At 40.8% G+C, this 144,179-nt stretch overlaps 2 protein-coding genes across 2 annotated transcripts in view; both read right to left on the reverse strand.

The window, feature by feature from the left end:
• Positions 1-15,873, reverse strand: part of LOC308418859 (murinoglobulin-2-like) — a gene marked incomplete at both ends in the record, with an annotated part of 47,337 nt that extends 31,464 nt beyond the window's left edge. Inside the window, 8 exons of the mRNA XM_080914413.1 lie at positions 2,356-2,464; positions 3,493-3,577; positions 3,979-4,147; positions 4,406-4,426; positions 12,384-12,436; positions 12,544-12,703; positions 13,460-13,637; positions 15,788-15,873. Of these exons, the coding sequence (XP_080770539.1) occupies positions 2,356-2,464; positions 3,493-3,577; positions 3,979-4,147; positions 4,406-4,426; positions 12,384-12,436; positions 12,544-12,703; positions 13,460-13,637; positions 15,788-15,873 (861 nt within the window). The remainder of the gene's footprint in view (positions 1-2,355; positions 2,465-3,492; positions 3,578-3,978; positions 4,148-4,405; positions 4,427-12,383; positions 12,437-12,543; positions 12,704-13,459; positions 13,638-15,787) is intronic.
• A 33,710-nt stretch (positions 15,874-49,583) lies between these two features.
• A2M (alpha-2-macroglobulin) lies at positions 49,584-90,779 on the reverse strand. The gene is made up of 36 exons (XM_080914237.1): positions 90,656-90,779; positions 88,639-88,822; positions 87,524-87,680; positions 87,312-87,364; positions 85,972-85,992; positions 85,546-85,714; positions 84,894-84,978; positions 82,610-82,730; positions 81,849-81,963; positions 81,589-81,698; positions 79,674-79,835; positions 78,478-78,705; positions 77,942-78,005; positions 77,013-77,155; positions 76,268-76,417; positions 73,285-73,452; positions 72,957-73,035; positions 71,561-71,690; positions 69,184-69,412; positions 68,362-68,488; positions 67,770-67,891; positions 66,977-67,028; positions 61,479-61,562; positions 60,656-60,832; positions 60,264-60,351; positions 59,271-59,427; positions 58,930-59,004; positions 58,060-58,240; positions 56,040-56,263; positions 53,725-53,943; positions 53,439-53,566; positions 52,558-52,648; positions 51,790-51,858; positions 50,507-50,609; positions 50,060-50,101; positions 49,584-49,714 (listed from the first exon to the last, which is right to left on the reverse strand). The coding sequence occupies exons 1-36, from the start codon at positions 90,745-90,747 to the stop codon at positions 49,698-49,700; spliced, it is 4,416 nt and encodes a 1,471-aa protein (XP_080770363.1). The 5' UTR covers positions 90,748-90,779; the 3' UTR covers positions 49,584-49,697.
• Positions 90,780-144,179: the final 53,400 nt, after the last annotated feature.

Consider the following 144,179-nt stretch of genomic DNA (forward strand, 5'->3'; position numbering starts at 1 on the left):
TCAAGCAAAAATTAATTAGATGGGATAAAACAGGGACACTTTATTCTGATAAAGAAAACAATTATCTGAGAAGACACTACAATCATAAATATGTATGAACCAAACTCTAGCAATACACTTTCATAAAAAGCATACCACTCGATTTCAAGACACAGATGAAACCCAATTTAGTGGTTATAGTTGACTTCTGCACCCTAATTTCTCCAACAGGGCATCTGGACAAAAAAATAAACTCACAATCATCAGAATTAAATAATATCAATTTGTCATTTGAACCTAACATATAGTTATAGGACATTTCACTGAAACAGCAAATAATATTTATTCTTTGAATTAGTGAATGAAAGTTTCTCTATAATAACTAATGCAGTGGGAAACAAATCAAATCTGAACAAATACAGAAGAATTGAAATAACCTAGTGTACCCTATTTGACCACAATGTAATAAAGCTTAAAATCAACAGCACAAGGATTCATAGAAATTGTATAAATTCATGTAAATCAGACAATATGCTACCTAATAATGAACAAAGCAAATAACCTGAGAAAGAAAAAAATTAAAAATCCTGGAATGAAATTAAAAACATGACACAAAAGCCTCTGGAAAATATTCAAAGCCAGAGAGACATAACTAGTTCTGAGTTAATAAACATAGATAAATGACTTGGTGATATAAAAGCAAGAATTCAGGAAAAAAAAATCAATCCAAACTTTGTATTAGCAGCTAGGAAGAAAATAACAGAAACAAGTGGAGCAGAAATAAAGAATACAAAGAATGTGATGGCTATTTAAGAAGATAAGATCAAGACCAATTCTTGGCACAATTAACCAAAAGAAAGAAAATGACCCAAATTAATAGAATCAGAAATTTGCAGAGTAACATTCCACAGACATTAAGGAGATTTGGACGACTGTAAGGGAATAATTCAAAAACCTGTACTTAATCAATTTATAAAACTTAAAAAAAAGTGGACTGATTTTACATTCATCCAAAACACAAGTGTTAGGCAAAGAAGAAATGGGTAACTTGAACAGTCACTCCATAGAGAGAAGCCTACTACTGCCATTTTCCTTAATCAATATAGTTCCTTACTGTATCCAAAGACTTATCCTTATCCTTACAGATGCATGTGTGTCTCACCTCATCAAAGAATCTATTTTTCCAGAGATAGAGACATTTATAGAGATCCGCAACCCATCAAAATGCAGAGAATTGCCTATGATTGCCAAACCCCAACAGTATATCTCCATCATAACCCCTATATCAAAGGATCAGGGAAAATCATGGAACAAAGATCAGAAAGACTGTAAGAGACCAGAATGCCTGTTGCAAACATAGTTTCTTTCAGACACAGCAGGGAAAAGACACCCATAAAAAATCTCAACAGTGTGGTTGCCTGAACAGGACTAAAATAATGATAAAAACAAGTTAGCCTGCTTATGTGATGGAAAGGGGAGATTTTACAAAGCCCCACTCTTAGATCAAGAGCTACAGGTAACCAATAGCTGCTGAAAATGACTGAGATAAATATAAAAGTCTGTGTGAGTCAGGAGTCAGTTGGCCCTATAGATAACATACAGGTCACACAGGCTGTTATTAAAGTACAAATGACTTCTCCCATAATGATGGGTTTTATTGACCAAGAAACTGCTCAAGCTCAAGATAAAAGTCTAGAAAGGAAGAGTCTGGAATAGATTCAGGTGTGGCCTTGTCTCCTCTGTTGAGTTTAATATTCCTGTTTTCTCTAATGCTTATCTGTGAGCACAAGAGCCTCACGTCCTATACATCTCATACATTGTAATGAAGGAGGTAATCAAGTACACCATACATGTGTGAATGAATATATCATAAAGAAACCTATTGTTTTGAATAACTTACTTACACTTTTGCATGTGCTAATTAAAATACACCTTCAAAGGATTGTCTATAAGGCACAAAAGTAGCAGAGGTTATATAGGAAGAGGAGAAGGACACATAAGAATGAGGACCTAAGACAGCAGAGGTGGCAATAGAACAGAGGAATGTGGCTAAAATACATGACACTCCTGTATGGAAATGTCATAAACCTACTACTTCATACAATAAATGTATGCTCAAAATAAATTTGGTGGCCAAGTAAAGTTGTTGAAATATGCCTTTAATAGTAGTGGGTCCCAGGATTACCACTTCTGTTGGTGAGGGGCTTCAGGGGACTGCACACATGCCTGGCTAGTGTTAAATCCCTGAGGTTCACTCCAAGGTCCCAGAACATCCTCTTTCAATGTCTGGGTATGCATTTCCTCTTATCTTTGCTGTATGTGTTTCTGTTGTTAACCTTGGATATTTAAAACAGGCCTTAGAACAAATTCACTCACCTTGGTGTTGACAATAAAGCACCTACCCTCGCCCTCATTGTTAAAGTACCGCTTTTCATGGCACATGTTTATCATTACATCTCCTGGGACAGGCTTCCCGTAGGTATATCTGTCACAAGATAAATTCAGAGACTGAGGGTCTTTCAAAGCAGAGACCTACTGTCTTCTCACTGATTCTCTACAGTTTCATAATGACAGCAAACATGGCCCATCGTTACCTCCTGACACCTTCTAAGTGCATATGCTAAGAATTTGCAATGTAAATAAATAAATAGGTTAATTAATAAATAATAAAAAAAAATCTAGCCTTATTAAGAACCTATGGAAGACATGGCTTTCCCCCCTTTTGTGGTTCTGAAAAGATTAAGTAACCAAACCAGGACCCTCAGCTACTAAATGATCGGGCTGCGATGAATGGGGAGGGTGGGAACAACTCAGATCTATTCTAACTGCGATGAATGGGGAGGGTGGGAACAACTCAGATCTATTCTAACAAACCTCCTCAATCCTTTGCCTTTGTTCTGTTGTTTTAGTTTTTGAGCACATTCATTGTAATGACAAGCGACTGTGAGCTAAGGTGTGTGTCTTCTGTTTGATTCAGGCACATGCTGCAAGTTCCTTCTCGTATGGTTCTAGACTTAAATAGAAATGTTAGTTGTTGTAGCACAAGGTCCTCATTTACCCGGTACAGAAATGGGATCAGGAGGCTGAGATGTCTAAAGGTTAAATGTGGGTGGCAGTGATTTGAGCTGGAGGCAGACTGAGAGCTCTTGTATTTTTCTGCTCTTTCTGTCAGTCCATAAGAGGACAACAAAATGCCCTGACTTGGTGCCCCTGTTCTCTTCACATTGGTAGGTGGATCTTACTCTGTTCCTTCCTGTCTCCAAGGGTGGGAACTCTTTACCGCCTCATACAATTGATTTTACCCATTGATATCAGCAAAGTACTCAGCGAATGATTGCGCAGCAACTGATAAGAGCCGTGGAGGACACAAGCGAACACGCAGAGGGAACATTCTAGTAGGGGGAAGGATATAATGGCAACATTTCTACGTATTCTACAATGAGATGTTAACCCAGGGATTTTCCATGTCTGAGTACATTCTTAAGGCTAGAAGGACAGAGGCAGGTAACTTACTTCGCACATGCAGACACATTGAGTATTTTATCATTCACAGAGACGGCATTTGGGACCGTCACAAGGACATCAAATCTGGGAAGCACTATTGGGAGAGAGAGAGAGAGAAAGGAGACACTCAGGTGTGAAATGATTTTTCTAGTTGCATAAATGATCAGTGTCTGCCTGAAAATGGTGATTTCACATTATTAAGGCATTTTCTCACCCCCAATATAGTTAGAACGTCGAGTGTTCATACTCTATGTCATTATATACAAATCACAAGGGTAGCTACTTAAATAAGAAAAACAAACAAACAAAACAAGTAATGTGCTCCTGAAAAATCCCAGAACTCTCTGGAAGTCCCATGTTGGAGATGAAGGGCCTTAGAGTCAGATAAAAACCAGCCTTACCCATTTGGAACTCAATTTGTTCAAAATAGTTTATCCCATGATAACCAGAAACCTATGACACCTGCTTTCTCTTTCTGGCCTTCCCAATCCATACCGTATTCCTTCACGGTGAAGAGGTGCTCTTCCTTTGCTCTTGACTGTTTGAGCATCACTACCTTGTAGGGGCCCTGAATGGGCTCTGTTGACAGGCTGAAGGACATTTGCTTAAACCCATTCTCTGTCTTAATATCCCGCCACTGCATAATTCGGTTCATTTTTGGATCCTGTGAAAGATGTACATTTTCTAAGTCAATAAAGTGTTAAGTACAACGAAGCAGCTAAGATCACTGGGTTGGTGACGGACATGTTTGGGAGCTTGGTAATATTCCTTCTGGGAAGGAAGAAATAAAGGCAAAGTGGGAAATAACAAACCAGTTATCTCGATCGGCAGAGGGCCGTGAAGCAGTTCAACAACACTACAGCATCAGGTAACTTTCACAAGACTGATTTCTCTCTGATTATAAAACATTTAAATTTCTTACCTCAATGTAAGCCAGAGGAAACTGAAACACAAGAAAAACAATGTTAATTTGGAACATCAGGTCACAACCCCTTTGGCAAACTTGTTCCCCTCAAAAATATTTACATTGCCATTCATGACAGCATGAAAATCACAGTTATAAAGTAGAAACAATATCAGAAAAATGTGGTTGAGGGTCACCACAACATGAGGAACTGCATTAGGGTCACAGTATTAGGAAGGTTAAGAACCACTGATTAAGAAATGTCACGCACACATCAAGTTCAACAGAGTTATACAATAGGCCTTAAGATGGGGTTTCAGCCAAAATTTGATGAACTTAATATCCAGTAACAAGTCAACTGTAGCCTATTAATCACCACAGAGAACTTTTAAGTATATTTTCTAGAACTGTCTGAGTCACACAAATCACTCAATAGATAGGGACTCACAAAAGGAACTTTGAGGGACATCATCAGTGAGATTTCACTGATGTTCTGGGAGACCCACCCAAGCCTTTATAGTGTGGAGATTGCAAAATTTAATGTCCAAGGCAGGAATATTTTTTTAATGTAAAGTGGAGTTTGAAGTTTTAAATATATCCAATCAAAATGTATAAATTGGGGGTGTCCTGGGCAAGCCCTATGCACCAAGTGTACACCAGGCAGCAGCTCCCCATTTCTTGTCTAATGAGCTACAAAAGGTAGCTCGTGTAGTCAATACTGTGTAGCCCATACTCACCTTGTGGACACAGGTCAATGGAATAAACCAGTGCCTAACTCTGCCTGGGGAATCTAAAGAAAGGGCTCAGTAGCTGCTCCTGCTTCAAAGGAGAGCTGCTGCTGGCCAGGGCAAGGGCTGCATGTTCCGAGCCTTTGCAGATGAAGTGCTTTTTTGATCAGCGAGATGAAGTGCGCACAGTAAAGACGGGCAGGGACGAGGCCATAAGGCAACCAGGAGTGACAGTTGGAAGGGAATCCTAGTGATATTGAACTCATTTTTGAAAGTATAGGAAAATGAACCATGACAACGGATGATGGAAATGTGGTACAGGTGTACAAAATGTTATTCAGCTGTAAAAAAAAAATGAAGTCACAAAACTTGCAGGCAAATGGGTAAAACTAAACAAAAAATAAAAATTACAACAGTAAGGCAGGCTCAGAAAGATAACTGCCATGTGTCCTTTCTCAAATGTGGCTCCTCACTTCTAATTCTAGAGTTATGTGTTTACTCTGGAGTAGCCGAGAAAGCAAGGAAACTAGAAAAGGCCACCTGGGTGGGAAATTCCTCAAGTAGGGGAGATAGAGTGACTTAGGTGGCGTGACAGCTCTGTGTACTGGGAGAGGCGTAGAAAGTTGAAGGTGGGATGAGTGTGTGGGGTGGGAGGGCAGGGAAGGGGAAAGAGGGGGGGAGAAGGGAGGGTGGGAGGGTTAACTAACACTAAGAATCTGTGAAAAAGCTATGTGGAAACTCGCTGCTTCACACAGGGATTAAGAAACATAAGTTAAAAGGAGAGTTAGAAGGAGGAGGCACTGCATGTCTAGATGATGCTGTACCTCAAGGTCAAGGGTCACTAAACAAAGGCCTCAGTACTAGGCCTGGGATATTTTCTCAGTGAGTCATCAGGGAGGTCACCGAGACCCCCTGAACAATAAAGCATCTTGTCACTCTTCTTGATTGCCTACAATAACTAGTTGATAATATTCTGTTGTGGAAGGCACCACACACTTTAGGTAAAGGGTGGAGAGAATTGAAGCTGTTACTGTGGCTTCCTTCCCGCTGACAAGCGTTCTCAGTGCTACAAGGTACTGTATAGATTGCTGCAGGAGAGGGGACATCAATGGTCTCATCCAGCTGAGAACCCTGTGATGTATAATACCAACCTGCTGGGTAAGATGTGCCCATGCAATAGTGGCACAACTGTTATGGTGGCAACCAACTGATCTCTGATTAGGTTTGGATTTGGTTCTTCAAGATGGAATTGATACCAGGTACGGGAAACCCAGGCAGCAACCCATGACTGAGGAAGTCTTAAGTCCAAGGGGTCAGGGACTGAAGGATGATACTTTTATTTAGCTAAATTGTCATGGTGCTAAGTTGACTTTTTAATAATTTATGCTTACATTCATAGGCAAGTGCTACATTCAGATTGAACGAGAAAAGCTGTGCGACCTGGACTCAGGACACTAGGCACACTCCCTTTTCTGTGTGCCTTATTTCCTGACATTCTGAACTAATTGGTACATAGGACAGACACCTTCTCTTTCCTGCTCTCACTCTCACCTTTATGTACTAAGGAGAAGGAGGAGGAGGAGGAGGAGGAAGAGGAGGAGGAGGAGGAGGAGGAAGAGGAGGAAGAGGAGGAAGTGGAAGGGGAGGAGGAGGAGGAAGAGGAGGAGGAAGAGGAAGAGAAAGAGGAGGAGGAGGAGGAGGAGGAGGAGGAGGAGGAGGAGGAAGAGGAGGATGCAAACTGCACTTCGAATTTTATGAGATTAGGATGAACGAGGGTGAGGGTGGGGGTGGGGATGAGGTACTGGTTTACTTAACACACTTTAAGTATATCAATTGAACCAGGCAGGCATGGTGGCATATGCTTTAACACCAGCAATCTTGGCAGGGGAGGAGGAAGCAGAGGCGGAGGCAGAGGCCGAGGCACTCAGAGACAGAGAGGCACGTGAATATCTATGAATTCCAGGCCAGCCTGGACTATATAGAATGTTCCAGGCCAGCCAGAATTACATGGTGAAACCACGTCTCAAATACAAAACAAAACAAAACACTTGAAGTCCTACATACAATATCTTTTAATCTCATCCTGGAGGTCCGGACCTATGTGGCCAGCAAAGAAAGCTAAGTTATAAAAACTGTGAGTGAAGAGGTAAAACTGTTACTATTAGACAGAGGGACTAAAATTTAGAGCAGTTTCTGGCAGGTTGACAGATAGAAAGAGGAACCACAAACAGATAATAAAAATGGTGAAATTCTGGCTTTCTCCTCACACTCCTGATCGAAGACAAATGCCTAAAGGCCTATACCATAGGGCTCTACCTCCTAATACCAGGGCACCTTGTAGTAGACCAGTTTGACACATTTAAGGCCAAGACCAGGACAAGTTTACCCTAAAGTTTCTGTCTTCAATCAAACTGACCAACCCCAAGTTAGTGAAAGAAAACCTCTCAAAGATCCTTAAAGACCTAAGTCTTGGACTTCCTAATCCCCTTCTATAGACCCATATGCCTGCTGTGTGTTTGTGTGTGTGTTTTCTCACCTCTAATAAACACCTTTCTTCACTGGCTAATTTTGTTTGCTCTGTGCTCAAGATTTTTCCTGCTTTTTAATTCTTAAAGTGGCAGAGAAATGAACCCTAAATAGTAGTAGCAAGATCACGTTAGAACCAGCACATAAAACCCATTGAAATCTAAGGTAAGTCATTCTTACTAATGAATTTAGCAAGATCAACATGATAAAAAGTAATGGGATACTTAGAAAATTTTTAATCGCACTTGAAAATGCAGGCAACAAATTATAAATTCTATAAACCCCATTCATTCATGAAAACTGTGATCTGAGGAATAAGTTAATTTCAACTAAGAAATCCAGTAGGTCTAAGAAGAACATTGCAAACCAGTAGGAATATATATACTGGACAGAAACATTTGTTATTAAATTATTCATAATTCTTTCCAAATAATTATATATATGTTATTAATATGTCAATCAAATTTCCAAGACTGATTGTAGAAGTGCAACCTGAGAGTACAGTTTATACAAAACATCCATGAGCAGTTGATGAAATTATGAAGAAAAGATTCATTCATGGAAGCGAATTTACTCTAAGTACAATAGAAGTGCTGTCTTCTGAGGCTCTACCCGGCATCTGACTGAAACAGGCACAGAGACCCGCACCATTGGATGGAGGTCAGGAACTCTTATGGAAGAGTTAGGGGAAGAATTGAAGGCCCTGAAGAAAATAAAAACTCCACAGAAAGACCAACAGAACCAACAGACCTGGACCCCTGGGAGCTCTCAGTCTGAGCCACCAACCAAAGGATACATGAGCTGGAATGAGTTGCCATCCTCCTTATCCCCTTATGTAGCAACGGGCAGCTCAGTCATCATGGCTACCTTGTCTGGCCTCAGTGGGAGAGGATGTGCCTAATCTGGCAGACTTGCTGTGCCATGATGGGGAGGTACCCAGGGAAGGCCCCACCCTCTCAGAGGAGAAGGAGGGGAGGACTCTGTGAGGGAGGGACGGGGAGAAGGAACAGTGTTTGGGGTGTAAATTAATTATTAGTTTAAAAAGGAAGTGTCGAAACTATGATGAAATGGGGAGGTGAGAAAGGAAGGGAGACACAGCAATGTGCTGGCTGCCAGAATTTGAGGACTTGGGTTTCATCCTAGAATCCACATAAAAAGCAGGTACAACGACTCCCTGTAATTCTCGATGGAGAAGCAAGCAGAACAGACAGTTCTTGAGGGGTCACTGGTCGGGTAGCCTAACCTGATTGTCAAGTCCCAGGCCGGTCAGAGACTGGGACTCCGAGCACAGGTTGTATGGCACCCTAAAACTGACACCTGAGATTGTCAGATTGTCTTCTGGTTAGCATACACATGTACACAAATACACACATATGAACACATACTACACAGCCACACAAAGTACGAGGAAGTGAGGCAACAACTGTGCTAGTTTGAATGTGTTTAACTGTTTGGCTTCAGGGAGTGGCACTACTAGGAGGTGTGGCCTTGATAGAGTAGACCTGGTCTTGTTGGTGAAAATGTGTTACTGAGTGGGTGAACTTTGAGGTCTCAAATGCTCAAGCTATGCCCAACTCTCCTGCTGTCTGCAGATTAAGATGTTGAACTCTCAGCACCTACAATACCATGTTTGCCTGCTTCATGCCATGATAGTGGACTAAACCTCCGAAACTGTAAGCCAGTCCCAGTGAAATGTTTTTGTTTTTGTCATTAAAAAAATTTTTAAAAAAAAAATAAGAGTGGCCATAGTCATGGTGTTTCAACAAAACCCTAACTAAGAAAAACAACCTACACTGGAAATTTTACAGTGTCATAAGCCTACAGTGATAGGTAAAGGGATTGAGAAATTGTCCAGTAGAATCATGCACACACACACACACACACACACACACACACACACACACACACACACACACACGAAGGATGGAACTAGAGGCAATTTAGACCCAGAAAGACAAACATGATATGTCACTTATAGGCAGACATTAGCTGTAAAGTAACAAGTTAAGTACTTCAGTCTCAGATAGGAGGGCTCTAGGGGATGCATGATCTCTCTGGGAAGAGAAAACAATAGATTTTTGCAGGTGGGGTGGGGATAGAAACAGGAGAGACCAGGTCAGGAAGGGAGAGAAGGGAGGAGAGACTATGGGGCAAGATGACTGGAACAGGAAACATTCAGGGGGTGATGTGAAGCTTCCTGGAATCTATGAGAATGACCTTTTTGGGGATTCCAAGTAATGGGGGATATGGAGCTACCCTCTATAACCAGGTAAGGCTCCTCAGGGGTGCGTGTGGGACACCAACCCAGCCACAAAACCGTTGACCCACACCTGTCCTACCAGTAAGGTGTGCTGAGGCAGTGGTTACTCAGAGCTTGTGGGAGCGGTCAACCAATGACTGGTCTAACTTGAAGCCCAAGTCATGAGAGGGACCCTATGCCCCATACTGCCTGGATGACCAGGAACGAGAAGCTGGATGGCTCAGAGACCTAGTGTAGAACCAAACATGACTAACTGAGAGGAAGAAGGTCAATGAAATGGTTTCTAATGATACCCTACTATACTCATAGAACCAGTGCCCAGCCCAGTCTTCATGAGGGAGGCTTTCTCCAGCAGCTTATGGGAGCAGATGCAGAGACCCACAGGCAAAAAATAGGCAGATCTTGGGAAACCCCGAAGAAGAGTAGGATGAAGGATTGTAGGAGCCAGAGGGGTCAAGGACATTAAGAGAACGCAGCCTGCAGTATCAATAAAGCATGACCCATAGGAGTTCACAGAGACTAAAGTGACACTCAGGTCTGGGCTATAGGTTCTCTGCATGTTTGCTGCGTTGTTTAGCTCAGGGTGTTTGTGGGAGTCCTAACATCGGGGAGTGGGTATGTCTTTGACTCTTTTGCCTGCTTTTGGGACCCCTTCCCCCTACTGGGTTGTCTTGCCCAACCTTTATATGAGGCTTTGCACCTCCTCTTCTTGTGTCTTGTCCCATATTCAGTTGCTATCGGTGGGAGGGATACTTTTTTTTTTCTGAGGGGAAATGGATCTGGAGGAAAGGGGAGGTTGTGGGGAGACTAGGAGGAACAGGGGGAAGAAAGACTATAGTCAGAATGTTTTGTATGAGAGAATAAGAAATTGTAGAAAAAAGAAAAATATGTACTTGATAAAATTATACAACAGGTTATTGGGATAAATAGAATTTTTAGACTCTCCAATAAATGGGGTCTATTGTAATTTGTTATTTGTAAAGAACAAATTAAGTAAAAGTGGATTGATACAATTTTGTTTAATTTTTAAGAATTTCTTTGAGAATTTTTTACAGTATTTTCTGTTGATATTCACCCCTTCCAGATCTACCTCCCATCCCTACATGCCTGACTTAGTGTTCTCTCTTTTTTCTATCCGTAAAGTTCAATTTGTGCTGCATACCCATTTATTCTTGGATGTGGACTTCCACTGGAGTATTGTTGACTTAGCAGGGTCTATACTCTTAAAGAAAACTGACTTTCTCCCAGGATCTGTCTTAACAATAGCTCCTCAGCGAGGGGTTGAACTTTATGCCCATCTCCCTTCTCCAGGTCAGGTTTTGATTTTTTTAAATTGCATGTGCTTGTGCATGCTAACACAACTGTAGGTTCATATGTGCAGCTGCCATGTTGTGTTTACAGCATTGTTCCCTTGCATTTATTCTGGCTCTTCTAGTTTTTCCTTCCTCTCGACACAATAATTTCAGGGAGGCGAGGATGTGATTTAGATGTCCAGTTTAGGATTTCATATTCTACAATCAAGCTGGCACAGACAGGAACCATCACCCCTCCTGGCTAGCTTTCATACAGCTGGAAGGTGTTATGCAAAATATCAGAGGGGGGAGTTAATGGTCTCAGCCAGCTGTGAAGCCTATAAACTATGAGAACCATTGGTTGGGTAAGACATGCCCACTGGTGCAATAGTGGCCCAAATGTCAAGGAAGTAACCAATCACTGTCTGACTGGACTTTTGGTTCACTGTGCAAAATGAAATCCACACACTTAGAATCATTGTAGGGCAAAAAACCTGGGGCTTTATGCATCATAGGCTCCAGGAGAGAACCCACTATTATTATGATGCTAAAGGACACGGTATTAAGCTGTTACTGATTTATTATACACACACACACACACACACACACACACACACACACACAGATTAAAGCATATATATTAAAGCATCTCTCCTTCCTTATCAGAGAAGCTTCTATCCATAGTAGAGGAGGGTATTTAACACAGATACCCACAACTTGCCTAAGTACAGAGGACAAGAGAGTGAAATGCAATTTTATTCTTCAAAGAGTTCATTTAGGGAAAAACCCCAGCGTTAAATACGAAGGTATGAAAATAATAGAGCCCATGTGAGAAATAGCCTTGTTACATTAGAAATGACTTTCTGAAGGATGGCACAAAGTAACAGAATCTGCAAAAGAAACGGCTGAACATGACCAACCCAGAAGGTCTTATATGGTGTAAGTCTCCACAAAGTATAAAGAAATTCCAGAGATATTAACCAGTAATGAACTACAAAATAAGGGTACTCACATATAAGGAAGACATAGGATGGTCAATTGTAACTGAGTGAGGGGTAGAAATGGGCAAAGAGCAGAATAGAAAAAAAAAAAAAAGACTAACTCAAGTCTCAGAAGGAGCTGGAAATTAAAATATTGCAGTGACATTTTGTTTTGAAGAACCCACCCATACCCACAGGTAAAAAACTCACCAACTCATTCAGGGGGCGTAGATTTTTATCCATAGTGACAACTCGAAATTTAACTGGAAAAAGAGAGAGAATTTTCTAGTGAGGTCCGAAGACCCAGGCCTTCTTTGTGCCATGTTCAGGGTGACATCTTAATTCCTGTGCCCACTGTGGAGCTTCATACCTGACTGTCCTGGCTTGTACACAGGCTTATCTGTCTGGACAAAGACAACACTTTCCTTGTTCTTCACAAGCACCACATTAGTCTTTCTGAATGTATATTTTGGTCCTCTGATGATGAGTTGGAGTAATTCCTCCTCGTCAGAAGGGGAGTATTTAGGGATCTGAGCATGACAGGAACAAGAGACCCTTTACCATCTGCCTCTCTGCATTTCTTAGATTACCTCATTAACCCTTCCTTCCACCTCACAGCAAAGAGATGGAAGATCCACCAGTTTCTGTTTAACTATTACACAGAGGAAGAAATGTCAGGAACAAAAAAGGATGAGAAGAAAACACAGCGTTTTTGTATAAGTCAATGTGAGTTTATGTGAGCAACAAAAACAGTCATTTTCGCAGTATCAATATAATCTTGATTGAAAATTAGCCCTAAGAAATGAAAGAAGATTAGCTCTAACCCCGAAACTGAGGTAGAGAGAAAGGCAGTGTATTAATGGCGGTAGGAATTATGTCTTGAGTCCGGAAGAAGCCCAGCACGTTTTCATGTCATCACGATTATGCACAGGACTTGTGGTCCTAATGAGCTGGAATGTGCCTGAAAGTTTATTAACTCACCAGCAGTAAGAACTATGAATTGGAGAACCCTTTCTTTTTCTGGGTGGTGGATTTTTTTTTTTTGAGGGAATTCAATGGGAAAACAGCCTATGCACAAGTATTCCCTCGTCTCATTTTGGGGTGAGATGATCTATGTTATTTGTTTATTGGGTAAATGTTCTAAATTTTTTTTGTGTAAGTTTTGAGTTCACAGATATGTTTCTAGATTAACCTTCTTAGAAATATGTATGGATATTATATATATGTTATATTCACACATGTTTATAAATATATGAAACAAATCAGGACAGGTATCTAGTACTCACAATGAAGGAAACACAGTGGAACAAGTCCTTGTCAACCACAAACTCATCGAACAGGCTTCTTCCCCGAGATGTCAAAAAAGCTGTGACAGTCACTGTCTCATTCAGATGGTATAGATGCAGGCAGATTTTCTCGGGGGTCTCAGTGTAGAGCTGGGAAGGGATCAGCACCATATACTTCCTGGAAAGGAAGGAGTTCCGGCCATCTGATGACAGAGCTCATTGTCTATAACTGGAGTTTCATCACAGTAACCATTCCTATTCATGCTTCCATGGCCTGAGATGGCAGGTTGACAGTGTGGCAGCTGTCACAGTTTGCCACACGGCAGAGTGGCTAGACAATCATTAGCTCGTCAGACACCAGCTTCAGCAGTGATGCGTGCCAAGGCTGGCTCGCATGGCATGTACTCCCTTCACTAAGCAGCCAGCATTCAAGTTCTAGAACGTTTTTATTTTTTGAAATGAAGATATGGGAGGAATAATTGTTTTTTTCATAAAAGCTTATCATGATCGTTTTCATTACCATTTTTAACTTTTAAAAATAACTCAATAGCCTGTTTTTCTTTCTTTCTTTCTTTCTATTTATTTATTTATTTTTAAAGATTTGCTTATTATTATATTTATATGAGTACACTGTAGCTGTCTTCAGACACACCAGAAGAGGGCATCAGATCCCATTACAGATGGTTGTGAGCCACCATGTGGTTGCTGGGAATTGAACTCAGGACCTCTGGAAGAGCAGTCAGTGCTCTTTACTGCCAGGCCATCTGGTGTGTTTTCTTTCTTTCTTTCTTTCTTTCTTTCTTTCTTTCTTTCTTTCTTTCTTTCTTTCTTTCTTTCTTTTTCTTTCTTTTTTTCTGTTTTTAATTGAATAGTTTATGTATTTACATTTCAAATGTTATTCCCCTTCCCAGTTTTCTCCTCCCATTCCCCCTCCCCTTGCTCCCTCTCCCACCCACCCACTCTTACCTCAGCACCCTGGTATTCCCCTACACTGAAAAAAATGAGACTTCATAGGACCAAGGGCTTTTCCTCCTATTGATGCCAGACAATACCATCCTCTGCTACATATGCAGCTGGAGCCAAGGATTCCCCTTGTGTGTGCTCTTTGGTTGGTGGTTTAGTCCCTGCGAGCTCTGGGGAGTCTGGTTGGTTGATATTTGTTTTTTTTTTTTTTTCCTAAAAAGTTGCAAACCACTTTAACTCCTTCAGTCCTTTCTCTAACTCCTCCATTGGGGTCCCCATGCTCAGTCTGATGGTTAGCTGCAAGCATATTAATCTGTATTTGTCAGGCTGTGGCAGAGCCTCTCAGGAGACAGCTGTAACATCTGTAAGCAAGCACTTCTTGGCATCCACAATAGTGTCTGGGTTTGGTGTCTGCATTGGGGTGGATTCCCAGGTGGGGCAGTCTCTGGATGACCTTTCCTTCAGTCTCTGCTCTACTCTTTGTCCTTGTATTTCCTCCTGTGAATATTTTGTTTCCCTTTCTAAGAAGGACTGAAGAAGTCTTCCTTCTTCTTGAGCTTCATAGTCTGTGAATTTTATCTTGGGCGTTCTGAGCTTTTGCCCTGTTTTTATTTTTGGCTACTCTTCAACCTAAGATTTATGAAATTCAAACTTGCATAATTAACCTACATACTTGAGCAAGTGCCAAAGGCTATCTGTAGGAATCATTCTCTATCTTTTCCTATAATTAGACATTTTTGTCCTCCAGAATATGGCCTGTCATTGCTATATCATAGTCTGCAAAAATATCACTAGCTTGCTTTTTATTTTTACCTACTTAAGTATATTTTTCTGGCCACAGATACAAGAAAGTCACTTAACAATGTAATACTAATTATATGGTTATTTTGGACACCAAACAACAAGTTCTACTGGTAGTTTAATCCAAGGTCTTTAATCCTAACAAGAGTATTGTTTTAGGACACAAATACCCACAGGGTTCTGATGTGCCAGAACTCTCAAGGTTAAACCATAAGCTATGCACTTCCAACCGAGGATGCCACCCATTTATATGCTTATTTTCAAAGCTATTAGATAGTTTCAACACCAGAGAATGTCTCTGACCATTGGGATTTGAGATACTACTGGTTCAGTAATAAGGGGAACACTATTCTAAACCACACCACACCGCAGTTTAGTAACACTGCTTTAAAGTTGGAGAAAAGATCACCTAGAATGATAAAGTTGCAGAACGTATATACAATTATTTGTTAATTAAAACCCAAAAATAATTTTGGGAGGTTTTTAGGGGAAGGGACCGTGAAGGAAAATGGATAGTTTGATGGGAGGAGGGACAATATGGAAGAAGGCCTTGGAGGTACTCACGGGTTTCCACTGAGCAAGGCAGGAGAAGGCAGGAAGGCAAGAAGAACTGAGAAAAGGCACAGCTGGGCCTGTCTGTCCTCCCACATGGTGTAAGAGAGGAGAGGAGAGCAGGACAGGGCTTATGGTGTCCTCTTCCTCAACACCGTTTCCAGAGTCCTCCAACCTACAGCAGCCTATTTATGAGTCTTCTCTGTAAACAGAACTCTCTGCCCAAAGATGTTCAAGTAGCAAAGTAGAATATTTGTTCTCTGTTAGTGTCACTGTGTTTAGTAGTGGCTTGAGCACAACTCAAATAATTACAGAAGCCTCAGGAAAGGTGCCAGAGGACCTGTGGCTGCTGTTGGTAAAGCAACAAGGCCACAGAATTTGCTTAGTCCGAATTAGAGAGGACTTTCTTTTTTCTTTCATTTTTTTATTGGATATTTTCTTTACTTATATTTCAAATGTTATCTCCTTTCCCAGTTTTTTCTCCAGAAAACCCCTATCCCACCCCACCTCCCCTCCCCCAGCTTCTATGAGAGTGCTCCCCTACCCACCCACCCACTTCCTCCCACCTCCCTACTCTGGCATTTTCCTACACTGGGGCATTGAGTCTTCACAGGACCAAGGGCTTCTCCTCTCATTGATGCCCGATAAGGCCACCCTCTGTAGAGTAGACTTCCTTAGTCTGAATGACCAGTAAATCTTTGCAGTGGGTGACTATGCTATGATCGGGTGACATTTACCACCTTACCTGCTTCTACTCTCTTAGAACTTAGAAGCACTTTCTGGGATGTTCCATCTGTTTCTCTCTTTCCTTATTTGAGAATCTGGTTGGAGATTTTAGTTCTCCTGTCTCTGATCGTCCAAGTATCTACTTTCATGGGTCTTGTATATGAAAAGGGGACTGTGGATGAATACTGGGGAAGCTCAAAAACCCACCTATGACAAGTCCCTGTGCCTAAATCTTTGTTAGGAAAGTCCACAAAGCTCATGTAGAAACATGCTTCTATTTTATGGTTTACTTGGAGGTCAAATATAATCCGTGTAATTTCAGGTGATTACTTGAAAAGTTGAGGTATCAGTATTTGGGACGCAGCTTGGTTCCTTTGGAAGGATATTAAGGTAATAATTGGGAACCACATTAGAATTTCTATTCTAGATCATAGGGCCATTTATTTTTGCTAAGATTCTGCGATATTGGCTTGGGAGGAAGGCATAGCATAAGCGGAATCAGTTTTAATGTTGAGGCATTAAGCAGAAAGAAAGAACATGCTAGAAGGGAACGTAATGTAAGCATGTAAGGGATAAAAATTAAAATCTAACTTATGCCTGACATTTTGCACCTCTTTAACCCCCAAACTCTGGAGGTAGAAGCAGGCATATCTCTGTGAATTCGGGAACAGCCTGGTCTACAAAGCTAGTCCAGGACAGCCAGGACTTTCACAGAGAAAAGGTCTGGTTTGAAAAGAAAAACAACACAAAACTTATGTATTTCATTGATGAGCCTCTGAACCCCAATTAATCAATAGGAGACTATGCTAGATGCAGGCTTGTTAGTTAACTCAAGTTCAACCTTAGGTCAGGTTCTCTAAGATGGAGCCTGAACCTAAGATGGAGTTGGTCTGGTCTCTCACACTGACCATAACCAGGTGTGAGAGAGACAGGGCATGAATTAAGATTTATTGTACATTTTAGTGCTTCAAGTTATGTATGAGGACCCTAACACTTACATGAAACAAAAACAACAGTGGGAAAAATACAGGAGGTAGTTTTGTATTTTAACTTAAAAATATCAGTTCTGTCTAAGGTGTGTAGATCAAGAGACTTATTTCCTAGACACACTGAAAACAAACAAAAACTATCAGAAAAAAAATAGAATATTGTGGTGTGATAGTGAGTATTACGTTTAAAAGTTTAAAATCAATATAAAACAAAATGCCTCTAACCTGTGAGCCCCACTTGCCCGAGGACAGATGACTTTCCAGGAATGCTGGGAATTATTCTTGTAATTGCCTGATTTGTTTATATAAGATAACAAACCACGTGTTTTTACTCCTGCAAACAAGCTTGCTTGCCCCTGACAGCATGAAGGATGTGTGCTTTTACGCACGTAGGCCAGATGTGTGGTTGGTTGCACATAAGTAGGAAGTTCATACCATTGTGAGGTTTTGCCTTTATAAACCTCTTATTAGTGTAATTCATAGCTATATCTCGAGAGTACTCTGGTGCTGGTAAAGGCTGTCATTTCAGAAAGATGAAATGTTAATCAATGGTTTTCTCTTTTTCCTCTATTGTATGCCTCCCACTTATGTGTTGTGTGCATGTTGTACGTGTATGCGTATGAGTTTGTATGTGTGCTTTAGAGCACATCATGTGTTTACTCATGTGTGAGTAGGGCAGAGGGCTTATGTTATTTTCACCTTGCTTACTGAGACTCTTTTCTTGGTGTTGAAAGTTGTAAATTATTTTAGACCATCTAACACAGGAATCCCAAGGGATCTGCCTCCTATCTCCATAGAAGTGGGATGATAGGCACGCCACTGCCGTGCAAGGCTTTTATGTGGTTACTAATTCTAAGTTCATGTCCTTACATCTGCAGAAGCTTTTTTCTAGTGAGCTCTCACCCATGACACAAGAAGCACAGTTATGATGGCTAGATTCCTAGTGCATGCCTTCTCTCACGAGCCTAAGCTAATCCATGGAGTATTTGGCTCATAAACTCTGGGCTATGGACAATGCTCTTTCCAGCTCTGTACAAGACGCAGGACAAGCTGGTGGTAGAGTTGGTCTCTGCATTGTCAAGTGTGTGTGACTAATGAAAGCCTGCAAATTAAGGAACACCATGGGTTATTATCCATTTCAGGTCATTTTAGAATACTGGCAAACCAGGGAGACTAGCTTTAAAAGTTGTATCTTTAGTATCAAAAGTGGATATTCTAGCTGAAATGAACATAGGGGTAAACATGTCCAGGTTTAAGTAATGGCCTCATAGCATATGAAACTTTGAGCCTAAGAGGCATTGAATTTAATTAACCAAGATAAATTGATGACATTCATAGTTGTTCTTGTGACTTCATCTATCAGGGATTAATTTTTCTCATATTTCATAAAATTAGGTAACATTTGTCTTGAGGAGATATGATGGTTTACATATGCTTGCCTGAGGGAGAAGCACTATTAAAAGGCGTGGCCCTGTTAGAATAGGTGTGTCACTGTGGGCGTTGGCTATTAGACTGACTCCCTAAGCTGCCTGGAAGTAAGTCCTCTTTTACAGACTGGCAGTTGAAGATGTAGAACTCTCAGCTCCTCCTGCTCCATGCCTGCCTGGATCCTGCCATGCTCCTACTTTCATGATACTGGACTGAGCTTATAAGCCAGCCCAATTAAATGTTGTCCTTCTAAGAGTTGTCTTGGACATGGTGTTTGTTCACAGCAGTAAAACCCTAACTGAGATATGAGGGATGGGAAGATATGATGGTTTTTCTGCTCACATGCTTGGCCGACTAAGTAACCATATCTCACATGCTTCTCACCATGACAGAAAATTGATAGCTATAGTCATCCTGAGTTTACCATCTTTTTTACTTCCATGTCCTAAGTCCTTGTGAGCTAGGATTTGAAAACTTTCCATTGCTTGCTTAGCAGACTTTCCCAGGCCAAGTTCCTCATTGACAGAACACTATTCTGTAAACACCATGGTGCACGGCACTGGGATACAACATATATTCACAGTGACATACTGTGTCTGGGAGAGTTAGGGGCTGAAAGACACTGAAGGTACCACCTATTTGAGCTGGTTGCCAAAGGGCTCTGACATGGGATGATTGACTGGTTGCTACCACAGTCAGACTTTTATTGTCACATATGGCAAGGCACCCATTTTGTGTGTTCTGTCTCTCAGTAAGAATTGTGAGGTGCGCTTGGTATTTACATTTTTTATTTTCTGAGACATAGGCTCATAATTTATCCTGTTTTGAGCCTGTGTGGTAGATATAAATCATTCAACATGGGGCTGGGGAGCCAAATACGGGTTCTCTAATGGAGCAGATACACAAAACCTTTTCTTAGGGGAGGAAACTGAAGCACAAGTATCTGTTTTTGTATCTTCCCAAGATAATGTGGGTTCCTCGGCTTGTAGGAGGTCAGTCACCCTTTTACAGGAGTCCATTGGAAAATACAGATATTTGCAACATGAGTCATACTAATAACAACATTGGAGTTATGAAGTAGCAACAAAAATAATTTTGCAGTTGGGGTCACCACAACATAAGGAACTGTATAAAAGGGCCACAGCATTATGAAAATTGAGAACTTAGTCCTAAGATATTTATAGAGGGACAAATCTGCAACTCTTGGGGAGGTTTTCTGAAGTGTTTACATGGAAAGAGAGACATAGTTCTGCTCTGAAATGCAAGCAGAGCACACAAGGGTGAGAATTCAACATCAGAAGCTAGGATGATGCTTCCCTAAGGGAGTCCTCTTCCAAGTCTCCATACATTATGGGGAGTTGAATATAAATAATTCCCTTAGACATATATGATTTGGATACTTTGATCCTTAGTTGGTGAAGCTGTTTGGGAAGGATTAGGAGATATTGCCTGCTTGGAGGAGGTGTGTTAGTGGGGAATGGACCCAATTATGAGGATTCAAAAAACAAAGCTCTTCCATGTGAGTTTTCTCTCTCTCCCTCTCCCCCTGCCCCACCTCTCTTCTGGATCAGAGATGAGCTCTTAGCAATCTTATAGACTTATACTTGTCTGCTTGTTGTATGTTCTTTTCAATGATAGTCACAGATACTAATTTTCCTGACTGGGAGCCTCAAAATGTAAGGTTTTCCCTTATAAATGACCCAGATCATGATATTTTGACATGGCAATAGATTATAAATTATGACAGAAGGAATAGACCTCATCAGTATGTGGATAGTGGAAGGAAAATGATCCAGGGCATCACAGAACCAAGATTCAAGCCCTTATTATGATGACCTACATTATGTAATGAGGGCTGGTTGGAACAGACTGCTGTATCAACTTGGTCATGGCTATAGGTGTAAGATGTCATCAAGGATGTAAATTCTATTCAACCTGATAAGCTGTCACAAACAACCATATTTCCATTTCCCACAGCCAGCTCTCTGCTGGCTCAAATATGTCATGGTTACATTAAGTCCAGGCTTCAGAAACTCATCTTCCATCACAAGTAGATACTTAGTGGACTGAAACTGAATGAGCTTGAGTGATCCCCACAGATTATATCCCTGCATCCCCTGTCAGCTGGGCAGCCTTTGCTGACTCAGAGAGCTGCTCCCTACCTGAAAGTTATTAAGGTGAACACAACAGACTCCTAACCAGAAAGGCTCCACATAATACCACTTGCTGATATCCATAGTTGCAGGAGTCAGCTGGTCAGTCAGTGTGGGAACCAGGACTGAGAAAATGAGGATGATTATAGGAAAGGCAGAAAGAATGCGAGAGACAAATATGGAAGGGCCACTGGTTAATACCATGCCAATGACCAAGTGTATTTTCTGGATATTTTTTAAAGAGAAGCAACACAAAGTATGACCAATTCTGGGAAGGTAAACAATGGCCACAAATCCTTACATGGTTATGGAACACAGTATCTATGTTTGACTAAGGCCATTTCCTTTAGGCTTAGACAGTCTCTCAAAGATGTATGCATAAATGGAGGAATTTTGGCAGGGTATAATGCATGCATGTCTTAATTAAATACAAAGACAGATATCTGCAGACTCATTCATGATTAATCACAAGCAAGTCAGTGAAAGTTAAATCCAAAAATATTCCCCATATTCCCCCCTTATTATCTATGCAAGCCACAGCTGTCTCAACTATTGGCATAGAAAGACTGTGCCTGTCTCAGGCATCCCCTCAAGATGTATAGAACTTACATGTCATTGGTATGTGAATTCTAGTATTTATAACCTGTCTTTGGTTGATCCACCTCTGAAAAAAGTTTAGCCTTTTTTTTCTTTTAAATCTATAAAGAGTTATGGAGCAGAAAGTTTTGCCTGTCTTAAGTTGGCATCTGAAAACACAGCTCTTACCTGTCATTGGTCCATGAATAATCTGAGGCTGAGGAGGTTTTCAAGATGATTTTACCTGTCACTGACTACCAAATTCTGTTAGGGAAGATGTTGGAGTTTAATTAATTTAACTCTGCTTTGCCATCTGTAAAAGCTCTGATGATTCTTCTCAAAAGATCAGGTAATAGACATTTCATGAACAGGATCATAAAGCCAAGTCCTGCTACACCCAATAAGAGAGATGTAAATGAGGACTATGAAGGAAAAATGGACTGTAACTTTTAAAGAATACTATCTGCAATGCTAGCAGTATCAAAAGACAAAGTCTTTTCATTTCTTAATCTTGCAACCTAACCATGCAGAGCTAACAAATCTAAAGAAATATTAGAATTATGCCAAATACCCTGAGGGTTTCTCTTTACTCTGGTTCAGTTATGCTACCTCTCATTAGACATTTTTGGAGTTATAAAATCCAGAGGTATCAAGTATGACATTCCAAATGGCTCTGACTTTCATTCCTTGTACCTCCTCTCCCAAGATCAGAATTATATCATATAATGTGTCACTTCTTTATTCTAGCCCTATACAAATAGCTTGTATGCTCAGGACATTGGTTACCTTTTCAGAAAGATGATTTTTAAAACTGTTTGTACATCTTGTGCTAAATCTAATGCAGAAGTAATAGCACAGGCTATTAAGTGTTATGAGAGCAACAACATCAGCAATGACCAGCTCATCCATGTTTGTTCCTTGCCAGAGCTTGATCTAATTCTTCTAAAACTGTGAGCCTGTTTCAGAATATCAGGATTCAGAACAATTACCAGGAATGCCAGAACTTGGTCCAATTCTTCTAAAACTGCGAGCTTGTTTCAGAATATGAGGGTTCAGATCAATTACCAGGAATGCCAGAACTTGGTCTAATTCTTCTAAAACTCTAAGCCTTTTTTAGAATACCAGGGTTCAGATGAATTACCAGGAATCATAATAAAAGCTGGTTGATGTACTACCATTACAGATTGACCACTATCACACAACTGGACAAAAGACAATTAAAATAAGAAATATTGAACTCATTATCAGAGTTTACAACAAAGGTAACATTCCTAATTAATAAAAGTAGATGGGGTAATACAGGATGTTCCATTGACCAAAATCCCTAAACCTGTTCCATTTTTATTCACAGCAAACATAACATTATACCAGGCAGCTGTCTCTGAAAATATCCAGAACCAACCCTACAAATGCCCACTGTCATTTCCTTTTGTCTAATGTTGGGTTGATTTCTAGACCAGTCCATGTTTGAGCCAGAATAACTGGTCACATTAAAGGATAGAGGAAAGTCATTATAACAACTTCTTCATTTGATTGATTTTTCAAAGGCTGGTTCCACAGTCTCTGTGTTGTCTGTCCTACAGTATCTAAAAGCCCAAGGCAAGGCAGCTTGTCCAGTCTGAGATACGAGCATTACCATCTTAATGCTTGGCACTAAATCTTCTCCTAAGTCTTAAGAGTGCATAGAAACAAATCCAGTATTAGTACTATTTCTAGTAAAACAAATAGCTAGGCCCTGACCCACAGCAGTATTATTCACTAATTTGAAATACATTTTACTCTGAGACCAAGGAAATCTTACCAGCTGAGTATTATTAGAGATCACAAGTACTTTTACAGAAGGATGTAGCAAAGGTGGGTCAGGAACATATGCCCAGTACAGCTTCCCTGTCACCATCTTTGGGACACTCAGCAAAAGCAAGGTCTATAATATTCTTTGTCCTAGCATGTCTCACTAATCACTATGGCAGCCAGTGCTCCTTCAGCATCCGGTGAATAAACATGCCCTTTTCCTCATAGTGATATTATACCAGGACCATGCCATAGGCCAGTAGGTGGATCCTTCCATTTCACCTGGTCATAAGTATGCCTAGTTGCAGGTGTCATAGACACTCAGCAGCAGAGATTTCCAAGGTCAAAAAATTCAAAATAAAATTTTGTGGTGAAGAAGTATACAATTTCCTTTAAAAAAATTTATTCATAACTGATTTTTTAGAGCTCCACAGGCACATTCCATAATTCACTGTCTTTGAGGACATGTGAAATTATGCACATTATGTAAATTATTATGTATATGTTATAGATTTAACTTATTTTAAAATATATAAATTATATTTAATAAATATAATTATTATTTAAAGTATATAATTAATATTTAATGCAAATAATTTATCTTTACTGTATATAGTAACACATACAATATATACTGGATGTATATAAGTCATATTGAACTTGTATAATTTATATTTAATGTGGTTAAATACATATGCACATGCATGTGAGAACCTACATGTAGTTATTATATACATGTTTCAATGTATACAATTTCTAACTAGTATGATAGATGTTAGTTTATATGAATTATACTTTGGTTCACCTCCTAGATTGCATCAGAACAGCCAGGTGTACTTGTCTGGAGTCCATTTGATATATGACAGGCAGGTGCAAGTCTTGGGACTCTTGATTCTCTGAAGCTTATGTGAACTTTAGTTTACAAGAGGATACACATTAGCATTTATATATTAAATATGGGTTGTATTAAATCCATATTTTAGAAATATAGTTAACAGGCATTCGTTAAACAACAGAAGTAGATTCATGCCTTTGAAACCTAGTAAAAGGTACAATGAGAAGCTACATCTTTAAGTTTATATTAAGGAGACAACCAAAGGGAAATTAAAACCATGAGTTTCTGACTAAATTGCAAATTGTCAGTGTTCCATTAGCTTATTAGAAGTCCATTAATCAATGTTAAAATTCTAAACTTTGGAACAATAATAACATGTAGGGAGACTACATTTCCTATTTTTAAAAAATTATTTCTTACATCTCTATAATTTGCATTTATATACATTAAAACATCTTCTTAGACCCACCAACATTTATAACTTGCATTTACCAACTTTATACATCTTAACTTGAAATTACCAATTTTAAATATCTTTACTTGCATTTACCAATTTAAAACATCTTTCATCTGAAGCATTTTTATTTCTACTTGCATTTATCAATCTCAAACATTTTCCATAAACTTATTTTCTTAGACATTAATTAGCTGGATCATAACTCACCTATGCCACAGTACAGGCATACCCATGCTTCTGCAGCTGCCCAAGAAGGGAGAGGTGGGAGTGAGCTCCAGCTGCTGCTTTGGGACTGCTTCATGATATTGGTACATGTTCCCTCACTGAATTGTAGGTCAATTGCATTTATGTCTCTAGTTGTGTAGATGATATCAGTCACATCAGCAGCATCCTGTGTTTCTGGGATCCCATGGCAGATGGTATCTCCCAGGAACCACAATACATCAAGGGATATGTGACTAAATGTGGTGGTGCTCCCAGATTCCTCAATCTCAGCCTCCACACCCTCATCCCATGGGGCTTAGCTAGAATCTGAATTGGTATCTTCCAGGTAGGAAAGGGGGGGTCTTTGGATGTGCCACCATACGAGATAGATATTGTATCCAAGATTCTCCTGTGGGTCAGAATTCCAAGATGAGCTGATATCTAGAGTGTTGTGTAAATCTGGTGATCTGGACCTAGAGGAACACTTGCTACTTTTTTTCTTCATTTAGCTTCTGCCCTTTGTTTCCTCAGATGCCATGAATGTGGGCAGGGAAGGCTGACACCATCTCCCCATTAAGGGAAAGAGGGAGAGTTAGGAAACATGTAAGGCCCTTGTTTGAAAGGATCTTTTGAAGATGCTCTATTACCCCAAGAATGTAACCACTATTTTCTTCTGATAAAAGATATTTTCCTTTTAAATGGCCAGGACATCACTAAGCCTGGCTACTTGGTTTCTATTGACGTTTAGTTCAAGAAACACTTATCATTCAAATGGTGGAGATGTACCACCTGGAATGCCTTTCTCTGAATGCTAGTGGCGAATTTGCATCACAGAAATCCAGGCATGGAAATTCCTTCTCCATTTCCTCTACCCTATTATCTGGGAATTACACCACTATAAGATGCTAGAAGTAAAAACAAACAAACAAACAAAAACAAGGAAAAAAAAAGCAGGACTAGAAGACAAGTTTATGGCTTTCAGTTTCTATATCATGAAAATCACAGATATCTCAGGCATCCTAACGATGTATCTTGTGTTCAGAGTTTAAAAACAACAACAAAACCCCAACTCAAACCCCAAAAGAGTTATGCAAAGCATAAGCAATATCAAAGATGGAAGTAAGTAGACCCATATAGAGTGCAACAAAGATCACAGAAACAAAGACCTGGAAATTTGATAGGACAAACAAACCTGACAAACCCTTGGCATTAATCACTCAGAAGACACAACTTATTAAAGTGTGAGATACAGAAGAGACAACTTGAATCCATTGAAACCCTAAGGGACATGAGACAAACTTGTACTCCAGAGTGTTCACAGTCTTGAAAGAAAGGTATTACTCAATTCACAAAACAAACACCAAAATTGACAGGAGGCTATCAAATACGAACCACCTGCTGCCTTCTCACTGCCAACCTGTGATAAATTCAGGATGTTACAAAACATGAAGAGATCAATACAGGGACAAGATGGAAAGATGTGATGTAATTTCTCCTAACAAAGGGAGCCTAGACCAACAGCTTGATGGATCGTACCCTTTGGCTGTAAAGTGCCATGAAAAAGAATGTTCAGGCTGCTTCTCCAAAGGGATAAGGAAAGAACATTCTAAACAACCTACAGAGCCAGTATTACTCTGGTGTCAGAACCATAACAGCACATGTGAGCAAGTGTGTATGTACAGACACGCACGCACACACATGTGCCAACATCCTTGAGCATTCACATGTACATCTGTTGTAAGATTACTTTGTAGTTCAGATAAATGTCAACACTTGATAGAGATGGTGTTTTGTGTTCATGTTGGGTTCAGCATGGAATCCTAGGATAGTTCCATACACAAAGTGATCAGCGACAAACATATAAGGAGTTCAAGGCCCATGCTCAGCCATGCAGAATGAAATTTTGTCATTTTATGAAATGTAAATGGACTTAGGATTGCTTGTCTGCAACATGCCAGTTCCAGAGATAAGGACAGCCTAACTAGAGCCATGGCTATGTAGCTGCAACCTTAACAAAAAGGAGAGGCTTTTCAGGCACATGGCAGGGCCTGCTGAAATGTCACAGAGTAGATAATGATCCAAGTTCACTCTGCAAATGTTTATAAGTGTCACAGGAAAAGTCCTTACACTACAGGTAAGGTTTCAAATAAGAAAATGAAACCAAAGTAAAACATCTCAGACAAACTGTTGAAAAAGAAAATTTAACACAGAAGCAGAAGTCGGTGTGAGAATTGAGTGTGAGAATCAAAATAGAAAACAACACAAAAATCAAAACCAATAAAGAGAAAACATGCCAATATCAAGGTCCAAGAGATTAGAAAAGCCAAAGTTTATCAGGGCCAATGCTAGGGCCCAGCTGGCATGTTTTTGTTTTTTTTAAGGAGGATCCATGGCAAGACAGTTATCAGGACAGAAAGATTTAAGCTCATCAAAGCTTAGGGGATGTAACAGTACAGGGGATGTATTCAAGCGTATACCGTGATGAGATTCCTTACTGTCTACTTCTTATTCATACTAATGAAGCATTTAAAATAAAGAATTGAAAAAATATCAAAGAATTATGCTTATTTAAGAATAGATTTATGGGTCTAGAAAACAAGAAACCCATGTAAAACCACAAATGAATCCAGAAACCAATTAAGAGCTATAAATCAAACCAGTAAACCAGGATACAAACGGACTCTTTGGATGTCAAATCAGATCAACAATCTCTGTTTTTTCAAGAGATCAATTATACCAAAGTCTACAAGAACCAATGCCTGAGTCTAACCTCTCTGCAGCCAACCAAATAACAGGCTCTTTGTAGTATAAGGGCAAGGTCCAGCACAGGACATATCACATGTAAAAAAGAGCCTTTCACTCTTATTAGCAATGATTAATAATGACACAGATGACAATAGACCCTGGAAGACAATGCTTCCCTGGTTCTGTACAGTGACATTTACTACTTGGGAAGTTAGGAAGAGCTCTTTAATGGCTTTGTGACTCAGCTTTTACAGACTCATCATCCCTGTGCTCAGGCGTTCCATTCTTTGTTTTTTTTTTGCTTTTAACATAGACAGATGGGTTTAAAAAGTGCCATGTCACTTAAATGGATTTGCTGTACAAAAGATGCTTTGCCTCCAAGACACCCCAGGACATGTGAGGAACATCTATGGGTTTCACAGGAGGAAGCTTCATCCCAACTACCCTGTAAGATCTTCATCTGATTTCTCATGAAGCTCTAGATCTCAAGCAACAGTGATTGATGGGTTCAGAAGTATCGAGAAACTCATCATTCCAGAGTAAAATGCTCAAAAATGTTTTATTTCTATAGTCACGGAATTTTCTATAAAAAAAATTAAAAAGTCAATTATGTCCTTGTTCTCCAAAAAATGCCTCAGTTTGGGTTATTATTAAACTGTGAAAATAAATGTCTTGTTTTATTGGCAATTGTGAAGTCAAGGCCAACCTACCTGGGATGAGGGTGGGGTTAGGGCTGTTTTTTTCCATTACCGTTTTTTGTCCCTCATGGAGCTTTGTGCTTTGTCCTACATTCTGTTCATTCTGTCATACGGGTTTTTGTCCAAAGCATCAGGCCTGATCTGCCTCTCTGCCCTGCACGAAGACAAAACTGTCTAAATTGCAGGGAGATTGCAGAATTGTCCCCTGGGAGATTTCCTACAAAGCTTTTACCGCATCTTCCAGTGTATGTTCTGAGGATGGACAGATGGAGAACTTCTGACTCTCTTAGGTCTAGATCTTGGTTTAGTTCCTGCCGTTGGCACAGTCTAATCAACTGGCATCTGCCTGTGTTCACCTTTGTAGGACTTGCTGTCTGTCTGACTAGTCCTGGACCCTGTCCTTTCTCCTTTGAGCTCAAGTCTGTATCTCTGATCTCAGACCCAGGGTGTGTCTTTTAACTTTCTTGAAGCTTCAGTTTGTTCTGTTATCACTGCAGACTCATTAGCATTAGGTTATCTGGCTTCTGAAACCTCAAGGCTTCTGTGGCCTCTTATGGCCTTAAAGTGATTGTAAAATATATGAATAGCTAACAAGGAATAAATGAATGAATGAATGAAAGAAGGAAGTAAGGAAGATAGAAGAAAAATGATAGATTTAGTGTATAATACGTGATTGGGTACTAATATTCCTAATTAAAATTGCATGATTAGCCAAAGCTGCTCACCTCTGCAGAGGTTAACAAGGAAAGTAGGAATGTCTGACCATTTCCTGCCTTTGACACCTCCACACAGACTAAGCCAGCTCATTCAGTCAATGAGGTCCTCCAGCGGTAGAGCGAAGATTGAAAAAAAAAGAGAAGATTAGATAAAACTACAGCATGACCCCCAGACAGTTCTGAGGCTAAAAGGCAGGTTCTATTCTTCCAGTCTGCTTTTATACCATTTTAATTACATGCACATAATAATAAGGTCAGTCCTAGGTTAAGGGAACAAGACAATAAACACAAACAGTCAGGGAACAAGCCAGGCCATAAACAAAGTCCTACGATCACAGTTTCTAAGGGCTTGTGAGGATAACCAGGATTATCTGAGCCTACTTCCCTGTCCTAGGCCAAAGTCATACTCTTGCCTGAAGCCTACTTCTTTGTTCTAGCCTAAAATCAGATTCCTCCCTGAGTTTAATTTCCTGTTCTAGCCCAAAGTCATGTTATTGCTTGAAGCCTATTTCTTTGTTTTAGTCTAAAATCAGATTCCTCTCTAAACTTACTTCCCTGACCTAGCCCTGTGTCAAATTCCTGCCTGGAGTGGCCATACTTCCTTGTCCTGGCACAATGTCAAATTCTTGCCAAGTGACCCCAAAAGCTCTCCCCACCACACCTTGTGAATTTGTTTTTCAGTAAGTTCTGATATTGTGGAAAGACACAAATGCTCCCTCTTTTCTGTTCAGGACATAGAGTGCTCAGAACACTCTCTCTTTAGGAGGATGTAACTGCCTAGGAGCACCTTCCACAAACCTTGGTAGACAGCTGCCTGCTATGCTCTGTCTTCAAATGGTCTTTCATAGGGGCCTAGTTTGAGCTAATTGCTTAAAACAGCATTACATCTAGACAGCATTACATCTAAGACTGAACTTTTCCCAGCATTAATCCATCCAAAGAGGCTTAGCCCTTATGTTTGATCTGAATGTCTCCGTTAAATCTAGCTTTCTTTCTTTCTTATCTTTCTATTTATTTAGACTTTTCTTCACTCAGCCACAATAATTTTGTATTTGCTGTACATAACACCTACTTATTGTACCATATTTATTTAATTTTTGGGATATAACAATATAGTCCATAAAATATAATAATTTAAAAAATAAAATTAGTTTCAGATCTCCATTATTTATATATATGAACAAATAAGGGCTTTTAAATATTGGACATATATTCCACAACCTTCTCCAATTGCTTAACTGTTCCATAAACATCTGTGTTAAATTCATGAGACGGACAACATACATGAGCTTGCTGTCGGAGGAGAACACTCTTCCTCCCCAAGGTTCAAGCCTTCTCTTTTCTTCCTATCTTGCTACCTGCCTAAGTTTTCTAATGGGAGATTTAGTTTGAGTGGAGTAAAAGATGTTTGTTCTCAGTGTTTGGGAGAAAGTACCAAGTTTCTCTCAATAGATATGATGTGACTGTAGGTTATTTGTGATGTCATAAATGTCTAGTCCTAGTTTGTTTAGAGGTTTTGCAACAAACTGACATTCAGGTGTTTTCAACTTTTTTTTTTCTGTACCACTTCTTATAGTCGACCTTTTTTTTTTTTAATCCATCAATATAGTTGACTAAATAAATTGACTTTGGGTTTACTTTGTTTTACTTTATCTTTTCAAAGATTTGTTGATTTTTATTTTTGTGTGTGCTCTGAATTACAAATTTGCACTACATGCATGCTTGATGGGTTCTGGAAACAAAAGAGGCCATCAGCTATCCTGGAATTGGAGTTACAGATGATTGTAAGCAACCACATAGGTGCTGGGACTGAACCCAGGTTTTTGCAAGAACCATAAGTGCTCTTAACACTGAGTCATTTATCAATCACGCATATTATTCATATTTATGCATATTTTGGTGTGTGTGTGTGTGTGTGTGTGTGTGTGTGTGTGTGTGTGTTCAGTGCTCATCAAACTCAAAAGAGGGCATCCTATCCTCTGGAGCTACAGTGGCTGTAGAACCATACTGTGGTGGTTTGAATAGATATGGGACCCATAGACTCATGTGTTTGAATGCCTGGCCCATGGGAAATGGTACTATTAGGAGGTGTGGCATTGTTGAAGTAGATGTGACCTTATTGGGGGTAAGTATGTCACTGTGAAGATGGACTTTGGAGTCTTCTATGCTCAAGCTCTGTTCAGTGTGGCAGACAGTTTTCCCCTGGATACTTTCAGTTCAAAATGTAGAACTCCTGGCTTCTCCAGCACCATGTCTGCCTGCATGCTGCCATGCTTCTCACAATGATGATTAAGGGCTTGCACCTCTGAAACTCTAAGCCAGACCAAATTAAATGTTTGCCTTTATAAGAGTTGCATTGGTCATGGTATCCTTTCACAGCAATAACACTCTAAGACATATGTCCTTGTCCTCTGAAAAGGCAGCTCTTGCTCTTCACTGCTAGGTCATGCCTTTTGAACAAGAGAATTAATTATAAACTAATGAAAGAAACTTATCTTCAACAGATCCATCCTGATCTTGATGAATAAACCACATGTTGGATTTGATTTGCTCATATTTTGTTGATGATACAAACACTGTCTATGTTTATTCCATGTATGTTTTCCTTCCATATTATTTATTTAGCTAATGTTCATGTCATGGTAATGTTAAAATAATGGCATGAATTAGGAAGCATTACCTATGCATATGTTTTCTAAAAGAGATAATGGAGATTCTTCTTTAATATGTACAGATCTCACCAGTGAAATTGTCTCAGAAAGAACATTATCTTTTCTTTTTTTTATTTAAAAAAAAGGTTATAAATCATTTGTCTTGATGAGGCATGGAGAGATGCATCAATTGTTAAATCACTTTTCATGCAAGCATGGGGCCATGAATTCTGAATTCCAAGGTCCAGATAAAGCAAGACACACAGTGCAACCTATCTATAATCTCAGCTTTCCTACATCAAGTTAGGAGATAAAGACAAGAAGCTCCCTGAATGCTTGAGAGCAAAGTAGTTTGTGTTTACAGCCCAAATTTAGTTTTCATTATGAGTTATTAATCAAAATAAAACCCTGGAAGAAGAAGATTATCAGCTGAGATTGCTTCAAAGAAGAAATGGTTGGGAAGGGCAGGAACCTGTGATGGTAAGGGACAAGTTGCTGTAGGGCCAATAGGAGAAACCACTAACATAGTTCAACCCTGAGGTTGAATTGAAGACTTTTGGATTAATGGCCTTGGTTGAGATTTCAAGAGAGCTTAGTATGGACAAGGTTACTAACTGATACTCTCATGAAGATATACAATACAGAGAGACATGTATGGCAGGGAGAGAGATACAAGAGGCTGAGTTTGAGGGAAACAGGAAATAGTAAATGTATTGGAGCTAAGTCCAGAATTCAAGGAGATTAAAAAGTGTCAAGAAGAGCCCAGTGCTAAGTGGAACAGAGACTTCAGGGCAAGATCCCACCAAGGAAATTGCCACCTTCCAATTTTTGACAGGTAATTTAAACAAGCTTAAGCAGTGAAGAAAATCATCAGCAAGAAGCTGACATAAATGTAATTTTAAAAGGGGTCAAGTCCCAGCCTTGTTAAACAGTAGAATTTAGCAGCATCAGTTTGTGACTTTGTCTCTAGAATCATGTGGCTTTGTCTTTAGAATCAATGATACAAAAAATGGTTTGTAGAATCTCCTGCTGCAGCTAAGAAAAGCTTCTGCACTTAGGCATGTGAAAAGAGTGGCCCTACATGGAGGCTCAGAAACTATGAGGTAAAGCCTGGATTTCTAGAGGCACCTGTTACATAGATCAAATCCACTGGGCAAAAGATCACAGAGTTCATTAAAATCACCATTAAGTGAATTTATTAGTTACTGATAGCAGGTCAACAGCCTTAAACCCAAATAGAAGGTGTGTTATGTAGAACCAGTTAGAGGGAGGGTTTTTAAAGGCAGGTATCTCATTTGTGTGAGACGAGAAGCTGGGTGAGAAACTGCTTTTATTCCTCTCAGCTGTGAGGATCTGTTTCTCTCTCCCCCTGTACCACTGATAAGAGTGGTTGTCTCATTCCTTGGTACACAGCAATATGTGGGTTTAAAAAGCAAAGCAATTGATTAATTATCTCATAGCACTTATAAAAGTTTGGGGAGAAAGGCAAGGAGTCAGAGTTTCCAAAAATTCATCTTTTAGTAATTTAGGATGGGTTCTGTCTTAGGGTTTTACTGCTGTGAACAGACACCATGACCAATGCAACTCTGATAAGGACAACATTTCATTGGGGCTGGCTTAATAAGGTTTGGGAATTCAGTTCATTAATATCAAGGTGAAAGCATGGAATCAGCCAGGCAGACATGGTGCAGGAGGCTCTGAAAGTTCTACATCTTTATCTAAAGGTTGCTAGCTAATACTAGCTTTCGGGGGGCTAGGATGAGGGTTTTAAAACCCACACTCACAGTGGCACACCTACTCCAACAAGGTCACATCTCCTAACACTGCCACTACCTGGGCCAGGCATACTCAAACCACCACAGGTTACTAGCACATAATGGAGTTTTCCTTAGCTTTAAACAAATCAAGATGTTGGAGATGCTAGAGCCATGGGATACCTGCCAAGAAGAGCGGCTGACCTGGTGTGGAACTCATATAAGAGGGAGAAGTATGTTGCAACCAATAAAGCTTACAGGACTTGGAGACCTGAAGAATGCTTTGGCATCAGATATGGAGATGCAGGATTTGGAGATTGCACTACTATTTTTTTTTTGATCTTTCTTTGGTCCAGTATTTCCTCACTATGCTCCCTTTCCTCTTTTTGGAATGGTTAAGAGATTGTCTCGAATCTCAAAAGATACTTGGGACTTTTAAACTGTATAGAGACTATGAATGCTATGGAGATCTTTTTTATTGTTGGTAGAAGAATGTCACTGAAGATGGGCTTTGATGTTTCAGAAGTCCATGTAGAATCAGGTTCTGCCCATAGGTGGGATGTAGCACTTACCTACTGCTCAAGAACCTGCCTGTGTGCTGCCATGCCCCTCAACATGATGATGAGAGATTAAACCTCTGAAACTATAGTGGTACCCCAATTAAATGCTTTCTTTGATAAAAGTTGCCTTGGTCTTGGTGTTTCTTCACAGCACTATAACAATGACTAAGACTTTCAACCCTGATATCTGAACTGTCATATCCTATTGATGGAAAAAAAAAAAAACTCTAAGGATGTATCTCAGAATCAGACACACTCCACCAAGCCTGAGGCTAAGAATGTTGTATTTCTAAAACTTGTCGATGTGAAATTCCCTACCTTGTTGTTACTGCCCATAAATGGTTCCCGTTACATATCTGGGAGACCATATTATTTAGGGGGATAAAAGAATACTAATTTTCTTATTAATCCTACAAAGCTACTTGATCAATATCAGCAGGATTCATTTTGTTTCACGTTAAGGGCACAGTCTGTGACATTAGCATCTATACCAATGGCTGCTAACACCGTAGTATCTGCAGTTGTTCATTCTCTGCCACCGCTCTCAGAGGCTCCTGGTGTTATACTGTCTGTGAGTCTCTGGCCAATAGATGTCCAAGAGCCATGGATTTTTACCTGGGAATGTGAGGTTTATATCAAAGAAGGTGCTATTGCCCACACTGCCTTCTTTCCACTCCTTCCCTGAATCCTATCTTGGAATCAAATTTACAAGGGAGCTTGGCTCTGCCATGGAGGCCCTGATTCCTCTCTTCAGAACCTTCACCATCCTGTCAGTCACTGGTGCTGGATTTTAACTGTCCCCAGAGCCTCTGCTGAGCTGTTGGGTATCTGTCTGTCTGTCCATTGTATCAGTAAATAGCATTTAACTAAACTATTTTACTGCCCCACAATCCATTTCACCAAACTCCTCGACTCTGCGTCTGAGACCTTTCTTATCACATTGTGTCTGTAGCCAGGAGGCAGAGAGCAATGGAAGCTGGTGCTCAGCTGGTTTTCTCTTCATCATTAAGTTTAGGATTCCAGTCCACGGGATGCTGCCACAGCACCTTAGCTTGAGTCTTCCCACCTCATTTAGGCCAAACTAGAAACTTCTCCATGGTGAGTCCAGGTCCCCAAACTAGACAATATCAAGTATGTTGATCCGTGACTTCCTTTTGTTCTGGCATGGTACAACTTCATGTCCCCCACCCCTTTTTCTCCAGGGGCTTCCCACAATTCAGGACAACTAGTCCATATCATCAAGATTCCTTGTCTAATAATTTGACAGGTGACAAGTTCTTCTTGGAGTTTTTGTGTCTGTAGTGGTTTTGTTTCTAGGCTTCAAGAGTCTTCAAACTGCAAATGAGAGTTATCTTTTTTTCCTTCCACCTCACAAAGAGCATAGGAACATGATATGGACTTGGAAATTCTGTAATGATGGTTCTACTGCTGTGATTGACTAAAAAAAAAAAAAAAAAAAAACAAAAAAAAAACTACCTGGGTAAGAGCAACTTACAGGAAAAGAGGTGTTTTCTGAGTCACATCTCAAGAGTGTAGCACATCATGGTGGGGAAATCAAGACAGCAGGAGAGTAAAGTGGATGGTCAAATGACATCCACAATCAGGAAACAGAGAGTAAATGTACATATGACTTCTTGATATGAAGAAGCAACGCATGTTCATGTGTGGATACACATACGATAAAATGGAAAGGAATGTGCTGCATAATCACACTTGTTACAGGTACCCGTGAGCTAAGCAGCAATGAAGTTAGGAAGGGACTGTCATTAAAGAGAATGCAAAAGGAAAGGGCAGCTTCAGACTTTATTGTTTTGAATCAGAAAAAAAAATCCAAACTTTCCTTTAATTTATGGACTTTCCAAGTGATAGAGTCAGGCCCACCCAGACTGTCTCTTTGAGTCATTCTTTAGGGAAATGATCAGTAAATTTACTTTGCAAATTCCCTTTAATGATGTGACCCCTGAGACGTATACAGGCTACACAGGGCACTTCTCTCCCCACTTCCCCCAGCTTCTTACCAGGGAGTAATCCTTGATACATGATCTAGTGAGAGACATAGCAGGAAGGATGTTCCAGACCACAGCGGAGTCACAGTGGTATGCCAAGAACTATTTATTTCATGTGGGACATGCATCCCTCACCAAATGTGTTTTGTTCCCTTTTGATTTGGGTTTGTGTTTTACATTACTTGTTAAATAACACTATAGTATGTATACACACACACACACACACACACACACACACACACACACATACACACACACGGAACAGAGGAAAGCTTGCAGAAGTCAGTTTTCTCTTTTCATGTGTTACAAGAGCCCCTGCAGATGTCATGGCAGGCAAGGAGATGAAATGAACTGCTTTAAAGAGGCTAGAATAAAAACTTGGATCAGCTTGACTTTCTTAGGCCGGAAAAGGTTACCACATCATTAACTACATCCACTTTCAGCCTTCTGAGTGGAAAACAAGCATTTCTTCCTTTGAGGAGACACTCATGCATGATTAACATTTCTAGTTTCCCTAGTGATTTTTGGATGCGAGAAACTTTGTGGTCCTAATAATGTGGATCCCAGAGATTTAGCCTGGGTCATCAGACTTGCCAGCATGCACCATCTCACTGTTAGGTCCGAAGTTGGGCCTCAACCCTAGAAATGACTTTCTGGGCTCAGGGCAGGCTGGACCCTGACCTGGTAAATAGATAGATTACCAAAAGATAAGCATAAGTCTAAAAGTCTAGTATCTGTCACTTAAAGTGCCCTCATGCTACCAAGCTCCCTATCCCTCTAGAACTGTAAGTCCCAATAAACTTTTTCTCCTATATGTTGTTCCTTCATGGTGTCTACTCACAGCCATTAAAAAGTAAGATACCAATTGAGCCACATTTGAGCCTATGGCCTTCTGAGCTTTTCTCACAATCGTGACCCACTTTTTGCTTGTAAGCCTCCCTCTAGACAGAATCTTCCTACTTGTCCCCACTATTCACGTGTCCCTGTCCAGTTCATTCCACAAGATCCCGAACAGTACAGATTACATCCTCCATGCTCCATCCACACACGAAGCACCGTTTCAGCAGGCTTGTAGTATGCTTCTAAAGCTGCATTCTGAACATGGTCAGGCAGAACTCTTTTGAGCAGAGAAAGCACTTGGAGGCATTGGCAAGATTTTATGGCTTCTCTCCCTTTACTCTTTTACCCATCTGAAAGCTAATGATTCAGACTAGGGAATAGTTCAAAAATGTGGGAATCTAGAGTTTAAAGCCATGCCTACCACATAATAACTGGGTTCTCTGGCTCTTCAATATACCACAACTTTACCTCTCTATTTTATCAAGCTCTCTTTGGGGGTGAACAGGATAAAAGGCATAGGACAAAGCCTCTAGACATTCGAGGCAGAGGGAAAACACCTTGGGACCTTCTCAGTAAGCCACAGCCTGACTACCTGCAGACCATAGGTTAAGGGAAAAGTGAATGCCAAATGTGTCTTTTCAATTCTCAGGAATGTACCACAATTTTTGTATCCATTCGTCTTCTGAAGGACATCTGGGATCCTTCCAGCTTCTGGCTATTATAAATAGAGCCGCTATGAACATTGTGGTGCATATATCTTTGTTGTGTATTAAAGTGTCTCTGGGGTATATGCCCAGAAATGGAATAGCTGGGTCTTCAGGTAGTACTATATCCAATTTTCTGAGGTATCGCCAGACAGATTTCCAGAGTGGTTGTATTAGCTTGCAACCCCACCAACAGTGGAGAAGTGTTCCTCTTTCTCCGCAGCCTCGCCAGCATCTGCTGTCATCTGAGTTTTGGATCTTGGCCAATCTGAATGGTGTGAGGTGGAATCTCAGGGTTGTTTTGATTTGCATTTCCCTGATGGCTAAGGATGTCGAGCACTTCCTCAGATGTTTCTCGGCCATTCGGTGTTCCTCAACTGAAAATGATTTGTTTAGCTCTGTACCCCATTTTTTAATAGGGTTATTTGATTCTCTGGTGTCTAGCTTTTTGAGTTCCTTGTACACCTTGGATATTAGGCCTCTATCTGATGTGGTGTTGGTAAAGATCTTTTCCCATTCTGTTGGTTGCCGTTTTGTTTTCTTGACAATGTCCTTAGCCTTACAGAAACTTTGCAATCTCATTAAGTCCCATTTGTTAATCTTTGACCTTAGAGCTTGAGCCATTGGTGTTTTGTTCAGGAAATTTTCTCCTGTGCCTATGTGTTCTAAGGTTTTCCCTACTTTCTCATCTAATAGTTTCAGTGTATGTGGTTTAATGTGGAGATCTTAGATCCACTTACACTTGAGCTTTGTACAAGGAGATAAGAAAGGGTCTATTTTAATTATTTTGCATGCTGAGTTCCAGTTGGACCAGCACCAGTTGTTGAATAGGCTGTCCTTTTTCCATTGAATGTTTACTGCTCCTTTGTCAAAAATCAGGTGACCATATACATGAGGGCTCATTTCTGGATCTTCTATTCTATTCCATTGATCCACCTGCCTATCTGTACCAGTACCATGCAGTTTTCAGCACAATTGCCTTGTAATATAGCTTGAGGTCAGGGATAGTGATTCCCGCAGATGTTTTTTTGTTGTTGAGGATGGATTTTGCTATTCTAGGTCTTTTGTTATTCCATATGAAATTGCACATTGATCTTTCCAATTCCATGAAGAACTGGGTTGGAATTTTGATGGGGATTGCATTGAATCTGTAGATTGCTTTTGGTAGGATGGCCATTTTTAAGATGTTGATCTTTCCAATCCATGAGCATGGGAGATCTTTTCATTTTCTGAGATCCTCCTCAATTTCTTTCTTTAGAGGTTTGAAGTTCTTGTCATACAGGTCCTTCACTTGCTTAGTTAGAGTCACACCAAGGTATTTCATAGTTTTTGTAACGATTGTGAAGGGTACCTTTTCCCTAATTTCTTTCTCCACATGTTTGTCCTTTGAGTATAGGAAGGCTACTGATTTGTTTGAGTTAATTTTGTATCCGGCCACTTTGCTGAACTTGTGTATCAGCTGTAGGAGTTCTCTGGTGGAATTTTTGGGGTCACTCAAGTACACTATCATGTCATCGGCAAAGAGTGATGTTTTTATCTCTTCCTTTCCGATTTGTATCCCCTTGATCTCCTTTTGATGTCTAATTGCTCCAGCCAGGACTTCCAGTACTATGTTGAATAGGTAGGGGGAGAGTGGGCAGCCTTGTCAAGTCCCTGATTTTAGAGGGATTGCTTCAAGTTTCTCGCCATTAAGTTTGATGTTGGCTGTTGGTTTGCTGTATATTGCTTTTATTATGTTTAAATATGGGCCTTGGATTCCTGTTCTTTCCAGGACTTTTAACATGAAGGGGTGTTGGATTTTGTCGAATGCTTTCTCAGCGTCTAGTGAGATGACCATGTAATTTTGGTCTTTAAGTTTGTTTATTTGGTGGATTACATTGATGGATTTCCTTATGTTAAACCATCCCTGCATCCCAGGGATGAAGCCTACTTGGTCTTGATGAATGATGGTTTTGATGTCTTCTTGGATTCGGTTAGCAAGGATTTTGTTGAGTATTTTTGCATCAATGTTCATAAGTGAGATTGGTCTGAAGTTCTCTTTCCTTGTAGGGTCTTTGTGTGGTTTAGGTACGAGGGTTATTGTAGCCTCAAAAAATGAGTTGGGTAATATTCCATCTGATTCTATCTTTTGGAATAGTTTGGCGAATATTGGTGTTATATCCCCAATAAATGTCTGATAAAATTCTGCACTGAACCCGTCTGGACCTGGGCTTTTTTTGGTTGGGAGGCTTTTGATGACTTCTTCTATTTCTTTAGGTGTTATAGGGTTATTTAGATGGTTTTCTTGGTCCTGGTTAAACTTTGGGACCTTGTATCTGTCTAGGAATTCGTCCATTTCCTCTAGATTTTCCAATTTTGTGGAGTATAAGTTTTTGTAGTAGGATCTGATGATTTCTTGAATTTCCTTAGTTTCAGTTGTTATGTCACCACTTTCCTTTCTGATTTTGTTAATTTGGATACCCTCTCTTTGCCCTTTAGTTAGTCTGGCTAGGGGTTTATCAATCTTGTTGATTTTCTCAAAGAACCAACTCTTTGTTTTGTTGATTTTTTCAATGGTTCTTTTTGTTTCTATTTGGTCTATTTCTGCCCTAATTTTGATTATTTCTTGCCGTCTACTCTTTTTGGGTATATCTGCTTCCTTTTGTTCTAGGGCTTTTAGCTGTGCTGTCAGGTTGCTGATGTGAGCTCTCTCCAGTTTCTTTTTGGAAGCACTTAGGGCTATGAGTTTTCCTCTCAATACTGCTTTCATTGCATTCCATAGGTTTGGGTATGTTGTGTTATCGTTTTTCGTTGAATTCTAGAAAGTCCTTAATTTCTTTCTTTATTTCTTCTTTGACCCTGCTATCCTTTAACAGAGCGTTGTTTAGTTTCCATGTGTATGTGGGCATTTTGTTGTCTTTGTTGTTGTTAAAGACCAGCCGTAGACCATGATGATCTGAGAGGATGCATGGGAGTATTTCAATCTTCTTATATCGATGAAGGCTCATTCTGTGTCCAATTATGTGGTCAATTTTCGAGAAGGTGCCATGGGGTGGTGAGAAGAAGGTGTATTCTTTTACTTTAGGATAGTATGTTCTGTATATATCTATTAATTCTAGTTGATTCAAAGTCTCTGCTAGTTTTGCAGTGTCCTTGTTCAGTTTCTGTTTCCCTGATCTGTCCATTGGTGAGAGTGGGGTATTAAAGTCTCCCACTATTATTGTGTGGGGTGAAATGTATTTTTTGAGCTTTAGTAGAGTTTCTTTTATGAATGTGGGTGATTTTTTATTTGGAGCATATATGTTAAGGATTGAGAGTTCCTCCTGACAGATTTCCCCGGTAATGAGTAAAAAGTGTTCTTCTTTATCTTTTTTGATAACTTTTGGTTGGAAATTTACTTTATTTGATATTAGAATAGCCACTCCAGCTTGCTTCTTGGAGCTGTTTGCTTGGAAGTTTTTTTTCCCACCCTTTTACTCTGAGATAGTGTCTGTCTCTGTCTCTGAGATGAGTTTCCTGTATGCAGCAAAAGGCTGGATTTTGTTTATGTATCCAGTCTGATAGTCTATGTCTCTTTATTGGGGAGTTGAGACCATTTATGTTAATAGATATCAAGGAATAATTGTTTTTGTTTCCTGCCATTTTTGCTTTTTTGGGTTGAGTAGTGTCTGTGTTTTTTTCTTCTTTTAGTTTTCTTGTTTAGGAGTTTTCTTGTTTTTACTAGGCTGTATTTTCCCTCCTTGTATTGGGTTTTCCACCTATAATTCGTTGTAGTGCTGGGTTTGTGGTCAGATATTGTGTGAATTTTGATTTGTCTTGAAATATCTTTGTCTCTCCATCGATGGTGATTGATAGTTTTGCTGGGTATAGCAGCTTGGGCTGGCACTTGTGCTCTCTTAAGGAGTGCATGATGTCTGTCCAGGCTCTTCTAGCTTTCATAGTCTCTGTTGAGAAATCGGGTGTGAGTCTGATTGGTCTGCCTTTATATGTTACCTGACCTTTTTCCCTTACTGCTTTTAGTATTCTTTCTTTACTTTGGGCACTTGATGTTTTTACTATTATGTGTCGGGAGGTATTTCTTTTCTGGTCCAACCTATTTGGAGTTCTGAAGGCTTCTTTTATGCTCGTGGTCATCTCATTCTTGAGGGTAGGGAAGTTTTCTTCTATGATTTTGTTGAAGATATTTACTGTGCCTCTTAGTTGATACTCTTCTCCCTCTTCTATTCCTATTATCCTTAGGTTCGGTCTTCTCATTGTGTCTTGTATTTCCTGGACATTTTGGGTTAGGAGCTTTTTGTTTTTTTGCATCTTCTCTGGCTGTTTTGTCTATGTTTGCAATGTTGTCTTCTGCCCCCGAGATTCTCTCCTCAATCTCTTGTAATCTGTTGGAAATGCTTGCTTCTGTGACTCCTGATTTTTTTTTTTTTTTTTTTTTTTTTTTTTTTTTTTTTTTGGTGTTCTGACTCTAGGGTTATCTCTTTTAGCGCTTTCTTTATTGTGTCAATTTCTGTTTTAATTTCCCTCTTCCATTCCTTTATTTCTTTGGTTCTGTTTTCCTCTCGTTCTTTGAGTTCTTTGAGTGTTTTTCTTGTTTCTTCTTTAAAAGCTTCTGAATCTTTTTGCTTTTCCTCCCTTTCTTGTTTAAGTAACTCTATCAGCATCTTGAGGCATGATTTCAGGTCTGTGTCTTCTTTTTCTGGAGTGTTTGGAATTCCGATGTTTGCTACTATGGGAGAGCTGGGTTCTGGTGTTGCTAGATTGTCTTGGTTTCCTTGGGATATACTCTTTCTCTTTCCTCTTGCCATTTTGTTGTCAGTGATATGTTCTTGCCTTTCCCTTGTATCTGGTCTGTGTCCCTGGTACACTTTCCGTGTGCACTCCGCAGAGATCTCTCTACTCCCCGGCAGCCCAGGTTCTGGGTGGCAGCTGGGCCAGGCTCCGCTCTGCGTCCTGAAGTTGCCTCCGGGTGGAAACAGACGTTCCTAAGATCTGTTCCTGGTCACAGATGCTCAGCCTCTACGAGCCGCCTTTCCGGCTGGCAGGTGGGCCAGGCTCTGCTCTGCGTCCTGAAGTCGTCTCCGGGTGGGAACAGAAGTTCCTAAGATCTGTTCCCGGTCACTGGATCGGGGCGGACAGGGCAGGTCAGGGCAGGGGGTGCCCTTTCCGTGTGCACTCCGCAGAGATCCCTCTGCTCCCCAGCAGCCTAGGTCTCCCACTCACCAGTTGCTCAGCCTGTACGAGCCGCCTTTCCGGCTGGCAGTTGGGCCAGGCTCCGCTCTGTGAAGTCCTTTCTTTTATAAGAGTTGCCTTGGGCTCGAGAGATGGCTCAACGGTTAAGAGCACTGGTTGCTCTTCCAAAAGTCATGAGTTCAATTCCCAGCAACCACATGGTGGCTCGCAACCATCTGTAATTGGACCTGATGCCCTCTTCTGGTGTGTCAATGACAACATGTTCATATACATGGCCTAAATAAATAAATCTTAAAAAAACCAAAGAGTTGCCTGGTTGTGTTGTTTTGAATATGCTTGGCTCAGGGAGTAGCACTATTTGGAGGTGTGACCTTGTTGGAAGAAGTGTGTCACTGTGAGTGTGGGCAATAAGACCTTCCAACCGCGTGGGTGCCAAGCTTTTCCTAGGGGCCTTCAGATGAAAATGTACAAGTCTTAGCTCCTCCACCACCATGGCTGCCTAGCTGCTGTCGTGCTTCCCTCCATAATGATAATGGACTGAGCCTCTGTGAGCAAGCCCCAATTAAATGTTGTCCTTTATAAGACTTGCTGTGGTCATGGTGTCTGTTCACAACAATGGAACCCTAACTGATCGTGCTGTCTCTTCATAGCTATAGAACAGTGATGAAGACATCTATCCTCCTGATCTCAGACAGAAGCCTGGCAGCATAAAACAAAGGCCCTGTGGGCTTCTGTCTCCCACCAGCAACCCCCCTGCTAATGGACCAGATTCACAAAGCTCAAGGGTGGTTCAGATCGGGTCACGAAACAAACCATCTTGGATCAATCTACCTTCCTATTTTATTTCAAGCCAACAACTTTTAAATTAGGGGAGGAAGACTCTTCAGAGACTTTAAAATCCTTTGTAGCATATTCTTCTCTATGTGTCTGCTGAATGTGTGTGTTTCCTCATGCCCAATAAACAACTTTCTTCAACTGCTGATACTGTCTGCTGCTGTCTGAGGTGAGATTTCTCTGCTGCTCCCTGATGTGCTTAAGTTTGTCCTGCCTTTCAATCTGTAATTGGCAGAGAAAAGAACCTGATAAAGATCTACAGAAAGTATTAAAACTTCAGTGTAAAAAGTGTTTGAAAGGCAGAGAAGATAATCTCTTGTATAGAGGAAAACTATGGGGGCCATCTGGTGAGTCATTGTATATTCTGGATGGAAAGGAGGGAGAAAAGTATGTATTACCCAGAAAATCTCTGCTCCCTTTTTATAGATTGGGGTGCTTTTGCTGGCTGAAAGCAAAGACAGTAAGAGCACGTGTTTCATGTGTAAAATTACGGGTGTGGTCTGGGTGTGATGTGACTGTGAAGCCTACTGTGCTAGTTACCATTTAGTGTCTGTAACAAAATATCGGAGAGATGTTTGATCTCTCTCTCTTGGTTTGGGACAAGAGGATGAGGTGCATATTTTATATACCAAAGTAGACCTGGCTTCCACGTTCTTCCAGCGTTCCTCAGTCCCTACCTGGCATACTCTGCCCCAACACAGGGGCTGGGCTGCCCTTGCCCCAGAGGCTCTTCCCTATAAAATCCAGACATTTTGTTCTTTTCTCTTTCCTTCCCCTAACCCAGCTATGCTCTTTCCTTCCTTCCTTCCTTCCTTCCTTCCTTCCTTCCTTCCCTCCCTCCCACCCTCCCTCCCTCCCTCTTTCTTTCTTTCTTTCTTTCTTTCTTTCTTTCTTTCTTTCTTTCTCCCCACCCCCTTTTCTTCCTCTTTGTGGCAATAAACTTGCTTTTATATATTTTGATCTGGCTAGAGTTGAGTTGGTTCATTTCACCTGTGGAGAAATAATTTATCAAGAAAACAGCTTACAAGGAGAAAAGGTTTGGTTGCTTTGAGGTTTGTAATGAGGCTTCAAAACATGATGGAGGCTTTTGATGGGAGAGTTTATGGATTGTAGGAGGGCTGAGGGAGGGTTTCCAACATCCCGTTTAACAATCTGGCTTCGTAAAGCCCAACCAACTCCGTTTTTGATGAAACCCCATTTTGTGCAAGTCCAGGGGATAAACTCCAATTTTAGGAAGAAAATCAAATCACAAAGTTCACCTGAGCAAACATCCTATGACAGCTTCCGCCACCCCCTATCAATAACCGGCTACAATAGAAAGATCAAAGTACATATAGGTAACCGAAAACATCCTGCAGAGAATAGGCAACTTGGCCATCCCATTTGTCAGGTGGTTTTGGCCCTATTTTTGGTTTTTGCAGATTATGCCAGAGATGCAGTTTTAAAAATATCAACTTGCTGACCTGTATGGAAATTCCCTAAGCTTGCTGTAAGTACAATAAATACCATGCACCCCTAGACTCAGGGCCCTCACTCTGACCCACTTCAATGGGGGATGGTGAGAGACTGGGCTCAAGAGCTCATAATAAGAAGCTTTGTGTTTGCATCAGAATTGGCTCTGTGGTAGTCTTTGGGGTCCCTTTGCATAACAGCTTTCTTCCACATGGAATCATGGAATTAGAGAGGCATTTCAGGTCAAAATGGTAACTTCTACCGGTGTGTTATACATGTCAGAGTTAACCAAAGTTAAGACTGTTTGAAAGCTATATAACAACCCACAATTTCGCAACCCAGTTATACATATACAGAAAAATAATGAAACACATGTGAGTTCACTGACCATGGCAGGAGGTTAGAAGAAGACTGGGAGTTAATGCTTCCTGTGCCTGAAATTCTTTTTACATTTTTATTGTATTTCTTAGCTCTTCTTTTATTATAACTTTATACAAATTGTCTTACCTTATGAGTCCCTATCTTGTATTTACTTTCTCTGCTATATTTTCTTCTTATCAATCCAATGTTTGTCATTCATCTCTTTTCCTTTTCAATCATGTACATGCTAACTGTCTTAATTCCAACCATATCCTGTTAGTGTTCTTGTGCTTTTTAATAGGATTAGATTTTAAGTGGTGATTGATATTTGACTCTTATCCTGTGTTAATAGTAAGTGACACTTCAATATGACTGTTTTGTGTATAGTCTTCCTTCTTTTACTAGTAAATTTTGCTCTTTAACAGTTTGTACGCTTTGTATTTTGGCCTCTCAAAATGGCCCTCATCCCTAGAAACCTCTCCTCCTTATTTATTAGGCTTTTTGTTTTCTTATTGTGTCTCACAGAGTTTAATCAAAACTGTGTGTGTAGTTCTGAGTTTGGAAATAATCACCAGAGCCTGCTGTGCTCTCCAGTGTGTACAGGTAGACTCCATGTTTCCTTCTTCTTCCAGAATGGATTGACTGCCCATAGTGCAGCAGCATGACCCAGGGTTGCCTGTCATAGTGCAAGAAAGACCTACGCAGGTCTCTACAGGAGAAAGTGACCAATAGTCCTACCCAGTTACAGATCAGGCATCCTATAATACTGATCTTCCAGGTAAGAGGTACCCACTGGTGCAAGTCTACTTGAATATTATGAGGGTTACTGTTGCACTCTGTTTAGTCCCAGTCAGCCCATCTGAAGGAGTGGAATTTCACACGGCCTGTCCGAGGGAAGGCAGCTTCTGCTGCTTTCAGCCTGGTGTGCAGGAGTTCAAGCTAGAATGCATGGGGAAAATGTCCAACAGAATGCCGCCAGGCCTGTGAATTCTGGCATGTCAATACTCAGCTGGGCACTGAGATTAAAGCCCTGCCTGCAGTGCATGTCAACCCTGGCTGGCTCTCAAAAGCAACACAGAATCAGTGATAAGGTTCTTGAATAGAGCATTCATGGAGGACAAAAGAGTCAAAATCAAGGAAAAGGTTTCAACATGTGTTCTTTATTTTTCTTCCCTTCTCTCCTTTGTCCTGTATTTTTAAAACAGCCCTGGAACCAACTACCCACTTCCCATTCATTTGCCTCTGAGATTGGCCATAGTTGTCATAGTTGTTTTTCTAGCTCTATGTGTGTGTGTGTGTGTGTGTGTGTGTGTGTGTGTGTGTGTGTGTGTATGTGTGCACTCGAACGAGGGAGCACAGGGGAGGGACTCCCACAAAGGCAAATTTTTTTTGATACTTTTCAGCTGTAGTTAAGAACTGCTTCACAGGAGGAATCTCATGTTTGATGTGGCTGGGAAGATTATGGGCCCTAGAGGATAACTTACTACTACTGTTTTTTGTTTGTTTTATTTTTGTTGAACATTGTTGTCAAACTATCTTCTAAATATTAATGTTTATGCCTATATATTATTGCTCCTGTCAGCCTTATCTGGAGAAGCCTCTTCTCTTTTTTCTCCTTTTTTCTTCCCCCCTCCTCTTCCCTTGCCCTCCCCCTCTTCTTCTTCTTCTTCTTCTTCTTTTTCTTCTTCTTCTTCTTCTTCTTCTTCTTCTTCTTCTTCTTCTTCTTCTTCTTCTCCTCCTTTTCTTTCTTTTCTCCTCCTCCTCTTCCTCCTCCTTCTTCTAAGTAATCAGTGGTCATTGCAAGACACTCATGAGTGGGGAATGTGTAGAGAATAAATGACAGTTGAGTTCTTAGACCCAAAGTATGTCATCAATGTGGGCTCCCTACCTCCGAGGCTTGGGAAACATCATGGAAAGTAAAAGTGTAAAGGGAATGTAAGAGCCAGGGATGAGGAGCACTGAGAAATGCTGTCTTCCAAACATGACATGTACACTGCACTAATGAACTCACAGTGATTGTGGTTATCTACACAAGAACTTTGAAGGATCAAGCTAGGCAACACCACAGTGTGGATAGGGAAAGAGCTTTTGAGGCTCTGCTTTAGATGAGGAGCTATTCATGGTTGATGGCTACTGGGAATGAGGAGTCATTTTTCTTTGGGGATTTAGCTTTTGCTCAGGTAGAAGTCTGAGGTAGACTGACTTTGTTCATGAAGAAGATTCCACATCTAAATCATAAGTGCACATGAGCATTAATTGGACTCAGAGAAGAAAACATGAAGATTGGGTGGAGATGTGTTGGAAAGATGAAAAGAGACACGCAAAGGAGAGTTGTAAGTGGATCGGATCAGAAACACTGTATGCATGTATGAAACTGTCAAAGGACAAATAAAAATATTAATAAAAACCAACAGCAGAAAACAAGACTAGTTTTCTATCCTGCAGGATTGTTGATCCTTCGTACAGAAGTTCAAGGCCTACTTCTGTTCCTAGTTTTCCAAAGTGAGCAGTGCAGGGAGGGAAGAAAGCCTCTAGAAATGTGACGTTATCAAGTTGCATTTTGACTTCCTCAAAATGGCTTTCTGCAGCTGTCTGGTGGAAGACAAGAGAAGGGAGGAATTTACCACAGCTGCATGTGAGGGGGACTCCAGAATTCCTGCTTATAAACAGTTGAATTCAGTGACGAGCCCGTGCCCTTTTCTTTGCTGCTTGTGTTCCTTAAGACTAGCTGCAAGCTATTTGCTTTCTCACTCACTCATTCTTCCTGCCTCCTCCCTTCTGTTTCTCCAAGTTCTTGTCATATGTCATGGACTGGCCCGAGGCTGGTAGTCTCTCTCACTTCTTCCTTCTGAGTGTAATAACAGATAAATAAAATAGAGAAGACAATATAATATATGGAAGAGAAATGCAATTAAACAAAAAGAAATCTTAGTGTTAAGCTTCATCAATAAAATGGTTTCAGCGGAAGCCAGAAGATCAGGGAAAATCATGGGCAGAGAAGACAGAGAAGACCCCTCATCCCTGTGTGGTATTTGTCTGTCTGAGTCTGGCTTAGAGAAATATATATGGCAATGTTTACTGCAGCACTGTTTTATTCAATGTTATATCAAATAGTTCTATGATTTCCAGATAGGCAAATGGTTGATATTTTACAAATAAATTTTTGGACTAGGCATGACAGCTAAATGATTTGCTTTCTGAAAGCATTTTCAGTTATGAGTCCCACACTGACAGAAAGGAAGAGCCTAGGGCTGTGAGGTGCTTATAAAATAATTTATCACAAAACATGATTGAGTTTAAGGACTGATTAAATTTCAAGGTCCAGTTATGGTCTCAGTTTATTCTATCTCCACTTGTTGTCTGCCAAGGTAAAAAAGCCAGATAGGCACGATTGCCTTCAGACTGCCTTGCCTCTGAATTCTTCTGCCTTCATTTCCTTTCTGCTCATTTTCTACAAATCTCTGGAAGCCTCCATGGATCACTTTCAATAATGAATGATCTGAATATTGAATATAAGAAAAATAAAATAGAAAAGGGCAGGGTGTAAGAGACTCTCAAGCACGAGAGCACTGGTTTCTCTGTCGAATGCCCCTCGACTTTGTCACCGTTCTTTCACCCTGACTTGATGACCCTGGAGATGAAGGCACCTATCGGCCCTCCCATTTGGGCTTGAGTCATAGATAGTCCCTCTTCTGAGAATACTTACATCATCTACATGTTTCACAACTTTAGTCTGCCGTCAACTATGGAATCTGAGGGTCAAGAGTAAGGGGTGGGTCATTCTTATTACTCCTCGGGAGATTTTATCCTTTCGTAGAACATGTAAATTCAAGAAGTAAGGCAATTTTCTAATATCAACATACCCATTTTTGTATTTCTGGTCAAGTCAGTCTTTTACTAGTTCATAAACATTCATTCTTTGGCTCTTCCTTGAGGCCTCTCTATAACTGAACGCGCTTTACTCTCTCTGAGCTATGACCTTTTGACCCATCCCCCATTCCGTAAATCCCATTTAAACCAATATCATCATATCACTTCTTGGTATTCTGAATTCCTTTTATTCCTGATTTTTATCCATTTTTATTGAGTACCAGATGTGGAAGCATGAAGATGCAAAAACCCAAAATGATGACTGAATCAATGAGGAAATAATGATGGGTAGATATGAAAAAATGGTTTATTTATCAAATCTCTGGAAATAAAAAAAACCCACTGTTTTTCTTATGAAGTCCTAAGAACAGGGCTCTGGTGAATACTTCTTATTCACAGCATCCTCAGGCATTTCCGTAATCTGTGGTTGTGCAAAAAAGAGAAAATTAAGATAGGTTTGGGTTTCCATGAACAAATGATGCTCCTGCCTCTAAGTTTGAATAGCACAGTGTCCACCACAACCCAGTGAATGCAGGAGGAACTGGGACCACTACAGCTAATTACCCAATAAGCTATGCAGCAAACTAGCTGAGGGTTCAGGGGCACATGCCTCTCCAAAGCATGCATTAAAAAAACCCTAATAATATGCAATCTAATCAAAATGGTTCCTAAGGAGAATATTTACCTAGAATTTTATAGAGGAGGAAATTTGGGAGAAAACCTAGAGGAATTCTTGATGCCCTTTAAAAGAATGTGAACCACTTACCTGTGCTGCAGGGAGCGCTGTATTTTGCAACTGCAAACTCATCTGAGTAGAAGAGAAAACAGAATTAAAGGCATCATGTGATGTCAGTATGGGTATCCATCTGCGTCTGCACCAGAAATACCCACGTCATTCCCTCAATCCGATGCTTGGGCAGCCTTTGAGCTATGGTGAGCCACATTTAATGCCAGACTCCTGACATTCGGTTGTTGTACATTCTTAACGTATCTGACAGAAAGTTAACTCCACAGCTATTTTGTTTCTCTGGTTGATGGGTTTAACACGTGCTTTCTTCCACAGGAGTAAGGAGAGAAAAGGGGCAGGTATAAAATCCGAAGGACACAACAGGAAGTGATAAGAAGCCAGTATTGCTTGGCAGTTTGGCTCCTTCCTAGGTCTAAGTTTCTGTGTTGGGAATTGAATGTCCCTGTTCAGGCTGCCCAGGCTCACCTTTCTCGTAGTAATCGTAGACTTTCACTACGGCTGGCTTCAGGTCTCTTATTGGAATATCTTGCTGAACCGTGAAGGACAAGTTCAATGTCTGATTTGATACCTGGAAATCAAAAGGGGCTAAATGACTCCTGGAACCTTTCTTTTCATTGTTTAAATGAATTGTGGTTTTATGCAGTGGGAATTTTACCAGTCAACAGTACCATGCATGGTATAGAAAGCCTCCAGAGTAAATGGAATATCGCCCCAAATTACTACTTAAATGATAAACGTAACTTGGTAAGTCCAAACACCTTAATTCAGGATTTGAAACCGTAATGCTTTGGCCCTTTAATACAGTTCCTTGTTATTTCATTGCTACTTAATTGTAATTTTGTTACTGCTATGATTGTAATGTAAATATCTGGTATCTAGGGTAACTGATATGGATTCCCTTACCCCAAAGGGTTTAAGACCCACAGGTTGGGAACTATTGCCTCTAAAAAAACATTTATTTATTATGTTCAGCCTGCATGTCAGAAGAGGACGCCAGATCCCATTACAGATGGCTGTGAGCCACCCTGTGTTTGCTGGGAATTGAACTCAGGACCTCTGGAAGAGCAGTCAGTGCTCTAAACCACTGAGCCATCTCTCTAGCCTGGGAACTACTGCCTTAATCATTGTTCGCACATGTCTCTGTTCATGGAGAGGAATATATACACAATTTCACTTTTACTTTCTAACAATTTCAGAGCTTTAGTACAGTTTTGCCTTTCCATCTTGTAAAAATACATATACAGACACAAAGAATTCTACGAAAGATGAATCACTGCTGCCTTGTCAACAGAAATTTCTACCAATAGACGTTTGAACAATTCTACTACTGTTGCCATCTTTCCAATCATTGGTCCATGGATGGATTGCTGCTTAACTATCATGAGGCCCAAGTACCAGGTAAGATTCATGGTGTTTTCCCCTCTTCATCTGTCGATGAAGATGACAATATAATCATCGCCTCCCCACATTATTCAGTATCTCCAAACTAACTGCTTGATGTAATGAAAACTGTTATGGAGAACATCTTTCAGGTCCCTGGATGTATTCATATCCCAGGAGTATGGTGTGTCATGTCTACTCACAGGCTCAGGTGAAATATCTCCAAAGAGAGGAGAGCGCTGTGATATTAGAGTTCAAAGGTCTCTGGCACGGAGGTAAGAACTCTAAATTATGGACATGCACTTTCCAGATAGTTCCTAGAGGACTATCATGTATGTGCTTTGCACATAGACGGTTGGGAGTCTCACCTTATCCAAGTAAATCAAGACATGGTTATTGCTGACTTCTGTCCGGCTCACATACACAGATCTTTCAAGCTAAAGAAAACGAAGACATCACAAATGTTAATCAATTGATGAGACTCCTGGAGAATCCAAAAAAAAAAAAAAAAAAAGGAGATTATTTTATTATCAAAATATCCTGAGGGTTGAATTTCTTTAAAGGTCCCTTATAAATAAAAAAGTAAAAGTAAAAATGAAAGATAATTTGGAAGAAGGGCATACTATTGGTATATCATATGAACACACATGTAAAGTTGATTTATTTGAAGAAAGGGTCATTCATCACTAAATGATCAACTCCAAATCATATACATACAAGCAACATGAAATGGATGTAGCAAGTTATATTTTACATTTATATGTTTGCACATATATATATATATATATATATATATATATATATATATACATGTATGTGTACATACACACATATGTAATGATAATTAAGAAAAAGAAGCCATGAATTTGAGAGTAAGAGGGGTGCATAGAAGAGGTTGAAGGAAAGAAAGGAATAGGAGAAAATGTAACTATATTTTAATTATAAAGAAAAAAAGAAAACTGTTTACAAGTTTCCCCAGTAGCCATGATACACACACAAGCACAATCACACTGTGTTTGGAGAAGGCATAAATCCTTAAAACTTAATGTAATAGTGTTTTAATAAATATTATCTTGTTCTGGGGATGCATAACATATAAAATGGAATGTACTATCTTAGGCTTATAGTGAACATACCATTTTCACTGTTGGTTTCAAGGGGATGAAGCCAGACACCATCTTCACATCAGCAATTGCCATGTTGGAGTCAGATCGGCTTCCAATGTAACTGAAGGTTCAGGAAAGAAAGAGTTAGGATTTCCCAAGTTAGTAAATAGTCTTTTTCTATGTCTGTATATTGCATACTCTATGGTTCTACAAAGTACATATAAGACCTTCCAAGAATCCTGAAAAAATTGGTGTGTATTAGAATTTGGATAGAACTGAGTAAATCCACAGAAACCGGATTTAGAACCAGAATTTAACCTGTGGGCTCAGGTCTGTGTCTTAAGGAAGCCTGGCCAGGTGATAGGCCCTTGAGGACTCTAATCTGTTCTTCGTTTTTGGTTATTCTCACTTTATCACCACAGTTTCCTAGGTAGATCAGAAAACCAAGTCACAAAGGTCTTATGGGTACATGTCTGTGAGTTCTGGCCACTTGACTCCTGCTACGTACATGCATGCTGTTTACCAAACATATTATACCATATGATTAGATTTACTTATGGGCAGTAGAATTGTGATAGAAAAGCTCCTACTTCCTTTATTTAAATCTTCCAAGAATCTTTTCTGTAAAGACCAAGATTACTAAAGGATTTCATTACATAGAAGGAATTCAAGTAATGGACAAAAGATGATATTGCTCATTTATTTACCATTAGGAGTAAATTATTCAAGGGAATTAGCTTCTAATGGTAGAGGACAGGCAACATAGCTCTATTGCCGAGAAACTTGATTGTACCGACTTAATACCTTTGTTTTAAAACAGATTTAGATATCTGCTACCCAACAGCTTTGTTTAGTGATAAGCTCTGGTAAAAAGATGGGTTGTTTCCCAGGATTATGGAAATTGGTCTTACCTGATATTGAGTGAGATCTGGAAGCTCGTGTGAGCATTGGGATCCTCACAAGTCCCAGGCAGAGTCTGCACCACTAAAGCAAACGGGAACTCCTTCTCTCTCGGGAGAACACTGTACTTCAAGGATGTCTGGACATATTAAAAATGGGCATCTGGTTTACTCCTCTCCTTGGGATTCCCCTCAACCCCCTCCTCTCTTTCTCTGACTTGTCCATTCACTTGCCAGAGATCTGACTTTTTATAAGGAGAACGATTTCTGGGACCCTCCTACTCTGCCCAAGTCTCACCTGGAGGTAGACACACCCTTCTCCTTTCACCTTCACGGTGTAATCCCCAGGCACAGTCGGCAACGTGGCTCTCTGTAGTAATAATTGGTTGTCGTTGTTCACTTGGAATTTTGTAGAAAACTCGCCTGAAGAATGGATGGTCACCTGCGCAGCTTTCTTAGCTCGTGTGAAAGTAGCTGCCCCGTATTTAGACAAAGCATGGAGTGCCACTACAGTATCCTGAAAGAAGAATAGAATAACTCACTCAGGGATTGCTACAGCCTGAAATGATCAGTTTCCCAGAGGTCTGATGCTTAGACCCTATGGTAGTATTTTGATGACGAATCAAAGCTAGTGGGAGACTGTTCTGATTTCAATGAAAATGTCTCTCATATCCTCTTTTATTTGAACATTTGTTCATGTCCCTCTTGGTGGCACTATGTGGGGAATTTTAGGTGATGTAACCTTGCTGGAGGGTAAGTTTGCACTAAGGGTGGGTTTCACGAGTAAAAAAACTTACACTATTATCACTTGGCTTTCTGTTCCATGTTTGATGTTCAGAATGTGAGTCCTTAGTGTCTGTTTCCTGCCACCATATCCGCCCTGTGCCACCACTCTTCCTCTTCCTCTTGCTCACTAAGAGACAGACTCTTACCCATCTGGAACCATAAACAACCCTTGCCTTCCGTAAGTTGCCTTGGCTATGGTGTTTTATCACGGCAGCAGGAAAGTAAATAAGGCAGAAGTCCTTAAGTCACTGGCAACATGGATCCTGGAAGGGATTCTGTTCCGGTGGGAATCCCAGGTAGTTCTTGTGAGTAAGTTGTCATGAATAAGGATAACAACCCTCACCTACCCAGATCTCTGGCTTCCTGCTTTCAAATAGGATGCCATGTTCCCATAGGTTCCCCCTGTGGCTATCCACTATAAGGTGAGAAAGCCACACACCAGAGCCTTATTTTAAGTGTTCATATGTTTCTCGTCTCTTGGCAACAAAACCCGTCAGCTAAATCAGCCTCCTTGCTTTGTAAAATTACTCTCAGATATTTTGTTACAGAATGAAAAAGACAAGACACTAATAGAGGTATGAAGACTCCAGTTTTCCAGAGTTCTGTTGGCGGTCACAAGGGTTTTAGTGTCCTGCTTTTGTGTCTTCCTCCCGTAGATATTTAAGCTTTAAGGATTGATTATAACCTTCAGGTGGGTAACAGTATCATAGCATCACATATGTGCCCTGGGTTGTATATCCTACAAGTACACCAGCAAATTAATTTTGATCTCCCTCTGTATAAAGTTTCGTGATATGTGTAAATGGAATGGAATACTTTATTGGCGTCAGACATTTACTGATGATGTCCCTTGGACCAGTGTGATCCTATCTGCTGTTTCCCAGCCAGTGGTTGGTCTGGTCCCCTTCATAAATTAAACTCCTCTCTGCTGATGAGAGGCCAAGGCCTTTTATAACTGTGCTCAGACTCAGGATTTCTCCACTGGGAGCAAAGAGGCTTATAAGCATCCTCCTGACATATTGCTGTCCTGACTTGGCTCTTCTGGTTCATCAAATACCTCCTGTGCTTACCTCCCCCTTGCTATGCACATTCTCAATGCTGCTGGCATGAGCTGCGAGAGACTATTTTAATAATAGATTCCTAAGAGCTAAATAAAACATTTTAAATAAAATAACCCACGTTTTATTCATGTGGGGAAAATAATCCTTTTTTTTTTTTTAACACAATAGAAAAAGACAAGGTTGTATTTCTCTGTACTTCCCTTTCACTTACAGAGGAGGTATGATGCCATCTACTGTCTCTGAGAATAACGCCTCTTCCTGGGCACATGCCAATGAATTGTTTAGGTATATAAATATAGAGTTGAACTTGAGAGACTGGTCGAGTAAACATATTTTTGTGTGCTAAGAGGTGTCTGGAGACCATCAAAAATGTCTAGTTTAAATATAGGTCTACAAATGGACACAGTTGTAAGGAGAGAAGGTTGAGTTAGGATTCCTACGGACAGCTTAAAAGAGATTCTTATCCTTCAAGAAGAATGGTAGGTAAATTACTTTTCTTCCTCCTTCTGGTGTCCTAGTACTGCTGTGGCCACAAAGATTTGTTGTTGAAACTAGGAGACCATGGTAACGCAGGACTGTGGTGGGGGTGGGGGTGTAATAGTTTAACAATTCTTTTTTAGCTGTCTTTGCATTTCTTTGTATCATCCCTCCATATTAACAATCCTCCAAGTCACCTTCATTGTTTCTTCCCCCTACCATGTGTGTTTTTAGTCAGCAAACATTCACTAACCAAAGATGAAGTAAAATGTTCCAGCCAATCACTGACCTGGGTTGAAGAGAAGCCACCATGGGAATTCTGCTGCTTCATGAGCCACTTCACGATGAGCGTTGCAGCTCTCAGGTCCTCTTGGGTTGGAGCTCCCTCAGTGGTAAGATAAGCCAGGAGCACATACGCAGTCATCTCTACCTCAGCCGAGGGAGCCTGAGGTTGGTACCAGAGACCCACCGGCGCTCTGGGTTTCTGAGGTCTAGTCCAGTGGACAGAATTGTCTGGAGGTGGAAGAAGGATGCTTAGGAGTGATTAATATTTGCACTTAATTGTTTGAAAGCATCCAAGACAGAGCTAAGGCGAGGACTGCTCTTCAAAGGCCATCCTTCAAACCTTAAAGAGATAATGGTCCCTTTGGTGCAAATGTGAGGTCGACATTTCAATCCAGTTAAGGCAGGGAAGCATTGGTAGAGTGACAGGTCCCTTAACCACTTATGACTTAAGACAGTTACTACAGCTGTGCGGTGGGAGAAAGTTTTCTCATAGGCTGCAGGTATTCTCTGCTTCATACATGATCTAGAGCTTAACCAGAATGTATTAGATATCTTGTAAAGCCCTTTCCGAGGAGGCTCTTGCGAATATCCCAAAGCACATGAAATGATAAAAAGTTTATATCTGTTAGATTGTAAAAAAAAATTACTGTTGTTTTTAAAATACCTGACATGGCCATCAAGGACTGGAACTGACAAGGATTGTCATGGAAAGTCAGGTTTTCTTTGAGAGCAACTTGGCAATATTCAGCAAAATAAGCGTCTTGTCTACAGTGAGTTATTGCACTTCTAGAAGTCTAACTTGGAGAAAATGGCACATGCAGAGAGATGGGCATCTATGCATCCACTGTGTCCCTATTGTGTTAGCAGGAAGTCTAACATAGTGCCACATATCTGTGATCCCAGGACCTGGGATTGTACTGAGGTGGGAGAATTGTGACTTTGAGGTTAGCGTAGGCTACCTAGCAAGATTTTTGTCTAACAAATAGAAAAGAATGAAAATCAATAAACTATTGCTAGGGAGGCTTGTTTGTATAATTCCACACCTAAAAATCAAAAGAAAAACAAACTGCTGAAATGTCAATGCTGAAATAAAATGATACTGCAATGTGCAAATCTGGTCACCTTACAAAATTAAAAATATTGTTTATGGATACATTGCAAGAAATACATAGGTATATATTACATATACACATAGAAATTGTGATAATGAATTTAAGATGATGTTAATCTCTAGAGGTGTAAATGACACATGGGATTCTTTTTAATGCATTGGGAATACTTTATATTTTATGCTGGGAATGAGTTACTCAGGTATTTTCTAATTACTCTCTATGCCTTTTGCATTAACTGAAATATTTCCCAATGTATTAAGAACATTTACTAACACTATTAAAGAAGAAAGACAAGTTTAATTTCATTGGATATGCACATTGTATTTTCTGTCTCTTTAACTTGTCATATAAACCGTGATATATGGAAAAAATATTACCTGAAAATTAAAAGACCGGTCAGCACAACTGACTTGTGTAATGAGATGAAACACCAGAACCTTCTCATGAGGTCACCAAGTAAAGGTCATGTGTAGGTTAAGAAGTGCCATCTGAGTAGGCAATGACAGCTAGTGCTCTTATAATATTCACCACCTGCCACAGACTCCACCAAGTCTTCACATTTACTATTCGTTCAGTGAGCAGCCCTATGGGGCAGTGTCCCTGTCTGCAGATGAAGGAGCAGAACCATCAGTAACTGGATGGCTTGTCCGGATTCACACAAATAGTTCATTTTGGAGCAAATCTCCAAGGCTGAGCTTCTTTCTCACTGTTACACCTGATGCGTCTTATTTTCTGATGTGTGAATTCACTTCTAAAGTCCTAGATTTTAAAAGATAAATTCTATATGGAATAGATAGACACAATTAGATGATGGATGGCGGGTAGCAGAGAGGACAGATCACAAAAGGCAGAGCAGGGAAATTCTGCAGTATGCCAACATGTTAGCAAGAGAGTGACCTCAGATGCTCTCACCTTCTTTTACAGCCTCCTCATCGAGTGATTTCAGTATCTTCTTCTTCACATCCTGGTTACCAGCGAGGGCGAATGCATAGGCCAACAGTGCCTTAGTGTAGACATGGCTGCCATCGGCTCTTTCTCTTGCTGACTTCCAAGCTGTGTCCAGGCAAAAGAGGGCATTTCGGACAACAGGGTTCTGTGAACGGGTAGCAGAAAGGAGTCAGTTATGTGAAGAAAGGTTCTGACATCCCCAGGTAAGCAGACAGAGTAGCCCTGGAGATAAGGGTTTCCAATTCATTCTTATACAAGAGAAAAAGCAGCATCTAACCAAGGCTCAGGAAATGACAGAAGAAGCAGAAAAAAATGTAAGAGCCACAGGATGGGGAGGAGTGTTGTGACATGCTTTCTTCTGAATATGGCATGCCTATTACGTTCATGAGCTTACAGTAGCTGGGGCTACCTACAGAAGACACATGATCAAGCCAGCTAAAATTCTGGCATAGATGGGGAAGGTGCTCTCCAGATCCCACCCTCTATTTTGGCTCTCATGGCATTTTGTAGTTTCGGGAGGAAGAGAGATTCATTATTTTTCAAGAGTGGAGCCTCTTGTCAGAGCCCCATGGGTGCCTCCACACCCATGAACATATTAGCAGCACTAACTGGACTTAGTGGTTATGATATTTTTCAAGGAAGGCATGATGTTGGGAAGAACAGAGTTGAAGAGAACATGGCAGGGGTAGATATGATTTATATGATTATATGCATTTATGCTTAAAATTAAAAGTAAAAAATGAAATAATTTACTATTAACTATGAAACTGGTATTACCCATGTCTTTTATTGCACTCAGAACTATCTTTTGATAGGGAAGAAAGTGGTACCTACAGTGACAGGAAGAGACATCTCCAGGAGTGCAGTGGTGATGTAGGCAGACAAGGTGACTTCATCTTCTACTCCTCCCTTGAATGGGCAAGAAGAAGTGATTTGAGTAGTTCTGAGAATTCTATTAACTAGCTATTCCTTTTCTGAATGTGTTGTGGGGCTTATCACTTTTTAATATCCACCCCAAATGATACATCACAGTCAGTATGTACTCCATCCTCTCTTTCTTGGTGATGTCTAAGTCTTATTGTTCTTTGGTGACGCTGCCAGTAATTTCTACCCTATAATCTCTGTGCTCACAGATCTCATAATGGATAAACCCAAACCAGATGTGGAATATTCACCTTCATGGCATTGTTGAGCAGTGACCCAGAGCTCCTGAAACAGCCATTGTCTTTCTGCTGCTGGGAGAGCCAGAGGAGAGCTTGGGTGATGTGCACCTCATCGATGAAGATATATTTCTGAGCCTGAGCAAAACTCTTCAGTACAAAGGCTGTGAGCCTGAGTGAGGTGGAAATGATCGTATATTTGCTGTTACAATGATTTTAGAGCCACTTCAGACCAACATGCTGCACAAGTCCCTTCTTGACACTGAAGAAGAAAAGGAGGAGGAGGAGGAGGAGGAGGAGGAGGAGGAGGAGGAGGAGGAGGAGGAAGAATCTAACAGGAATCAGTGTGCACTGGAGATGCCCTCTTCCCTGCTCTCCAGGAGAAGTATATTAGACCTTGAATTTGCCTTAGCCGTAATGATCTACAGATTTCTGACATGCTGTTTTCCTTGGCTCTTTGAGAAGATAAAACAACATGGGATGGTTATTGACCTTCCTCTTAGGTTTCTTGCTCTGTACTGATTACAGTATCCTTACATGTCCAATTCTTATGTGTGGTAATTTTATATTTGCTTTTACTTAGGAATGTAAAGATAAGATTTTGCATCATTCTCTCCTTAATTCTTTTCCCTCCAAATGAATTTATCCTCTCCCAAGGTTAAGTATGACCCAGAAAAGATAAGCAAACTGAAGCTGATATAGCTTATCTAGAAGTCATGTGATATGTTCACTATATTCCTTTAGAACTCTTAGTTAGGGGAACTGTTTTAGAAAAGGACATGTTGCTATAATATGACCAAGATGACTTTTAGGAGTACATTTAACATACATATACCTGAATATCAGATACTCTGCTTATTAATTCTCCAATATTGGTGCATTCACTTAATACAATTCTCTCTAATTCCAATAGTATATGTCTGGACAGGGTTGTTATCAACATAACTAGGGTACTGCATGTAAAGAGTTTGTTCAAAGTAAGAGCTCAAGCCACTGGCTTCCCCTTACCAGGTATTGGCTTGATTCCTGCCAGGTTTATCCCCAAAGGTGCTGTAGGAGCCATCGCGGTGCTTGTAGTTTAGTTGCCTTTGGTAGCCTGTGAGCAAAGATTAGTGAAACAATATGGCAGGCTGAGTATCCATGGCAACCAGGAAGATTATTAAAATGCTTGTACCTCTTTAAAAAACTGTTTTGTCCACAAGTAAAGTATGCTCTGAGTTCATAATGTGTCATTGGAAGCTGGAGAGTTGATAGTTTCTATGAAATAAACTATGCTGGTTTTTTTCTATTATGGTAGGGGGATAATATGCAATAGTAGTGATAGATAACTCAACCTCATTAAACAAGCCAACTGAAACAATACTGTCAACCTTCAGCCCCCCCATCCAGTCAGTGCCTACCCGTATTGAGATAGGCAATGGCCTTGGTCTTGATCTCCGGCGTCAGTTGTCGTGTTTCATTCAGATAGTCCAGGACATAGATGTTAGGAGCAAACAGAACCATGTTCTGTTCTCCACAGCCATAGGGCATCTTGAGGAGATCCTGTGTGTTCTGCATGGCAGTACCTAATATGTCTCCTAGGAAATGAGAGAGATGGGGAATGATGACATTTAAGATTAGATCCAAAATGAATAATTAGGCACGTTAAAAAAATGAATACGTTTACAAAGTGTGCAGACAGGACTGGAATTTGGAAATTATTGGAGACAGCAACTCAAAGAAGAGAAGTTAAAATCATAATTTGATGAATATGTGTGTGTATGTTTTTAAGACTAGGTTTTGCTCTGCAACCTAGGCTGACCACAAACTATGCATGTATCTTCCTGCCTCGGACTTTCAGTGTCGAGACTGTAGGTGTTGTTGTCTTTTGTTTTGAATAAATATTTATAGAAAAGTAACAGTGTATGGACTGAGAAGTTACATTATTTTATTCAAGAGTGTGTATGTATATATTAATACAATCTTTACAAAAGAGGTAGTACTTTAAGAGAGGGTGTAAGGGGACACTTGGGAGGGGTTGGAGGGAAGAAAGGGAAGTGGAAAATGATGTAATTATATTTTAATTAAGAAAATGAAGAATTATAAAGTAAAATCTTTTTTGCTGTGTAAATACAGACCACATATAAATGTGTGTGTATTTATATAAACACACATGCACAAATATAAGGATAAAAGAGAATACAGCAAAAGTTAATGTCCAAATTCTCTAGAGAATGAACTCACCCAAAACTGTGAAAGAGGCTCGGGCAGAGTCCTCTACCACATCTGATGGCAGCTTCAGTGATATCTGTTCAGATACCTCAGCACCTAGGGCAAGAAGCACAGCAGTCACAGGGAAGGCCGCTCTGCACTGGATCCTTTAGAGATGTTGATGGCCCAGAAACTAGAATTGTGTCTTAACCAAAAGCTACTTCTGACACGTTGTTCCTTTTAAAAAATAAACATTCTTTTCTTTCCCCTGATCTTAGGAGTTACTGAGAATTGAAGATTCCCGGAATTTCACTCCAAACCTCCTCGAAGTGAAATAGAATTTCCAAACAAGGGGACAAGTCAGGGAAAATCCAGAGCTGGGTGTCTGTAGCAGTCACCTCACTGTCTGCAGTGTGTGTGACCCATTTTAGCCTTCCCACTCACAGATTCTCTCTCAAAAGTCATGAAAGGGGGACATCCAACAAAGTTCATGTGTATAAATAATCAAAGAAACCCTCCCCGCAAAGTCCAAATTTTACAACAATGCCATATCCTTTCTTTCAGATGTGAATATGGTACATCTTAAATAGGAGTGAACAAATGAATAGTACCTGACTCATAGAAAACACTCACTATATATGAATATAAAGAGGAAAAGTATAATAGTTATTTTCCTCTCATAAAGTTATTCCTATGCACCCTTTTCACAAAGTTAATGTGAATCTTTTTGCAAGAAAAAAAATGCTCTAAGCAAAGATAAAATAAAAACAAACAGGTGGAAGAAAATATTTTGGCTTGCTTGAAATAATCAATAAATAATAAACATATGTGCCATTTTAATCTTGGTGGAAGAAACGGAGAGAAAAATAAAGGCACTGTGGCATTTGTCATCTCATTCTCATAAAGTTAATGTTGAGTCACATAACTAGTCAGATACCATATGCCAGGTTGAAAGAAAATGCAATGTACTCATTAAATACCCAATATCACTCAATTCAGGTCAAAAGAGACAAAATAGTGGAACGTGTGGGGGTCAAACGACATGACAGTATTTTATAAAAAATGCCTCAAACAAACAAACAATAGCAGAATTCAACTTCTCTTGTGATGAATCAAGACAGGGCCACAGTATTTTCAATCCAAAATTTTGACAACATTTGTAAGCGATGGAGGTAGATGAGGATGCTGAGCATACGTTCTGGAAACGTGTACTTATGGAAGCACACATAAACATAAGGAGGTGCTTCTTCTCCTAAAACCGAGACTAGAGAGAACCTGATGAGATGGAAAATGTTAAGCCCCAGTATTTCCCATGCGAGGCTCAGGGACTAGAACATCTCTGCAAATTCATTACACAGAAACAAGTCTTAGATGCCAGGGGAGGGTGGCCTACAACCGGAGAGAACCCAAACCAGAAAGGTTAAAGATGGTGCCATTTTAACCACTTCCCGTCTGCTCCCCCCAGTTAGCACAGCCCTTGTCAGAGATCTCCCCAAGCCCAGTTTGTACAGGGGAAAAAACAACCAGAGAGAGTCATCCAGCCCAGATAGCATTCTGAACTGCTTCACAGGGAGTCCACGCAGGTCCAACTCACAGAAAACCCATGGGCAATGCCACAGTTAGATTACACATATTTGGATAAAGATGGCCCAGTACACATTGCTATAAAAAAGAGCCTCTGTAAAAGCTTTATGGTAATTAGAAAGAAAGCCTGGTTAGTAGAAACACAGATCAAATCTACAAAGGATAAAAGACAACATTACAGAAAAACATCAGCCCATAAAGGGAGACACTGAGAAAAGAAGGAATGAAACATCTACACAACCAGGAATGGCTAACATGTGCCTCAGGACTTACCTGTCAATAACCTCCTCAGATGCAAAAAGATAAGGGTCTCCAGTATAATGCCCAAGAGTGAATGAATGAATGAATGAATGAATGAATGAATGAATGGATCAAAACAAGACCTAACTATGTGGCACTGCAGCAGAATCACCTTCTGAGGACCCATATGGGAACAAAAAAAAGGGGGGGGGATAATGGCATTATATCATGTAAAATAACATTAAAACTATGTGAAAAGATTTAGAAATCTTTATAGAGACTCATTCTTTAAGAGAAGATAGCAATTGTAAGAACACATGTACCTCCAGATCAGAGTGCACAGACAGAGCGGATATTAAAGGGTACGAAGTGCCAAAGGCTGTGATGACGTAATGGAGGGGAACCTCAGAACCACACTTCAAAGTACAGATAAACGGCCCAGGAAGAAAATGAATCAAATCTCATGTAAGCAACCCTCTACCTCAGACAGCCTAACAGGACTGCAGAACGCCCCATAGAGAACAGAACGCCATCCTTCTTGACGGGGTGGAGGCAATGCTTATAAATTGTATTTGTGTCACCAAGAGATGAAGGCTCTGACTATCAAGTGGAATATCTTTCTTAGACTTTCTTGGCTAAACTTTTATTTATTCATTGTTGCCCTCCATCATCGTGGCTCAAATTCCCTCCATATGATGGTGATGATGATGAGGAGGAGGATGAGGATGATGATGATGAGGAGGATGAGGATGATGATGAGGATGATGAGGATGATTATGATAACAGCAACAACAATAATAAATACATTGCCAACATTTGCTACTTTAAAAAATAGTTCTTTGAGAGTTTCATACATGTTTTAATCATATTCAAGTCTCCCCAAATCCATCTTTTTAACGCTTAACGGTATCTTACTTTTTCCTCCGTTCAATACGAGTTTGTTCCGTCTAAATATTCTTGGATGTGTGGTCTTCCACTGGAGTGTGATTGGTGTTCCAGGGGATACACTCTTAGGAAAAACTGTCTCTCCCTCTCCCAACAGCTAAAATCTGCCATTTGCACAACAGTTAAGGTGTGGGATTGTATGCCACTCCAGGATTTGGTCCGGTGTGGGCTACAGGACCTGTGCACGCTGCTGCCATTGCCGTGAGCTCATGTGTACAGTGGCCCTGCTTTGCTCTGCCGTAACACTGTCCCCTGCAGTCATTCACTGCCGCTGGCACTTACACGCTTTTTTGTCCCCTCTTCTGCAGTGATGACAGACTTGGGGTAGGTGCCGTGTGTATGTTCCCTTTAGGGCTAAGCACTCTGCCATCTCTGGTTCCCTCTGCTCGCTGGGCAGTTTGGGTCTCTGTGCTCATCCCCATCTATTGCAAACAGAAGCTTCTTGGATGAAGGTTGGTCTATGGTTATAACAGCGAGCCTACATTGAGATGCCATCTTACCTCATTCTGAAAACTCAAATAAAACACACAGGTCATGACAAATGCGGAGAAGGATGTGGAGAAGGGACAATACTTATTCCCAGCTGGTAGAAATGCAGAGTGTTCAAGCACTCTGAAAAACACTGTGGAGGTTTCTCCAAAAGGTAAAAAATAGATCTACGACAGGATCCAGCTGTACCACTCTTGGCTGTGTGCATAGAGGATGACATAGAGCCCTACTTCAGAGATACCCGCTCATCTATGCTCATTGCCGCTTTATCAGTACCCAGGAGATGAAATAGCATAGACATCCATCAACCAATGGATAGATAATGAAATATCCACAATGGGATGTTATTGAACTAAAAGAAATTATGACATTCTGAGGTAAAATGCATGGATTTGGACATAATCACCCTGAGCAAGGTCGTTCAGATCCAGAAAGACAAATGTCAGATGCTTTCTCTCATTTGTGGGTGTCAGCTTTGAGACTTCATAATTTATGTTTCATTTGTAATAGCCGTAGATGCCAGGAAATGACTGAGGGGCCATGAGGAGGGATTTTCAAGGGAGGAGAGAGAGACTGCACTGGTGTAAAAGGTACTGGAAATATGGATTAGGAAGAGTTAACCTGGGGTGGAGAGAGGAGCATAGGCTAGAGTAGGGAGTAGAAGGAAGGATAAATAACACTGAAGACATTTTGGAAAGACCATTCCCAGTGCTCACCCCAGTATGCAGCAGACAGAGAAAGCCTACGTAGCCAGTGAAAGAAGACTCTAGGGCTCTGTTCTGGGGAGACCCAAGCCACTTCTTCCTGATCATCCATTCTTCCAAAGCACACAAAATGTTGTTCAGAGTGGATTATGCATTAAGTCACAGAACCAAACAACTCGGAATCACTTTTGTCAAGTGTGTCATGAAACAACAGAAAGAATCTTGGAAAAATCATGAACATGTGGAAGGTATGCATCAGCACCTGAAGAACCCATGCGTTGATGAAGATGAGATCCAATAAAAAAATTACAGGATATATGAAAAAGGAAATACAAAGTCCCCAAACCTATGGGCCACAGACAAAGTAGTTCTAAGAGGAAAAAATGTATAGTATTAAGTGGCTACCCCCAAACAGAAGGAAGATCTCAAGTCAATGATAAACAGTTCCTATCAGCAACTAGAATAAGACAAGATCCCCTCAACAGGTGGAAACAAAACTATGCAGCAACAAATTAAATCTGGAGCTATGCAACCAGCCAAGACTTCATCAGAAAGAAATAAAAAATCTAAACCGATCAGAAACAACTCAGAATACTGACTGAGTATTAAAATTTTCATTCAAGAAAAGTCTAAACAGTGGTTCTCAACCTGTGAGTTGTGTCTCTTTTGGGGATCAAGCAACCCTTTTACAGAGGTCGTATATCAGACATCCTTCATATCAGATATTTTACACTGTAATTCATAACAGCAGTAATATTACAGTTATGACGTAGCAATGAGAATAGTTTTATGGTTGGGGTCACCATTAAGAAGGTTAGAAACCACTGGTCTACAACCTGATGACCATACAGTTAAATTTAACCAACTATCTAAAGAAGAAAGTTCACCAATCTTTTCTATTCTTTCAAAAACACTAAAGAAGAAATACTTCTAAATGCTTTTTAAAATGAGATCAGCTTTACCTGGCAAAGGCATTACAAGAAAAGAAATTGCAGGCAAAGGGGGCAAAGACACCCCCTAAATACTATTACAAAATTGGGAGCAAAAAAAATAACAAAGGTAATCAAAAGCAAAAAGTTCAGAACTGGAGGTGTTACATTGTATCTATCTATGTTTCAAAACAGACATTATTAAAATAACATGATATTTACATTAAAATATTCACAGAGAGACCACTGTAAAAGTATACAGACCATAGAAATGAACCCACACAGGTACAAATGGTTAATTCTTAATGAAGAATATAGAATACATGAACAAAAAAGGGTCTCTTCAAAAATTGTTGCCGAGGGAACCAGTTAGGAGTTAGAGCCTTGTCATAAGAAGAAGCCTCATGTTGTTGTTATGGGTTGTTTGTTTGTTTATTTGATCCCCCTGCCTCAGCATTCCAAGTGCTGGCATTATATGCATTCACCACCACACCCTGGCCTCTTTAGGAACCACTTTGTAACTCTATTGTATTGAGGACACTTCAGGTATCTTCCCACAGGAACATATAAACAATCTTTGAACTTCAAATGATATAAAGCCTTAGTCAAAGAGAGTTTAATCATAATGGTCGAGGCTTACCTGTTGGACAAAGCAAACTGTTGAACGTCACTTCGTTCTCTAGACCTTCGGGCTTTCGGTAAAAGAAAGAAAAGTTAAGATGAAATGCATTGGCCTTCAAGATATGTGTGTTGTTGATTTGGGGACCACAGAGTCCCATACAGTGAAAAGAAGAATTTGTTGCACTATATAAATACATTTTATTCATTGAAGTATATGAAAAAGATGGACTGATAGAAAACATGTGTGAAGATTAATGAAGATAAATAGCAAGAGTGGACAGAGATAGAGAAGGAAGGGGAACAATAGGTAATTAGATAGATAGATAGATAGATAGATAGATAGATAGATAGATAGATAGATAGATAGACAGACAGATAGATAGATAAATAGATAGATAGACAGATCGATAGATTGATAGATAGAAGATAGATAGATGATAGATAGATAGAAGATAGATAGATAATAGACAGATAATAGATAATAGAGAGATTGATGATAGGTAGATAGATAATAGATAATAAAGAGATTGATTATAGATGATAAGTGATAGATAGAAGATAGATAGATGATAGATAATAGAGATATAAATGATAGAGAGAAGGATGGATGATAGGTGGATGAAAAAACTTGTGAAACACACACATACAACTATTATTATTTAGAGTACCTATATATTTATGTTATTGTGAATCTTATTATGGGCTGTGCATTATTCAGCATTAGAGAGTTGAAATCTTAAAAATAATTAGACCCCTAACTGAGTTCACTCTTGTGCCTCAGCGTGCCCTATCAGGTAGGTAGGTTTACTTACTTCAACCAGCAGGGACTTGATGATCGTGTCTTTCTTTCCATGTTCAGGGACCACCGGTACCTCGTTCCTACACAGCTCCTTAGAGTTCAGTGCCTCTGTACTAACCGTGAAATTCACTTTTCCTAGTAGGAAAAAGAAAAGCCAAGTAGAGCTATGTACATTCCCTCTTCCCCTGAGCTTGCAAACTGGGAATTTACAAGGCTGTAGATTCATAAAAACAGTGCAGCAAAAATAAAAGCAGCATTCACTAGAGGTCCCTGTCACTAGAGGTGGAGGATGGGAAGTGAGGCTCCCTTAGGCCTCACTTACAAGAAAGGGTTTCTTTTTGTTGTGGCTGGTGTTTTGTTCTACTTGAGGTGGGGCTTGATTATGTGGGCAAGACTGGCCTTGAACACTTGATTGATCTTGGCTCAGCCTTCTAAGTGCTCAACTAACTGTAGGTGTGTGTCAGTAAACCTGGCAATGGTTGCCGTTCTGGAATGGAAGTCAAAGTCAAAGAAAAGCAATCCTGCCATCTGGGGGGTCCTTGCTGGGGGAAGAAACACTGCTTCTAAGGGTTGGGACTCGGGTGCCCCTGGACTCTGCTGCTCACCTAATGACTTGGGGATCACCGCCCAGGATGCGGTATGCCGCTCGTTCATACAGAGGCAGTGAGACTTCTGTTCCTTCTCCTCAGGGGAGGCTAGAAAATTGGGAGAGTCCTGCAGTTGCACAGCAACCTGCAGCCACACAAGAAGCAGGGAAAGGGAGAAGTACAGGTTTAAATGGAAGCCTACTTGGAGAGGGTTAGATTTTCAGTTACCTAATATCAATGAGTTAAATAACCCCCCCCCCCAGTACTGTGATCCATTTATTAGCACCTCAGCACTTGGAGGGGTGCTTGGCCTTTCAAGTGCTGGAACCAGAAGAAAGACAGTGAGGGGGTGTTGCCTGGGTAATCACTCGTTCTGGGACCCGGAAGGGTGACTGTTCCCTGGCTCAGTTACTACACAAAATCTACAAATTGTTATGGTTTTAGTCAATGAGAGATGCGCACAAACACCATTTTAAATGAAGCCATGTGTAATGAACACACTGAGAAAAATTAAATATATAGGGATTTAGAAGCTGGATCTACAAACTCTAAAACATGAGACGGAGAAGGTGATGCTTGCTTGTGTAACAAATCTTTCTACTGAACAGATGGCCTAACTTTAAAGGATTACGATCAATGCTAGAAACTCGTCTTTGTAGGTTGATTCTTAGAAATATCCACTTTCCTAACATGAATCTATATATGATAACTTCTTCCGCTGTAGTAGACAAGTGGTATATTTTACTTATTCTTTTTTTATTATGATTATTTCCTTCTTGGTATTTCTAAAAAATGGGAGTTTTAATTTGTGTGTGCTCCATTAAGGAAATGAATCTTTACCCGGATGCATGTTTGGAGGTAGTTCAGCACAGTGGCCTTGAGCACGAAGGCTTCTCCACGGATCACGGAGTAGGGCATTGTGAGCTCCACGAAGAAGGGCTGGTAGGCTTGGAAATGGACCACGGGAGACAGGCCCAGACCAGTGTCATTGGACAGGCAAAAGGCACTGGCCTTCCATTCAGTGATGGTGTCAGGGACTGTCATCTCCATTTCAGCCACTCCTGAGGAGCTGCAGGGAGTGGGGTATGGAATGAGCAGCTAAACTCCCTTTAGGAGGAGAGCCCATCAATGATTCTATGGTCATAACTTAAATGCACTCAGTAGAAATTCCAGCAATGGAAGAACAAAGCTAAGATTTTCCATGAGGAAATGGCGGGCATGCCTTCTGTTTTCAATTAAGCCCGGATCAAAATCATCTCCGAACAATTAGAGCAAAATCTCTTAGAAAAACACAGCTATGAACTGTGCATGCAATTGATATCGTTCTCAATTTTAGTTACAAAACTGAAAAATTAGATCAGGGCTTTCAGTTTCTTCTAGGAAAGTTTCATTGAGCTGCATTGGCTTTCTGAGAGTTGGTCTCCTTGATAGCCCACTTTAGAGAAAGGCACATAGCAGACCGGTAGGAACCTGAATAGAAAGGTGAATGCTTCTCACTGTTCTACTCAGGGCTCTCCTTCAGGCTTTTCCTTGGAAGGAATTTGTGAATTTATGAAGCACCTCAACTTTTGTAGCTCTATCCAAGGGTATGGCCGACTCATAAGCCACCCATCTTGGGAAACGAGTGGTTCTCACAACCTTGGAGAACAAGAGAAAATGTGCAAGGAATGTGTGCACATGTCCAATGGCTTTCTCCCAAGGTTCGGCACAAAGAGAAGTGAGAATGGGGGTCATGGGTCTAGGGACAGGGGTGGGGTTGGGGGTGGAACACTGAACTTTTAGTTTTGTCCTGGAATAAGTTTGACATTCGGTGACACTGGTTTCACCAGAGGACCAGGCCTTTAATGAGCTCATTGTCCTCTGGGAAGCTGAACTGCTGCAGGGACCTTTTATCCTGCTGTTTCTACTGGATGACTCCAGAGACAGATCAACACAATGGACAGCTAGCCTGCCTCTGGAAGCAAAAGGACATCGTATTTGCTTGGCTCCTGGGGATAGGGACTGAAAGGATGAAGGGGGAGATGTGCAGTATGCAGAAGAGTAGAAACATTGTCACAGACCCTCCCCTCAGCTTTGCACAGTGTGAACCCAGCTCCTGGCTCTCCAGGAGAAAGAAGGGCATGGAACAAACACTTTAAATACAAGTGATTGCAAGCCCTGTCTCAGTGGGTCTGTCTCCAGCTCGGCTACCTAAAGGCCCTGAAGGATCTTGGTAAATGCCAAGCTCCTGGTGACCATAATGACAAATAGAATGTTCAAACCAGCACAGAGATCTGAGAAGCATCTCAGTAGAGGTTCTCAATTTGTAGGTCACACCTCTTTGGGGGTTGAATGACCCTTTCACAGAGGTTGCCTAAGACCGTCAGGAAACACAGATATACACAGTGAAATTTATAACAGTAGCAAAATTACATTTATAACGTGGCAATGAAAATAATTTCATGGTTGGGGGGGTCACCACAACGTGAGGAACTGTGTTAAAGGGTCACTTTATTAGGATAGCTGAGAATAATTGATCTAGAATCTCTCTGGTTTGGCTGGTTGGTGAAGTATCTTTTAAATACTGGGAGATCTCAATATCTTATGTTCAGCCATGGACACAATGAGCAGACATATCCCATTAAGCTTTTGGGTCTTCTCCATTGGTTATTATGTTAAGGGGCCCTTGCGATCAGTTTATATTGTATAAATAACATAATATAATAATATATTTAGTATATATTATATAGATGCAGAATTATAGAAACCATCTTCAGGCGTACTCAATGGAGCACTAGAAATACTGTCAAGAATAATTAGACTAGAAAAAGAAGTCAAGAGTATCCAAATTGGAAGTGACTAAGATGATCCCTGCTCACAGGTTATCTGATCCCAAATGAAGAACACCATAAACGTTACTTTAAAAAAAAAAATGGTTAGAACTAATATAAAGAAACTCAGCGATGCTATTAGATGCAAAAATGAAAGTATGCTTGCATTTATAAACTATCTGAATAAACAACCAAGTCAACAGTCCCATGTGAGATGGAATCAATACTTAGAAGTCGCTTTAACTTAGGGGCTTCTAAGTTGCTCAGCCTTAAGAATGCTTTCCCAGCCGCAGCGAAATGCAATGTTAAGCAATTCTAAATATATATATCAAAAAGGGGAAACTCGCTGAAGTTCAAACTGTGATAGATCTATAGCTGCGTATCTTATATAAAAATAAGTTACTTACCCCACGACCACCAAGTCCCAGATCCATGTCTCAGGGAAGTAGCTTCGTGTAATCTCTGTGGGAGACTCGGAAGATTCTAGAAAAGCATCCATGTGGCTTTGGCCTATGATGTGGTACGCAGCTGGTACAACTGCGGGCCAGAGAAGACAGGGACAATCAGTACAAAGATAGAGTTCATGAACCAGTGTGCTACAAAAGAGTGACCACAGAAAGATGGAGGAGGTGTGCCAGGAGCCAGGAAAGGATATAGGGGCAACAGGAAGGCTTCTCTGAGGAAGTGACATGAGCCAGAAAAAGAAAAAAAGCAAGCACAGTTTGGAAGAAGTGTGTCAGAAAGTCTGAGCTTTGCTTTCAAAGTACGCAAGAAATGGCTGCGTGGAATCCCAGGAAGCTACTGCACTGGGATATCAAAGGGAGAGACCTAAGGTGTTGGGTGGGGAGGAGGGCAGTGGGCTACCCTGCCAATGGCATGTTCATCTCTGGTAGCATAGAAAAAACAAACAAACAAACAAGCACAACGGTAGTGGTTTGAGAAACGGTTTACAGCAATGGAGGAATCTCAGATAAAAAACTATGTATCCCACACCGACGGAGACATCAGTTGACTGTCCTACACTGTCACTTTCTACCAGTAAAGTGCTGGAACTTTTGACAGTCATTCACTCTAGGGAAATGTACAGCAACAGACACACAGACATGCAGTAGACAGGTGGGCAGATGATAAATAGGTTTCCTATAAATCCTGGTAACAAAGGATTTCTACAGTTTATAAATAAAAATACCTGATTCTCTGTAGTAAATTTCATATAGAAAATGGATTTTCGCAGAAACTTTAGCTAGATTTTTTTTTTCTTTTCTCCACATCTGACACATCCAATCACTAGTTAGCAATATAATAATGAAGCCACGTTGCCTACTATGACTTGGCAAAGAAATAGCTACATCACTGAAAATAGTTAAGTGTGTTTACTGCTGTTGACTTTGGGGCCATTGAGGGAGATCTTTCCCTGGCTGAGAGAATGCAACCCTGTTTTGTGAGCATCTTTAACTCTGTTTCTTTTTAGTTAGACTCCTGGGAACCTTCCTTTCCTTCCAGCCCCTAGTGTCTATCAGCAGATAGTTCTTGGTGACTGCATTTCTGACCCCTGCGAGTCTATCCTTTCTTTACACTGTGCGGTGCTGGATCTGCACTTCTCCTCAGCCACTGTTCACAATCGGCCTTTAGTGCTCCACGAACTTACACTTGGTAGTGGGGTGCCAGTCTCAGATTTGCGCTTGGATTGTTCAAAACAGTATGTCACAGTTCTATTATACCTGAACTGAGGTTTGAGTTAATTTTGATCACATTTTATTTTGAAAAGTTGGTCTTATTCTGTTCAATATTTTAGGCACTCACTTCCTTTATTGTCTCCGAGCCGTTCACAGACTTTGGTTTTACGGATTTTCGAGTTGGTGAATACCTTTAAGCCCATATCCTACAAAGGAAATAACAACCTGATTAGCGTGTCCCACACACTCCTCCTTCACCTGAATTAAACTTTCCATATTTGCATCTGAAGGAATGTTATGTCATGTTGTCCCTTAATCTCAACAGTGATAATTTTATTCACAATGCTTATAAATATCACAAAGCAACAACTTTTAATAATAAAAGGAAAACTTCGTTAAGCATTAAAACTTATGGTCCTGATTCTGCTGTGTTAGGCAGATCTCTTCCTGGTTACCTTTAGGAAGCCATACATGTCCTCTTCATTTGTGTTCTGTACCGGGGAGTACAGGATGCCATTGATGTACGTGTCATCCTGTTTAATGCAGCCTTCAGTGTCCTCTTCCTGTTCATCTGCACCATTAGGGAAGCCAGTGAGGTCTTTCACTGGTAGCAGGTCATAAACCTGCAGGAACACAGAGCACATAGAAGCTAACCCGTCTGGCTGTTTATTAAGCAGTTACGAGAAAGCCCCCAAGGACAGCAGCACTGAAAGCTAATGTGCTTCCCACTGAATTAATCGAGGGTCCTGATGCTTGTTTATACCATTTGGTAGCAGACACTATCTACTCAACACTAAAATGAAATAAGATCCTAATAAATCGAGTTGTGCTGATTGTGACTCGCCGATTTGGGGAGAAGGAGTGAAGGGATGGTTCTGTCACCACCTTGGAGTTGGCCACCAGTTCTGCACAGAACGAAGGACACGTGCCCCAGAAAGAACAAGTACCGGGAACATCCTTCACGTGGGAGGAAACAGTACTTCTGAGGTTTTATTCACGGAGACGAGATGCTCCAGGCCATCATTCAGTCCCCAAGGGGACTCTGAAACACTGCACATGATGCTTTCAAACCCACGCAGGGGAGAGAAGTAAAACACACATGACGCGCTGACTGACAGGCGATGTGCGTTCACGGGGAAAGTGACTGCGGCCTGAAAAGACAGGGCCTGGAGCCTGTGGTGATCTGCAAGGGACTCCTTAGCTCCTCCCCACAGCCTCCCTCCCTTGCTTTGTTTTTCTCCAAATCATATATTGTCCACTTTGATGACAAAAGTGTAAATCAACAAGGCACAGACATTTGACTTTCCATAGCTCAAAAGAGTTCCCCAGCACCTAGTACAGCTCTGAGAACACAGTAGGTGCCCGAGAACACAGTAGGTGTTAAGTCTGTGTTTGCTGAATGACTCATGCTGCCAGCTCAGCTGAAGTTGTTTATTAGTAAAACACTGGCAAAGGATGGAGAGGGACTCATGTGTGTTACAAATGCCTGGATGCTCCTCCTTCGCCACTACAGAATTACCAGACTGCCCACTCCATGTCCATGAGAGTTGGCATCATTTTAAAGCACTGACAAGAACAAAAATCCATTGTACACACAGAAAATGGCGCTATTTTTTCTCCTTATTAAAAACATTTCTCCTTATGCTATCATAAGTGCTCTTAGTATGTCCTTTAAATATATATGTTCACATTTCTATTAAAAGACCACTTGAAAAGAGCCGGCAGTGTAGATGGAGGAGGGGGTTCAGCAGGTATGTCTGCCATGCGACAAGCCTGGGGACCTGAGTTCAATCCCCAGAACCTACCGTGGAAGGAGAGAGTAGACACTTGAAAGTTATGATCTAACCTCTAACATGTGCTCTGCACAGTAGTACTTGCACACCCATGGACAGCATGAATATACACACAATAATACAACACAAAAATTCACAGACCAAAACCTTATATTTTCTTAAAGTTCCATTTCCTTTTTAAAACCTTGTTTGTTTGTTGGTGGGGTCTCTCTCTGTAGTCTTGGCTGTCCAGAATTTATGATGTAGACCAGGCTGGCCTCAAACTCACAGAGTTATTCCTTTCTTTGCCTCCTGAGGGCTGCGATTAAAAATGTGTGCCAGCATACTGCCCTTATAAGAATCTCTCTGGCTCTGTCTGTCGGTCTGTCGGTCTGTCTGTCTGTCTGTCTGTCTGTCTCTCTCTCTCTCTCTCTCTCTCTCTCTCTCTCTCTGTGTGTGTGTGTGTGTGTGTGTGTGTGTGTGTAAGTCAGAGGCAGCATTTTGAAGTGATTCTGTCCTTCCACCATGTGGGCTCTGGGGATTGAACTCAAATTGTCAGGATTGGCTGCAAGCTCTTTTATTTATTGAGCCTTTTTGCCGACCCCATACTTACATGTTTTATAGAAGTAAAAATATATTATTTATTTTTGTAGACTTTCATAAATACTGTAGCAAAAACATTCCTGTGGTTCGTATGTTTTATGAAAATGTGAATCTCTAAGCAAACTATGATTAGAAGCCATGGGTAAGCAGTCATGGGTAATGCTGTAAGCTTTCGTTATGCCATTCAAGTGTTTTATTTCTCAGTGTTACTTGTACAATGGTTCTTTGTGTGTGTGTGTGTGTGTGTGTGTGTGTGTGTGTGACGATGTTCACTTTGTGATGTTCCTTATTTTAGTTGGCACCATTCTTCTGAAAGCAGAAATCTGAAATACTATCAGGTATACTGTGTGGTCTCACTGCAGGCAGGCAGGCTACCCAGACCTAACTCATGGAATTTGTCAGCTTCCCACCACGGTAAAACTAGCTCAGAAACAGTTACTATTGAGTCCACAGAGTTGTGGGTTTCGGCCACCCTGCCCTCTTTTAGATAAGCATATTTGTCACGGCCTCTCTGGTTCTACAGTCAGAAATAATCCTGTGTATTTTGCAGGACCACACCCCTTTTGTAGCTCTTTTCCAGCCTGCCTCGTGCTCCCCCCAGCACAGCCATAGCTGGGTTTGCATAGTCATGTGATCTGGAGCAAGACATTGATGACATCGTGAGTCTTTCCGGTTAATGTGTACTGTGTTTCTACCTTCTCAGACTATTGACTTCCTGGCTGGTTCTATACACCAGGCAAACACTTGTATAATTCTTTCTCTTGCCATGGCTAGCAGTGTGAGAGGAGAGGGGGATGGATACAGGAGAAAATATGGGAGCATCTTCTTCCTCACTAGGAAAAGTGTCTGTCAAAGTTCAAAACTGCTAACCTGCAGGAAACTATAGTTGCTTTATTTCATGCTTTCATTTGTCCTTTTCGAATTTCATGTAATATATTGTGTTCATTCTATTTCCCCTTCCTCGGTGTCACTGTTGTTTTCATAGGTCTTGGATCACTCAAGAATTTCTCCTTGCTTCAAGGCCCTCACATGCTTGTCATCTCCAAGGCTGACAGGGACTTACCAGGGATGCAGAGAGCTCAGCCTCCGGCTTCATGAGCAGCACGCTTTTGTCCACAGCTCGCAGGCCACAGAGGGACTGAGGAGAAGCCGTGACACTAAGGAGAGCACGCGTAGCCGGAAGACCGCTATTTGGGCGGAAGACCAAATCCACCTGACAGATGGGAAAGAAAAACCAGAAAAATCAACATCTGATTCCTGCCGTGTGTCTCTTACAGAGTATTCCCACGTACCTCTCACCTTCAACACAGAACAACTTTGGCAGATCTCTCAGTGGTTGTTGCTGAGCTACTGGACTGAGGTCTTTTCCCCTCTTGAACTTTGCTCTGATTCTCAAGATTCTGTCAGGCAATTGTAATGGTCTCTAAAGATGCTTCTACACTGGCCATTTTGAAGTTTTTTTTCCCCCTCTAATGTACACTGTGACCATTAACTCTGGATTTATAAAATGCAAACAAAGGTCTGAGCATTTTTGTTTGGGCTTCGTGTGGCCTTTAAACTTGCTGTGTACCTTTCTAAAATTTCATCATGGAGAGGGGAAGAAGAAAGGCCCTGGGAGCAGTGTTACATGGTAAGAGTCAACATTACACAGAGAGTTTTGAAGCTGAAGCAATAACTCCTTTATGTGAGTCTGTGGTGGCCTTGGAGACTTCCTAGGATAGTCACTTAACCCTTCAATCCATGCAAGAATAGGTGACAGCAGGGGCTACTCGTTCTAAGTGCTGCATTTTATTCTATGAAGGACCAACCTTGTTGGCTAGGCAGTTGTCAATCTCATATTTAACAGTGTCTCCAACCACTTCTCCACTGGGCAGGATGGTATAAAGGACCAGTCGAGCCACCGGAGCCAGGTCCGTCTCCATTGAGATAAGTATGGAGAAGTGGCCTTTCACTGAAGCAGGAAGAATGAGAGGTGGAAACCATGGGTTAGACATGTTCAGAGTGAAAATGAGAGTTACTTTATTACACAGAGCCAGCCTGGGCCCCAAACCTGGCCGGTCACTGCTGCTCTTAGTGGACATAATGACCAGTCAACAGATGCTTGACTACCTTGAAGATTCTGACTCTGGTGAAGGCAATTGTATAAAATCCTCTCTCCTGTATAAATCACATATATTTCCTCTTCCCTTTTGAGCGTCTTCTGGCTGACACTAGCCTCAAAGGCTATCTAAGGGAGTGGAGGTGTCAACTTCACCGTCTGTCGTTCATGGTTCCTCATATTAGAGTGGACGAGGAAGCTGTGAGGCCTGATTGTAGGAAGTTAACATACTACATTCACACTTATATCCTGTTTACCCTCTGTGAAACATGGCCCTGTCCTTCTCCTGAAAAGGAGGTGTACACTCCCATGGAAGACAGTCTTGATACCCGTGGACACTGTAGTGTTTGCTTTAAATGTTCTTTCATGTTGAGAGGAGAATTCACAAATATTTCTGGCTGGAAAATGTGAAATAGCTACCATATCCTCATGACCCTATCAATATCTGAAGTGACCTAAGTAAAATATAATAGAACAAAAGAATCTATTTGATAAAGGATGACGAGAGAAGCATGCATCCCTCCCGGCCTCCTCTTCCTTGTGATGAGATGCAGACGAGCCCTTTTGGAAGCATCCTGACTTGCACTGAGGTCAGGTGGTCAACATGGAGCAGAGCTGTGGAGATAATGCCATACTCACTGTGTCCCTGCTGCAGAGGCAGAACGTGGGTCCCTGCCCGTACAATGCCCCCCTTTGCCATCATCTGCAAAACAGGAAATTAAAAAGTTCCCAACAGACGTCTTCTACTGTCTTCCAGTCTACATGTTTGTCTTATTGAGCCACTGCTGGAAATGATTATTTCCAGGAGAAGCCTGACTTTTAGAAACAAGCAAGAGCCAGGGGCTGGAGAGACGGCTCAGCAGTTAAGAGTGGTACTGCTCTTCCAAAGGACCAAGCTCAGTTCCCAGCACCCATGCCGGGCAGCTCACAGTCATCTGGAACTCCAGCTCTAGGGGGTCAGATGTTCTTTTTAGTCCTCCTTGAGCACTCACCCACAGGTAAACATTCACACACACACACACACACACACACACACACACACACACACACACACACTTATTATAATATGTTTGAAAAGATGTCAAAGTGGTGATGTCCATGGTTTCTTCACTCTATACCCCCATCAAAGAGCTTTATGTGTATGTAGGCAGTACTGGGGTGACCTCCCTTCTCACCAGGTAATAGAAGACCAGCTCCTTCAGCCCCAGCACGGCCTCTTTATTTAGGATGTACTGTGCCTGGACCTGCAGGGTTTGGTCACAGTGCAGTTTATCAGGCAGGGATTCCAGTTGCACGAAGCTCCTGCTTGGTGAGAAAACGGCATTGGCAGTGTGCCAAGCCTCTCCATGCTCTTCTGTCAACCATCTGAACCCATAGCAGACGTTGTTATCCTTGTATTTGGCCTAAGGAATTGGAAATACTCTGTTACTTTACCAGATCATGTGTTAGGAACCCCTGTCCCCAGAGTGTTCTATGGATTTACTCCTCCCCCTTCACCAGCAGACGCAAGCCTTTTCTTCTATAGTAAAAGCAAGAGAGGCCGTATTCTATATATCTGTCTTAAATATGGGCATGGTGTGTGGCTTTTCCCCACCTAACGCCCTGAGTTTGGTATTTGGAGATCAGAAGAGAATAATGTGAGCCACGTGTCTTGCTTGCTCGTTGGTTTGACGGTGCCTCTGCTCCTTTGCCAGGGCAGATAGACCTTAGCAGGGAGAGTAAACACAGTAACTGCTTCACACAGGAGTCACATCTTTGGTGATTAGTTCCCACTGGCTTTTATGAATAAATCTAACAGCGTAACCTCAGGACAGTGGTTGCAAACAGCACTGGCTAGAGCCAAGTGGGAGAATTAGCTGATGTAATTCTGTCCAGGCCCCTCTTAGGTGTGTGAGTGAATGTGTTCTGTAATTATGAATTTCATAATATTTTAAGCAGACTAAGCATGCTATTTGCCAACATAAATGTTTATTATTTTTAGGGTGACAACATTTAAAATACCTCTTTTTTTTCTCCCTTTTTTGAAATATGCAGTACATTATCATTAGCTATGATCTTGTAACTGGGCAGTAGGGTGAACACTAAAGGCCACTAAATTTTATAGGAACAGTTGTTTTTATTTTTATTTTTTTTGAGAAACTGGTACAATATTTTCTATAGTGCATGTACCATTTTATATAATAGAGCACTCATATTCAGTCACAGTATTACTTTCTTACTAAAAGTATTAGAAGTTGACCTTAAACTGTCTCTAAGTTATGGAGCTATTTTCTGTCCATAGGACTAAATACAATTTGAATATTCATCTCTTTAGGTGGCAGTTTTGTTTCCAAGACTTGTTCATGCATTTATAACCCCTCTCTACACTCACCCTGACAGTTAGGGATGTTCCCATGATGTGATCGGTGTTGATGGAGAACCGTGCCAAGCCGTTCTTATCAGTCGTAGTATTGATGTACTGGTTTGCTTCATCAGCTCCAATGTAGATCATTTCATATGGAATAGGGGTGTCTCTCCCATCCACCAGGAGCACCTGAAGATGAAAAGCAAAGGTCTGTCCCTAGGCATTGCACGCATACAGTCCCAAGCGCTGTGATACCGCCAGAAGTCTTCAGCATGGTAAAAAGTGTAAGATGCTAACTAAACACAAATAATGTAAACTTAGCAAGCAATAGCCAGTCCTAGGAAGAGAAATGACAGTGTGAAGAGATATAAAGCACAAGAATACCTAGGAGTGACCTCACACATGCACGGTGGCTAGTTGGCAGAGGCTCACAGAGTTATATAAGAATTATATAATGATAGAAAATTTAATCCAGTAGTCAGACTTATTTGAGATTCAGATTATCTCACAGTAGACAAGATCATTTCCCATGGCTTAATATTATGGCATAGCATTTTGGATGCAAGTAGAGTTCTGATACAGGTGCCATTTGCTTCTCTGATTGATTTGTAAATGTGTTTCCTTGTCTTAGATGGTCAGCCTTCTGGAGAGTAGTCACACTTTATGATGTGCCTCCCATATGACAAGGGTAAAATTGAGGAGGCACAGTCAATATTATAGCAGATTTTAAATCAAACTGTTGTTAATACTGAACTCAGCCAAACAAACAAATAAATGAAATAACCCAGTTTATACTAGGAAGTTAGTCAGTATTTTAACTATATGCTACTTTGAAGTTTTTAATTGGCACATAATACATATTTATAAAGCTTGCTATAAAATTTCAATAATATGCAAATGGTGTATAATGATGATATGTTTATAAATATCATTATATCATTATATTTAGAAGCAGAAAAAGACAAGTCTGATATGAATGAGCACTCTTTTTTTTTTTAATTTATTTTATGTATATGAGTAGTACACTGTAGCTGTCTTCAGACACACCAGCAGAGGGCATCAGATCTCATTACAGATGGTTCTGAGCCACCATGTGGTTGCTGGGTTTTGAACTCAGGACCTCTAGAAGAGCAGTCAGTGCTCTTAACCGATGAGCCATCTCTCCATCCTGAGCATTCTTAAATCTCAATGAAATCTGTCAAGAAGGTGTCAGTTGCACATGCAAACCCAAGAATGGGTATACAACTCCACTTTTTTGCCTTTCTGCAGAGACAGTCTTTTGGCAGAGAGTAAAGTTATTTCCTAGTATTAAATTATAAACACTTCTGAGAACTTTTAACGGGACTACACTTTGATTTTAGGAAGTTTTAGGATTTTGGTTTCTAAGTATGTTCTGGCATATAACTGAGCCTTCCACAATGTAGCCTATTTCATTTAAGTCTAGACTTGTCTTCTACAGCCTCCATAGTGAAGCATCCTTTACATTAGAAATTATAATACACAGCAGCACACATAGGGATAGATACAGTCCTTACCTCAGACTTGTAGAGTCATAACAGTAAAAAAAAAAAAAATCACAACAGAAAGTTGTCACAGGTCTGCAAGAAAGGTCATTTACAAAGACTAGAAACCTGAATTTGATACATCTTTTGGATGACTTTATAGACTGCATATACATGTTTAAGACAAATGAATGCATTTTTGTTAACTTTAACTTTTGGTTAGATCATAGACATTTGGTTATCATATACATACATATATACATACATACATACATATATATATACATATATATATATATATATATATATATATATATATATATATATATATATATATAATTTTTTCTTTTGCTAACCAGGTGTAATTTTAGCAGACCTTGTACCTATGATGTGAGTTTTGATAGCACATGGATGGCTTGGTGCATTGAAAGATACTCTACCTGTCCAATGAAAGGAATTCCTTGTCTGAAATGTGAATCCACATTCACAAATGATAGTTTGGTTATGATTCTTGTGATCTTAGTGAACCCTTTTCCGGTTTCTTCCACACCTGAAACAGAAGAAGAAATTTTTTTTTTTTTTTTGTTGAAGGCTGATGTCTGAGAATTTCTTATATCATTATCTCCTTCCTTCCAGTTCATATTTGGGCCAAGTAACAAATCAATATCATATTCTTTCCCAGACCCCTGCAACACACAACCTGTTCCTTCTTCTTGGATCTTGGCGTTCACATCAAGTTGCATCTCATACTCTTGTCTCTTTAGCTGGAAGGACTTGGTTTTCACTAGCTGTGAGAAGCAGCCACGGCTGTCTAGCTAACAAGGGAGAAAATAATGGTGCATATTAAACTGGATAGATCAGTAGTTGGTAATCTGGTAGAATTTAGGGGTAATAATAAAATAATCTAGACATTTTTCTATTAAATCAGAGCATAATGTACACTGCCTAGGGACTTATTACTGATAACTTTATAACAGTATCTTGTATATAATTGACAAATATAATTTCTCACTGGCTGACATTACTTAATTGAGAAATATACTAATGGTTTGGGGTAATCTTATTGCAACAGAGACCTAACATTCCACCAAATGCTGGGTCCCCTCCCACAGCAGACAGATGGCAATTGGTAGCCTATCTGATGACCCTCTCTGGGTTATTTTCCTGGCATCTGGATGGGAAATTGTAATAGGTTCTTGCTTCTAGAAAGAGAATAGAGCACTCTTCAGGGTCAAGGTGATTGGAAATATGCATGGCTTTTGGCTTTTCTTCTTTTACAGAAGATACCCAGGAAAGCTTTGTTGGCTTAACTTCTCTTATTCTGGAACATATACATTGGGCGACCGCAAAAGACAAGTAATAATTTTTTTTAGCCAAGTCATTTATTTATTTTTAATTCCTTAGAGATATAATAAAATTTCCTTCTTTATTTTAGCACCACGTTGCTGTCCAATAGCCTACCTGTTGACTGAGTTTCTCACAGAAAGCCAGGGACTCTTCGCCGAAGCAGTTAGAAGGATTACTGTACTTTCTGCAAATGTTCACAGTCACACGTCCTGGAACAGGTTTCCCATAGGTGTATCTGTCATTAGAATATTACCAAATGACTCAAAGCAAGCACTGGACATCCCTGTTTCTTTCTTCCTTAAGTCTTCCCTCAACTACAGCATCTAGTCTCAGAGTTCCGTTCTGCCCTGTGCGGGGACCATTCTTTATACACCAGAGGCAGACGAATGCTGATTCCAAACCTCCAGACCACATGCTGTGGTTCACTGCACTCTCCTTTTGTCGGGCAGTTTTAAATTTTTTAAAATTATAATCGAATAGGTGCCTTGAACTCATCATCCTCCTGCCTCAGCTTCCATTGTGCTGAGATTACAGGCATGTACCACCATGTTCAGTTATTGCCTTTAAATTTTCAGTATAGTCTAAATAATGGTGGTTTTTTTGTTACAATTAGATCATTTTTTTTATTTAAAAGTTTTAAATTATGTCACACATTCAGTGTCATCAAATTTTAAAGCAGCATCTTTGGATTCTCATCCATTCCCTTTCTTCCCTGTAGGCCCTCTTCTTACAGCCTCCTTCCAATTTCCTGCCACACATGTTCTCTTCCCTTTCCCTTCCCATGGGGTCCTAGACTCACAGTGAATATGCACACTCTCTCCCACTTATATGCGCTCACATGAGCATCACTCGTGAGGATCCACACTTGAGAGATAATGCGTGATTCTGCATACTTAAGAGAAAAGTGATACCAACACACACACAAATAGAAACTTAGTAGAAACTACAGATATTTTCAAAACCACTTAAAAATTCAAACAGCTGCTTAAAGCATCCCCAGTATAGATCTCTATGTACACGTTTGTAACTTTTTATGAAGGGAATACTGTTGTGGGATAAATGTCACGTGTGACTGTTTTGTTTCCAAGAGCCTTTGTTCTCTTCCCTGTTTGAAGTATCATCTGTGTCAGTTTGCAAGAACACTGATTAGCAGTTACAGGGGACTTGGTGACCATGACTCTGGAGCAGCGGATGGCATGTGTGATGTCAAGGCAGTTCTAGTCTTTTTCCCTTCTGTCCTGTTACTGCCACTATGGGTCACTAAGAATGGAGCAGACATTTCTGGGTTCAAAGAAATCATCCTGAAGGAGCATGTTCAGTCTCTTCATGAAAATGGTGTGCAGAGGAAGGTGGCCTACAGCAGCCTAATGATTTAAGCATAACTCGAATTCCAAATCTGCTCTTTTTTCCCACTGTTTGCAAGGTCAAGTTCGTGACCTGTGACTGACTGAAATTTCTCTATAAGTATGCATTCCTTATCTTCCTACTTAGAGTATTGCTATCACTTATGGCTAAGAGAAAGCCAGCATCCTTCAGTGCACTTGTGCAAATGTGTGTACGTGTGCATGTGTATGTATGCATGTGTTTGTGGACACATGTATGCATGTGTACAAGTCTCTGTGTATTTGAGCATGTGTGTATACAAACATGTGTGTGCATGTATGTATACATGTGCATGTGTATGTGTAGGTATATGCATGCACATGTCTCTGTGTGTGGGTTTGTATGTATATGCATGTATGTGTAGCTTTCTCACTTGTAAAGTCAATTCAAGCCACATGGCTTCTCTATAAATGGTCCCCACCTCACTGACAGTTACAGAAATGTTGATAAGTGTACTGGCTGGTTTTGTGTCAACGACACAAGCTGGAGTTATCACAGAGAAAAAAAGCCTCAGTTGAGGAAATTTCTCTATGAGATCCAGCTGTAAGGCATTTTCTCAACTGGTGATCAAGGGAGAAAGCCTAGTCCATTGTGGGTGGTGCCATCCCTGGGCTGGTAGATCTGGGTTCTATAAGAAAGCAGGCTGAGCAAGCCAGGGGAAGCAAGCCAGTAACATCCTTCCTTGGCCTCTGCATCAGCTCCTGCTTCCTGACTTTCTTGAGTTCCAATCCGGACCTCCTTTGATGACGAACAGCCATATGGAAGTATAAGCTGAATAAACCTTTCCTCCCCAGCTTGCTTCTTAGTCATGATGGTTTGTGCAGGAATAGAAACCCTCACTAAGACAATAAGGATATAAAAGAAAATAAGAAAACCCAAAAAAGGAGCAGGAGAAGATTGGCCTATAGTTGGGAACACTCAATGGTCCCATGTGACCCCTGCTCCTGGAAAATCATCCAAAATATCTCAAACAGAAATCTGCTTCAAAGAGTTGTTTTCATCTTTGTCAACTCACCTGCCACACACAGACACATTCATCTCTTCCTCCAGGATGGTGATTGTCTCTGGGACTGTCACTCTCACTTCAAACTTGGGAAGCACTGTGGGCCACAGTAAAAGCGATTTGTTAGTAGCTGCTCTTCAGAGGTGAAGGCTTTAGTATTTCCTAGTTCTTCCTAACAGCTCTCTAAGGAGATTCTGGTATTTTGTAAAGGTAACTCCACTCTCCAACTTATCCACCCCCACTTCCTTCTCAAGCAAACATTTTTATTAAGGAACTATGACAGTTCATTATAACTTTAAAGAGACTCTCTCCCCCTCCCCTCCCCCTCCTCTTCTCCTCTCCCCTTCCTCCCCCTCCTCTCCCCCTCCTCTTCTCTCCGCTTCCTCTCCCTCTCCCTCCCCCTGCCTCCATTTCCCTTCCCTTCTCCCTTCCCATTCTCACTACTGGAACAATATTTTATTTTGGTCATTCAGCATTGTTACAAACAACCAAACTAAATGAAATTTATTTATTCACAGATCACTCATGCCCCACTGGACTTTAATGTAGTTTGTTCTACTCTAAGCTGGAAGCCATTCACAGGAAACCGAACGAATCTAAACAGGCTTCAACTCTGAGCTCTGGAGGCCTCGGTAATGAAACACAATGTTCCCACAATCCGTACCGAATTCCTCCACAGAGAAAGGGTGCTCAACGGTCTTCCCTGAGTCTGTTCGTATCACCACCTTGTAGGAGCCCTGAGTGGGCTCTGAGGAGAGGGGGAAGGACAGCTCTTTGAGGCCACCTTCTAAGTTGAAATTCTGCCATTGTGCAATGCGATTTCCTTTGGGATCCTGTAATAAATTACCATGATTCATAAAGTGCAAAGAACATCAGAGGCTATAAAAGAAATCTGTGTGAACTTCCATGTTATCCATAAAGAGGGCAAATGGGAAGGGCTCAGAGGGCAGTTGAGTTTCAGTCATCCATTCCTGGGTGGGCTGGGAGCTGCTCCCTTCCCTAAAGCCTCTGGCGTATTGTAAGAAGTCCTCAAAGGTCTCCTCCGAAATGGCCACATTTTCTCTAATTGCAGACTATTAGTGTTGCTCACCTGAACAAACAGCAGAAGAATCTGAAAGGAAAGAAAACATTTCTTAACGTTCCGAAATATTCTCAATTCTAGTTTACATGCGCTAGCTAATTCAGCATATATAGAATATCTATCTAGCTATCTGTGATTGCATTCTACAAAATAATTTTTAACAACTTGTTTTAATTAGCTCATTTCAAGTAATTAATAGTTCATGTTAAAAACTTAGTGGGCTATGGGAAATAGATACCTCTTGTGTACTATTGTTAGGAATAGGGTTTGCTAATATTATCCAAGGGCTTGTGGCATCCCAGCTGAGAACATCCCCTTGTTATGTAACTTCACAGACTGAAAGATAAACACACGGAGCTGCAAGTAACTAGTCCTGGACTCAGTTGTTTATAGGCAGTACTGGCTGTTTCTAAGGATGGGAAGGGACGGGAATAGCATCTCTATTGCCAAAATTTATCCGTTTATAAATCTACTATTGACTCCATATTTAGCTGTATGTTGTGTGCAATTCTAGATGTTGAGAACAGAGCAGTACAGAAAAGAACAATGCATCTGTCTGTTCTCATTCTAAAGGGATAAAAAAAATGTTTGGCTTCATATATAGGGTTTGATGTGTACTTGTGTGTGTGTGTGTGTGTGTGTGTGTGCATGTGTTGTGTCACTTAATGTCACACATACATGCTAAGCTGACAGAGTGGTGAATATTTGATTTCAGGTAGAACATAAGTACAAGCTGAGAGGCAATATTAAGTTTACTTCCATATCTTGTTTACAGATGTTGGGCAAAGAGTAACAATTCAGGTCATAAGAAATGGCATTTTTCCAAGCCAACATGATTCTGTGTGAAGTAGATGTGTGAGTGAGAGACAGAGAAGCACAGGCCAGAGCATCTCCTCTTCCCTTCGGCGTCAAAAGAGAACCAAGTCTTTGTGAGATGGAAGACATGGTGGGAAACTCAGCTGAGAGCAGAGAGTTGGCAGCAAGAAGAACCATGGATCCTCACAAAGGAATAAACTGAACACCCCCAACTTCTTTCATACAACCTTTACATCTCTAAGAAGTAACACTTAGATTTTCAGACAGCGAGTCACTGTTTATTTTTGTACTTTTCCCAGTTAGAAACCAGAGAGAAAGTTTAAATGTATGATGAACAGCTGAGTGCCAGATCATGACAGAACATGTTCCCTGCTGTTTGACCTGGGAGAATGTTTTAAATGAACACCCTGGACTATTGCAGTGTGAGAACTCAGTCCTCCACTCTCCAACTCCTCCACCCTCTACAATCTAAACAGAGCCCCAGCCAATTTATACAAGTAACTATAATTTTACATAAATAATGGGAAACTTACCAATTCATTAAGGGGGTGGAAATTTTCATCCAAGGAGACAACACGAAATCTCACTGGAATAGAAATAATTTTGATGAGCCCTTGCCCTTGACCAGTTTTATTGGTGGGCAGCAAAATCTATTAAGGAACCAGGATCCCAGGGACTGTGAGGGACAGGCATGGAGAGAGGAGCTTCCCTTTTGCTGCTGTCTTCATTGCGGATCTCACCATACCTGTCTGTCCTGGTTTGTAGATGGGCTTGTCAGTCTGAGCAAAGACCAGGCTCTCTTTATTCTTAACCATCACTGTGCTCCGCCTTCTGAACTCATGAGTTGGTCCTTTTACTTGGACCGTGAAAAACATCACCTCATTGGATGAAGACTGCGGAACCTAAAATACAGAGGGGAGTCTGAAGACCCAGAGAGTCTTTCCAACCTCTTTCTCCTCTCCCTGTTCTACATCTCTATGAAGATCTTATTTTTTTTTTCTTGATTTCACCCTTCATTCTATTCCAGGAAGTTGGCATAGGCAAAGATTCTTATATTTAACAAACTGGAAGACTCAAGTGAGGAAATATATTAGTAAGAAGAGCTGTGGCTGAAAACGTCGTCATGCTTTGTAAAGAAAACATGGTGTAGTCTTGACTTGGTTACACACTGTGTTTGACCGGGTAATTATACACTAACAGGACACTGTAGAATCAGGTGTACAGGGTCTTAACACTATGGAAAAAGAAAGCATTTTGTCAGTTCTGGATTGTAAGTATTCCTCATGCATCCAGCTCTAAAGATATACTGGATTCCTGCTTGGAGTGATTTCTGCAATTTTTACCCTTTAAAGAGTATGATGTAGGGGTATGGAGAGATGGCTTGGTGGTTAAGAGCACTGACTGTTCTTCCAGAGGTCCTGAGTTCAAATCCCAGCAGCCACATGGTGGCTCACAACCATCTGTAATGAGATCTGATGCTCTCTTCTGGTGTGTCTGAAGACAGCTACAGTGTACTCATACATAATAAAAAAAAATCCTTTAAAAAAAGACTGTAGGTGTGCCTGTCTACCACCAGTGGTGGCTTATGGTTAACCTTGAACTAGTTTTCTTTATGAACTTTAGGAAGAAATTTTAATTTTAAAAGTCATATTTCTCCCCTTCTCTACTTTGTGCTGTTTTTGTTGTTATTTTGACAAATAGAATTTTTCTTAGGTCATTGGATTTATTCTCAATATGCTTATACTATGTAGTTGGAAATAGACGTGTTGATCTTTAATCCCTATGCTTGGTTGCTATTGTTACATTTTTTATTGACACCCCTACCACTCCCAACCTCCCATCCCTGACGTCTTGACTCACGGTAAAAGACACACAGTGGAATAGGTCCTTGTCGACCACGTGGTCAGTGAAGAGGCTCTGGTTCCCACGGACAGACTCTATGGAAAGTCTCACGTTCACTGTCTCGTTTAGGTGGCTGAACAGGAGGCAGCCCTTCTCGGGGGTGCCTGCGTGGAGCAGGGAGGGAACCAGCACCATGTAGATGCTGAGGATGAAGGATCGCAGTTAGAGGAGCAGGAAGGGCTTGTCGCCATGAGCATCTCTATGTCCCATCCCGGTGCCACTACCACCATTCTTAGTTGTTCATTAAGAGAAAGCAAACACGGCTGTGGACAGCCTAAGAGGCCCCTCCCCCTAGGCCATTATAGTGCGCATCTTTGTTGAGGGGGCAGTGGGGGGAAGGAAAGCAAGTACGTATATTCAGCAGGCCCGCAAAACGTCCACAGCAAGAACTTGCTTCTATTTTACAAATAAGGAAGCCGAGCCTCATAAAAAGAGTCACCAGTGGAGAGTCTTGGTTGTGGTTGCAGATAACTAAGTCCGTGTGGGTTACCCAAACCCATCATACGGGTTTGCCTTTCCAAATGTAGAGAATAACTCCATTCAATCGTAATCCATCCTCTGGTAACTCAGGAACAGGACAGACAGTTTACCAATAATGCCTGACTAAAGACTGACACTCCAGTCTCAAACAGCAGCTCTCCGGAATGTTTTTAAATGCCACAGAACTCTTGGGCACTCTCAAGTGAACTTCTCTTTTTATTACAGCCTTAAGCAGTAAACTCTTCTGATGCTGTAAAGCAAGGCTTCGTTTCTCTTAAGTGAGATTTCAACTTCTCCACAGAATTTTAAATATTATAGGTAGTATTACCTACTTAACAATAGATACTGAGGCATATGGCTCATGACTTAGGAGGCTGAGGCAGGGGGATTTCCACAAGTTTGATGCTGTCAGGCACACTTAGCAAAATCCTGCCTCGAAGCAAACGAATGAACAAGAAGAGAAAATAAGTAAACCATGTAGGTTCTTTTTGTGATGCTCAAAAATTCTAAATTTTTTGTGCCACTTACTGTTGTTTACACTATGATTTTTCTTAGGCTTCAAAATATTTCATAAACAATTCTCATTTTTTATTTACAGGTCTATATACATATACAAGAAATATTACCTATGGGTAGATAAATTTTGCAGTAACTTCTTTTATATGCATGGCTATAAATTTACAAGTGTTAAAAATGTTTTCTTATGATTGGATTACTTTCAGAAGTTCTAGTATGTAACTAACTAAAAATATATTTATGATTTACACACATTAGATATAAAATTAAGATACTTTCAAAGCAGATCTCTATTGAGAAATGTGTGTTTCTCTTCCACCGTGAACATTGCCGACCCTCAGCTGGATATTCCTCATTAAAACAAATAACATTTGTCTTATGTGTAAAGATAAGCCCCAAGAAAATGTCTCCACCGTTTCTTGTATATCCTTCTGTATGACCTGCTTAAAATCATCCAGAGCTCCCAAGTATTGTTCCAGCTGTCTGTCTGTCTGTCTGTCTGTCTACTCTCCTTGGTTCATTTCTTTGAAATGCAGAATTCATCGCTAGCTGATTTGCACACTGTAGTTTTTCTTGGTAACAAAAGTCGTTTACATTTTCAGCATCAACATCAGCATTTGAAATCATCCCTAGGGATTTTTAAGCCCTGGGACACAGCGCTACTCTGGAGAGGCGTGTCTTTTTTACCAAACACACTGAAGAATGTAAAGGAGGCGGCAAAAGCGAAGTCTCAACAGAGCCACACAAGGTTCTGAAGACACCAGTACCTAGAAAACTCCTGTGTGTCACGGGGGAGTTTGAATATTCCGAAATCCAGGGAGCTAAAGAGAAATGATTAAAACCATGTTGAGGAGAAAGAATTGAAAAAAAAAAATCTCAGAGCTGTAGGGAACCTCGGAGATGAGAAAGAAGGTCGTGGTTTTAAGAAACGGGTAAACAGAAGCCCCCAATTCAAGCTTCTGGTGTTCGGTGGACTCACGGTTTTTGTGGCGCTGAGGCATCTGTGGACAGCAGCAGCAGAGGCAGAAGCAGTGGCAGCAGGGCCAGGCTTAGGAGCCTGTGCTTCCCCATGCTGCAGAAAAGGACCAGAGACCAGGCTGCCTTGCACCCGCCAGAGATCTGGTCCTGACCTTGCTGAGGAGCAGCTAGGCTTTATGCTGCTCTTTGTGCAAACAGCTGGTTCCGCCCACACAAGCTCTCTAAACAAAGCTGAGATTTTGGTACGTTCTCTGAAAGGCCCATTGATGGCCCAATTACTGCCAAGGTTAATTCCTGACCGGTTAGCCGGAATTCCCAGAAGGCTTACGCACTTTCCAGTTACTGCTCACTTTTTCTCTTTTGTACAATAAAGCTGATAATCGGCTTCTCCTCCCCCCACAGCCTCTTATTGATGCTCTGAGCTCCTGTCTGGATACTTGGCAAAGAGGCTGCAGCTTAAGCTCCACTGGGGAGGCTTGAATAGCTCACTCCAAGGGAGTGTGCCAGCAAGTTCTGGGCCACATAAGGCCTGTCTTTAACGCGAGGCCTGTGTTCAGCACTCTTCCATACAAAAATATTTTGAGCCAAACTAGGAAGTAGGTATTGACTTTAGATGTATTTTTATACATTAGATTGACTAAAAATAAAGTGTCTGGGCCAGAAGAAATATTTTTTTTTTAGGTTTCCTAATGCTTAGCTATAATCTAGGTGTTGGAGGACAGGAGACAGGAGGTCTTGGGTTTGCTGGCCAGCCACTCTAGCCAAAACAGTGAATTTCTAAATCCCAGCATATCATAACATCTACCTTAACATTCACATACACTCATTTCTGTTTTAAGGAGGTGAAAAGTAACAAGTGTCGAATAACCCCATTTTACTGTTGCCCCACAAAGCTCCCAGCGGCCTTTGCCACCCACTATACAAACACGTTTGTATGGCACTTCCTAGGTCCTGGAGGCAATTTCATTAATTCATGCATCCATCCTTCCCTTTTTGCAGCTTCTCGGTTATTTCTCACCATTTATTGATCCTCCTTGGCTAGAACCTAGTGATACAATGTCAAATAAGTAGAAGTAAGAATCCATTAAAAATTCCAAGACGTGGGGCAGGGACTAGGACAGATTTTACATTCGAGATGAGTACTGTAACCAACCATTATCATTAGAGAAGGTGAAGTTTCCCCGAGGGCAGGTGCGAGAGATACACTGTATCCCAGAAACAATATGGAAGGAAGCAGAAATCTCCGGTAAGCTGTGAATTCTGAGTGGTGGTTAGCCGGAGGAAGATGGGCGAGGGGCAGTCTAAGCTTTAAAATGACTTATTCAATAGTAGTGATGAGGTTCTTAATGAAAAGACATTTCTTTGCCCAGAAGGAAATGCCTAACGACTTAGAAGGGTGGTAAAAGGAGTTGGCTTTGAGTCGGAGAAGAACTTTGGCAATACTGAAGCTCACATTTGATCCCTGAAGAGATCAATCTTTCTGAACTATGGAGGGGTGACAACGGAAATAATCCAGAAGACGGGAGCATGAGCGGAGGCCGAGCAGGCGGTACCGAGACATTCACAATGGAGTTGGAAGGAGGTTGCAGGGTGGCAGGATCTTTGGAAGAGAATATCATAGGAAATAAAAACTTGTTTGTTCTAATTCCCCAGCTGGTCAGTAAGTGAACTGTGCTGCCTTTAACCGAGTAAGCTGGCAAACAGGCAGACAGAGGGCTGGGCTGAGAGAACACGTCGTTTAACAAAGTGCTTGTGAGCCATCCAAATATGTGTTCTTGGTCTGTTTGTTCTGGGGGTGAAGTCTGCATCCTGATCTTGTGTGCAATTACTTCTGTGAGTCATCACCATGTTCAGCGGTCGATGTCCTGGGTCATAACTCGAAACTGGGGTTGTGTTGTTTCTTTGTGGACGGAATCTCGAAAACATGCACAATTTCTTGTAAGTTTAATGTTAGGGTGCCTGAATATGTGAAGTCCCTAGATTCACCTGCTTGCACAGGCTGTGGGAAAGAATGGTGGTACTCAGAAGATGCTGATGGAAAAACAATGCTCAAGGCCAGGGCACAAGGAACATTTGTTAAGTGAAAGGGAGAGGTAGTCAGATAGAATAAAAGTCAGGATAGAGGAAGCTTAGGAGAATGAAGGGACCTCTGAGTCCCAAGCAAAGGATCATTCTAACAAGAAGGTCATTTTACAGGTCAGCATAATTGTGAACTCCTGCCAAGACATCAGTAATGATAGCATTAAAAATAAAAAAACAAAAACAAAAACAAAGGACTTACTTTATGGAATTTTGGTTCAAACTGTAACAGAATTTTAGTTATTTTCTACATGCTAAAAGCAAGCATTTTTCAGGGACAATCTCTTAAACAAGATAGATAAAAGTTAATACAATTTACTTGATCCTTCATCATAAATTGTGAAGATGAATAGTAAAGGTCATCACTGCCAACTCTCTGGATGCCTGTGTTCAGTGCCACTGTGACATTAAATTATAGGATGGCAACTGTTTCTCTAGATGACGGATATGAGCCCTGACATCCATCTTCCTTGGCGTCTGCGTGGAACAGAAGCTTAGCCCAGGTACAAGGTGAAAGACCCCCGGAGGGTATCTTCCGTCTGAAGAGACCCCTCCCGAGGAGCAGCGAGACCACTCACTTCGGATGCAAGTAGCAAGAGGTTTATTTACACAGGTACCTGTGGGCACACAGTCTCTCAGAGGACTTGTGCGCCGGACAAAGGGGCAGTCCCCTTTTTATAGGGCTTGGGGGGGCAGAAGCAAGGTACAGAAGCAGAAGCATAGGAACAGGGCTTTAATTGGTTAGTTTAAATGTGGCCAGGGAGTGAGCCCAAGGACAGGGCTCCAAGGAAACAGCTCTTGATACCAGCTGGGGCTGCAGCTCCTGAGAATAGTTGCCTTGGGCTTATCTAAGTGTGGGAACTATGGCAGACATATGGCTCCAAGGACACAACTCTTGGTTCTAGTCGGGGGCTGCAGCTTATCTGAAAGCTGGGCTTGTCTGAATGTCTTCTGTTCTTTGTCTATTGCTAGCTGGCCGCCCACCGGTATCTTGCTTGGCCACCTGGGACCCCGACCTAGCCTGCACAGCCTTACAGACCCAAGTTCTCAGAAGAGGAGGGTGGCCTTGGCCCCTCCTTTGGGACAAGGAGTTGTTTTTCGTCCTTGCTTTAACATGTGTGGCGGGATGTCCTTGCCTTGGTCCAGGTGGTCAACTGCAGATATTTTTGTTCTGACAGAGACTGGGCTGTCCTCTGGCTCACTTTTGTTTCAGTATTTTTTTATCCTTGCCTGCTCTGGGCCTAGCACGAAATGGCGTTATTGCAGCTAAAGCAGGAGGGGGTCTTTCAAAGGGAACATAAAAAAGAGGAGAGAATCTTGTAGTTAATCTGAAAAGGAGAAAATGGGAGCGTGTGTCTGCCAGAGATGAAGAATGAAAGGAGGGTTTCTAAAGGGCAAGAGTCTAGAACACATGCAAATAAAATATTCTGTCTATAAACGCTGAGTGGGAGCAGCCAATGTAAGGGGAGGGGCAGCCAATGTAAGGGGCGGGGCAGTCAATGTAATGGGGCAGTCAATGTAAGGGGGCAGCAAATGTAAAGGGAAAGGCTGAATTGCAATGATGTCTACAGTGAGTTGTCAACTTGACAGACTCTAGACTATACTAGGAAATCGGCCCCTGTGCATCTCTGTGGATGTCTTGTCTACCATAGATGTTCTGATGTTGGAAGGCCCCAAAATGCAGGAAGTAATCTGAACACTGGCTTGCACGCTTAGTTCACACTCACAGTCTGCTTTGACTGTGGGTGTGGTGTGTTCATGTGCTTCCTGGTTCTGGGGCTTTGACTTTCCCAACATGATGTACTTTAAACCTTGAGCCTTTAAGTTGCTCTTGTCAGGATGATATCACAGCCACAGAGATGAATTTAAAATGTGCCTGCAGAAATCATTTCAGAGGGAGACTCAGAGGCCATGATGAGCAGAAGTGTTAAGATGTGTATCACAATGGACCGCTATTCAGTTACGTTCTCTGTCATTTGCAATAAATGACAGAGAAGCAGAATACTGTGTTAAGTGAAACAGGCCAGACACAGAAAGACAGTCACGTCTGCTTCTGTTTTATAGGTGGAGAGTTATGTAAGTCAGTTGAAAATATAATCAGGATTACTTGAGCTTGGGAAACTGGAAAAGACAAAAAGGAAGGTTAGAATTGATCTGCCCACACTGTGTGCATGAGTGGAAATAATACTGATGATGACAATAGTAACAATAAAAATATTGCTTTATAATAGCCATAAGCTGGAAAGAACCCAGTTGTCCAATAGAGGAATGGATACAAAAATTGTGATACAGAATTTTACACAATGGAGTTTTTCTACTCAGCTATTAGAAACAATGACTATGAAATTCCTAGGCAAATAGATGAAACTAGAAGCTATCATCCTGAGTGAGGTCACAAAAGAACACATATGGTATGCACTCACTGATAAGTGGATGCTAGCCCAGAAAGCTCTGAATAACCAAAAACCAATTCACAGACTTTATGAAGCTAAAAAAGGAGGAAGCCCAGAATGTGGATGCCTCAGTCCTTTTTAGAAGGGAGAGCAAAACACTCACGGGAGTAAATAAAGAAAACAAATAAAAGAGCAGGAATTGAAGAAAAGATCATTCAGAGACTACCTCACTCGGGGACCCACCCCATATGCACCCACCAAACCCAAGCACTATTGCTGATGCCAAGAAGTGCTTACTGGCAGGAGTCAAATATTGTTGCCTCCTCAGAGGCTCTTCCAGACTCATACTGATACAGAAGAGGATGTTTGCAGCAAACCATCAGACTGAACATGGGGTCCCCAATGAAGGAGCTAGAGAAAGGACTGAAGGAGCTGAAAGAGTTTGCAACCCCATGGGAAGAACAACATTATTAACCAACCAAACCCTCCAGAATTCTCAGGGACTAAAACACCAACCAATGAACACATATGGAGAGACCCATGCTTCAGCATATGTAGCAGAGGATGGACTTGTCTGGCATCAATGGGAGAAGAGGCCTTTGGTCCAATAAAGGTTAGTTTCCCCAGTGTAGGGGAATGCCATAGCATGGAGATGGAGAGGATGGTTGGGAGAGGGAGCACCTTCATGGAAATAAGAGCAGGAGGAGGGGGGATGGGAGTGGGGGAAACGGGGATAACATTTGAAATGTAAATACAGAGAATATCCAATAAAAATAATAATGCTGCATGTGGGGAAATTAATTAATATCCCCTGGTGGAGACACATTCTCTCCTCATGAATCCAATTCCTCACATATTCATAAGAAGGATAAGGTTTTCAAACCTATTCACTTGGGATGGGGTATTTTGAGAAGAAACAACTGATAAATGGGTAGGGCAGTCAGTTGCCGGGTCACCAGAGTCTCAGTTCTGACTAGACCGTGTGGTCCTGGCCAGCTGGGCTCTCTGTTCCGAGCCTTAGCTGTCCTGCCAGCAAGTCTGAAGTCTACATTAGCTTCACGGGATTAACGTGGACCAGATGCTGCATCAGTGACCTTTAACCTGTAAACCTTATCACACTAGAGAAAATTGATCTTTATATTTTTACATCAGTGGTTGAAAAGAGATTATTTGTATCCTCTGTGGGTTTTGCCAAAGGAACTGTGTCCAAAAAAATAAAAAAAAAAATACTTTCAGGAAAAAAATATGAGTTTCCTTACCTGAATAGACTGTCCCTCATGGGAAAGGGAACACACATATGTGGAGGGGTTTCATACAACTTTGAAGAACTCAGTAAGTGTTACAGTTGGAAGTGTGAGGTAAGTACTGAAAGTAAGAGAATAAGAAAGACAGTTCGTGGGACAGAGAGTACGGGTGCAGAACACAGAAGGGGCACATAGCAATAAGAATTCAGGATGGGGGATATTTGGGAATTGAGAAAAAAAAAAGGTTAGGAGACAGACAGGCCTTAATCAAAACTAGTGAGAAGAAAACACTTCCCCCTCACATTGCAAAAGTACTTACAGAAAATTGAAAGTTCTGTGATTGTACTTGGTATGTGTTTTCTCACGTTGCCTACGCCAAGGGAACGTGGGAAACACATCTTCGGTCTCTCGTGATGATGAGGACATTTCAGCTGTTTACACATTAACTACCTTCAAAACAAGAAAGGTAAGTTGTCGACATAGGCACACAAGTCAGAGAGCTGCGGCCTGGAGCCAGGATGAGAGGCAGCGCATGTGCACAGTGAGGCTCGCAGGACTAACTACACAATGTAATCTCATCACCTTCCCTAACTTGCAGTGAAAACTCAGCAGAGGCGACAAAAGCAGACCGACTCCCAGGTGTCTCTAACACTCTGCCTTGCCATAGACTCTTCAAGTTATCAGATGTTTAACATATCTTGTCTTCTCATTAAATACTATTTGTTCCCTTGGGTTTCTGAAGATAACAGACACCCACAGTTGTACACCACAGTTGTAACCCCTACATTGTGATACAGAGGAATTAGTGCCTAGACTGAAATGATTTACTACAAACAGTACAATGTCACCCCGGTCTCCACACACTGTGCGCATCCTTTGAAGTCTTACAGATGGGTTTTGTTTTGTTTTGTTCTAGACTTTTTTTTTTTTTTTTCGTGTGGATGCATGTTGAGCCTGCATGTATTTCTTTGCACCACGTACATCCCTGGTACCTGCAAAGATCAAGGGAGGATATCAGATGGTTGTGAGTTGTTACATAGGAGCTGGAAATCAAACTCAGGTCCCTTGGAAGAACTGCAGTGCTCCTAACCACAGAGCCATCTCTCTAGCCCCTGCAGACACCTTTTAATTTGGTCTGACTATATGATGTTTTCTAAAATGTGCAGTTGTGTAAAAGATCTTAAACACACTTCCATGTCATCTACTCAGAAATAAAATCTCTTGCCAGCGGTATGAAAGACAAGACCGTGGACTCCATAAGTTAGCCTTTAAAATGTCACCAGTTTATGGAGGGGACACATCACACACTCCTCACTTTTGAAGTCTGTAGTCTCTGAGCTGCTTGGCATCATTGTCACTTCTAGCGGTCACGTCTGTCACTTGTGGCTTATCTCGGCTTAGAACAGTGGTTTTCAGCCTATTGGTCATTGGTATCAGAAACCCTATACATTAGATATTTACATTACAATTTATAACAGTAACAAAAATACAGTTATGAACTAGCAAGAAAATATTTTTTTTGCTTGTGAGTAACCACAACATAAGAAACTGTATTAAAGGGCTGCAACATTAAGAAGGTTGAGGACTGCTGGCTTAGAAGTTTTATTTTCTGATTAGGAGGTTTTTCTCCACGCCAAAGTGTAAAAACACTCCCCTGCCTCTTTTCGGTATTTGTGTTGAAATTTTTTTCTGTAATGTCCACCATTTATTTTTGAATATGAAACCATGTGGCAGACATTTTTGGGGGTTCATTTTCTTTTATCAAATAAGAACAAAGTGCATGAGTACATGTGTACATCCATGCACACCTGTATGTGCATGTGTGGTTCACAGGGCTGTTTCATGGCTCAGCTACATGCATACGGTTTGTTCATACCAGTTATAATGTTTATGGTGTCAAGCGTATGTTTAACAGGGAGCCCAACACAAAAGTGAGGGTGTTTTCAATTGGTTATTTTATTTATTTACATTTCAAATGTTATCCTTCTTCCTGGCTTCTCCATGAGCCACCCATACCATTCTCCTCTCCCCGCTTCTCTGAGGGTGCTTCCCCACCCACCCACACTCCCACCCACTCTTGCCTCACTGCCTTAGCATTGCCCTGTGCTGGGGCATCAAGCCTTCAAAGCACCAAGGGCCTCCCTCCCATTGATGTTAGATAAGGCAATCCTCTGCTCCATATGTGGCTGGCGCCATGATCCCCCCACCCCCGGTGTGTACTCTTTGGTTGGTGGTTTAGTTCCTGGGAGCTCTGGGAGGGTTTGGTTGGTAGATATTGTTCTTTCTATGGGGTTGCAATTCCCTTCAACTGCTTCAACCTTTCCCCTAACTGCCATTGAGGTCCCTGTGCTCAGGCCAATGGTTGGCTGTAAGCATCCACATCTGTATTGGTCAGGATCTGGTTGAGCTTCTCAGGAGACAGCTATATCGGGGCCCTGTCTTCAAGAACTTTTTGGCATCAGCAATAGTGTCTGGGTTTGGTAGCTGCATATGGTATAGATCCCCAGGTGGGGCAGTTTCTGAATGACCTTTCCTTAAGTCTCTGCTCCACTCTTTGTCCCTATATTTCCTTTAGACAGAAATAATTCTGGGTTAATATTTTTGAGATGAGTGGGTGACCCCACTCCCCAACTGAGGGCATGCCTAATCTCTGGAAATGATCTCTACAGGTTCTCTCTCCCTTTTGGTGGTTATTTAATGTCATCCTCTTTGGATCTTGGGAGCCTCTTGTTTTCCTGGCATCTGGGTACAGAGACAGGCATCTAGATCAATGGAATAGAATTGAAAACCGAAAATTAAAGCCATGCACCCATGGTTACCTCATCTTTGACAAAAAAGCTAAACTGTGGGAAAAAGACAGCATATTCAACAAACTGTTCTGACTCAAGTGGCGGTCAGCATGCGGAAGAATGCAAATTGATCCATTTTTATCTCTTGTTACAAAGCTCACGTCCAAGTGGATCAAGGACCTCCACATAAAATCAGATACACTAAATTTAATACAAGAAAAAGTGGGAAAGAGCCTCAAACACATTGGCACAGGGGAACATTTCCTGAACAGAACACCAATGGCCCAGGCTCTAATACCAGCTATAGCCACATGGGATATCATAAAATTGAAAAGCTTCTGTAAGGCAAAGTACACTGTCATCAAGACAAAAATGGCAACCTACAGATTGGGAAAAGATCTTTACCAATCCTACATTCGATAGAAGGCTAGTATCCAATATATACAAAGAACTCAAAAGTTAGACTCTAGGGAACCAAATAACCTATTAAAAATGGGGGACAGAACAAAACAAAAAATTCTCAACTGAGGAATATGGAATGGCTGAGAAGCACCTAAAGAAATGTTCAACATTCCTAGTCATCAGCAAAATGCAAATCAAAACAACCCTGAGATTTCACCTCACACCAGTCAGAATGGCTAAGATCAAAAACTCAGGTGACGACAGATGCTGGTGAAGATGTGAAGAAATAAAAACACTCCTCCATTGTTGCAAGCTGGTACAACCTCTCTGGAAATTAGTCTGGCAGTTCCTCAGAAAATTGGACATAGTACTACAGGAGAACCCAGCTATACCACTTCTGGGCATATACTCAAAAGATACTCCAACATATAACAAGGACACATGTTCCACCATGTTTATAACAGCCTTATTTATAATAGCCAGAAGCTGGAAATAACCCAGATGTCCCTCAACAGAGGAATAGATACAAAAAATGTGCTACATTTACACAATAGAATAGAGGCACTTCATTAAAAACAATGACTCCATGAAACTCTCAGGCAAATGGATCAATCTAGAAGATATCATCCTGAGTGAGGTAACCCAGTCACAAAAGAACACACATTGTATGTACTCATTGATAAGTGGGTATTAGGCAAAAATCTAGGAATATTCATGATACAACTCTCAGACCATATGATGCTCAAGAAGAAGGAAGACCAATGTGTGGATGCTTCAGTCCTACTTAGAAGGGGGATCAAGGTAATCTCTGGAGGTAGAAGAAGGGAGGGACTTGGGAAGGAGAGAGGAGGGGGAGAGGAAAAGGGGGCAAGATCAAGTGTGCGAGGCGTCGAGGAAGATGTACAGAGGGTCAAGAAATTGAACAGAGATGTGTAGCAGTGGGACATGGGGACCTGGTAGTAGGCACCAGAAAGTCCCAGATGGCAGGAAGTGAGGTTTTAACAGGAATGGTGGGGAATGTGGTTTAGTGGAACAGGCAGAAGGAGGAAGAAAAGGAAGATGAGATGAGCTGTCAATAATAAAGGACATAATCCATATAATTCGCAAATTTTCAGGGAAAGCTATAATTAAGTATTCTCATTAAGCCTGTAATAACATGATGCCATTTGGAGGCAATTACAAGTTATTTATATAAAGTGAAGAAACATGAAGCATATGTCATGTATCATACTCTGGATATTTTGACTATAATAACAAATAACTCTATTAGCTGGTTAAACATAATGTCTTTTCTCAAATTAATGTGTTTTCATTTTTGTTACAAAGCACAAATGTTCATTTTTGTATGGAAAAATAATTTAAATATTTCTTATTTGCATATTCTATAACTTTATAATAGCTTTCTAAACTCCCTCAATTAGCATGGGATAGCATTTTTCTTCCATAAAACATGTGCTCAATACAGTGACGTTTTGTAGATCTTGAGTTTTTCTTGTTTACAAAGAATGGAATGAAAGCTCTTCATAGATATTTTCCCTTCATATATGTAACTATTTCTTCTAAGTGTTATTCAATTATATATATTAAAGAACTGCAAGATGGACCTCACACTCTACCAAATAAAAAGGATGTAGCTAAAGGACATTGATAAAGAGCACTGCTAATAGATGGTGGAAAAGAAAGCTTCTAAAGGATACTTCTAAGGATACTGCTAAGGGATGATGCTTCGGATGCCTCAGATGCTGCTTTGAATGCTGCTGAAAGATTCTGCTGAAAGATACTTCTAAAGGATGCTGCTAAGGGATGATGCTGGAGTATGCTGCCAATGTTGCTAGGATCATGTCAATATGACAGCCCTGACAGCTTTGGAGGTTTACAACAGGCAAAGGTGAAACACTGAAAATAACAATGAGAAGAAACGTGATGCATTTGGATTCATTCAGGATGTTTTAAAAAAAATCATGAAACCCCAACTACCAAGCCATCTCTCCAAACCATTTTAATTTATTTTAACTGAAAATGTATAGCTATTTTTAACTGACATTATATGTACACACACACACACACACACACACACACACACACACGTGTGTGTGTGTATGTCTAAACCATCACTTAAAAATGTGTATAACATGTAGAATGGCTTCAACATTTTAAATGACATTTTCACTTTGTGTGTGTGTATGTGTGTGTGTGTGTTTGTGTGCATTCGAGTATGTGTGTGTGCGCATGGAATGCGCCAGTGCACAGGTAGAGGTCAAGGAAGAAGTAGCACTTGCTTCTCTTCTTACCACCGTGTGGCTGCTGAGATCATGGCAGTGGAAAAGCCTTTACTCTCTGAGCCATTTCACTGGTCCAGCCCCAGTAGCATTTTCAGGGGCAACTTTTCTGTTGAGTAAGACTTTTGACTTCACTTTTATATAAAGATGGAGATTTTTTTCATGTTTATATCTTATTTATTACTAACACAGATGAAAGCTATAATAAAATGATGGGCATAAGAATTAGAAAAAAAGCAAAATAATCTAGAGGGAGGCTGGTAGTGTAAGTGGGTGGTGTCGGAACGCTACTGGACACAATCATTCGTTCCTAATATCTCACTTGTTCCATTTCAAGAACGGAGACTATTGGCTTACTAAGTGCTTTAAGTTCAGACTACTTAAGTGTTTACTATATTTTATTTAATTGTTATGTAAACTATGATGTTCTCCTGAGGCTTTATTTTGGGGAAGTAACAGCTTCAGATTTGATATTTAAGAGAGAATGTAGTCCATCTATGTAGCAGCCCCATGGGACAGAACATTCTGAGAGGGACATTCAAGTCTCTCTTCTGGTTCCTCTATTTCTCCTACTATTTGAGGTGACAGTCCTGGTATAGGCTTCTTAATATTTGCAGAAGAATATGTAACCAGTAGCCATGTGACTTCCAAGTATGGATTCACCCCACGCAGCAATTCAGATCCCACAAGAGAGTACTGTGGAGATCCCACATAGAGCCTGATTCAAAGGAACAGTGACTGCTAAAGTGCCCAGTGTCCCAAATGTGGGGGTTCCCCATCAGTACCAGCACCCACCACCTTCACCTTCAACAAGGAATGCAACACAGCCCTGTACTTTGTCTACCAACTGGTAGATCCTTGAAGCCTGTCTGCGTGGTCGTTCCAAAATGGAGCTAATTTATGCTGCTCATTTGCCCATTTGTTCTCAGCCACCCACGTGTCGTGCTGAAAAAGGGCAACAGACTTGTGAAAGGTCCAAATACGTAATTTGGGGGAAAATACCAGTACAAGTAGAGCAGCAGGCTCTGGAGTTTAAAAAAAAAAAAAAAAAAAGAAATGTCCATGAATGGCAGTTCTGGGGCACTGTCAGGAAGCCACTTTGAGCACAGTAAGTTCTTAGGGACTGTCGGAAGGTCCCTGTGGGCACACTAAGGTCCTGTGCTCAGCCCCTTCTCATCTCCCTTTGTCTTTAGAACGTAGGCTACTCATTTCCATCTATGCCACCTTTGCAGAAACCATTAGAAAGTGTCTGACTAATTCTTCTAAGACTTGAGTAGAGACAAGAGGAATTCGAATATTTTTAGTTTTCAAATATTCGTTAGATTATAAAACTAAGTCATACTTAACCTAATATACATAAAATGACATGAAGACTGTAAGATAAGAGCTGGCTTATATGTTACCTGTCCATAAATATCACCAGTATATTGTTCATAGAGACTTCTCGCTCTCTTTCTATTCATATAGATTTTATATATATGGGATCAATGATGTTACATATTTACATTGTTGTGAAATATGTTTAATTTTTTCCTTGTAATTTTTCCCATAGTTATTATAAACATCCATGTCATTATTGATGAGCAGCACATTAAGGATTAAATACATTTAAATAACTTAGAGGTTGCTGCTTGACAGCAGCTTTCATAATTGAATAGCATCTAACTTTAGAAACCAGCCAACAGGTGACTGTCTAAATATTTCAAATACAGTTCTGGTTTCATCAACCTTTGATCACCTTCCTGGGGGTAAGGGGAGGGGAGAGGACGGCTGCTGGACACACGGAAACGCATTAAGGCCAAATATTATGATAATTGTTCCCAGAAGTTTCTTTCAACTGGATTAAACATCTAATTCCAAGGCAAGATGAAGCAGGAGGAGCCAGCCAGGTTTCAACAGCGATGCCCAGTGAGTACAGTTGGTACCCGATGCTTACTGAAGTGTCAACATCTTCACAGGCTTTAGGATAAATTGATTCTGAAAATGCTGTCCCACTGTTGACATTAGCATGTAACTGGAAGTCCCTAGTCCTGAAGCCTACTGCAAAGTTACTTCTTGTCAGCTCTGACTCGGTGCTGTCAAAGGTCAACTGGTACCCAGTAAACCAGCTAAACACAGATTGCAGGTCCAGCACAATCAAAGTCAACCTCACAGTCCAGGTTTACACAGTCCCTCTTGTGAGCAGACTCGTTTTTGGTTTTTTTTTTTTTTTTTTTTTTTAACTACTTTTCTTTCTGTGATTGCTGGAAAAGTCTTATCAAAGGTTACTTACTCTCAACCCTTGACAAGTCTGGTCTTACACTGCAGCCTCTGCTCCATGAGTAATATCAATGTTTCATTTTTCTGTGAATGTCTGATCATGCTCAGACTATCTGTATTTGCTCTCCAAGGTTCCAGTAACTTTACCAGCATCTGTATTAGATGAACTCATTGAAAATTCCAGGGCAACTGCCTGACTGCGACTTCCCCCCTCCTCCCTCCTCCCCCTTGCCCCCCCCCCATCCAGCTTTACCAACCCCAAGTCAAATCCTCTGTTGAAAATATTTCAGGCAGCTTGGCCAAGGTCAGCAAACAATGGAGGGAGACACATTGGCTGTGGGCAGGTCCAGACACAACAGTCCGCCAGGTGAAAGCGTGGCTGGGGTTAGGAAGCAGATAGTGGGTTAGGGGAGAGATGATCTGCACATGTCAGGGGATGCTCTGCCTCTGAGAGGGGCTCTTTGGGGCGCTTACCTGAAGCCACTTACTGTCTGAAAGCTGCATTGCAGACACTGCACCGAGAAGACCCAAATTTAATTCTGATCACTTAAATTTGAAACTTTATATTTATTAATCAACATTAATTTACTTCTCCATAACTTCTAGTAACACCATCTGCCTTCTGCTTCCGTGACCTCTGGTATCAGGTACTCTAAACAATTTAATGGTAATTTTTAGTATACAGGACAGCGTACATAGATTATATATAAACGCGACCATCCATGGATTTTGATATCTGACGATGCCCTAAGACCAAGCTTTTAGGAAGCTGAGGAAGGGCAGACTACCCACAAGTAGGAGCGATGAAGCCTGATACTCCTTTTAACTTTTTGAGGAAACTTCCACATTCTTCTCAATAACCGATTTCTACAATCCCACAAATGGTGCCCAAGAGACACCATTTCTCTACCTTTTCGTCCATATGTCTTGTTTTCTGTGCCATATTAAAATACCAGATGCGATGCAATCTCTCGCTGTGACTATGTCTGCCCTTGTGCGCTGAGTAGTGATGTGAAAGCCTCAGTTCACGTGCTTTCTCGTTATATGTACCCTGTCTTTGGAGAAATGTCTGTCCAAGACACTTGTTCGTTTATAAACCCAGCCTGATCTTTTTGGTTGTGCACCCAAAGAAATTCATTATATATTATGTATCCCAGTCTCTTATCAGATACATGATTTACAAGTACTTTGCTTTAACATTCCAGACTGCTTTTTCATTTTATGTCTGCGGTGGTTAGGAGAAGTGTCCCCACGTAGGTATCTGAGCAATTGGTTCTTAGTGGATGGTGCTGTTTGTGGGTTGTTATAGACTCTATAAGAGGTGTGGTCTTGCTGAAAGTGTGTCACTGGGGGTGGGCTTATAGAGTTTACAGCCTTACCCAACATCCAGTTCATTCTCTGCTTTATTCTCGTAGTTGATGCTGTGATCTCTCCGCTCCAGCCCTGGCCCTTGTGGCTATACCTTGCTGCCATTTATGGATCCTGCCTCTTGGAAACCATGGCCCAAATAAACTCCATCTTAAGTTACCTTTGGTCATGGTGTTCTATCACAGCAGTAGAAATGTAAGTAACACAGTGTCTGAATTCGGTATCATCCCATTTGTGGATATTTGCTTTTAGTCACCTGAGCTTTTTATTCACACACAGTGAATCACTGCCAACACCAATACTGGGCTTTCCTACTACGGGTTCCATAAACTCAGGTCTTGTTTTTCTAATTCAACTTTTTAAATTTAATTTTAAATTTGGCATAACATAAAGGCCCACCTCTATTTCTCTGAGTTCAAACACTTGTTTTTCCCAAATCCCTATTGCTGAAAAGTCTGTCCCTATGTAGTAGTCTTGGCACTTTGTTAAATACCCTTTGACAATAACAGAAGGATATGTATTTGAACTTTATTGCATTCCAGTGAGTGATTTAGTTACCTTTACTCCAGTACAAGCCTGTCTACATGGCTGCATCTGTGTAATATGAAGTTAGAAGTACTTCTTTCCAAAGAACAAGGTTAGCAATGTACAAAGCTAGTTACGTACAAAGCTAGTTATGTAGGGTCCTTTTAAATTCCACACATAACTTTAAATTAATTTTCATTTTCAAATAAATGTTTTACTGTAATAGTTTGCTCTGTTTAAATGTGTTTTGAAGATAGTTTGCTATATAACATAAATGTTGATTTTAAAAGAATACACTACTGTTGAGTGGTGACATTATATATTATAATTAATAAGTCACTGATAATCCCATCTTGCTATCCTGTTTATGACTTTGGTGAGAATTCTTTCTTTGCAGAGTAGTTTAAGTTAAATTAATAGGTGTGAAAATATTGGCTCAAAACCAAATATTGGATATAATTGCATAAAATGAAGGATGTGGGTCATCGTTATACAATAGTCAGTGTTACGTGTTGTGTATGAGGTGCTTGTTAAATATGTATGTGATGATGGAAGTTGTATGTGTGTGTGATATATATATATATATATATATATATATATATATATATATATATATATATATATGATAGAACTTTTGATATGATACCTGATAGAAAGACACGTTCCCAGTTGTTTCCAATGCCCCAGAGTCCTAGAAGACATTGTTCAAAGAACCATATTTTCTCTGGCTAGTTTCTAACTGGTAGTGACTGTGATATAGTTTGGCCAGTGAGGTTTGCCCTAAGGTCTCTATTGATGTGATAAAGCACCATGACCAAAAGTACTTGAGGAGGGAAGAATTTATTTCATCTTACAGCTTCTGGTTCATCATCCAGAAACATTAGGTAGGGAACTCTAGGCAGGGACCAGGAGGCAGGAATTGAAGCAGAGGCCATGGAGGAGTGCTGCTTACCAGCTTGGTTACCCATGGCTTACTTGCCCTGCTTTCTTATAGGACCTAGAACTACTACCCACAATACACTGAACACTTCCACAATAATCGCTAAGAAAATGTTCCAAAGGCTTGTATTTTGGTCAGTCTTATGGATGGATTCTCTCTATTGAAAGTTCTTCCTCATAGCACTTTCTGGCATCATGGGAAGAGAGGCCTTTAGTCCAGTGAAGGCTCATTTTCCCATTGTAGGGGAATGCCAAGGTGCTGAGGTGGGAGAGGGTGGTTGGGAGAGGGAGCACCTTCATGGAGGCCATGGGAGGGGGTTGAGGGAAGGGGATAACATCTGAAATGTAAATGCAGAGAATATCCAATTAAAATTTTTTTAAAAAAAGAAAAGTTCCTCTTCACAAATGACTCCAACTTATGTCTTGTTGTTATAAAACTAGTCAGCACAAGGGCCAAGCAGAAAACTGCTGGGTGGGGCTTATGGACAAGGACTTTATGCTTTCTAAACACACAGAACAACAATTGCAATGTGCACACTGGCTTTCCTTATTCTTCTTCCATGGCAGGTCGATGTCTCCTTGAAGTTCAGTGACTGTCTGGAAAAGTTTGAGCAGCAGCATGAGGTCAAAGTTCTTCTTGCTGGGTGGGGGCAAGAGACAGAGAAGGTCTGGCTCCATCCTACATGGCTGAGCAATTGCATCAACCTGTCGGCCTTGGAATATCAACCTATGAACTTCTCTGCTTGGTTAAGCAACCAGCAGTTGCTTTCCTGTGGTTTGTTGCCAGAGGAATTGCTGGTGAGCCCACAGACAGATGTCATATATTCTGGAGATAAGCCAGCGTGAGCAAAGACATGGGGTTGTGAAATGACACGAGGTGTTAGACAAATTGCAAATAAAAGAGGCTCAGATTGACTGGGACCAAGAGATAAAACTGGAGGCAATCAGAGCCTGAGTTGCACAAGAAAGAATTCAGATTTACTTCTGTAGGCGGTTGTGTAAACAGTGAGCAGGAGAGGCATCATGACTCTGCTGGACTATGGCAAAAGTGTTAGTGAAGAGCCAGAAAAGAATGTGGTATACCCGGATGAGAAGGAGACGAAGATCCAAAGCTACCGTTACCACATCAGGAAGAGGAGGAAAAAATTAACTTTTAATATATTTAATAACATTTTAATAGTCATGGCCCATTTGAGAAGGAAATTGTGATTCTGAATATTATCACACCAAAGATTCTATCAGGGTAAAGGACAAGTATACATTGATGGCTAAACACAACCCGACTTCAAAGATGACATTTTTATTTTAGAATCAGTGGACGCTGGGGTAGCTAGTATTTATGAATAAGGCACAATGAATATTTGTGATTAGTACTTTCCTGGTTCATTTTACTTCATGGAGCCAAAGTTTCATGAAATAAGTGTGTGTTTTTCTTTCCCACTCTAAGGATGACACTGGGTTTTTAAGTGAAATGAAGACGTAGTCTTGTCATTGGCAAAAAAAGGAAGACTCTTCAATGTACAGAGTTTGGGCTCATTTGGGGATATCTACTTAAGATACTAGGTGGAGAATGGGCCACAACATTCAGAATCTCAAGATGCTTACATATCAGAATCTCAAGATGATTCACTAAGTTAACCTTCAAGAATCTACAAAGAACAAGGTTCTACTTCAGGCCCTTGAGATTTTGCTTCCATCAAAACAATCAAACTAAATCAAAGGATGCCATTCTGCCAATGAACAGCCATTTTTAATGCACACTATGTACCTGGGCCTGTTCTGTGTTGCAAAAAGCCATATAAGTCTCTGCCAAAATATATAGACAAATAAAGAGGTAGTTTCATGGGTTGATAAATTCTAAGAGGATGCTTGCTCTTTCTCATAAACACACTAAATGTTCTCGAAAGATACCAAAGTGTCCGGATCGTGTGTTCAGAATTCCTGTGATGAATTGCTTTTTGCCCTTGTAGGAAGGGAGGAGGCCAATTATACCGATTTAAAGTAGAGGAAAGCTGGCTCTTAGAGCTTCGGAAATAAAGTCCCCGAGAACAGAAAACATGCCAGTGTGATGATCCATCACCACAAAGGAAGAGAACGGGGGCAGAGATAGGAGCAAGCACTGAATACAGATGACGCTGAAAATGGAACGGGGTGAGGGAAGGTGTATGCTAGAGGCACCCCGCATTTCCCAGGATCCTCATGCCTACGCGGAAAGGTGGGCAGTGTGGAAAGGCACAGAAGGACAATGGGAAGAAGCAGACAAAGATTAGGTAAGATTCAGAAGTGGCAAACCTTAGATTTGTAAAAGAAACAACTGAGCCTGAGGTCGTGGGCTAGGCACAGTGGCAGTGAAGCGGGGAACATCTTCCCGGCTGAGCCTTGAAGCAGAAGACCTGGGGACGGTCCACAGCTACACTCCCACTCCTCAGGAAAAGCGCCCAAGATGAGGGCTGTGTGCAGCAAACAGATGCTAGAAAATGGTCCCCCACACTTCCTTTGCCTGGTCGGCTGTGCCTTAGTGGGGATTAATCTTAAGGGAAACCTCACAGTTAAATCTTGCACCTAAGGAGAGCAGAGGTGCCTTCATTTCTGTATTTGCCAGCCCCAGAGGTCTATCTGTGTGGTCATGGTTTAGAAACAGAATCACAAGCACAGGCCTAACACTGGAGAGGAAATCTAGGGACGATTACTTTTGACAACTCCAGCCCCAACATCTGAGAAGCGCAAAGAGTCTAACTGAAAACCGGAGAGGACACTAGGAGATCAGCATGGCTGTGGCATGCGTTCCTTGACCCACCAGAGCAGATTTCTTTGGTTTGATTTAACTGCTTTCTGCAGTCTCCAAGCCCCAGAGACACTCAGTGGGATACACCTGACTGGCATGTCCCATGCCCTAGCATGCACTAGTATTGCCCCTGGTAGGACGGAGCAACCAGGTGCTCTTCAGACTCAGAGTAGAAGTAGAGGGGGAAGAGGCAGCCTGTGGAATGGGAGCAAATCTTTGTTACTCATATCCAGAAAATAAATTGAATATTAAATAAAATAACCTTAAACATCCGAAGACAAGCAACTCTGTTAATGGCCAGGCAAATGGATCAAGCATTTGTCAGATGCGTGTAAATGGACAGAGAATGCACAGAAAGATGCTCAACATCCCCTGCCCCTCCCCCAGAACGAGAAAGCACAATGTGAGTTTCCAGGAATCAGTGTGTTGTTGTTTTCTCTTGTTTTTGTATTTTTTTTGTGTTGTTGTTCTCTCTTGTTTTTGGTTTTTTTGTGTGTGTTGTTGTTTTCTCTTGTTTTTGTTTTCTTTTTTTCTCTTCCTTTCTTTTTGTCTTTTCTCATCCTGCAATTTTAAAATAGTAATAGTGCATTTATATTCAGACTTGATGCTGGAGGCTGGTGGCTGAATTCTCTCTTGTCGCCGTTTTGAATGTTCCTGCTTCTTCCTACCTCTCTTCGTTATACTGGTGCAGTGGAAATTTTGCTGAATTAATATGCAATTTTTATTTATTTCATTTTGCTTACCTGTTCCTCTGGCAGGGCTCACACCTTGAGTTAATTTCATGGTGATAAATAGAGAATCTTTCTAGGTTCCGACGCAGGATTATCAAGCACCCTCTGTAACATGCATCTGGCAGTCATGAATTCCATCTGTTATTGGTTATCTTGAAAGGCTTTCTTTTTTTCTTTAACTTTTGAATGATACTACTGCTGAGTATATTTTTGTTGGCAGATATTTTCTTTCATAACTTATGCATAGCTCCGTTCTTTCCTGGCCAGAGGGTTTATGCGGGGAAATCCACGATTAATGAGATAACCCTCAATGTGACTTAGTGATTTTAGAAATCTTTCCATCTTAAAAGTTTGGCAGTTCGATCACAATACGCATCGACTGGGATCTTTCTTGATTGTCTCTGTTTAAGGTCCTATGGACGTCCTATACACAAATATTCATATCTTTACTAAGATTAGAGATTTTTAAAGCTGTGATTATATTTAATCAATTTTATATGTCCTGAACTTTTTGTTACTTCCTTATGATACTTCACTTGTGGGTATTTTTGATTTAATGATGCTTCAAAGGTCTTGAAAGGTATTTTTATTGTTTCCTATGTATTTATTGCTTCATTTATTTATTCATTTCAAAAGGCTTCTACCAAATTAGGACCTTCTTTCTTCTGCTTGAGCCAATCTGTTGCTTTTAAATTAGTCAAATTAAACTTTTTAAATTGAATTATTTATATAAATAATTTAAAAATTAAAAATTTTATTTATTTAAAGTTACTTCATATAAATAAATATATATTTAGATTGAACTAAAACAGGGATAATCTGTTTCCTTTATTTGAAATTTTTAAAATTATTTTATGCATGTGGGTATGTTGCCTTCATGTTTGTCTGTGTATCATATGCATGTCTGGTGCCCACTAAGTGCAGAAGAGGGTTTTGGATCCCCTGGAACTGAAGTTACAGAAGCTGGAGCTACCATATTGGTGCTGGGAACGAAACCCAAGCTGCCTGGAGGTGTAACTAGTGCTCTTAACTGCTGACCCATATCTTCATCTCCTTTTATTTATTTCAATATATATTAAACTTTTTACTCCCAAGATTTCAACTTGGTACTTTTTCAAAATCTCCCTCCTTTTCCGACGTAATTACTCAGGTCCTCTACTGTCTTCCTAAGGTGACACGGGCATTCATGGTCTCTTCCCACTCAGAAGGCTTCCTTAACCTCACTCTCTGACACTGTCCAGCAGGTATTTCATCCATACTGGCTGCTGTGGAGTCTGCTGCTAGAACGTTACTATGTGCTCTACAGAAGATACACCATCATCTGTTTTGTTTTGTTTTTTTTTTCACATTTCTGTGTTCCCACTTTGAGATTTACACAGCAGTCAGAGGTCAGTGTTCTCCAGCAGTTAGTCAGAGACACTTAGTAACTTTCTTTCCTCTAAGGGTGTCAGCTTCTTACTGAGCACTGGCTTTGGTCCTAGTGGAGTATCATATACAGTATCCTTATGCCTTTATTTATAGTATCATATATGCCTTATGCCTTTTCATCTGTAGCTAATGAATAAGGGCATTGTACACCATGCTGGAGTTGTAGAGACCCACTGTCTCCTTAGGCCACACTAGACTAGCGGGATTCTAACAGCTGAGGAAGTGAGATACAGTGCTCACCGTAGACCGATTCCCACAGTGGCTGTGGTGGCCACAGTTGAGTGGTAGAAGTTTCTTGAGCACCAGTTCTGGTATTGGCAAGTGCCTCTGGCATGGACCACTCTAACAGGAAGGGGCCAGAAGTATGTGTTCTTTTAGCCAGCACTGCAGTGGGCTCAGTTACCGCACGTGAACATGAGTATGTACAAGTGCAGTAAGTACCCTTTCTGTGGTGCTCGCAGCCTGATGTGACAGTGCGCAAGGTCAGGGAACTGGTTCCCCTTTGCTAATTCAATGGCAGTGGCCATGGCTAGAGGCAGGGCTTTGTTCCTGACCATGTTAGCTTCAAGCCATACCCAGAAGCTGGAGCATTTCTAGAGCTGGATCAATGTTTGTGTCCAACCCTTTGTGTGCATCCTAGAGATCAGGCTGCACAAACAAGAACCTTTAATTATAGTTACGCATAAGAAGTAAATTCAGAGTTCCTTTCCGATCCTGTTATCATCGGGCCTCTTCTGAGTGTGAAACAGCGGTGGGAGACGTCATCGAATAAAGAACAGCATGTGTGCCCACTTTGGGTCCTGGCACTAGTGTTAGCTCACATGTGGCTGGCCTTGATCTTCAGAGAGCAAGTACCTGGTTTGGTTCTTAAAGATTTGCCTTATATTCGTCATGTGGTAAGGTCTCCTCATTCCAGCATAGGCAGATTTGGGTTAGTCACTACACTGGACTAGTAAAAACCACACGTTGTGAGTTCTCTGTCCAGCAACTTCCTACGTGTAAATAATTCTCCCTTTCATCTAACCATTCAGACTCCAAATCTATAGGTTCGCTTTAGAGTTCTGCCTTCCTACCTGAAGCTCAGCAACAAATCAAGGTCTCTTATTGACCCACTGTCTTGTGTATACCTTAAGTAGCAGAAATCTGAACCACAACCATTTTTTCTCATTGGTGCAGCCGCCCCCTAACTTATATTTTTCTTTTCATCATTTCTTCCCCAATATTTACTCTCTTTATAAAAGTCTAAGTAAGCCCTTTGAGATGAAAATTCAACATGTAGTGTTCCAGAAAATCTTTTCAACTATTCCTGACTATGCTTTATGTGAAATCTAAAATATATATGAATGGTATATGAGTATTTCTAGCATACATATATTAGCATACACACATACATTCCAGTTTGTTTTTATAAGTTATTTATTAAATAATTATTGAAAAACAATTACAATTAAATCAGCATCTAAATGCATACTATTAATTGTCAACTGCTAATCTTTACTTCAACTTTTTCAAATGTGGTTCCAAATGTCCATAGTGTGGCTGTCTTTCTGAGCACTGTGTTGTTTGCAAAGCTGATAAGCATTTTTCTTTTGAGAGTTAATAATCAAACACATAGAACGGAAGAGGAAAAGTATCAAGTAACTTGAGTTTTCTAGTAAAGAATACTATCTAGATAAAATTTTGTTTATCAATTGATGGTCTATCTGTAGTTTATTCCATAAATTCACTAACAAATATATAGTTCACATTTCTGCTTCTTCCCCCACAAAGATGTAATGACTGCATAGAACTCTTTGCCAGCATCACATTAGATGGTGGCTGCATCTTTGTTGTGTGCTTCCAGGAATTAATTCCTTTCCTTTTCTCCACTCACACAGCAACAGCCTTTTGCTGAGCACACACTGAATTCAAGTCAAGTAGTTCTCCCGCTGAGTTAAAGCAGGCTCTTTCTTTGTGAATTTGTGTGGGGCAAAATACTGGCCCCCACAAAAACTTCGATGGTTGCAGCCTGGGCTGTGCTTAAAGAAACAGCATCCAGGGAGGTTACCAAGAGAGTAACTTCTTACAGCAAACTAAACATTTCCAGGAATAATGATGTTTTCCAAGAATTCTGTGAAAAGGAAGTCGACAGTATTTTTTTGTAAGCTGAATGTAACATTGATATCAGAACTTATCAAAGATAATACAGATAAAAGTAAGCTCACGAACGGATATCAATGACCGCCCTAAATGAAAGGCAAAAGAAATACAGCTGACATCAAAGGTGAGTCCTGTAAGAACATGGCCAAACTGTTTGTTTTTTTCCATATAGGTAGAAAACCTTTTGGAAAAGTAAATATCAGATGGTAAGAAATAAGCAAGGGCTAGATATATGATTTTATGTAGAGACTGAAAGAGATCAAATGCTAACTGGAGATTTACTAATAAAACTTATGAGTAAAATGATCAATGGTGCACAAAAGGATATTGGGGAGGGTGGGCAGATCGATTTGGTGGAGGGTTAAAGCTTAGAGGAAACTCAGCATAAAGAAAAAGGTCAGTCCTGGGCGCGAAAATCTGCAGTGTGGGTCCAAAGGTCAACAGAAAATGAGAGAAAAGTCCAGCTAACAAAAGTTCCTGTTGCTCTTCCAGACGACCAGAGTTACATACTGGAAAGCATTTGGATTCCTTACTCGCAATTTGCAGTTTGTAAAAATCAAAGACTGGAACTGTGGGACTCTCACCAGAATGGGATCTACGGGCATCTATTGGCTCTCTTGCCTGTTCTGATCTAAGACTTCACCCCTCCTCTACCCCTCCCTCGCTGCTGTCCCCTTTCATTCCAACACTTCTGGCCCAGAAGGGAGCAGCCTCTGTAAGCTCCCTTGCTGAATCGACTTGGTTCTCTGATTCTACACCCTCCCCTTTGGGTTCTAGACCCAGGCAGTGCCAAGTGTTAGCATTCATTCTGTTTAAGCTCCACCAGCCAGGTATGCCTGGTACTCTGCCCCACAGTTACCTGGCAACAGCAAGGTATGCCTGGTACTATAAAAAGAGCTCCTTGGCCCCACCTCATTCTGTTGGTCTCTCTTACTCTCTTGTTCTCTTGCCCTCTTATTCTCTTTCCCCTTTGCCCTTTCTCTCCCCATTCTCTTCCCCCATCTCTCCACATGCTCATGGTTGGCCTCTACTCTTCTTCTCCACCTCCCTCCCCTCTGACTCTACAACCCTCTTAACTCCCCTACCCATGCCCTAAATAAACTCTAGTTTATACTATATCTTCCTGTGCCTGGTCCATCAGTGGGAAGAGATGCCTCAGCATGGGTCCGCCGAAGGCACCCCTTTCCCCCATACCTCACCACACCTCCATACAACATATTCCCCCTATTTATCTTTTTATAAACACATCACCAAGCCCATACATTTTTTTGTTTGCTTCTTTGTGTAGTCTGACCAGGGACTCTGAGTCAGAATTGCCCATCCATGCTGCCTCGGTGAGCATCAGGGGAGCTGTATGTGCAGGCACACTCTCCTGCTAGGTCTGACCCATGTCTGGACCAGCCCTGCACTCCAGGCCCAGGACCAGCTGGTCGCCAGATTCTATGATGATCTTCTTTAGGGCACTGGCCAGGTCCCTTTCTTCTCCCAGTCTTCCTTTCCCTGCCCAAGCCCAGCTGGAAGCCACACTAGGGACTTTTGTCCCCCAGTTTCATCCAAGCAATTTCACATTATCATCAAGTCTCTGCAAATCACACAAGGGTCTGGGGGCTTGAAGAAAAGGTAGAAGAATTAGATCATTTATAGAAGTGTGTGGATTATTTTTTAAAACTGCACACACCAGACAGACAGCATCCACGGAACTCTTAATTACACCCATGCTGCAAATTTAGCCATAGAACAAATGCAAGTAAGGAAAAGGAAATGTTTTCAATGCAACCACTGAAGAAAATCTCCCAAATCCAGAGATACAGAATATCCAACACGAAAGAGGAAAAAAAGAATTTCCCCAAGCCATGTTTCTGCACAATACTAAATCCACAGAACCAAGAAGAGCTACAATGACACAACCCAAGAAGGCAAGCCCATCAGAGTAGTGGCTGACTTCCCAAAGAGAACTTTAAAAGCCGGAGATGCCTAGAGCAATGTACTTCAAGTTCTGAAGAGCAAGAATGCTTCTCTAGACAAAACATTTTTCACAATTGAAAAAGAAAAAAATTCTTGCACAATGAAAACAATCTAAAATAAGTTATGACCCTCAAACCAGCTTCATAGAAAACACCGGAGAAGCATTTCAGACTGAAGAGAAGGTTACACTTACTACAGGAACTAAAAATGACAGAAGCACAAAGGCAATGCATGATAGGACTAAGAAAAGGCACAAATGGAATGCATAGTAAGACCAAGGAAAAAAAAAACACCAAAAATCAGTAAAATGATAGCAGTTAGTACACAACTTTCAACAATAATTAAGTATTAATGGCCTGGGTTCTGTAATCAAAAGACAAATTAGCTGATTGGACTAAGAAACATGACCCATCTGTTTGCTGTCTACAAGAAACAACTTGGCTTAATGAAGTGAAAGGATGGAAAAACATATGCCAAGCCAAGAGGATCGGTAAATAAGCCAGGGTTGTTATTCTAATTGCTGACAAAAAGACTTCAAACAAAACCTAATCACAAGAGATGGAGTGGGGCCATTTCTGTATTCCAGTTAAGTGAATAATTACAACACTGTGGTGGTTTGAATGAAAATGGCCACCATAGGCTCATAGGAAGTGGTACTCTTAGGATGTGTGGCTCTGTTGGAGTAAGCATGGCCTTGTTGGAATAAGTGTGTCACAGGGAGTGGGCTTTGAGGTTTCAAATGTTCAAGCCAGACCTAGTGTCACTCTGTCTTCCTGTTGCCTGCCAATGCAGATGTAGAACTCTGCTCCTCCAGCACCATGTCTGCCTGTGCACTGCCATGCTTCCTTGCCAGGACAACAATGAACTAAATCTCTGGACTATAAGCCAACCCAATTAAGTGGTTTTTGTTTTTTGTTTTTTTTATAAGAGTTGCTGTGGTTGTGGTGTCTCTCCATAGCAATAGAAACCTCAACTAAGACAAATACAAAACAGATACAAACCTAAAATGTACTCAGTTTCATAAAACAAATACTAGTGGACATAAAACCACAGCTTAACCTCAGCAAAGTGATAGTAGTGTTATACTGTGCCCACAGTGCACTATGGAAAAAGGGAGAATGCACCAGTGGGATCATGAAGCAACAAAATCTTTTATTTTTCCCAATGCATAGGCAGAGTCACTGATCGATCAGGGTCTCCAGACAAGGACTCAGGAGCCTTGTTTCCTCCTGGCAGTCCAGAGTAGGGGCTGAGGCAGGGTTTATAAGCATGAGATCCACAAGCGTGTAACCAAGTAACAGTTATAATTTTTACCAATCAGAACTCATGGATTAAAGACTTTCCCAAGAGTTTAATCACTGTCATTTTATATTGAATGTAAGTGCTATTGACCAACCAATCAAATTCATTGTTGTTAGGAACAAGCAATATGTTTTTGGTAACTATTGTTGCTTAGAGAAGGAGTTAGTCAGTTTAAGTACAATGGAGTCTAAAATCAAAATGGCAGTACTTAAGACAAATTTCTTTTATCTGCTCCCAAAAGTAGGTGACTTTAGTATGCCACTTTCACCAATGGACAGGTCATCAAGATAAAAAAATAAACAGAGAGACATTATAGTTAAGTAACAAGATATATCAGATGAACAGGTACCCGTAGAATATTTCACCCAAGCACCTCAGAATATACAAAGTTCTCACCACCTCATAAAAGGTTCACTGAAATAAAGCACATATTGAGACACAAAGCAAATTCCAATAAATATAGGAAAGTTAAAGTAATTTTGTATTCTGTTTGGCCACAGCGAAATAAAGCTCAAAATAAATAAGAGAAACTACAGAAAATATACAATACAATACCTCATTGAGGTTAAACAACATGCTATCAAATAATAACTTAATATTGAAGAAAGAAAAAATAAGTCTGTAACTAAATGAAAATGGAAACAATCTAACTGTACCAGTTAGATTTCATTGTTAACTTGACACAAACTAGGTTACTAGAGAACAAGGAATCTCATCTGTCAACTGGCCTGAAGAAACGTCTGTGGGTCACTGTCTTGATTGATGCTTGATGTAAGGTTTACTCCACTGTGATGAGAACCATCCCTAGGCAGGTGGACCTGGTTTGTACAAGAAAATTAACTTAGCATAAGCCAAGGAGTAAGCAAAAGAATAAGCCAGCAAGCGATGATCCTGATGATCCTCCATGGTTTCTGCTTCAAGTTCCTGCTTAAGTTCTGCCCTGCTGCCCCTCAATGATGTACTGTGACCTGGAAATGTAAACCACAACCCAAACTGATCAGTCATGGGTCACGTGCTTATCACAACAGAGTGAGTTAGAAAAATATGAAAACCTCTGGGACACAAGGAAAGCTGTTCTAAGAGAGATGTTTACAGCAAGAACTGTCTACATCAAAGACATTAGAACAAACTCAAATGAATAATTTAGTGATGGACTAGAAGACCTAGGAAACAGAAGAGCAAGCCAAACCTAAAAGTAGCAGATAAAAAAAATATAGGCAGAAGTTGCTGAAATAAAAACAGAGATTACAAAGAATCAGTGAAACAAAGAGTTGGCTCTTTGAAAAGCCAAATATGACTCACAACCCCTTAGGCATATCAACTAAAGAGGGATAAGGTAGTGGGAAAATTCATACAAATTAGAGTCAACAGGGAGACATCACAACAGACATCAAAGTAACACGGAATATCATAAGAACATACCTTAAATCCTATATTCCAGAAAGCTAGAAAACTTAAAGAAGTGGATAAGTTTCTTCATACATCTGACCTACTAATGTTAAGCCAAGATGAAATCAGCAACTAAAGCAAGACAAACAAAAAGATTGAAACGGTAATTTTAAAAAAAGAGTTTCTGTAGTAGTATTTATTTAAATAAATCCCATACCCACCCCCAATGTTCTGGGCTCCCAAATGAAACATACACACACAGCCTTTGTATTTTGATATGCCTAGAACAGTTCAATAGCTGGGCCACATCCTAATCACCATGTGGCTAATCTGTCTCCCTGTGAAAATGATCATCCAAGCAGTATATCTGGTGAAATTCCAACCAAAATCCCCTTGGTATTCCTCACAGAAATAGAAAAAAAATCTTAAAATTAAAATGGAGGCACAAAAGACTCTGGATAATCAGAACACAGATCAGTGGAACACACCTAATATAATCCAGGTATAAATACTTGCAAATACAGAGCTGATTTTTGAGGAAAAAAAACTTAAGAAAAGATAGCATTGTCAGCACACAGTTCTGAGAGAACTGGATAACACACACAGGAGAATAAAACTAGGTCTCTCTCATCCTGGATAAACATCAACCCCAAGTGGATCAAAGACCTCATTGTAAAATCCAAAACTCTTTGAGCAGTGGTTCTCAAACTTCCTAACACTGTGACCCTTTAATACAGTTCCTTACACTGACCCCCCCACCCATAAAACCCTTTTCAATGCTACTTCATAACTGTAATCTTGCTACTGTTATGAATCATAATGCGAATATTGTTGGAGATAGAGGTTTGTAAGATGGGTGGTGAACCAAGAGGTTGAGAACCACTGATCAAGGCAGAGGCAGGAACATTTTAAGGAGGACTCACTTCATTCAAGAAATAAGGCCAGGAGTTGACCAGTAGGATCTCATGAAATTAAAAATGTTTCTTTTCAACAAAGGAGATTATTACTCTAGTGAAGAGAAAGCATAGGACATGGAAATAATTCTTGCAAGCTATGTATCTGATAGAAGACTGCTGTCAAGCACACACAGAACTCAAAACATCTTACCAACTTTTTCAAATGTCATTAGTGGTCACATAGAGGCAAATGAAAACCAGTCTGAGAGTTTATCTTACTCCAGTCAGACTGGCTGTCATCAAGAAATCAAATGAGGGGCTAGAGAGATGACTCTGAGGTTAAGAGCACTAGTTGCTCTTCCAGAAGTCCTGAGTTCAATTCCCAACAAACACACTGTGGCTCCCAGCAATCTATAATGAGTTCCGGTGCCCTCTTCTGGCCTGTAGGCAGACATGCAGGCAGAACACTGTACACTGTATGCATAATAAATCTTTTTTAAAAAGGAAATCAAATGATAGCAAATACTGGTTAGAATATGGGGAAGAATGCTGTTCACTATTAGTGAATGTACAGACTGGTGGAACCTATGTGGCACTCAGTGTAGGTGTCACTTAATATGCTGGAATAGCCATGTGACCCAGAGACACCACTCCTCAGTATGTGGGGACCCTATCTCCTCCCACAGGAATTCCTGTTTATCCATGTTCATTGTTTCTCTATATGTAACAGCTAGAAAAAGGAGGAGCTTATCTGTCCATTAATAAACTAATCAATAGTGAATTGTGGTCCATATACATAATAGAATTCTATACAGAAAAAATGTAATAGTGAGATTTACAAGTAAATAGATAGAACTCAAAATATACAACACACACAGACACACACAGAGACACACACACACACACACAGACACAGACACAGACACACACACACACACACACACGTACTGGGTGAGGTAACACAGGCCCAGAAAGACAAACGGCAAATGCTCTCTGTTCCATGGCTCCAGGCTTGGAGTCTTGAGAGCTGTGTGCTTAATGAAGTACCTGTAGATGCAAGGAAACTAGAAAGTAGGCATTCAGAGAGAGGAAATGCTTTAAAGAAAGGGGCGTGGGAGAACGCAAAAAATATAAAGGTAGAGAGTGGGAGAATATGAATATAGAAAAGTTTAAAGAGGGCTAGAAGAGGGGGAAGGGGAAGATGAAGGGAGGGTTAACCCAAAACAAGAGTGTATGGAAAAGTTGTTTAAAAGCCTGTTATTCTATAAGTCAATCAAAAACAAGTTTAAAAGCTGAGTTAGAAGGGAGCTCTCTGCGTGGACCAATAATTCTGCCTCTAGAGGACAGAGCTTATTAAGCCAGATTCTCAGAGCCAGGTAGGAGATCCGTCCTTATGTGGCCCCATTGGTCTCCGAGCAAAAAAGTTGGAAGTTTCAAAGAACAGTTCAAAAAGTATGAAATAAAACAGTAACAATGATCCTTGTTGGCTGGGAGAGGCCTAGGACCTATCAAAGAAAAGAATAGTCTAAAACAACTTCTGATTCTACAAGTTTCTTTCCAGTTCCCTCAGCTTGTTTCCTCCCATCGCTCTATCTTTTTGAAAAACAAAAGCATTACTATTTTTCTCCCAAACACTGAAAGAAACTATGTAAGTTTAGAAGCCTTAGACTCTGTTCATAACAGAGAGGAAGAGGGGAAGGGGGAGGGAGAGAGGAGGGAGAGAGGAGGAGGAGAAGATGAAGAAGGAGAAGGAGAATTTCAAGAGTTGCAGAAAATAATAAGGGACTTAAGGGATGTGCTCCCAAGGAAGGCAGAAAAGAACAGAGAGGCAGAGCTCTTGGAGAGTGGGAGTTCCCGGTCACTCTTCTAAGTCAGAGTGTGCTCTGCTTCTTTGCAGTCATACATTGTCTTGGTTCAAGGAAGATCTCTTTTGGAACTTTGAATACCTAGTCTGCAGCCCAGAACTCTCCACAAGGGGGCAGTTTTGCCTTGTTCCAACTGGGAATATGTCATGCCACACACACAGTGGGAAGAGGCCAGACTGGAACAAACATCACAGAACAATAGACACAATAATTATCTGGCTTCCAACGCCAGAGGAACTGATGACAATAAATTTGCTTTGGGATTGTCCAATGATCTCTGGCTGTCTTGGAGAGGAGTATTCTTGTGCTCAATTCTACACTGATGTACACTAACAAAATCTAGTAAAACCTGTCATTAAAAACCATCTCCCCCTCAGTTCCATCATCTTAAAATACCTTAAATACACCTTATAGGATTTAATTCTCTCCTTTTCCTTATAATTATTCTATTTTCAAGCTTTCTGGTTGCTATGTCAGCCTGGAGAACACAGGGTAGAGGAGAAACCTCCATGGAAATTCTGTTGTTCACAATGAGCAATGCTAAATCTAGGTTGTTGATGACAATCAGGTGAGCTTGAGGTTGAACAAAGATCCATTGGTGCCCTGGGTTTCTGAAGTCTTTTCCCAATAAAATGAATGAGTTATCTTAAGAGTAAAAGAACAGGAAAGAGACACCAAACTGAAACTGGTAAATAGTCAGTGAATGAATATATATCACAGGGAGTTCAAAATAACAGAGGTGAGGAAGCAGAGTCCTTTCCCCACAGGCCCTAATGCTCACTACTTTGTACTTCTACATCAAAGCTGTTTAGCTTAGTTCAGTCAGACTAAAGTACAGAACGTTGATAGAGAAGAGTGTATAGTTCATCTTTATCAATCTCCCAGATGTCCTTTTAGTTGGACTAATTGGAGGAAGAAGAGGAATGAAGTCAGCTCCTTGTCTTTTTGTGTCTTTGTTTATTTGGTGTGTGTGTGTGTGTGTGTGTGTGTGTGTGTGTGTGTGTGTGTGTGTGTAACTTCCTGCAAATCAGGGTATACATTTGGTTGTGTTTAAAACCAAACTATTGACTTAGCAGTTATGTGAGAATCTTACCAGAAATATCTAATTTTTGAGACATCATCCTGTACTGTAGTGATATCAACCTCAGTATGTGTCAGAAGGTGACCCTTGGCCTTTGATTTATGGGTTGCTAGGGATCTAGTCCATGGCTTCCTGTATCCTGGGAAGGTGGTCTACCAACTGAGCTATATCCCCAGCATCCTTTGCAAGATTTTAGAAAGAAAATATATTGAAAATGTTGTTTCACATCCTTTCCTATGTACTTTTTGGTACCTTTCATTCAAGTATACAGGCAGTTATATAAAAATATATAGATCTGTGTACTGGATTTACACAGTAAGAATAACAGAATCACACACTGTATATGTAGCTCTGTTGTCGGTGCTCTGTATAGTACATGCTTCCCTAGAGAAGCTATAAGGTGATCTGATGTTGCTCTATATGATCTGGATAAAGAATTCCAGATGAAGCAACCTGCTCCTGGCAGAGGTATGCTTGTTGTATAAAACGAGGCCATCTGTGTCATTTACTACTGGTGCTTGAACTCCTTCATCTAACGTACTCAGTATTTCTCTGTTCCTATTTTGGTTCCCCACCAGAGTGAAGGCACAAGCCAGATGACTGTGGTTTAGATACAGCTTCCCTGAGTCTCCTCTTTTGAGATGTCCCAGGTTGACTCAAGGCAGGGTAGGGCTTTGGGAACACTGAGATGCTGTGAAAGCAAGCGAGGTGGTAAAGTCTAACTAGGGTGAAGAGAGGACAGCGATCCAGGAGCTGGCTCCTGCTGGGCAGAGATTTAATTAATGGTCAACAACCAGACGCCTATCATACTCAAACTTAAAAATATCATGTCCTCTCAACTTCTTATTTAAACTTAAATAAAACAAGGGCACTCTTACATTCAGGTCCAAGGACATCACCAGTCAATTTAAAATACCCCATTAATGCACTTCCCAGAGAGCTCATTGATCTAAGCAAGCAAGCAGACAAACAAACAAACTCTTCACTGAGCAAAGAAAACAAGATTTGGCTTTTGGTTGTATGTTGTTCCAGAGAGCAGGACTGGTACCTAGGGTTGCTGGGAAATAAATCCGAGAAGGGTATTAATAATACAAGCAGCAAAGACTGCTTCTTAATCCATGTATTCCTAGGAGAGCAGAAGACTTGGCTGATATGGACTTGATTTCCCACTCCATTCTATACCGTGTTGACTTCTGCTGTCCGATGACAATTCTCCTTGCCTGCCTCTCTTGTAAAGCAACTATTTTTTTACTCTGTAGAGAAGGGTAAATGTGGTCAGCCTTCTATTCAAAGGTCCAACCAAATATTGGTTGCAATTTTTATTTAAAAAAGAAAACACATACACATTCGTATTGGGCATATAGAATCCATTTACCTTGTCATTATCTCATAAGAAATATGCCATAGCAAATACTTACCACTTACATTGCACTAAGCACTACTTTAAGTAATCTAGAAATCAGATGTGCATAGTCTGCAAATACTTCACTCTGTTAGACAAGACTGTAGATTCTTGTGTCTTGTGCCTGCCAATGGCTCTACATACCCGAGCAGCAGTCAAAAGGGTGTGCGGTCCAGCTGGCCGTATGCAAGCTCAGGCAAATGAAGAGGAAAAAACAGTTTGCCTGTTTTGTTTTTTTTTAATTTTGTTGTTGGTTTGTTTGTGTTTGTTTTTGTTTTGTTTTGTTTTGTCTTTCCGCTGCTGGGTTCGGGTTGCCTGTGTTTCTGATACTGCCACAGAGTGCCGGGCCAGGCTGAACTGAGCCAGCAAGAGGCTTTGGTGCAGGGTGCAAGAAGCTTAGGGAGAGAAATCTCTTCCCAATCAGAGGTGTTATCAGCTCTTAGAACAAAGGTTCACAGGCAGTGGAATGATTCTTACACATGTTTATTCTCCAACAAAAATCCCCCATCTATACAGTTTTGAAATGGTTCGAGTCTGACCACCAGTACTTTCTATTGGCTTGGCCTGAAGACTTGTGAAGACCTTATCTACATATTTGGGGGTGGTCCTGCTTCTGCCTGGAGTTTACATGACCTGTGGTCACATCTACCTTCAGGAGAGGGACTTGAGGCATAACTGATCCTACCTTACCTTTGAAGGAGGGACTTGGGCATGGCCAACACACAAAGGGACATTACAGTGCTTATGGTGATGCAACTATTCCTGATTGTTGAGAGACTTCCTGCCATCTCACTTATCGTTTCCGGGGTTTCAACTTGTCTTGACTGAGAACAGGGTATCCTTAATGGCCCAAGCCCCACAAGAGACCTCCTCAGTGAAGCAGCTCTACTTTAATGCTTCAAGTGTAAGATATATTAGGGCTTTTAAGGGTATGAGGGAGAGGATTGACTGATCATAACATAGTACTCAATTATCATATTCCAGGAAGAGCTGAGTGAGAACTTATGCGCAGAATCATGCTGCCACTTGCAGGAAGCTCTGTGCAGGAACATCCTCCAGAGAAGACCAGGCATCTGTTCTTGGAGCTATTCCCCAGATAATGTCAGCGAGAAAAGGCAAGCTCCACTGAAAAGGGGAATTGTCCATTTTGCACTGAGCTCCAAAAGCTTATCTGGACATGGTGGGCATAACAGAGCCTTCCGACAACTATGTAGTCCAGGCTGGCCTCAAACTCACAGAGATAAGCCTGCCTCTGCCTCCCAAGTGTTAGAATTAGAGGTTTATGCCACTACACACAGCCAAAATCCAGAACTATAACAGGAGATGCCAATACTTTGCTTTTTTCTTTCTTTCTTTCTTTCTTTCTTTCTTTCTTTCTTTCTTTCTTTTTTTTTTTCAGTGATATATTTGGGACTTTTGTTTGGTTGATTTTTTTTTACTCATTAATTAATTTATTTACTTTACATCCAGATGGGAGCTTCCCCTCTTTCCTCTTCTCCCAGTCACTCCTCCAGTTCTCTCCTCCTGTGCCCCCTCCCTTTCTCTTCAGAGAAGGGGAAATTTCCCATGGGTATCCACCTGCCTTGGCATATCATGTTACAGTAGGATTAGGTGTACCTCCTTCTCTTAAGGCTAGACTAGGCAGCCCAGCTAGGGGAAAGGGATCCAAAAGCAAGCAACATAGTCAGAGAGAGCCCCTGCTCTTGTTGGTATGAGTCTCACATAAAGACCAAGCTGTATACGTAAGATATATCTATATCTATATCTATATATCTATACCTATATATCTATATCTATATCTACTATATCTATATCTATATCTATATCTTTATGGCCTAGTTCTATCTCAAGCATGTTCTCTGGTTGGTAATTTAGTCTCTGTGAACCCCTGTGGGTCCAGGTTAGTTGATGCTGTAGGTTTTCTCTCTGACTCCTTCAATCCTTTCCCCTCTTTCACAAGATTCCCCGAGCTCCACTTCATGTTTGGCTGTGGATCTCTGCATCTAGTTCCATCAGCTGGTGAGTGAAGCCTTTCAGGTGACAGTTATGCTAGCCTCTTGTCTGATAGTATGGCAGAATATCATTAATAGTGTCAAGGGTGAACTCTCTCTCATAACATGGGACTCAAATTAAGCCAGTCATTGGTTGGCCATTCCCTCGATTTCTGTTTCCTCTTCATCCCTGTACATCTATTTTCTAATACTTATTTTTTTATTTTTTAAAAGCCTACAGAACCCAATATTTTCAGGTTGTCTCCCATTTAAGTACTAACCAGGCCCAACCCTGCTTAGCTTCCAAGATCAGACAAGATTAGGCGCACGTTCAGGCTGCTATGGTCGTAGACTAGATTTATTTATTTTATGTATCTGAGTACACTGTGGCTTTCTTTAGACACAACAGAAGAGGGCATCAGATCCCATTACAGATGGTTGTGAGCCACCATGTAGCTACTGGGAATTGAACTCAGGACCTCTGGAAGAGCAGTTTGTGTTCTTAACCACCGAGCCATCTCTCCAGCCCCACCCCCCATAGATCTTATAGGCAGGAGAAATTGTGAGTCTTAAGCTTTTGTGGCTGGGTTGGTGTCCACCTCCCTCCACTGGAAGTCTTATGTGTTTCCAGGAAATGGCTGTTTCAGGTCATATCCCCTACTGCTAGGAATCTTGGCTAGGATCACCCTCATAGATTCCTGGAAGTTTACATTGCCCTAGGTTTCTAGCTCATCCCAGAGATTCCCCCTCCCCACCAATTCCAATTTTTCTCCCTCTATCTCCCCACACTTGATCTCTTCTGTTCCCCACCCAGTTCTTCCCTCCATTCATCCCTCTCCCATGTCTATTTTATTTTCCCTTCTCTTTCTCAGTGAGATTCCAGCATCCTCCCTTGGGTTCTCCTTGGGTCTGTGGATTGTAGCATGATTATCCCGTACTTTATATCCACTTATAAATGAGTAAGTATCACGTTTGTCTTTTTGTGTCTGAATTACCTCACTCAGAATATTTTCTGGTTCCACCCATTTGTCTGCAAATTTCGTGACGTCCTTGTTTTTAATAGCTAATAATACTCCACTGTGTAAATGTACCATATGTTCTTTATCCATTCTTCAGTTGAGGGAAATCTAGGTTGTTTCCAGTTTCTGGATATTATAAATAAAGCTGCTATGAGCGGAGTTGAGCAAGTGTTTTTGTGATATGTTGGAGCATCTTTTGGGTATATACCCTCATTTTATCTAGAAGTCCGATGTGCTATCCATTGTGTGACAGAGAAAGGTGGGTATATGCCCAAGAGTGGTGTAACTGGATCTTGAGGTAGATCTATCCCCAGGTTTCTCTACATGCTCTTCAACAAGTGCCATCACCTGGGTTTTTTCTCTTAGCCATTCTTATGAATACAAAATGAAATCTCAGAGTTGTTTTGATTTACATCTCTCTGAGCCTAAGTATGCTGAACATTTCCTTAAGTGCTTCTGGGCTATTAGAGATCCCTCGAATAAGAATTTTGCTGTACCCCGTTTTTTAAATTGATCTATTTGGTTGGTTTGTTGATGTCTAATTTCTTGAGTTCTTTATATTGTTGTGCCCATTCTGGAAGTGTTCTGGAACCCCAAAAGACCACCAAAGAGCTGATTCCGATGTAATCACATTAGGGTCTTTATTCAAGCTTGATCTTGGGCTCGCCGTTAATGACAGAACGGGAGTTTGAAGCCCAGAGCCCAGTTTCAGGCAAGCATTTATAGAAGCAAGCAAACAAGCAAGCTTGATTGGGAGGCTATTATGGAATTTGTTGCTTTTTAAAATGATTGGCTAGTGCTAGGAGCCAAACCATAAACTTAACTTTTGCTTTTCTCCTGATTGGTGGTTTTTAGGGTGTGACCTGGAAACTAGTGCTAGATGCAGGCTTGTTGGTTAACTAGAGATCAACCTTAGGTCAGGTTCTCTAATATGGAGCCAGAATTCAAGAAGAATTTGGTCGATCTTGACGCTCAATATATTTTGAATATCAGCCCTCCATCAGATGTTGGGCTGATGAAGAGCTTTTCCCATTCTATAAGCTTCCAGTTTTATTTTTCCTATTGACAGTGTCTTTTGCCTTATAGAAGCATTTCAGTTTCATTAGGACCCATTTATTAATTGTTGATCTTAGTGCTTGAGCTATTAGTGTTCTGTTCAGGCAGTTGTTTCCTGTGACAATGAGTTCAAGGCTATTCCCCACATTCTCTTCTATCAGATTTAGTATATCCAGTTTTATGCTAAGATCTTTGAGATCTTTTAATAATTAATAAATCAAGCAGATAATTAATAAGCATATAAAAACTTAAGCATCGCTCTCAATCTGACCTGTTATGTGCAGTGGTAGGTAATGCAAGATACTGCAAGTGTATTTGTAGGTGAAACCAGTATTCATATAAAAATGCTAACCATTTAGGAAAAATTGCAGAAGAAGAATTTAAGATCTGTTCACTGGAAACCAATGTGGATTCTTGTACCCACACATCTGTGTTTCATCAGATGGGCTCAGTTCTTTCTGAAGCCCAGGACTTCCCTTTGCTCTGGTGGATGATCCATTGGTTAATTCTGAGCTAATTGTTTGGAGGATTCTTGCTTTGCTTTCAGGCCAGAGCATTTAATTGTTTCTTTGTTAATTTCAGAGCATTGGAAGACCTTTTATTTTGGTTCTTTGTTCATTTCTAAGCATGTATCTGCTTGACAACATTTGACCTTTTTCTCCCGTCACTCTTCCAAACGTCTAATTGTTGTTTGTCTGTGACTCCTGATAATGGCAACCCTACTCCCTTCCATTTAGAATTCCAGGAATACCTGGTCCAGTTGTAAAGATGACTTGTTCCCTCCATCCCAACAGAGTGGGGTGAGAAGGAACATGCTGGCATGTAGATCAGCTTCATACAGAAACTACAGCAATGTGTCCTGTTCCTGGGTCAAAGGGAAACTCAGCCAGCCAGGAAGAGGTACAGAGAGACTGATTACCCAGTGTGCCCCTTTTTTGCATCCCAGTGAATATGGATAAACCAGGAGTGCGGTGGGATGGACCAATCTACAGTGAAAAGTGAGAAAGTTACTCCAACAGAACAGCAGATAAATTTGATTCAAATGTGAGAGATGTTTTTGTTTCTACAAAAGGCAGTTAGCCTGGTTAGCCTGCCAGTGGCCAATATTCTATAAATCTTCCCCACCTTGTAAAATTTGTAAGCAAATGAATTAAAATATCTTTCCTTTCCCCACTAACTAAAACTCTTATCCAACACATTCCCAGAACATAATGACCTGGAGATGTAAGTTCCTCCCCCATTTGCATCATTTGCTTTGTACTGATTCCTTTAAAAGTAGCCAATCTTGAAAGACTGTGAGGTCAGACACCAGTCACTGGTGAAGACAGTCACCAGGTGGACATCTTGCCCTGGTGTGCCAGGTGGTGAGCCATTTTAACAAAGAGAAAGTGCCTTGATGGATTGTTTTTGCTTTGTTCCTGTGCTCCTTTGTGTGAAACTGAGAATACTTGCTTCGGACCATTTGGGAGCTTGTTGTAGACTTCAGATCCATTCAGAATAGTGTTCAGATACCTCTCCTTGGGGAGATATCCCATGACACCATGTTGGTGACCCCCAGGGTCTTAGTTGGATCGTAATGATCCCAGAATGGAAAGTTTCTTCGAAAAGTAGGGAAGCTAAGGAAAGTACTATGGTTACCAGGAAACTACACACAGACTAAGATAGGAAACGTGGAAAACAGCAGAGTACTCCCTAATGGTTGGGACAATCCAGAGGTTCCCTGTGAGTGAATGAATGGTGTGGAGTAGAAGAAACTCTTTCCTTGGGGATGGGGGCATTGCACTGCTGGAAGTTTCTCAATTTAGAAGCAAGAAACTTGCACCAGTTTGATTTTCTTTTGCTGTAATAAACATCACAACCTAAAGCAACTTATTTCTTATCATTTTCTTTTTCCTTTTATTTTAACTGGTTCTACTTTCAGATTTGTTTTAATTGATTTTTGTTGTTGTTAATTTTTTATAAAGGTAGTTAGTTAATCCTCGCAGGGACTTGGTGATTTTCCCCTCAGAAGCTGTACTTTTTGGAATAAAAGAGCAACATCTTCTTCGATTCTTTCTTCAAAGACCTGATTTCTTTTTAACTTTTTAATGAGTCTTCAAGAATTTCCCATTATGAACAACAATCCCATCCATCTCCCTATTCTTTTGTATCTGCCCGCTATCCTTGCAATGCCCCAAAATAAATAAAAATAAAAGAACTGTGGAAGTTGTAATGTGTCACAGTGTGTCACACAGTGTGACCCTTTTGTCTACACACCCTTGCTTGCAAATGTTCATTGCAGTGAGACGTTGGAGATTTGCTGTTACCCTTTGTCATGGAGATCCTGTAGCTTTGGAACTGCAGGACAGGCCCCTTCACACATTCTAGAAGTTCATATATGAGGTTGGTGCGGGTCAACCCAAAGCCCTGGATCTGGGCCTCTGTGGTAGCTGAGTTGGTCAGCCTGCCAGCTCTCCCTCACCCACACCACCAGGGAAGGCTCTCCAGTACTGCCCCAGCTAGCTAACTCTAGAATGTTTATGATTTCTTTATTTCTGTCTTGGACCATTTTTGATTCAGTAGAGAACTGTTCGATTTACATGATTTTGTATGTTTTCTCTGTTGCTTCTACTGTTGTTGATATCTACCTTTTATCCAGGGTGGTGTGATAGGATGCAAGGAGTTATTTCAGTTTTCTTATATGTATTGAGACTTGCATTGTGAATAGTATGTAGTCAATTTTAATGAGTGTTCTATGAGGACGATGAAGTGCATAGAAGAAAATAGGTTCTTTTGTGTTAGAAGAAATGTTCTGTTATCATTCGATAAGTCCATTTAGTTTATGACATGTGTTAGCTCCAATATTTCTGTTTAGTCTTGGTCTGAATGACCTGTCCATTAATGAAAGTTGGGTATTCAAGTCTGTGTTTCTGTCTTAGTTTTGGCTTCTACTGCTGTGAAAAAAACACTGTTGGGAAACCTTGCTGTTAAGGTAGCAATTCCCCCAAGACCAGAGGGCTTTCTGAACTTGCCACAAAATGGGAAACTTCCTTTCTTAGTAAGATTCCCTATCTCTGCCTGTCTTTCTCTGGAAAGTGTCCCTCAATGCAGGTCCCTGGCCTTGTCTGGCCTTGTCTGAAAAGTCACCTCTTTGAAAGGCTGCATAACTCACCACACACATTCCACTCTGGCTTCCTGCCCACATGATAATTAGGTACTGTACTATAACCAATCAGGCCTTCCTGCTTGCTTGATGCCATGACCAATTAGCACTTCCCACCTTTACCCTTAAAAAAGCCCCTTCTCTATCCTTGGTTTTGCTGCAGTGGTCTCAGAGGTCATTTTGTCTATACTCACAGTCATCTGAACCCTGCTCTCTGCCTCTGCCCGTTTTCTTCCCTCAAGCCAACAGCCCCCAAAGGAGAAAGGCAGTATATAAGACACCATGACTATTGTATCTCTTAGAAGGAAAACATTTAATTGGTGCTGGCTTACAGTTTTAGAGGTTAGTTCATCATTGTCATAGTGGGGAAGCACAGTATCATGCAGTCAGACATGTGCCTGAGAAGGAGTTGAGAGCTTTACATCTTGCTCTGCAGGCAGCAGAAGCAGACTGTTGTCTACACTGGGTGTAGCATGGGCATATAAGACTTCAAAGCATGCCCTCACAGTGACATAGTTCCTCCAGCAAAGCCACAACTCCTAATAGTGCCATTCCTATGGACCAAGTAGTCAAACATATGAGTCTATGGTCCCATTCCTATCCCAACCACCGCAGCGTGTGAAGGTCAGTGTGATTTAACCTGTAGTAGTATTTCTTTTACAAACGTGGGTGTCCTTGTGTTTGGGGCATAGGCATTAGAAATTAAAATGTTATCTTGCTAGATTTTTATTTTGATGAGCACGTAGTGTCCTTCACCATCTGTTTTGATTAGTTTTAGTTTGAAGTCTATCTTGTTAGATATTAAAATGGCCAGATCAGCTTACATCTTACATTCTTTTTCTTGCAATATATCTTTTTCCAACTCTTTACCCTGAGGCAATATCTATCTTTGGTGTTGAAGTGTGTTTCTGGGATGCTGCAGACAAATGGATTCTGTTCTTGCATCCAGCCTGTTAAGTCTGTGTCTTTTTATTTGTAAATCAAGACCATTAATATTAAGAGCTGTCAATGACCAATAATTGTTGATTTCTCTTATTTTGGTGCTGCTGGTGGTGATGATGATGGTGTTGTTGTTGTTGGTGGTGGTGTATATGTGTTTACTTCTCTTCTTTTGGTTTTGTTGGTGTGAGGAAATTTATTTCCTGTCTTTTCACAGGTGTAGTTTGAAGTTTTCCTTCTAGTGCCATCTGTAAAGCTGCATATATAGACAGATATTGTTTAAATTTGACTTTATCAAGTGATCTCTATCTATGGTGATAGGATGTTTTGCTGGGTATAGTAGTCTGGGCTGGCATCTGTGATCTCTTGAGTAAGAAGCATATCTGTCCATGCTCTTCTGGCTCTTAGAGGCTCTGTTGAGAAGTCAGGAAATTCCATGAGGTCCAACACTTAAAAGAAGAGCCAGAAGCTATCAATGGTTCCAGAGAGAGAGAGAGAGAGAGAGAAAGAGAGAGAGAGAGAGAGAGACAGAGAGACAGAGAGACAGACAGAGAGACAGAGAGATAATCTGTTTTCTCTGAGTACCAGCTCTAACAGGTTGTCCAATCCACACCAGCAAAGTTAAATGGACTCGGTAGGGTATGCATATGAGCATAACAATAATAATTGAAGAAGAAAAATCTGTGAATAGGAGACAGAGTTAGAGAAACACAGAAGGAATTGAGAGGGGACTAGGAAAGGGTGAGTATGATGTAGATACAGTGCTCAAATATAAAGTTCTAAAAAAAAATCTATGAATTTCAATTTGTAACAGATCTGGCCTTTTGGGGAAAATACAACTTTATTATAAAAATTTTAAAGTGATACTAAATTTTTAACTTAAAATTTCATAATTCATTTATTTCCCCCAAAATACATCAAAATAGGAAGACAAATATAATCATTAGTTACAAATTTAAACAATGAAATATTAGCTACTGAAGACTGATCTCTTCTAAAACTTCAAATAACCATTCTGTATAAGGTTGCAGCCATGGAGCAATTAGACAGCAAAAGGAAATCAAAGGGATACAAATCGGAAAGGAAGAAGTAAAAACATCACTCTTTACAGATGACATGATAGTGTACTTAAGTGACCCCACAAATTCCACCAGAGAACTCCTACAGCTGATAAACAAGTTCAGCAAAGTGGCTGGATATAAAATTAACTCAAACAAATCAGTAGCCTTCCTATATTCAAAGGACAAACATGGGGAGAAAGAAATTGGGGAAAAGATACCCTTCACAATAGTCACAAAAACTATGAAATACCTTGGTGTGACTCTAACTAAGCAAGTGAAGGACCTGTACGACAAGAACTTCAAACCTCTGAAGAAGGAAATCGAGGAAGATCTCAGAAAATGGAAAGATCTCCCATGCTCATGGATTGGAAGGATCAACATTTTAAAAATGGCCATCCTACCAAAAGCAATCTACAGATTCAATGCAATCCCCATCAAAATTCCAACCCAGTTCTTCATTGAGTTGGAAAGATCAATGTGCAATTTCATATGGAATAACAAAAGACCTAGAATAGTGAAATTCATCCTCAACAACAAGAAAACATCTGCGGGAATCACTATTCCTGACCTCAAGCTATATTACAAGACAATTGTACTGAAAACTGCATGGTACTGGTACAGAAATAGGCATGCGGATCAATGGAATAGAATTGAAGATCCAGAAATGAGCCCTCACATATATGGTCACCTGATTTTTGACAAAGGAGCTATAAACATTCAATGGAAAAAGGACAGCCTATTCAACAAATGGTGTTGGTCCAATTGGCCCTCAGAATGCAGAAGAATGAAAATAGACCCTTTCTTATCTCCTTGTACAAAGCTCAAATGTAAGTGGATCAAAGATCTCCACATTAAATCAGATACACTGAAACTATTAGATGAGAAAGTAGGGAAAACCTTAAAACACATAGGCACAGGAGAAAATTTTCTGAACAAAACAGCAATGGCTCAAGCTCTAAGGTTAAAGATTAACAAATGGGACTTAATGAGATTACAAAGTTTCTGTAAGGCTAAGGACATTGTCAAGAAAACAAAACGGCAGCCAACAGAATGGGAAAAGATCTTTACCAACTCCACATCAGATAGAGGCCTAATATCCAAGGTATACAAAGAGCTCAAAAAGTTAGACACCAGAGAATCAAACAACCCTATTAAAAAGGGGGTACAGAGCGAAACAAAACGTTCTCAATTGAAGAATATGGAATGGCTGAGAAACCTCTAAGGAAGTGCTCGACATCCTTAGCCATCAGGGAAATGCAAATCAAAACAACCCTGAGATTCCACCTCACACCAGTCAGATTGGCCAAGATCCAAAACTCAGATGACAGCAGATGCTGGCGAGGTTGTGGGGAAAGAGGAACACTTCTCCACTGTTGGTGAGATTGTAAACTGATACAACCACTCGGAAATCAGTCTGGCAATTCCTCAAAAAATTGAACATAGCACTATCTGAAGATTTAGCTATTCCACTTCTGGGCATATACCCCAGAGACACTCCAATATACAACAAAGATACATGCACCACAATGTTCATAGCAGCTCTATTTATAATAGCCAGAAGATGGAAAGAACCCAGATGTCCTTCAGTAGATGAATGGATACAAAAATTGTGGTACATTTACACAATGGAATACTACTCCGCTATCAGAAACAATGACTTAACCAAATTCTTAAGAAAATGGTTGCATCTAGAGAATATCATCCTGAGTGAGATAACCCAGTCATAAAAGAACAGACATAATATGCAGTCACTGATAGTGGGATGCTAACCCCAGAGGATCAGACTGCCCCAGAAACAACTCACAGACTGTGTGAAGTTCAAGAAAAAAAGAAAAGAAAAGAAAACAAACAAACAAAAAAACCATTATGCTTAATCCTTACACACCAAGAAAACGTTGACTAATTCCGGGTTACATCCTGATTTACATGTATTTTTTGCTCATTGTAACTAGTAAGACCTTAATGCAGAGTATCAAACCTTAAAAGAAAAAAAAAGAAAAAAAAAAAGCCAAGCACTGACAAAAATGTATTTGTATATATTTATGCAAAAATGTTTAAATTTTTTTCTTTTATCTTTGTTTTTTAAAATAAAGTTATAAAAAGGTTTCAGCCATAAGATTAACTACTGCATTAAGAGTATAATTAAATCATTTCTAACATTCTAAACACCAAATAGAATATTTCAAGAGTGATGGTGCATGTAGACACAGTTGAATACACAGTCAGTCTGGTGACAGTGTTTGCCTTGGGTAGTTAATATTCCCATTTCCTTCAGTGACCATTACTTTTTCTTTAGATGATACTGTATTCTTGCTTAATTTTGCTTAATTTTGGAAATAGTATTCTTATTACCATATGCCTTACACAAACCATATTTTAGATACAGAGGGTAGACACGGATGATCACGGCTATCTTATGTAGGTGGTGAGTCAGATGCAGAAGAGATATGGAGCAAGAGGGCTAGTGAGGTTGATACAACCTAGCGATGTCTTCCTTAATGACTTTACCAACTGTTTCTCTTTTTAAAAGAATTCTTTCTTATGTACTCAGCCTCATCTTTATCAGATCCCAGGACTGAACCTTCCTAACACCAGATTCAAAGCAACATTTGTCTTCTGCATATACAAAATATAATGCTTGGCCAATGTGGAAAACTGAGCTGAAGCTCCCAGAAGTAAGTCCCACCCATGTAAGATTCTCCTTGGCTGATGGACTGATTAGAACTTCATCACAGTAGATTAGAAATGCTGTAGGCCCAAAGCCAAATACCTCTTGAGCTTGTTTTAGTTCTTGAAATACCCATTCATTGGCTACATCTGAGTCTTACCTAACATCCTTGTAAATATCAGGCAGATTGTAAATACCCCTTGGAACACTTTATGTTGAGAGTCTTCAATCTTCTACCAACCTCAAAGCAAAATAAATAAATAAATAAATAAATAAATAAATAAATAAGGAAGGAAGGAAGAGAGGAAGGAAGGAAGGAGAGAAAGAAAAGATCATCAGATAGCATTGAAATTCTAAAAAATAGATTTCTCTGATGTGAAATAACTCATTTGCCTCATGTTCCTGCTAAAGTGTTTGGGAATAAAATCCCTGATTTGTAGCTTTCTTTTATTGTATAACTATAAAAAATTCATGAGATAATTTCTATATTAGAAAATGTTATTTGACATTTGGGTTGTAAGCCCAGCCCTTAATGGGCTGAGCCATCTCACCATCCTTAAACTGTTTTATTTAATGTGTCATTTGATATCATTGGAATTTGTGTTCTCAAGCCACAGTTGCTTACACTTGGCTCAAAAATAAAATGGATCATATTCCCTTTGAGGTGAGAGTTACTTTCATGCATGGATTCTTGGCTCGGTTTTCCTGTTTATGTTTATTCCAGTTCAATTACTTGCCCCCACTCCAGGTCTGAATGAGATAGAATGAAAGACAAAGAAAATCAAGAGGAAAAAAAAAGCCACTCACCCCAGGACCTTGTTTGTTTCTCACTGGATGATTCAAGAACAGCTGACAAGAGCAGTCATGAAGAAAACAGCCAGGAAAGGAGGATGGTAGGGTGTTTATATGACACACTGTAGGAAGAAATTTGCACATGTGCATTTTTAATGGCTTGGTTTTTTTTTGGGGGGGGGGTTATTTCTCTGGCCCAAGTGGAACCTGGAGGAGTGCAGAGATGATCCCTTCTGACATTAACCAGATATCTTGTTCAGGGAACCAGATGTCTGGAAGTAAGGTAACAGATTCACTGTAGTAACCGCCCAATGGGAGGGAGGCTAGATGGAGAAAGGACCAGCTGGCCTTCTTCATGCTCTATAAAAGAGCAGTGTTGGTGAGGTGTTGAGTCATGGTTTCTCAGAGGTTAGCAGACTCCCTCCTCAGATCAGCCCTCTAAGCAAAGCATGGCTTAAAGACTCAACTCTTGCCTCTGTTTATTTGCTTCAGGCTGAGTGTGAGCTACTTTGGCGACCCCATTGGGACTACATTGGCACTGAGGTAAGTGACTGGATACTTGCGCTGGAGGTTCCCAGGTCCTGAACCTGGGAAACTCCCTCTAGGCCAAAAAGTGAGTTAACTAGGTGACTTACCCTACCCATCTCCCAGCACTGGACCCTTTCACTTAACAGATTGAATCACTGCTTTCTCCTCTGTTCCTCCTTTTTTATTATAACCTACAGGGACTTGCTTACAGAATTTTCTGTTCTGTCTTCAGCAAGTTATAGTCTCTGCAGATGCTGTCTTGAAGTTACCCATATTGGTCTTCTTCGAAGTTCTCTGTCTGTTAAAAAGGGGGCATAGCCTCCAACTAAGAGTCATGGGAGAGTGACCTTCTTCATGACCTGCGTGGGTGGGGGTGCTATTGGTATAATGCCTTAGAAACTAATTGGTGCCCTGTGATGAGGTTGAGGAAACTCCTGGGTTCATCCCTTTGAAAGCATTATTTTGCAAATGCGTATGTGTGCATGTTTGTATGTATTTGTGTGTGAGAGTGCATGTGTACATGTATGTGTATGCATGTGTATAGTGTTGTTGCTGCTGCTACTCTTGCAATTACTTATGTGTATATCAGGTTCTCTTTAATAAGTAATACTTCCACATCAGCCTCCTGAGTAGTGATGACAGGTGTGTGTACCTCATTACCTGGTTCTAGAATATATTCTTAAATAAAGGATAAAAGAAAGATCCAACTCTCACTTTCTTCCTCTAGGAAAGAATACATTTTTTTTTCTGACAAAATACCTACCATACTATTTAGTTTCAAACATCTACTTTTATAGTTTTGTAAGGTTTTCAAATATTTAAACAAAATCCATTTCTTAAAATAGTTTTTGTGTGTGTGTCTGTGTGTGTATATATATATATTCTCATATCTACACTTACAAATATTCTGTGTCTCCCAAAGATTGTAATTTTATTGGATAGTTTATATATTTACATTTCAGATTCTCTTTCCTGGTTCCCCCCTCTTTCATCCCCCCTCCCCCTGATTCTTTGAGGGTGCTCCCCCTCCAACCCACCCACTCTCTCTTAAAATGACTTGTCAATTTTCAAGTCTTTTCAAGTATTCATGGGGTTGTCTTTAATATGTTACATTCAAATAGGGGAACTGTTTGTGTGTTTTATTGTATTGACTTTTTAACAAAAAATACTCAGTTCTGTTTATTAGAAAAAAAGAACTCTGGCCCATTGTTCTGATTATGCTTGTGACTCTCTCAGTGATGAAATGGTGTATTAATACAGTCTGACCACTCTAAGTGTTGGGTTCTAAGGTGAAATATTACACTATTTAGTAACTACAACTTTTTTTTGCAAAGGGTCAAGAAAAGGTTCCTCATACCCAGGATTTTATGCCACTACTCAATCAGGATTTGGCTTTAACAGGAGATAAATTACTGGTATAAACATGAAACTAACATTTGACAGACTTTGAAATGTCTTAGAAAAGACTTGCTTAAGAAAGTCTGAACCAGGGGCAAAGATGCAGGAAGAACCAGAGCCTGTCAACCCTCAGCACCAGGTCTTCAATACCCAGGACTGGCTAAAGGGAATGAGGAAGAGGATAGAGGAATCTGAGAAGACATCTTCTTTTTGAAGTTTACCAAGTACTCCTTTTGGTGGGGATGCTACTCAGCCTCTGTTAGGGCCATAACCATTAAGAACACTTCTTCTTGGCATAGGAGATGGACAGGCACTAGGGTATTATTGGGTTCATACCTTCTTCTAACACACACACACTAGACGGCTTGAATTGGAAATGCTGGGGGATAATCTACCAGAAGAATTCCTTCTGTGTGGCTGTTTTAGTGGCTTCCAGTTGTGTAGCATTATTTCTGAGGAGATGTGAACGAACATCTATTCAACCCAGATAAGGAATTGCTTAGGGTCATGTAGGAGGAACAACAAATGGCTTAGAGCTCATGGAATGCTGCCCACTGGTTACCACAGCAACGTGAGTGAGCCTCAGTGTGGCACAGTCCCAAGGACCACGTGTCCTGAGGACTTCATGCTGTTACGGAGTTCTGCTCTGCCTGCTGACCTCCCGCCCCTCTTAATCTAAGAATTACATGAAAACTCTAAGGGGGCTTTCCGCCCCTCACTGGACAGCATCTCTGACACAAAATAATGCTTATCCTGCTGGAGCAGATTAATGATTTCATCACAACCCTAGGAAAGAACCTAGAGACATATAGTCAGTAATGACACCACCCTTAGAAAGCATTTGGAAAACTGAAATAGTTAGAGAAACTAGGTTGAGATGTTTTTACTACTGGCTCGGAAGTAGAAAATCTTAGGAAACAATTTGAAGCTCAGAAAGTCACACCTTACTAGTTCATTGGGCACCTTTTATGGTCAGAGAACGAGGACACTTGGCATTACTGGCTGCCGTGACTCTCGCTAAGGCTGGACTGCTGATGATTGATTTCTTATGACCATTTTTGCCCTCAGCTTCCTGCTATGATTTATTAAGAATTGCTATTGAGTAGGTGTGCATTCTGAAGATTTGAGGTAGATATAACTGATTTTTATATAAAAGTTTAGATTTGTGACTCCCTTAAAATTCTTACAAGATTATTTTTAGAGGTAGATAATAAAATCATCACTCCTTTCTTTGTAATTACAATTTGCTGCCTGCCTGAAGGAGAAGCTGGCTGAGAAAACTACCTTGCTCACTTACATGTTGTTAATCTATAACAAGTCGCTTAATTAAAAATGTTTGTGGGTTTTTAGAAATAATTTGATTTCTTTACTATATACCCAATGTTTTTCTTATAACGGTATATTGGGGAATACTCTGCTTTTTTCATAATTATTTTCTAGAAGAAAACTATACTATAGTCACATTGTAATTTTATACTGCTTGAAAATTTTTGCTGGGATATATAAGCTATGGAAGAAAAAATAAAGGGTGGAGAACTGGGGCATTGCTCCTTCCATTCAGCAACTATGTATGTATGTATGTATTTATGTGTGTATATATTTATATATGTATGTGTGTGCATGTATGTATGTATATATATATGTGTGTGTGTATGTATATATGTGTGTGTGCATGTATGTATATATATGTATATATATGTGTGTATATGTATATATATGTGTGTGTGTGTGAGTATGAGTATGAGTGTGTGTGTATGTGAATATGTATATATATAAAGCTTGTCTAGTTGTGTGTTGGAGCTTGCTCCATTCACCAATTGAGTGTTTATTTGTATGTATGTGTACGTCTGAAATGCTTGGAGCCTGCTTATTGGAGCTTTGCTCTATCCATTCTATGTGTGAATGTGTATATGTCTGTCTGTAGTTATGTATGTATGTATATATGTATGTATGCATATATGTATGTATGCATGTATGTATATATTTGTGTGTATGAAGTTACTGGACTCTGCCTATTGTTTCATCCTCTCTCTCTCTCTCTCTCTCTCTCTCTCTCTGAGTGTGTGTGTGTGTGTGCATGCGAGTATGTGTGTGTGTGAATTTTCTCTTTGTTTCTCTTTCTTTCCAGCCTCAGGGAGTTAAAAAATTTTATAGTTTTTTTTTTTTTTTTTTTTTTTTCCTGCTGGCCACAGGGAATGCCAGCCTCAGTAAATTAGGCTTTGTTCCCTGAGAGAAAATTCTTTAATCGCTGATGGCCATTGGCAGCAGTCTCTGTGGGTATCTGGATCCACCCTCATCAGCGGCTCTAAGCACTGACCCCCAATGGCTGCCTGCCTCATTTTACCCACCACATGGATGCCAAAGCCAGTCATTGGCAGGGAACCAGCAACTGACCAACATATGGATACCACCAAAGTCCAACTTGGTGTGTCAGTGAGATTTATGGAGGCTCTTTATGGTAATATGGATGAGAGACCACTCACAGGAGCCGAAGTGACTCAGAGACAGCTGTACCAGCAAAGCCCACCTCTGTAACTTTAACCTTTTCAAAACCTATTTTTAATGATGGTTCTTAAACGGTGTAACCTCCCTTCTATCCTGCCACCCACCAGCGGTAGTGGGAAAGGAAGGAAATGGGTTAAGTGGATCTGTTTAGAAAAGGTTCTTTGGAGCAGATCCCGAAAATCTGTGTTGTTAAGAAATCAGTAGCTCAGTCAGAAGCAGCTCAATCGCTCACAAACACTCCACAGAGACGCCAGCAGTCCAGTTCTGTAGAGTCGGGATAGCAAACAGGAATCGGCAGCAGTGGCACGACCTAGCAGGGACAGCCAGGACTCCGCCTAGGCTCAGGTCAGCAGGAGGGACCAGGACCAACAGGAATGCTGGGGAAAGTTCTTGGCTGTGCCGCTCTCATCGAAGGGCTACACAGTTAGCCGTGCCAGCAGCCCAAGCTCAGCCTAGCTCACCCTCTGCCACTCTCCGCTGAGTTCTATTTATACTCCCTCTGAACATCACATGTCCTCCACGGGTCTTGCCTCAGCACATGTGTCTGCCATAGCTTACATTAGTCTACCAGTCACCCCTTGTCTACAGAAGCGCTAAGAAACTGCAGCACACCACCAGAAGTTTTCTTTAGTGCATATTCTGTTCTCTCTATAGAGTTCCGACAAATGGAGCTCAGCTATTCAGTGTAAGGTAGACCAACACATGCATGTTGTTAGCGAAGAACCCTTCATCGCATTTTCTTTCATGTGCTTGCTTTAGCAGAACATCCTTTCACCTGTGTCTGCTTCAGTGAAACGTTCCTTTATGAGTCTGTTTTACTCTTGTCAGCAAAACGTTCCTTCATGTGTTTGCCTCAGCAAAACACCATCCAATACAACAGACTTTTCAAAGAACCCTCGGGTTTCCACTTCACACGTCGGCTCACAAAATCTGGAAACCTACAGTATATTGGACAGCCTATCAGCAGCTCAAGGGGTTGGAGAGTATCCCTTCCAGGTAGCTTGACCTGAACAAGAAAGGCTTTCTACAGAGACAGGGTCTTAAGATAGAAGACCAGGGGATTAAAAAAAAAAACATGATACTGGACAGCTGTGGTCAGAAGATTTTGTACAAGCTATGTCTTATGTCAAACCAAGAAACGCAGCATCTTATATGCTGTTCATTGTTCATTGGAAATGGGACAGAGTCAGTGAAAAGCATCTGCAATAGGACAAAGTCAGTAGGAAGCTAATTAAGTAACATGTTATAGAGGGAACACAAACCATCTCAAGTCCAACACAAAAATGTGCAGCAGCTTTGGGATTAATAACTCCGGTGTCAGGACAATTTACCTCAGATTCATCTTCCTGATACAGCTCTATGTATGGAGATCCTAAATGGGATCCAAATGAAGACCAGCTGTCACATCTAGAGATATTAAAGATAGGTCCTAGAAAGTCTAAGGGAAAGGGGAACCAAGTCAAGAGTTTATGAGTCAAGAGATAAAACAAAAACCCAATGAAGTTCCACCTGCATCTGCAATAAGTCAATATTGGTCCTCTAGCCAGTGTCAGGATGGTAAATACAATCTGAATTTCACAAAGCTCTCTGACATTCAAAAGAAGATTTAAAACCTCAACACTGGGGAGGCAGAAACAGGCACATCTCATAGCACATAGCAAGCTCATAGCCAGCCATGGTTACAGAGTGAGCCTCTCTCTAAAATAATCATTTACAAAAAGTAGAAGGAAGTATGGGTATAAACTCCTCTCTCAGCCCATGAATCCTACCTTCAAAGTATGTAACAATTGGACATCCTTTAAGGCACACTAGCCACTATCTCCCTGGAAGGGGTCTTCAGATGCTGAAGACCAGGAACACAGAGCAAGTCTTTTCAAGAGCCTCATGAGGCTTTACAGCTCCAACTAACAGTCTCCCATCCCCCATCTTGAGTAAAACTGGCAGCTGGGGAGGCAGACTTTGTTCTTAGTCTCACACATTAGAGTCAGTAAATATGCCTGCTACAGACTACTCTAGAGAAACAACAGCAGTGATAGGCTTTTCCAGAACCCAGAGAACCAGGGTTTCCTCAGCCCTCTGGAATGCATCTCATGACTTAAGTTGCAGAAGGAAAAGGGCCTTGTGCACACAAACACTGGAGAAGCCAGGAAAGTTAAACATTTCCTTCAAGGAAATGAGGCGCTTAGCTGCTCTTCCTGGAATGTCAGGAATGATGTAGTTTTACAACATGGTGATCCTTTGCTGTCTGATGAGACAGGCTCTGCCCATGTCTCCCAGAATTTATTGGTCTCATCCCCTTCCTCCTGAATCTTGAGCATTGCTTTTAGACCATAAAACCCATTCTTGGTGTGATGTGACTTGTGCTTTACAACAGCCTAAGTGACTTTGTGTTATCTTAGGCCCAGGCCATGCCTGACTCCCACAGGCATTGTGTTTGCCTCAGTTAAACTTTCTAGACCCCAAATCTTGGGCCCCATTTCTGAGTCAATAGCACCTATACTTGAGAAAGAAGCAGGATGTGCTTTGTTAAAAATCTCAGTGTGAGCATGTCTTATGCTGTTGTGCACTTGGGACTGAGTTCATTGTTATCTGAACACCTTTCTCCAGAATTGAGCTGTGCTTAAATGTGGCTAAAGTACAATGATTCTAGAAGTTCCGCTCTATCTCTGGTTACAATAAAATCGGGCTGAGTGGAGTTTCCTTCTTACCTCACCCTGCTGGTTTTCCCTGCCTGCTTAATCACCACAAGCGGTGCCTAACCGCGGGACACAGGAGAAATTAACACGGATTCTTCTCGGTTCTTTGAAACGAAGCAATTTTTTTTGTACAATTATTGAGATATTTGTTTGCAGGGACTTTTGTTTTCATGCTAATTAGATTACCTACAAACCAGTTTGCAATGTGGGCAGGTAGGACTAAAGGAAGCCTGTCCCCAGTTGGTTTTTGACTGGTCAATAGTTACGGGCCAGTGGCCAATGACTGGGCAGGGAAACAGAGGCGGGACTTTAAGGATTCCCAGGAAGTGACCGAGAAAGGGGGAAGAAGGGATTCCGCCATGAGGAGAGCGAAGGACACAGACCACACAGCTGGAAAGGTGCAAGAGGGAGACAAAGCCGACATGTAGGTACAGGGGAAAAGTGGCCACAGGAGGGCTGCTCAGCAGGGT

The sequence above is a fragment of the Micromys minutus genome (genome assembly GCF_963924665.1).
Source record: "Micromys minutus genome assembly, chromosome: 3".
Taxonomy (NCBI): Eukaryota; Metazoa; Chordata; class Mammalia; order Rodentia; family Muridae; genus Micromys; species Micromys minutus.

Bases quoted from the DNA above. Each gene is read 5' to 3' on its own strand.
- A2M (XM_080914237.1), bottom strand. From the start codon at position 90,747: ATGGGGAAGCACAGGCTCCTAAGCCTGGCCCTGCTGCCACTGCTTCTG. The intron at 76,418-77,012 runs GTTGGTCCTTCA...CCCATCTGTCAG, and splicing joins ACAACTGCCTAGCCAACAAG to GTGGATTTGGTCTTCCGCCC. The intron at 68,489-69,183 runs GTAAAGATTCAT...GTGTGGCTGCAG, and splicing joins ACCTCCAAACATGCATCCGG to GTTGCTGTGCAACTGCAGGA.